The 144,179-nt window shown below is 40.6% G+C and overlaps 2 protein-coding genes across 2 annotated transcripts; one reads left to right on the forward strand and one right to left on the reverse strand.

Moving 5' to 3' along the window:
• Positions 1 to 4,254: 4,254 nt before the first annotated feature.
• Positions 4,255 to 89,013, forward strand: LOC148029729 (metaxin-like protein). The gene is made up of 6 exons (XM_087686046.1): positions 4,255 to 4,489; positions 33,559 to 33,899; positions 48,192 to 48,268; positions 48,402 to 48,462; positions 50,161 to 50,308; positions 88,323 to 89,013. The coding sequence occupies exons 1-6, from the start codon at positions 4,294 to 4,296 to the stop codon at positions 88,502 to 88,504; spliced, it is 1,005 nt and encodes a 334-aa protein (XP_087542172.1). The 5' UTR covers positions 4,255 to 4,293; the 3' UTR covers positions 88,505 to 89,013.
• Positions 89,014 to 99,299: 10,286 nt separating this feature from the next.
• Positions 99,300 to 102,765, reverse strand: LOC148029730 (costars family protein). Its single transcript, XM_087686047.1, has 2 exons — positions 102,401 to 102,765; positions 99,300 to 99,631 (listed from the first exon to the last, which is right to left on the reverse strand). The coding sequence occupies exons 1-2, from the start codon at positions 102,479 to 102,481 to the stop codon at positions 99,458 to 99,460; spliced, it is 255 nt and encodes an 84-aa protein (XP_087542173.1). The 5' UTR covers positions 102,482 to 102,765; the 3' UTR covers positions 99,300 to 99,457.
• Positions 102,766 to 144,179: the final 41,414 nt, after the last annotated feature.

Below are 144,179 nucleotides of genomic sequence, written 5' to 3' on the forward strand. Positions count from 1 at the left end.
ATCTCGGAGCATTGCCATATAACCTCAATAAAGGGGAGGAACTTACAACCACCACCACCTATTGAAATTGAAGGTCACCCAGAGTATAAAATCAATATTGTTGATTCCAAAATTTCTCACAAAAGACTTAAGTATCTTATTCATTGGAAGGGCTATGATGTGAGTGAGCAAACATGGGAACCAGTTTCCCATATTTGTTGAGCATCTACTAAAGTAAATGAGTTCCATCAATGACCAATTGAAGCCAAGAGCCTTACCAAGAAACCCCACTACTCCTCATGGATCTCATTGCTAAAGGAGGGATAATGTCATAAACACTAAGAAACCTAGCATCTTTTAGAAACTTCTAAAAGGTTTAAGAACTAAAAGATTCCAAGAAGGCTCTAGAGATTCTTTTGGAAAGTTCTGGAAAAACTTGCATTAACTTTCATCAACATTGACATAAGGCTCTAGAAATCATTCAGAAGGTTCTAGAAGAACATTGCATTAGTAGTTACAATAGCATTGTTTATGTCAACAATGTTTATATAATCAAAGATGTCATCATCTAGAAGCTTCTCCTTAACCTCCTCAACTCTAGTACAAATAAGGGACTTGGGCTACAAGCCTTTCGGTCTTGCGAATGCTAGTTATGAGGATCCTATGAGGTAAGTCCTCTTCAGCTTTAGCCCAAGCAATGTATCTCTAGTTCTTGTCTTGTCTTGTTTTATATATGACTTAGTATTGTATTAAGATATTGTCTTGTATTGAGGATCTAGCCTTTTTGTAAACACCAATGTATTGAGCTTGTATAAAGAAGTGTATTGTTGTAATTTCGTATCTTGTAACAAAGAATCAAGTTCTTCTTGTTCTTGTTCTTCAAGTTAATTTCTCGTAAGATATGAGGCGACAATCCTTGTCCTTGGCAAGTTCTTATCACCCTCATAACACTCTCTTTTCAAGAGGTTCAATGAAATGTTGGGGAGTAAGATATTTGGCTTCATGTTACTCTTTAGAAGGGGTCTTATCAGTTTAGCCTTTTTTGGATATTACTTCGTGAATAGGATATTTTGTGTTTGGCTCTTTTTCTTTTGGTTTTTTATCTTTAGGTGTTCTTTGTGGTCTTCACTTATCTTGGTTCTTCTCTCTTTACTAAGGGAACTTTCTTCTTGAGTTTATGGCTCTTGGGTACATGCAACCCTTTTTATAGATCTACAAATGATCAAGGTGAGACTTGCTTTGCACTTAATGATGGTTACCTTTTCTCTTAAGCGCTTGGGAATGTCATGGATTGCCTCGAGCCTATAGTTAGTTAGACATTGTGTGCAGAAGTTGTTGGTGAGGTCTTTTGAGAACTATTTTTAACACCATGACATGAAGGTGGTGAGCTTTAGTGAGAGGAGAGTACATTATATTATAGACCCAACTCACAAATATATTCAAACAAGACAATATATTGAGTTGTCAATCTTGGATACTTAGCTACAATTATTGGGCTTTTATTGTGCGCTTGGAAGGGCTCACTTTGGGTAAGTTGGTACGCCAACCCTTCCATGACTACAATTTTCAGAGGCACTTGGAATTGATTTTTCTTCTCAAGTGTTTTGACTATGTCTATTCTTGTCCTCTGGTGTGGTTGGTAGGTTTACACAAATTTGTTGCAAACCTTAAATCTCAATAGGTATAATGGGACATATCAATGCACTTCAATAAGTGGATCTTGCACAAGTGAGATCTCTAGTGGATGGGTTGGTGGTGAGTGTGCTTGATTAAGTGTCAAATCACTACTCTGTCCCTAATTTCTTTCCACATATTATTGAAAAGTTGAGTTGGCACTATTTAGTTTGCAAGAATGCATTTTTTTAGTTCCTTGATTGGTAATCTACCACCATCTAGTAATCAGTATGATTGTGATAATTAGCAGGTTTGATTAATCTATAAACGGAGAGGTTTTGATGAGATTTGATTAGCTTTAACCATGGTGATGATCATTATGATGTTGTAGTGTCATCCAAAACTTTAACGGTCAATATTTTTCAATATTGCCACATCACAAAATCAACCAAAGTGGACAATTAAGGTTTTTTCCTTGAGTTTTTAACAACTCCTCTCATTGAGGGCCCCTTTGGACATTTTCCCAGTGTTGGTTGTTGGATTAAAGCTCGATATATGGGGGATTGAGTGGAGATTGTGACTAGTTATGTCTACATGGGGGTTACTTTTGTTGGGCTATAGCCTCAAATAGGGTAAGAGGCCACCATTTCTTGATTAATTTGCAAGAGAAATAGCTTGGAGAAAATGTAATTTACATAAATCATTACATTGGAGTTCAGGAAGAGAATTTTGGTCATACCTAGAAAGTCAGGTCCAAAACCCAAGGCCTACATTACTTTAGTGATGAAGTTCTAATTGATATTGTTGTATGCCTTGTCAAAATCCATGTTTATAAGGACAAATTTTGATTGAAGATTGAATGATTGATCCTTAGATAGTATCAAACTAAGCATCGTGCCATGAAATTTCTTACCTTAGATGAATCCACAATACTGTATGTCAATTCTCCTTACAAATTGTGGCTCATCTTGGGAGAAGGCCTCTCTAGTAGGAGAGCCTTTTCCTTGGACATCACTAGCGCTTCTACTTCTAGGAAGCTCTATAGCTTGTTGTAGTTTAGTGGTAGTTTTGGGGGGAGTCAGCTTTGAAAAACGTGCTATTCCTTTCACTATGTAATTGCACTTAATTAGCCAACAATTGGATGAGCAAAAATAGAACAAGAAAGAAATAGAGATAAGAGTGCATGATAAGAGAATGGGCACAATCTCCTCCCATGCATGAGTGAGCACTTCCCTCATACATGTATTTATGGATTTGTATTTCTTAAAATTTGCACTCAAAACTCATAAAAAACATTCTTTTGGGCTTTTTACTTTCCTTACGTGAATAACATACTTTTGTTTAATACTTTTCTAGAACTTCTTTAATAAATCTAATTGTACAAAAACAATTGTCTTGCCCTTGGGCCATAATGCAAAGGTTACATTGATAATAAATAAATCCTCACATAAGTGCATAAATAAATTTGTACAATAGTAATGCCCACAATATTTACAATCCACACATTAAAATGTGATCCGTTGATAAATATAAAGATAATTGCATCAGCATAACTTCGTCCAATAATCTACTTACCAAAATCACAGAAAACATTGATTCCCTTCCATCTATCCACTAGGCACAATACAACCAATGTTACTTGCAACTCTATGTGTAACAAGTCACCAATGTATAGCAAATAAACAAATGAAAATCCACAAAATAAATATATGAACATGATTTTATATTCATATAACTAAAATAAATAAATTATCATGATATTGCCTAAGTTTAGAAAGCAACTCACCTAACTTGATGAAAAAACAGTAGCAAAAGTGACCAATCACATGCTAGCATTGTTATGAAAATAGGAAATTTCTTCTCACTTCATAAGCCCCGTACATTCCAAGTTTTCTTTCAATCATAGAAATAGTAATCTCCATCAAAGAAATATTCATCTACATCCAATACCATGAAGAAATTTCTCTCAACAAGTGGGAGATCTTATGTTTCCCTTTAATAGTGTTATTCGAATTGCCTCTTGCATGGGGAGCTTTGTTTTATTTGTTTGTTGCTATCCAGGTCTTTTGTTATGCCTTTGCATGTTGGGTTAGCACCTTCTCCTTCATTCTGCGTGTTGACATCAGGCTTCGGTCACCTTGTATCTTGTTGGCCCTTTTCTCTAGGTGTTGCGTGGGGTTGGGAGAACCTCTTTGCTCTCCTTCTTCCTATTTTGAGATGGTGGGCTGTTTTGGGTCACTGATAGTTGCCAACCTATTGCTTTGCTATTCTCTTGCTCCTTCCCTCCTCCTTGCATGCATGTAGAGGGATAGGGGGCCACATGGCGATGACTATTAACATGCCGTTAATGGCCTTAACTCTGAAGCTACCCACATCTCCAAACCTATGTCGCCATCTAATGTTTAAAACACTTAGGTTGAAACTCTATTGTTCCTCATTGTCTTTGTCATCTTCCTTGTTTTTTTAATTGTTGAAGATAATCGAAGCATATGTATCTTGAGGGCCATGACTACTTTTGGCAAGCCTTGGCAAATAAGTTGCCTTCTTCCTTCCAATTGTTGTTTTTCTTCGGGGTGTACTAGGCCTAATGGGTAGCCCAAGCGAATTTTACACGCATTAATTGAGAATTTAAAGCATGGGTTTAAGGGAGGTTTTAAAGGGCAAAAACTTAAATTGTAACATTGATGATGTCCGGCAGCCATGGCTGATCATGAACAGCAACATCAGCCTTCAGCCTCGGGCAGCCGCAGCGATGGCCCCGAGCTCGTGCTCGTCGCGCGGGGCGCCGCCTTCGGCCTTCCCACCGCCTGCCTCGACTGCCTGCCTGCTTACCTGTACCTGCGCATGGCCGGGGTCGACTTCTCTATCCATTACAACAATTACCTTCCTGACTCAGGTATGCAAACATATTTTCTCCGTTGTCTTGTTTCGCTCGTGACATTCAGCAAGAAAGCGTTTCCACATTTGGAGTAGACGGAAAATGATTTCTCATTCGATTTCCTTGAAAAGGATGAAGGCGTTTGTGTTTCTATGAACTGTATCAAATAGCAACGGGGTCACCTGCTTCGTCATGACAGCATTGCACTTTGTAGTTGAACTGAATGTTGGGAATGCTCAGATATGAGAGACAATCTAGAGAATTTTTTAAAATTGAGTCGTTGATGAACTAAGACAGCCAAATTTGGACAAAGAAGGATTGTTGAAGAGCAGTTGGATCTTTTTTCGCAGACAGAAATTGTCATTGGCTTGAGAATCAGGGAGGTGTGTTCATAGCTAGTGGTAGTTGTTCTTGAAAAGAAGCCTAGGGAGACTAGTGAGAAAAAGAGAGAAAACAACAGGCAAGTGCACTCACAGCCGGGAACATCTCGTGACTGATGGCACACACAAAGATATGCAACAAAACATGGTAAGATGTTGCCAAATGCATGGCCATGCCAAGTGCAGATATGCATTTGCACACCACTTGTGAAGATCAACATCCATGGCATGTTACCCAATAGTCATGTTTAAACATATGCTGCACGTTTTTTTCCTTAAGCCCCTCTTGCAGATGCAGAAATCACCTTTGTCCGATGAAGTATGCTCCATTCTTACATCTTGCTCAAGGTGCCTTGTGTCTTTCTAAATTGATCTTGTCTCAGCCTTAAACCTGAGGAACCGAAATGAACATTTAACAACTTCTTGCGTAAGCTGGCTCCTATGCCAGTTGTCCTTCAACTTATCTTGCATCTGATCAGCCTTTCTGTTTAATTTCTGTTGTTCTTTATGCTCATAGCAATAGTCCCTCATAAGAACATTGCACCCTCCCACAGCAACAAAACATGTCCTTAACTGTTTCCTCAAAGTTGACAAATCTTGTGCACCACTGAAAATCTTAAACTTCACTGCCTTGCCACCCTCATTAAAGTCCTTTGCCTTGCCCTTAGGTGCCACATTATCATATACTCATGGTTGCAAGAAAGGCACATTTTTTGTATTTGCATCATGATCAGCACCATTTGAAACACTTGGATGACAAACATTCATTTCATGAGCTGCAAACACACTAGGTTTAGCAAATGCATTACCAAACATGCCACATTGTGCCCCAAGTATCATGCCAACACTAGTATACATGGGATTTTACATTCCACTTGCCCTACCTAGATACATTGGGCCTTGCATTCTATGCATTGTTTGTTGCATACCAAAAGGATTTGTACTATACATCCCATAGGCGGTCCTTGATCAGCCATTGCATGGAAAATAGATCCAGTGCTAAAGTATCTCGGGTGTCCCACATTAGCATGCATGCCTTGTCCAAAACTCATTGGATTGGCACTACCAAGTTGGCCTTGCATTTGTGGTACTTGCCTCGCTAGCATCATTTGTTTTTGGTCATTACCAACATTGTTGCATCTTGTGGTTGAAGCGGCTTTTCATTTAGAAGGTCATGCTGTCCCAAAGCTTTAGAAGATGACTTATTGTTCTTGCCCTTGTTGCCCTTTGTAGGAGCATTCAAGAACTGCACAAATTGAGGGTTCTTTGCCAACTATGCAAAGTTGTCAATTGTTGTTCTCAATTGTGTCTTAAACTGATCACCATCTTCTTCTTCTTCTTGCTGGTCATCAACATTTTGAGGCCTTGAGGGTCCTACTTCATGGTCAAAATTCACATTCTTAGCATGCTGCCCATGCTACGTGCCCATTCCAAGATTAGGCATTACATCTTTCCTAATGCTTTGTGAACCTTAAAAGCGTGAAGTATTATCATGACTTAAACCCGTTTCACTAGAGTATGATGATATGCTTGTTGAAATGCACTATGTTGATCTCAAATTCAGTGATGTGTAATAACTCTAGCTCGTAAATAGGTGCCATGGGCCCACTTACCCAAGAGAGTCTTTGTGATCTTGGCAATGGAACCATGAAACTGTTAAGAGTGCGGTGAATGTGGAAGCATATGACTAGAATGAAGGAAAGAATTGAACATGGAGAGAGAGAGAGAGAGAGAGAGAGAGAGAGAGAGAGAGAGAGAGAGAGAGAGAGAGAGAGAGAGAGAAGGAGATAGTAAAATAGTGAAGACTGCAGAGTATGAATGTGTGAAGGTAGATATATACAACAGGCTGTTGGAGTATCACCAACTAGAGATTTCTCTCACCTACAAGAAATCTAAGTGATTGTGACCAATGGGCAGGCTTGCATAGTTTATAGGTAAATCAACTAATAGGATATGCTACTTATCTTGGTAATCTTGGAAGAACCACAATATCTTGAAGACAATTTGTAGCACTTGTTGGTAGTTATTAAATCAGAGTCCTTTGGGACTTTAAACATGCCTTCTTGGAGCTCTCCAAAAGTACGATCTTACTTAGCATAAAATGTAGCATGATCTTTGGGCCATCTTAATGCTTTCCCTAGCAATCGTCAACATCTCTTGCATATCATATAGAAAGTCAACTACAGACTGTATTTTCACACCCCTGAGTTGTGTGGCAATTTGTGGTTTTGGCTTATAACTTTACATAAGCATAGATGGGCTATAAGTAGTACCCGAATGCATAGCACTGTTATAGGCAAACTTAATCTGAGGAAGATAACACTCCCAATTAGATTGTCTAAGGGAGATATATGTATGGAACATATTTGATTTGTCTATTTGGTCCGTCCATCAATTTTAGGATGTTCCGAGGATGACATGAACAATCAAGTTTCCAGTCCTTGGAAAACTGTTTACCATAAATTGCCAGTGAACTTAGGATCCCGGTTTCACTGATTGTTTTATTGGACAAACCATATAGTCTATAAAAATGTTTGACAAAGAGACTAGCTAACTTGTGGCTTTTCACCACCTTTTTTATTGAAATAAATTGAGCCATTTTGGTCAATTGATCAACCACAACCCAGATTGCATCAGGACCTTGATTCGTACGGCTCTATCCTACTACAAAATCCATCGAAATTTTGCTCCAATTTCTATTGGGAATTTGTAAAGGATGCAGCATCCCCACCTGTTTACGTTGTTCAATGTGGATACTCACACACATAAGACTCAACCATAGTCTTGGTATGCGGCCAATAAAAGTAGCGAGTAACCAAGGCCAAAGTCCAGTGTATGCCAAGGTGTCTAGCGCATTGTGGCACTTAAATTTTTTTATTGCCAGATATCTTAATCATCAGGCACACAGACTTTGTCTAGTTTAAAAAGCAATCCATTACGAATGGAATACTTTTCTGCCATCTTTCTCTTAGTAGCCAGCTTTTAGGCTTTTAGAGGGACAAAGCTTCCCGAGCTACTAGATCCCTTTTGAACTTGTTGCCAGATCTTATCAAAGTGGAGATCATTTTGGCAATACTCTTTGAGAGAAAGATAGAAATTAGTTGAGATTTCGAAGAAGGATAAGGCGTTAACTTCAGGAATTTAACCAAGAGGATCGGCAACCATATTAGTTGTGCCCTTTCTATGTTGAATCTCGAAGTCAAACTCTTGTATAAGCTCTGTCTATCTCACTTTGTGGCCCCACAAAGATCAAACTAATCACAAAGGTACTTTAAGAAATGGTAGTCTATTCAAATAATAAACTTGGGTGCCATACAAATAATGATGCCATACTTTTAAGCACATGGATAACTACTAACAATTTCTTCTCTTGGGTGATGTAACTCATTTGGGCATTGGTGAGCTTTTGACTCTTAAATACGATAGGTTGGCCATTCTCAAAAAAGGACAGCACCTAAAGCATAATCACTCGCGTCCATATGAACCTCAATATCTCTATTTGAATCAATAATTTATAATATCGAAGCAATTGTAACTAGTTGTTTCAATGTTTGAAAACATTGATTAAGCTCACAAGTCCGAACAACCAGCGGACTAACATGCTTTTTCTTACTTTGTATGGGCACCCTTAAGCAAACGTGTCAAGGGTTCAACAATATAAGGATAGTGAACTTCTGAAAAAAATCTAATAAAACCCAAAAAAAGACTTTACTTGCCTTATGGTCCTCGAATAGGCCAATCAAGCACTACAACCATTTTGGGTTCAATCTAAATGCCATCAATCAACATGAATTGTTAGCAGATATGTTAGCTCATTTGTGAGTTTGTGCATGCCAGATTGGGGTGGCATGACTGATATTTTAGACATTTTATTGTGCATTATTTGTGGCATTTTTGGTAATCTATGCTAGTTGGCCAGCATTTAATGCTGGCTGACCAGTTGCTATTCATGGCATATTTATTGCCTATGTATTTTGTGCTCCTCCTCAAATCAATCTATTCATCACCTGGAGGTTCTAATTGGAGAGAGCAGCCAATGCCAGTGCTCGTGCAAGAAATGACTCACTGTTGTCCGTGATTGTCTCATGTCTTGATATATGGATTTCATTTCCCGAGTCTTCTTTTGAGTTCTCTTCTTTTGCAATGTTCTTCTTTTCTCTCGTCTTGTGTTCAATAGTCTATTTTAGCATATGTATGCGCTTCCATTGCTGCATCCACTGGTATCAGACTGTAGGATCTATGTTCTTGCTTATGTTTTTCTGCTAATTATAGGTGTGTTTTAGCCTTTTGACTTAGTGACCTGCTGCTTTTTGCTATCCAGCCTCTGTCTCTCATCTACTGCAGTGTGTGTTCTGTGAATAGGAATTTGCATTTTTGGCCTGTGTTAGCATTCTGCCTAGTTTTCGTTAGTTTGCTGCATTTATTGCTTAATTCAGCTTGCATTTTGGTTTTTTGACCTTGATAGTTGGCTGGGCAACTATGTGTATAGGTTTTTTTTGTTGTTTCTAGCATCTTTTGGCTGTATTTTTCATTTTTTGCAGTAGTCACCCTTGTCTCCTAATGAGATTTTGGTTTCAACTACATGTGAACTCTCATTTTATGTAGTCTTTGCTGTTGGTTTGGGTGTCTCTTCTCTCCTCCATCTTCTCTTTCTATTCTCTCTTGGTGGCTCTGTAAAGAAAAATACCCTAACACAGAAGCGTAAACAGAAAACGTACGACAAAGCACAGACTGATAAAAGAACACAGTTAGGGTTAGGGTTAGGGTAACTCAGAGACAATGAACACAGTAAATAAATGAAATGATATGACTACTAATAATACGATGCTCATGTAGCAAACACACTATGCAGTGAATGAATACTGTACTTCGAACTCCTGTATCTCAAGGATCAGGCCAGGGGTAATGAGCAGGAGAGTGTGTCGTACTCCGAACGGATCTCGAATCACAGCAAGGCAGCCTCCAAATGTTGAATACCAGCAAAGGCAGCAGTGAGAAGCTGGATCTGATGCAGACAGCAGTGAGGAGAGAGAAAGACTCAAAACGGAGCATGCAGGAGAGAGAGATTAAAAACGCAGGCAGGATAGCTTGTAGGAGAGAAAGACTGAAAACGCAAGCAGGACAGCTTGCAAGAGAGAGAAAGACTAAAAATGCAGGCAGGACAACCTGCAGGAGAGAGAAAGACTACAGCGACTGCAGACAGGAGAGAAAACTGTCAGGGCGGCAGTTGGAGCTTGCAAACGCAGCAGTTTGTTGGCATGGCAGGTTGTATGACAGCAGTTCAGAGCAATCAACGTGTGGAGGGCTGGAAACAAGCGCCAGACTGTAGGGAACAGTGATGGACAGCAAGGGCTGAGATGTTTTCCGTGACCGGGGTGTGGGCAGCAAGCTGGTAACACCTGAAACCTGCAAAAACGAGATTGTGAAAGAGTGGTGGGCTGGCTGCCAATTTATAGAAAATTAGGGTTCTAGATCCTTTCCCACTTAACTTTCTCGATCCGCTCCTCGTTTTAGGGTTTTGGCTAAAATAAGCCTAAAATAAGCAAGTTTTGGGGCTGTTTAAGTGGCTAAGTGCATTTCTTAGCACAACATGTCAGAGTGCAGCGGTGCGGAAGCGTAGGACTGAGAGAGAGAGAACGCAGAGAGAGAAGGGAGAGAAAGAGACAGTGTACACTGAAGATCTGCTGTATAAAGAATGCTGAATACAAAGATATACACGGGCGCAGTGCGCTGGACTGCGTGTCTCCACCTCGACGATGCGACCTGCTGTCCTCCTCGAAGTCTGCTGCAGTCTGCACTGTCTGCTGTCTGAAATCTGCGAACAGAGATAGAGATCTGCACGGCACCGGTCTGTAATCTGCGACAGAGAATGAATGCCAGACTGCTGAAAACGTCAGCAATAAATAGGCGAAAATCTGCCTAGAATGGGGCGCCAAAATAGGGCGCAGCCTGATAAAAATCAGCTGCAGGCAGTCGGATTGCCACGTGGCAGTCCGACTGCACAGTCCGACTGTGCAGCTGGACTGTGCAGCTGCTGCCTGCCTGAAACCAGGCTATGATCTCTGACACCCCCTCTCAGAGCCTGGACAGGGCAGAAGCCTGAGGGATCTGGAATGTTGCCGAAGTAGAGCCTGAGGAAGCGCCTTCGTAAACAAATCCGCAAGATTATCCTCCGTCTTGCAATACTCCACAGTGATGGTCTCATCCAAAAGCTTTTCTCGGATGAAGTGGTACTGGATCTCAATGTGCTTCGTCCGGGCATGAAAAACAGGATTTCTCGCCAAGGCAATGCAACTCTCATTGTCACATCGCAGCAATGTAGGACGAGTCTGGGAGCACCCAAGCTCCTCCAACAGTCTCCGAAGCCACACAACCTCGCATGTGGTGGAAGACGCGGCCCGATACTCTGCCTCAGTAGACGAAAGGGCTACCGTGGGCTGCTTCTTGCTACTCCAAGAAATAACACCTGCACCCAAAGTAAAGCAGTAACCTGTTGTAGACCGCCTGTGGTCCACGTCACCGGCCCAATCCGAGTCGCTCCAACCTGCAAGTACAAGATCTGACCCATCTGTCCCTGCGGGGTAATGAATCCCCAAATCAGACGTCCCCCTCAGATACCGAAGTATCCTCTGAGCAGCCTGCCAATGCACCGTCTTAGGTTCACTCATGAACCCTGCCAAGAGCCCAACAGCAAAACATAGATCAACCCTGGTGTTGAGAAGCCAAATCAAAGACCCTATCAACTGTCGATAGCGGGAAGCATCCGCCAAAGGAGAAGCTGAGTGGGAAGTGGCCTTCCAGTTCGGATCCATAGGAGTAGAGAGGGCCCGACAATCTTCCATCTCAAAAGACACCAAGAGCTCCTGTACATATCTCTGTTGGGAGAGAAAGATCCCCCTCTGAGACTGAAAAATCTCATGTCCTAAAAAGAAATGGAGTAGCCCCAAATCCGTCATCTCGAACGTCCGATGTAAAGCTGACTTTGTCTCCTGGACCTGCTGTGCATCATCACCTGTGACAATCAAATCATCAACATATAATACAAACAGCACACAACCTTCCCCGGAAGTGTGAACATACAGCTGCGGATCGGCCTTGGACCGCCGATATCCCAACTGAGTCTGGAGGAACGAATCAATCTTCTCGTTCCAAGCTCGCGGGGCCTGCTTGAGACCATACAGGGCCTTCTTCAACCTGTAGACTTTTCCATCGGAAGAACCAAAGCCAGGAGGCTGCTCAACGTAGATCTCCTCCTTCAAATCACCATTCAGAAAGGCCGACTTCACATCCAGCTGAAAAACAGGCCATCTCCTATGGCCAGCCAAAGCAAGAACAGCTCTAATGGTTGCCATACGAGCTGTAGGGGCAAAGGTGTCATGACAGTCAATCCCTGGGCGCTGGGCAAAACCCTTAGCAACAAGGCGATCCTTGTGCTTATCCAAAGTACCATCACTGAGATATTTGGTCTTGAAGACCCACTTGACTCCAATCACCTTCTTCTTCGGGGGGCGTGGCACAAGTGACCAAGTGCCATTCCTCGCAATAGCCTCCAACTCAGCTTCCATAGCTTTCTTCCATGGGGCGGACTGTAAAGCCTCCTTCACGGAGGTGGGCTCTCGATCCTGCATAACTCGGGACATCAAACAATAATTGGAGCACACAAGCTCCGAAGAATGCGCCTGGTGCCTCCGTGAACGCCGCGGACCATCCTGCGGTCCCCACTCCTCAGGAACCCCCTCGATCCCTGAATCAGGGAGTGTGTCACGGGCCCAGCGAGGAGGAGGCCGAACCTCCCCTCGTCGTTCTCCATCAGTAGAAGACTCTGGAATGTCCACCGGTGGTAACTCCTCAGAAGGATCCGGTGGAACAGTAGACTCTGTGTCAGAAACAGAATCATAATCAAACGGCACAGGCTCCAGTGGAACTGTAGAAGGAGGCAAACTCTCCCCTGGATCTCCAAGAACGGGATGCTCCTCACCCGTTGAAGAAGCCGGAACCTCCACAAACCGCATATCACGGCTAGTATATACATCCCGCTTGACGGGATCATACAGTCGGTAGCCTTGGGACTGGGAGCTGTAGCCAACAAATACCTGTTTGCGGGAAGCCGCTTCGAATTTGTCGCGGTGAGCTTTGGGAATGTGAACATAGGCATCACACCCAAAGACCCGAAAGTAAGAAACATCTGGCTTCGACCCAAAATACGCCTCAAATGGAGTCATCCCTTCCACGGCCGAAGTAGGAGATCGGTTAAGGATATGGACTGCAGTAGCCACAGCCTCAGCCCACAGAACCTGAGGGGTCTGTCGGTGCTCCATCATGGTGCGCGCCATCTCGATCACACTGCGGTTCTTCCGTTCGAGAATACCATTTTCTTGTGGAGTATTCGTATTGGCAAACTCCTGGTGAATTCCTCTATCTGCACAAAACCGAGCAAATTCATTAGACACAAATTCACCTCCCTTGTCGGATCGCAAGGTCTTCAACTTCCGGCCTGATCGGTTCTCCTCAAAGAGAAGCCAATCCTTGAAGTGCGAGAAAGCTTCTGATTTTAGTGCCAAAAAGTAGGCCCATGTCATCCTGCTATAGTCATCCACGATCAGCATGAAGTACGAGCTCCCACGCAGGGACTCATTCCTCATAGGGCCACATAGATCCGTAGATACTAACTCCATCGGTGAAGTAGACCGCCGCGAAGCGGTGTGGGGAATGGCATCCCTATGCTGCTTCCCCTTTATGCAGGAGACACATGGCTGCTGGCTCACCACTATATCCGGCAACCCTCGAACAAGCTGTCCCCGTGACGCCTTCCGAAGATAGTCATAGTTCAGGTGACCAAACCTAGCATGCCATAATTCAGACTGTGACTGTGAGGTAAGAAGAATAGTAGAGAGGGCAGTGGAAGACTTCAGTTTGTAAATGCCGTTCTCCTCATATCCAGATGATAGAACCTTCCTCGATTCACGATCAAGGACTCGCACTGTAGAACTGTCAAACTCCACCAGAAGACCAAGGGAGCAAATCTTATTGACTGAAAGGAGATGGTACCCCAATCCTGGTACATGCAAAACCTCTGAGGTATGGGTGCCACCTCGTCCATCCGGAATAAGCTGCATCTTACCCCGACCTGCAATAGAAACAGAAGAGCTGTCTCCAATGAGAACCTGCCCACGCGAAGGTCGCAGCTGGGCAACACCATCTGATGAAGGAGTCATGTGCCGTGAGGCACCACTATCAATAATCCACTCTCGAGATTGGGAAGCCGCCATCGCAGCATCAGAAGCATTCGGTGAAGCGTCGTCAATGACAACTAAGTGTAGAAATGCAGCGCTGATGAGGGTGCAGCCACAGCTCGAGAATCCTTGGTTTCCTTCTTCTTGGTGTCCTTCGAGTCTTTATCAGGGCAATCCTTCTTCCAATGGCCAGTCTTTCCACAAATATGGCATGTGGAGTCTTTGTCCTTGTCCTTCTCCTTGTCCTTCTTGGACTTGTTATCCCCCTTCTTCTTCTTTTGGTCCTTCCCCTTCTTCTGAGAGGCTTGACCTGTCAACGCCTCCGTCTTGGAAGCATTCTGTCCCTTTAACTGTTCCTCTTGGTCCAAGACCATAGGAACCAACTCCTCCCACCGAAGAGTAGACTCTCGCCCCGAAGCAATAAGGGCAGAGTAAAATGTACCGAATCGTGGCGGCAACTGGGACAAGAGTGTAATCGCCATGTCTTCGGAGGAGATCGGCTTCCCCACATTCTGAACCTGCATCTGTAGCTGCCTTAGCTTGTTAATGTGTTCCCTTAGCGAAGAAGACTTATTGACGGACAAAGTCCGCATCTGTACCTCCAAAGAAACCCTCTTCATCAGGGTCATCCGATTGTACATTTGATCAAGCTCCAGCCATATCTCACGAGCCACCGTCAAGTGCTCGATGTGAGCGATCACGGCTGTGGTGCATGATAGAAAGAGAAAGGATCGAATCCTGGCATTCAGTTTGTCCCAATGAGACTGGGCCCTGGCCAACTTCGCACGAGCATCGGAAGAGAGTTTGGACTCATCTCTTACCGAAGGCCGGTCAATATCTTCCTGTACCAACTCCGCCAAATCATAGGACTCCAGAATGGCCAACATCATAACGCGCCAAATGCGGTAGTTGTCGCCGTCGAGCTTCTGATCTGTAGGAAGAGCCGGTAGGACAGGCATCTTCCGGTCCATAATCGCCTGGAACTCCAGGTCCATCTCTGTAGACATCTTCACCTGCAATGCCTTCTCAAACGCAAAAGCAGCCCCCTCTGACTGAGTAGACTCAGCCTGCTAAGACTCTTCAGCGTCCCAAAGCTTCTTCACCCGCCGGAGGCGATGAAAAAGCAAAACCTGCACTTTTAGGTTGAAAACTCAAACTTTCTCCGCGTCAAACAGCAGTAAACAGCAGCAAATCCACCACCTGTACTCCTTTCCTGTGCGCCCACACTCGTTTCAGCCTTGTTCCAAGGCGCAGCCCTCCTGTCTACCCTTAAACGCAAAAAACGCAAATTTGTGTCGCGATGGAAACTCCACTTCAGGTTGATTCTGCGCTCAGTCAGCCCTCAAACACTGCTCTGATACCATGTCAGAGTGCAGCGGTGCGGAAGCGTAGGACTGAGAGAGAGAGAACGCAGAGAGAGAAGGGAGAGAAAGAGACAGTGTACACTGAAGATCTGCTGTATAAAGAATGCTGAATACAAAGATATACACGGGCGCAGTGCGCTGGACTGCGTGTCTCCACCTCGACGATGCGACCTGCTGTCCTCCTCGAAGTCTGCTGCAGTCTGCACTGTCTGCTGTCTGAAATCTGCGAACAGAGACAGAGATCTGCACGGCACCGGTCTGTAATCTGCGACAGAGAATGAATGCCAGACTGCTGAAAACGTCAGCAATAAATAGGCGAAAATCTGCCTAGAATGGGGCGCCAAAATAGGGCGCAGCCTGATAAAAATCAGCTGCAGGCAGTCGGACTGCCACGTGGCAATCCGACTGCACAGTCCGACTGTGCAGCTGGACTGTGCAGCTGCTGCCTGCCTGAAACCAGGCTATGATCTCTGACACAACACCCCCTCTCAGGCCCAAAATAGGGCGAGAAAAGTAGGCTAGCCTAAATTTTGAGTTATCCCAAGGCATCCCATCCCAAAGCAACTAGGGCATCGAACAAAAGGTGCATGTCGGCTGCCCAGTGACCTACCAAGACTACAGAGGCGATGGATATCTTACCAAGGGAGTCCAAGTGATCACCCCAGAGAGGTCAGGGCATCAGACTAAGGGTGCTCATCGGCTGCCTAAGGGCCTACCAAGGCCTACAAAGGTGGATGGAATCAACAATGGACTTGTTTGTTTGTTTGTTTTTTTTTTTGGAAAAGTGTTTTGAAAATACATAAGTAATATAGGGACAGCGGCCGATTAAGTAACAGATAGGAAAAGATAAAGAGAGTTTTAGACCCAAGTTATTCACAAAACTAGCAAGCCAATCCCTCGCACTGACGAGGATAAGTGCCTAAGGATGATAAAAGTGAGTGCATGTGCCAATCATGTGTTGAATATGTGAGAGGCAAAAAAAACGGTAGGCTTAGTAAGACAAGCAAAGCAAGCAAGCAAGCAAGGGTAGGGAAACTACCTTTAGGAGAACTACCATGTGTTATGCTACGAATATGGTGGATCCTAGAGTCGACCACTCCAAAAGACCGAAAAGGGATAAATGCGCACAGATGCATGTTGATATGAACAGAATGCCAATGCATAGGGTAATGCAAAGGGAGATGCAAGATGTCATGCTCATGCAATATGCTATGCAACGGTGCCACTGGGACAGTGCCCTCGCAGGGAAAGTGTTCACTTGTCCAAGTGCCCTTTTACAATCAGGTCATCCTGATAGTGCGGATGAAGTTACAAATGCCCATCAATCAATAAAAGAATAAGTGAATGTAATGTCTAAAAAACTGTAAGCATCATCACTGTCACGATCAAGAGTAGGAGCCGCCCCCTCTCAAACTGGAAGGGAAAGCAAGAGGGAAGTACCCTCTTCCCGTCAAGCTGAAGAAGTAGGGGAGGGTGTACCCAAGCCGATCCTGGGTAGCAGGTACTGAAGAACCGGCCGGTTGACCGCTTTGGTCAAGATATCTGCAAAATTATTTAATGAAGGCACAAACTCTAGGCGAATAGTGTCTAGCTCAACCTGCTCCGTGGAAAAGTGGAAGTGGACTCCCATATGCCGTGTCCGTGGTGTGATGATTAGATTGCCCGCAAGGGCAATGGCACTCTAGTTGTCGCAGTAGACAACTGTGGGAGAGTCACATGGAAAATGAAGCGCCGCCAGTAAACTCCTCAGATAGATGGCCTCGGTGGTGCCATCGAAGAGAGCCCGATACTCAGTCTCGGCCGTGGAAGCCACCACCATCTCTTGCTTACGGCTGGATCAAGAAATGGGAGCCATGCCCAAGGTAAAGAGGTAGCCGCCATGGGAACGTCAGGTGTGAGGATCTCCTGCCCAATCAGAGTCAGTGTACCCCTGCAAACATAAACCAGAACCATATGTCAAGCCATAAGAAAAAGTACACCGCAAATAACATAACACACGAAGACATGCAATCTAATGTGACATCCTAGGCGTTGTGAAATACTGGCTGAGTATGCTAACTGAGTAAGCTAAATCTGGCCTAGTGTGAATTAACCAAAGAAGTTTTCCTACAACAGAACGATAGGTGTGTGCATCGAAGGGCTGGCCTAGGGTATCCTTCGACAAGTTGACAGTAGGATCAAGAGGCGTGGCCACTGGCCGTGTCTAATCCGAAGTGGTAAGCTTACCTATCTTGTCATCAGGCATGTGTGTACGCATGACACCTGAAGACTCTGAAATGGGAAATAACAGGCTGAGAGCCAAAAAATGCCTCATACGGAGTCTTCTGAGGAAGAGCCGCAGTCGGGCACCGGTTGAGGATGAACACCGAAGTGTTAACAGCCTTGACCCAAAGGCGCTCAGGAAGCTCTATTGCGAAGAGCATAGAGCGTGCCATTTCCATGACTGTGCGGTTCCTATGCTCTACGACTCCATTCTGAGAGGGGGAGTTGGTAGAGGTGAGTTGGAGAGAAATGCCATGCTTTTGTAGAAACTTGGAAAACTCGTGGGAGATAAACTCACCACTGCTATCACTCCTCATGCACCCAACTCGACGACCAGTCTAGTTATGAACCATCAGCACCCGAGTAGAAAAATATGTGAAAGCATCTGACTTATGCTTGAGAAAGTACACCCACATGTATTGAGACTGATCATCCACTATCAAAAAGAAGTATAGCATGCCGTTCAAAGCAGCAGTGGATGTCGGCCCACAAAGATCAACGTGAATCAGTCTAAGAGGATCCTCAGCTCTATGTGTAGACTACTGAGGAAATGGGATACGGTGCTGCTTCCTGAGTTGACAGGCTTTACAGACATCTCGAGCTAGCTTCAGGTGTGGAAGGCCCTCAACCAGCTCACGGCGTGACAACTCATAAAGTGAGTCATAACCAAGATGCCCTAAGCGAAAATGCCAAAGACGCTCATTGTGCGTAGGCTCTCGAGATGTGGCTAAGACCTGGAAGCTATGGAACACGGAGCCTTCGGCAGTCGGCTCAGTCAGAAAGTGTCATGTGGTATAGGCCATTTGGCTGTGCCTTACCACAAGCAATCACTAAACTAGTCAGAGAGTCAAGGACCTCGACTGTGGTTGCTGTAAAGAAAACTGCTCGCTCCAACCAGCAAAGCTGCTGAATAGATAACAAGTTCACCCCAAGCTGAGGGACATGATATACATTGTCGAGCAAAGCCAGATCCGGACCCTTGTCAGTGGTAAAACTGATACAACCTTGAGCCTGAATCTTGACTGAGGAGTTGTTTCCTACATGGACCCGCCCGACCGCAGGGGGTCGGGTATGGAAAATGTCCTCTATAGGAGTCATGTGATGTGTAGCTCCACTGTCCACAATCCAAACTGGAGCTGAAGTGCTCGGCTGTGATATGTGGGCCTCTGCAGTAACCTCGTCGGGAGGCAACTCACAGATGTGGACGAGACTCGCATTTGATGTCTCTATGGAGACGATATGGGCCTTTGCAGACCAGTCAGACAAGCCCTTTGGAGTTGAGAATGTTGTCGATTGAGATGACTGTGCGGTGGTGGCAGTGTGAGTCTGACCTTTAAATTGCCCCTTGCCATCACCTTGCCTCCCCTGTTGGGGGTTGCCCGACTGAGGGCCGGGGGTCTGAGACATAGGTTTTGGTACTGTGCCTCGTGCCTTTGATTAACACTCGTCGTCAAAATGGCCAGCCTTTTGACAATGTTGACAATGATGCTAAGTCAAAATGTTGAAAGCTGAGAATGAAACTCTGGCAATAAGCCTTGCATTAGCTCGACAATAGCGGAGGCATTCCTAGCCTTCCATGAGCGGATGACCTCGTATGGAACAAATGCGGGATTGGGTTGGGGTTCCAACCCCTGCACTAGATCCCATAGGTTTTGTGAATGAAGGAAATGTCTCATCAAATTCGACCAAGTAGTAAAGTTTGACCTGTTAAAACGAGTCTTGTCATTGAATGCATTCTTGGCAAAAGATGAGCTAGAACCATGAGGTGTCGGGTGGATGGAGTAAGATGATGGTGGAAAAGATGGAGGTGAGAGTGTCTGATAAGAGTAAGGAGGGGGAAGAGGTGGGTAGGCAGAAGTAGGCTGTGAGTGTCCAATGAGTGCCGATTGATGCGGAGGCACTGGAACATGAATGCTTCCATAAGGTGCCGGTATAGGTGGAGGCACTGGGACACAGTAGCCTTGTCCAAAGTAAGGCTGGGACACAACATTATGACCAGAAGGTCCACTAGGCAATGCCATGGAGGCAACTAATCCACACTCGGGAAAGACTGAGTGGGATACCTAGGCTGCAAGGATCCTGAAAGTGTGTATGAGGTAGGTGGAACACCACGTGACCGAGGGAAGGATGAGATCCTAAAGGATGTGCATATGTTTCCATAACCCCCCGGTGTGATGTGCGCTGCGACATGAGGTGTCTGAAATGGAAATGTAAATGGTGTAAATGGAAGTGGTGAAGCAGCAGAAGAATGTAGTGGGATGGGTGGGTTTTGAAAGTGAGGTGTATGAGGTGCAGATTCTTTTTGTTCATTTTTATCATTTAAAGACTGAAAATGAAACTGTGAAGATGATGATACACCATGTAATGAAGTGAAAGGAACACCAAATTCATTTTGATTATGTGAAGTAAACGGAAAAGAAGGAAGGACAGAAGAAGAGTTACCTGGCTTTTTCTTATAATCCCCGTGATGTGTGTTAACATACAAGAATTGGTCCTCTAGAGGACCTTTTCCGTAGTCAACAGACTGGACTCTTTCTTTCACATGATCTCTACCAGTATATTGCAAAACAGACGAGGTAAAAGAAGAAGGTACAAAAGACGAATCAAAAGTGCATTGCATCGGAGAGGACGGAAGAGTCTGAAAAAATGAAACATACTCCGGATCTTACTCTCCAAGAGGGGGGCCCATCCTTGATGGAGATCTCGACGGCCTTGCAACATCATCAGACTTACGCACAACATCTGAAGAGTGAAATCCATGCATACCTTCATTTAGAAGCTTTTCTTGAAGGGTAATCCTTCGGTCGAGCTCCTCAATCTTTTTTTTCGATAGGCTATGATCAGTTTATATTCCTCAGAGGTCAACTTGCCTATCTTTTCTTCCATGTACTCAGATGTTTCTCCCACCATGTCGGAACTTTGTGGAGCAAGCTGATCGACCCACTCTTGCTCGGTTCTCGGCATACGCTGATTTGGAGACTGAATCGGTGTTGATGTGTTCGAAGTCATTTGAACCTACTGTTGTTCTTGCTTCTTGCGAAGAGCTTTCAGATCAAAGGCCTAGGTTTCTCAGAGGGTATCAGGCTCTGATACCATGTAAAGAAAAATACCCTAACACAAAAGCGTAAACAGAAACCGTACGACAAAGCACAGATTGATAAAAGAACACAGTTAGGGTTAGGGTTAGGGTAACTCAGAGACAATGAACACAGTAAATAAATGAAATGATATGACTGCTAATAATACAATGCTCATGTAGCAAACACACTATGCAGTGAATGAATACTGTACTTCGAACTCCTGTATCTCAAGGATCAGGGCAGGGATAATAAGCAGGAGAGTGTGTCGTACTCCGAACGGATCCCGAATTGCAGCAAGGCAGCCTCTAGATGTCGAACACCAGCAAAGGCAGCAGTGAGAAGCTGGATCTGATGCAGACAGCAGTGAGGAGAGAGAAAGATTAAAAACGGAGCCTGCAGGAGAGAGTAAAAATGCAGGCAGGACAGCTTACAGGAGAGAGAAAGACTAAAAACGGAGCCTGCAGGAGAGAGAAAGACTGCAGCGACTGCAGACAGGAGAGAGAAAACTGTCAGGGCGGTAGCTGGAGCTTGCAAATGCAGCAGTTTGCTGGCGTGGCAAGCTGTACGACAGCAGTGCATATGAACAGCAGTTAGTCGCCAGGCAGCAGAAATAGCAGCAATCAGCGTGTGGAGGGCTGGAAACAGGCGCCAGACTGTAGGGAATAGTGATGGACAGCAAGGGCTGAGATGTCCTCCGTGACTGGGGTGTGGGCAGCAAGCTGGTAACACCTGAAACCTGCAAAAACGAGATTGTGAAAGAGTGGAGGGCTGGCTGCCAATTTATAGAAAATTAGGGTTCTAGATCCTCTCCCACTTAACTTTCTCGATCCGCTCCTCGTTTTAGGGTTTTGGCTAAAATAAGCCTAAAATAAGCAAGTTTTGGGGTTGTTTAAGTAGCTAAGTGCATTTCTTAGCACAACAGGCTCCTCTGCGCACTTCTATTGATGATAAGTTACATGGCCTTGACTATCTAACTCGAAGTGCTGTTTTAAAACTTGTTTGTGCAGAAGTGGTTATGTCACATTGTTTGTGGAGCTATTCCATGTCCTCAATGTCCTTTTTCAATTCTAGAGATTTTGATGAGGACAATTGCGAGGAAGTTGTGCTTACATGGGATACGACTGATGCGCGTGCCTATTTTGCTCTTCTTTGATGTATTTCTAAAGAAGTTCTATTGGCAGTTACCTCCTACAAAACATCTCCAGAAGTATGGTTAAAGTTTTAGATGTTGTACGAGACACCTTTCACCATGCATGCAGTGATACTTTATGGACAATTCTAGCAGATGAAGTTCGAGTCTAAGGATACTATCTAGTCATTTTTACTCTGTGTTACACAGGTCTAGGACTAGCTTCGACACATGTAGTTTGCTCTTGCAGAGGCACACCTTGTAGGGATGGTACTCTACAAGCTCCCCCTAGAGTTTGATGAAGTGGCTAATGCTTTGAGGGTGTAGACATCTTCGGCACCTATGAGCTTTATCCATATGTTCTCCATGCTGCTTGAGCATGAGGCATCTTTGCGCCTTTAAGGCAAGCTTCTGTCTCATTATATAGGTTCTAGTGAGGCTCTTGCAGCTTTTGAGAAGGGTGATAGGAAGAAGGAAGTCAAAGGACTAGTGTTATCACTATGGTAAGAAGAGATACTTATGGAAGGATTGTAGAGAGTGAGTGGCTTCGAGGAGGAAGAAGAAGGAAAAGATGAAGAAGCAGGATTTGGACTTTTTTGCTAAGTCATCCTCTTCCTACTGCGGTTCAAATTCTCCGGCTCAGGAAGGCCAAGGTGCGGAAGGGATCCTCATCTTCAGATTGAGGGAAGGGCTTGGTTGCCCATTTCTCTACTACTTTCTAGTACAGATGATGCGGTCATCCCTCAAGACTCTTTGATGCCAAAGAGGGAGTGTGAGAAGGTGGTGAGATGGGTTAGGTACACCTCATCTATACAGGTATATTGGTGCACAAGTTCTAGAGAGGGAGACTTTGGAGGTTTGGCCAAATGCAAGAAATCCATGGTTACATATGTTCAGAGGCATTTTTGACAAGATGGTCTTGTATGCTACTGTGAGACATTGTTGACACCGTGAAGAAGTAAAATTATGAGTAGAGTCATTATCGAATAAAAATGTAACTTCTCAGCCATTTATATATCAATGACCTTTAAAAGATCATGTAGGCTAAACATAGTTTTATGAATGGAACAACCATTGTAACTACTCGCATTAACAAAATAGTCTTTTGATAAAAATTAAAAAGAAATATCTAGAACAATGTTTATTGAAGCCTTAGAAATAGACTTTGTCTTTTAATTCTAGGGGCACTCTTTATTGCCATGAAACTGTCCCGTCTAATGGTAGACAAAGCAATGTCTCTTTGAGTAATCTTTTCTAGGAGTGACCTTGTGCTTATTATCTTTCTTCCTACGCAACTTTGAAGACGGTTGATGAGGTATTGCTGGGATAGAAGATTTCTTTGACTTAAAGATAAAGTGTAACTTGATGGGAACCCCTTGCTACCAAAGTATTATCAAAATTATTTGCATATATGTAGATATCCTCTAGTGAGTGTAGTAGATTGTGGAGCATTTCATTTTGGTAGTTCAACTGAAATTCAAAAAGATATCACATGTAGAGTAGCGCTTGAGGATCGTCCAAGGCCTTTGTTTTATGCAACAAATCTTTAAACTCTTTGAGTACGCACGCAATCTTTTCTTCCCTATATCTAGCTCAAATAATTTTATAAAATTTTCAATCCGATTTATTGGTCATGAGACGTTTTCAAAAAATGGATGGAAAATCAGCCCATGTTTCTAGCTTGGGGTGTAGTCCCACCCATCAAACATATGCCTTTCTCTATAACATAATTTGTATCTGCCCTATATGTTGAGCGTTATCAAACTTATATAAATCAAAATACACCGTCCATTTGGCCAGCCATGAATCGATGTTCGTTTGATCACATTCCTTTTTATCCCCTTTAAAGGGATGAGGTTGGAATTGAAGAGGCAATGTCCTAATGGTTGCAGGCACAAACAAAAAATGGGAAGTGTGCACCTTGGCCAACTGTTGTTTCATGTCCTTGACTTGAGCTTGTAGAATTGTCACAAGTGATGAATCTCCATTAGATTTGAAGGAAGATGTTTGAGGATGTTGTGTGTGTGTGTTTGCTTGAGTTTGGGAGAAGCCGAAGAGCCATCTTGCATGTGTTAAGGTTTGGTTGGAACAGGTGCATCGGAAGGAGACACTACGAAAAGCCATGAGATGAGAGAGAGTGTATAACTTGAGAGAAAATATGAAGATTGAAAGGGTGCACGAGAATATGTGTTGATCAGAATTGAGAGAGAGAGAGACAATGTTTGTTCTTAAGGGACTTGTTTTCAACCTTTAATTTTCAGCTAATTGGTGTAATAGAGCCAATGGATGGTTATAGAGTAGAATAATAATTGGTAAGATTACATGCTTTTGACATGCATCCCCCCCAACTCAAATATTCTAGGATACATGGATTGCCATGTTCCATTTTGGAAAGATGAGAAAGAGTTATGACCAGCCACAATAGTTGCCATGAACTATACGTCTGGATCAATGGGTGATTGCCCCCTTCTCAATGGAACTGTCGAGCGATTGCCCTTCTCGGGCTCCTATCCTATCTGGCAGCCTCTCTGATACCGTCCGTTACCCTTGCCCCATGTGTCTGATGGCATCTTTCTCAGAGCCTTTCTATTTGTCTTTGCGCTTGTTTGTCTCTCTTTGTTTCCTGGACTATGCCAATATTGTGTTTACATTGCACCAGCTTTTCTCTCTCCATGATGATCTTCTCTCTTTCTTTCTCTTTATCTACAACTTCAGTCTTTCTCTCACCCTGACTGGTTTCTAGTGCTTTCTTCTCCATGATGCCTAACTTAATCTTGATAATAATGTTTGACTTAACATTAAACATATGTTAACATTATTGCAAACACTAAATGTTATGATTGCAATAACATTTAATGTTGCATTAGCATTAATGTCAATGATAACATTAACATTAAATATTAAATGGATAAAAATTAATGTCAATCAAAATTCTAATGCTTACCTGAGCTACAAGGTTTTAGCTTCCAATGATAGTTTGCCATAGCCCTAAGGGGTAGCTCTCCAAACTCCAATCATTAGAACCATTGAAAATCCTTGCACACAAGTATCACCCCAACACAAAACCCAAGTAGGAGTACTAGACAAGAAACATACCTTATCATTGTACCTACCACCGCAACATGTGTCCCTCGTGCATGCCCCTCCCATTAGCAGTGTCCCGTATCACCCTTAATGAGATAAATGTATGTCTATTAGGCATGAACCATCAAGATTCCGTGAGCAAAAGTGGTTTTGTGCATGTCATTGAATCTCGCATGATTGCAGGTTGACGCTTTGATACCAGTGAACCGTTTCCCAAGGATCCAACTTGCACACGAGGCACGGGGCAAGCCATATCCACAAATAGAAGGGATTGGACATCAGATTGACCTCCTAGCCATCAAGTCGAATGGGCTTAGCTTGACTATCCTGATGTATGGATGCGTCGACCAACGGGCCAAGAGTCCAAGAGTGGTGATGACACAATGATGTGAAAAAGAGAGCTTTGAGTCCCATAAGTAGGACTTGAGTGCCCTAACCCCGATGTGCCCTTAGTGCGTTTGCACTAAGGCACTTCATTACCATTGTAACCAATGCTACTAGCATCCATCCATACGTCCAAGGATGTAATTTGAGCTGCTTTGAATAAACCCTTTTTCTAACAACTCATTTACGTGGTTCATTATCTTCTCTTGCTAGGATGCACTTACCCTCTATGGCAGTTTATTCAGAGGGCTATTGTCAGGGATCAGATCTTTGACATGATCCTTAGGCCTCTTAGGCTGTAGTTGTTGCGGAATTGATTGAGAAAAGCAATCAACCTACATTTTCAGAAATGACATGTGATCTTTATCCAACTTAGTCTCACACTTTCTTCATCTATAGTGTCATCTTTATCGTTGACAAAAACCAAGCATGTGGAAGGATAATTTTTCATTACTTTTGAAACGACAGAAGCAGAGACAATTGGGTTCGATTCCCCTTTAAGCTTTATATCAAGGGTATGGGTCTTGCCCTTATGTTGTGAATGGTGATCACTTTGTCATTGGAGTCAATGGCCGCATGCACTCTATGATACCAAGGCATACCAAGCAATATATCACAATCCTCAAGTGGTGCAATAAAAAACTCTTTGTTATTTGCATAACGTTGAATGTGTGAACAAAGCTTCCCAATGAGTGATGTAACTAGCCTTCCTCCTCGGATAGGGTGGTAATTCCCTTACAACTTAATTACAGCAGCAAACAATTAATGCAAATCTGAAAATACAAATTTACCTACTGATCTTGAGCAATGCACATCCAATTGGCCCCAAAATTGGCTCCCCTTTCGGTATTTCTTTAGCTTTATTGAAGAAGAAGTTGATTTACAATGGGATTCTCCCGATACCCTTCGCAATCCAAACTCCCCTTGCTGTCCAAAGTGACCAGCAAGTCTTCAATCTATTTTGCCCCTTGATTCGAGCACTTAATTGGCCTTCACCCACTTCATGGACGATGAAAATGTCCCAAATTCAATGGTTGGCAAGTCCTCCACTTGAATTTAGCTGAAAAACACCTTTAGCCTTGAAAAATCCAAGTCTTGGAGCTTCCAATTTTTGGCACGCTTCCCGAGGCTGCTGCTAAACCCTAATTTTTGCTGTAAATTAGGGTTTGCAGCAAAGAAATTTGCAATTTCTCAGTCTCCAAGGGTCCAAATACTGAGATCTTTGGAGCAAGGCTATGAAATGACTGGGAGATGAGAGAGAGGTGTAGAGAGAGAAAATTAAGAGTTTTGTCACGAAGAAGACTGAAAATCAATCAAATGCAACTGTTGCCCTGCTACAATAGCTTGTAAATGCAAAGAATTGAAGAAAATTAGTCATTTATTGTTGCTGCTCCATCTCGACAGCTTGTAGATGCTGTCACCTGCTGTTGATTGGTCTTCTCTTGCCCTTGGCTGCCTTAGAAGATCCTCCAATGGCTAAAAATCAGACCAGCAGCCTCTCCTCCCTCTCTCTTGTAGATTGAATACACTAAAAATACCTCTCTCCACCCTCTAAAGACGTTTTTTAGTCTTGCATGGGTATTTTTGATAAGTGGCAGCCTTTCCAAATGGTATTTCTAGCATTATCCATAATTAAATATTAATTTTCAATCTTTAAATACTAAAAATCTAATAATTATTTCGGTGCCTTGAAAAATAATATAACAGGTCAATAATTAAATTGGCTAGGCATCTTTCACTTCTGAGTTTCTTTGTGCCATCTTTGGCCATCAGATTGGCGTTAGGTACCATTAAATGCTAGTGTCACCAACTGACACTTATGGCAATAATATAACAGGTCAATAATTAAATTGGCTAGGCATCTTTCACTTCTGAGTTTCTTTGTGCCATCTTTGACCATCAGATTGGCGTTAGGTACCATTAAATGCTAGTGTCACCAACTGACACTTATGGCCAAATGAATAACCTAGGTCAACAATTGGCACCAGATACCACCAAGTATCTATGCAGCATAACTTATAGCAACTTTTGCCTTTAACATCCCGTAATTACCTCCAATCCCGGGCTTATGAATTTACTCTAACCCCAATTACAGCTCGCATGTGCAACATTTACTTAACCATGTGATTAAAAATTAATCCACATGTTAAGTGAGGTTTCAAAAATATATGTCCTCATGACAAGTGGTGTGAAAGGCTTTGCATGGCCCTTGCTTACCAATTGCGATTTCTCCCATGGGTCCCATGTGTCCCATCTCATCCTTTGTGATGCCATATCAATGGAGATAAAATCGGATCTTGCTCCATTGTTAAAGAACATCAATGCATACTGGTCCCTAACTTTCACCCATACTGTATAAAGCTTAGTAGAATCATCATTGGGCTGATCATTGACTACATCAAGTACCAAAGCAACTGATGCTTTGGGCTTCTTTGTATATTCTTTATTTTGAGTCTTATCTAATTGTTGTTTACTAGGATAGCTTCTTGCCATGTGCCCTTCTTGCTCACAAATGAAATATTTATTGGTAGCCATTGATTCCCTATGTTGAGTAACACGTCTCCAAGTTCTTCCTTGCTTTTTCACTTCTTTTGGAACCTATTTGTGGATCCGTCCTTCTTTTCAGCTTTGAAAGTTGGCTTTGGTGACTTTTCCCCATCATCTTGGAAATTTTGTAGGCTTTCCGTGCACCAAAGCATTAGTCGTACATGCCGTCTCAATAAGTTGTGACATGCTAGTCATAGTAGTCTTAATGCAAAGTTCTTGAATTTGTTTAGGTAGACGACAACAATACTTTTCAATATGCTCAGAAGGGGGAGAACATGATAAGAGGTAATGGGTAGCAAGACCTCCCAAAACTTGTTACCTCAAAAGTGCTCATCAACCATGTAGAAGTAGATATTTTCTTAAGTTGAAGCCATGTTGATAGTGCTTTTCCTTACGTCAAAATTATGGACAATCATTGCAATGCATTCCCCTTAAGAAAAGTAGGTACATTTCGGTTTTTGAGGACTTAGTCAAGTTTCCCCTTGAATAGGCAATATCAAATTGTTGGCTGAAAGTCCACACTTTTACCCTATCTTGTGGCCTATTAAAGACTTCAAACTTTAGTTCTTTACCACTCTCCACCGTCATTGTAGTCCTTTGGTTCACCAAATGGTGCTAGATTATCATAGGCAGGTGGCTGCAAAAAGAGTGCATTTGTTGTTCCAACATTCCGATCTGCATTAAATGGTGCATTTACATAACCAGCCGCTGTCCCATGTGTCCCGTACATACTGAGCTATGTAGATGCTTTACCAAACATGCTACTTTGTGCCCCAAGTGTCATGCCAACATTACTATGCATGGGATTTTGCATTTTGCTTGCCATTCCTAGGCATATTTGGCCTTGCATGCCTTGCATTGGTGGTTGCGTCCCATGAACATTTGGTCCATGCATTCCCATGGCTTAAGGATTTCCAGCCATTGCTTAGAAAATTAAATTATATCCAAAGTATCCCGGATGGCCTACATTGGCATGCATATCTTGTTGCGAATATCCCATTGCATTGGCATTACCATGTTGGCCTTGTGTATGCATTGGCTGCCCCATCAGAACCAACTGCTTTCGCTCTTTAGCAACATTGGGAACATCATGAGATGGTCTTGGCATTTCCTTTGGTACATCTTGTTGTCTTGAAGCTCTAGAGGGTGACTTCCTCTGTTTGCCCTTGTTGTCCTTCTTTGATGAGTTCAAAAAATGGAGTAAATTAAGGATTCTTTGTCAAGTGAGCAAATATATCAGCTGCTGGCTTCATTTGATCTTTGAATTGACAATCAAATTCTTCACTCTCTTGTTGATCATCAACATCATTTAACATAGAAGGCTCTACATTTTGGTTGACACCAACATTTTCAGCTTGCTGTCATGTTGTGTGCCTTGTCCAAGTTCAAGCATTGCATTGCCCCCTCCACTTTATGAATTTCCAAGCTAAGAGGCATCATCACTACTTGATCCCATCTCACTAAACAAAGGCATTCTTGCTGTAATGCTCAGCTGAGAACAATTTCAGCACTAGAGCAAAGTTTTTGACTTCCAATTAGGTGGCATGGGGCCTAACAATTCAAAGGATTTGATGGTATCTTGGCTATGGAACTATGAAACCAGCCTTCCTTTTGAGAGAGGGTGGTAATGACTTGATTTAACACTAATTATAGGAAGTACTAAATTCACATAAAACTGAAATTAAAATGTTACTGATCAATTCTTGGACAGTTGGGCCCAAAATTGGTACCCCTTGCGGTATTTCTTTAAGTTGCATTGCAATTTGGAAGGAGTAGACCAAGATTTCTTTAATAGCTTTGCAATTCAAATGCCACTTGTTGTCATAAATGACCAACAAGTCTTCAATTCTATTTGCCCCTTGATCTAACAAGGGATTGGGCTTCACCTTGCTCCTTGCATGACAAATTTAGCCCCAAATTCAATATTAATTACCCCAAGGCTGGGATTGCTAAGGCTTTTTGAGGGAAGTTTAGAATTTGTTGAAGAATGAGAGAGAGCTGTAGAGAGAGAAAATTCAAAGATTTGTTGTGAGAAATTGGTGAAATTAAGCTGTTGTCTCCCTTTCACACCCAAATGGATTCATGAGGAGCAATTGGAGCATCGGAGGTTGTAATCTTTAGGAGAAAGTCCATAACAACAATTATAGCTTCCCAAGGTTAGGAATTTGCAGTCACCTTCACCAAAATGGTCTCTAATGGCTGGGACATAGTCTCAAGAGCAGGAGCAATTGTCCAACTCCTTGTCAAAAGTGTAGTAATGGAAGCATAGACAAGTGCTGAAATAAATTATTGAACGCAAGATAGAAGAGAAAGAAAACAGAATAACACTGCAAAAGAAGAGAACTTGTAGATGTGCTCGGGAAATGGAATCCATATGCCAAACATGAGAATGATGCATACAATAGTGAGTCACTAGTTGTGTGGGCAATGGCATTAGCTCCTCTCTCCAAAGACCACCTAAAGAATGATGATGACTGAATGGGGAGGAGGAGCCCTTGAATAAATAGGCCCAAAATATGCCAAATATGGCGGTTGTTTGACTAATATTTGATGCTGTCCGACTAGGATAAATGCCATACAAAAATCACTAAAATAGAGACTAAAATGCTCAGCCCATTTGGCATGCATAGACTCATATATGAGTTGACAATCTTGCTAACACCCTCTCTCAGATCATGGGTGATTTGATACAATATAATGATACAATGATAATGACCCATCACAATCCATACAACATAAAACCACTAGAGTAGAACCATGGATACCCAAGTAGTGGGTGATCAAGCCACCACCAAGGTGTCTCAGAGAGAACTTGATGTTGATGTCGATCGCACCAGCTATTGAAAATAGAGAAGAGTCATAATAGATCTTTGTGTTGGTCAACGATGTCTCGTAGTAGCATACAAGACTATCTAGTCAAAAATGCCTCTGAACAGATGTGACCATGGATTCCCCGCCTTTGGCCAAGACCGCCAAAGTGTCTCCTTATGTGAGCTTAGACTAGGAGCCAATCTTACTCTTTGTTAAATAACTAGCTCATCATGAACCTCGATGTCAATCCCAGCTCTAGGATTTGAACCTGCCAGGCTTTGGTCGATGCATCAGGAACATCCCTCTCTAAAACTTATGCATCTGTATACTTGTATAGATGTGGCTCGATTGTCCCATCTCACCGCCGTCATACTCCCTCTTTGGCACGGGAGAGTCGTGAGGGATGATTGTATCACCTGGACGAGAAAGTAGCAGAGGAAGGGGTAGTCAAGCCCTTCCCTCTGTCTGAAGAAGTGGATCTTGGCCAAACCTTGGACTTCCTCTTGGTCGGAGGATCAGAGTTGGAGTTTGAGGAAGAGGAGGACTCGTTGGAGGAGTTTGCATCCTGCTTCTTTTGCTTCTCCTTCTTCTTCCGTGAGGCTGCTAACTCACTTGTAGTTCTTCCACAAGTGTCCCTTCTTACCATAGCGATAACACTGGGCCTTTGACTTCTTTTTCTGGTCATCTCTCTCAAAGGCTGTAAAGGCCTCACTAGAACCTTCATAATGAGATGAAAGCCTCCCGTGTAAATGCAAAGATGCCTCATGCTCAAGTAGCATTAAGGACATATGTGTAAAGCTCACAGGTGTAGATGATGTCTGTGCCCTCAAAGCATTAGCCACTCCATCAAACTCTAGGGGGAGCTTGTAGAGTACCGTTCCCACTAGATGTGCCTCTGGAAGGGCAAACTGCATGTGTCGAAGTTGGTCTTATACCTATGTAATATGGAGCAAAAATGACTAAATGGTTTCCTTTGGCTCAAATTTCATCTGTTGAAGCTTTACATAAAGGGTCATAGCATGCACGGGGGAAGGTGCCTCATACAACATGTGAAGCTTCGACCGTAGTTCTAGGGATGTCGTGCAAGAGGTAACTGCCAATAGAACTTTTTTAGAAATACACCGCAGCAATGCAAAATATGCATGTGAATCATCTGAATCCCATGTGAGCACAGCTTCCTCATGGTTGTCCTCATCAAAATCATTGGAAAGAGGAAAAGTGCTGAAGTAAACTGCTGAACACAAGACAGAAGAGAAAGAAAATAGAAGAACATTGCAAAAGAAGAGAACTCAGAGATGTGCTCGGGAAATGGAATCCGTATACCAAACATGAGAATGATGCATACAATAGTGAGTCATTGACTGCATGGGCAATGGCATTGGCTCCTCTTTCCAATAGGAAGACCACCTGAAGAATGATGATGACTGAATGGAGAGGAGGAGGAGCCCCTAAATAAATAGGCCAAATATGGTAGTTGGTCCAAATGCCACACAAAAATCACTAAAATAATGCCTAAAATATGGACTAAAATGCCCAACTCATCTGGCATGCACAGACTCACATAGGAGCTGACAATCCTACTAACACTCTCCCCCAACAAGGCACGATTAAGAATTCAACTTCTTTCTCTGTCTTCCAGCTCCAAATTGTAAACAGCTTTATCATTTTTTGCATGGGAAGTTTTGCCAAGTGGCAGCCTTCCTTATCCATTTTCCAACAACTTTCAGCCCAATTAATTAATTTTCAGAATATTAATTCTGAAAATGAACTAATGTTTAAAATTTGTGCTCATAAAAAAAACCATCCTAGCCAATAATTAAATTGGCTAGGCCAATTTGTCACCCAAGCTGTCTTGAGCTTTTATTAGCTCTAAAACTGGTATTAATTAATCAATTAATGCCTAGTCCCTAATGTGACCGCCCACAAACATTAATGGCTAATAAATTGTCCTAGGCCAACAATCATCACCACAAGTACCACCTAGTACTTGATCATACAACTTATTACAACTTTTGACTTTGACACCCATTGACTTCTCCAGGTCCTTGGCCCGACATTAAGAATTAATTAACTTTCACATTGCATGTGCATCTCACATTTGCACATTTGATTAATAACTTAATCAAATGCTAAGCAAAACATCAAAATCTCACGTCCCTATGATAGCTCAATCATTTAGATTGCTTGATCTGGAGCTGGATACAAAATCTCATCATCTTGGAGGATTGCTTAGTGATAACTTGCCACATTATAGAGATCAAATGTCACACCTCACAAGACACATTTCATGACCTGAACAAATGATTGTGACTGTCGATAAATTTGCTGATTTCTTAGGGGCTTTGTCTCTCTCATATCTTTTCATTAACTATCTCACTTTTATCAGGTTAGACTACTTGACTCTGCCATTTTGGGCTGGTTATTTGCAACTGACCTTTTCTGGATTGTAACTATTGGATGATAGCTCAGTTTTCAGCTTGCTGGGACTGTATATCAGATGTCATTCAGGGAACTGGGATATTGAGATGTCCTTTTTTGTCGGGTTTTGTTGAGAAGTTTGATAGAGAATTTGCCAGAAATTGTAAGTGAGCCACTTGAGGGGGAGATCATGGCCTTTCTTGTAATGAGAGTGGGCCCTTCCCACCTTATTGGTAGTGTTCTTGTCTTAAATTGTTTGGACATTTTCCTGTATGTTTCTCCTTTCAGTTATTTATGTGCACACGTCAGTGTGATAAGCATGCCATCCAAAAAAAGTGTTTTGTGGGAGGGAGGGAGGAAGGATTGAGGGATTGATTCATATGCTTATTTTGCAGATGATCTTCCGAGTCTTGAGTATGGTGACCTTGTTAGCGTTGCAAGCAATGCAGGAGGCTTTATTGAGTTTTTAAAGAGGCAAAGTTTAGCTGATCTAGATGCAGGATTTTCCAGTCCTGAGGTAGCTGAGTTGCGGTCCCTTACTGCAATGGTTGATACGTATCTCAAAGCAGCCTTACTTTGTGAGCTTTGGGACAATGACAATGTCAAAGTGGCAAATCAAATCTATTTTTCAGCACTACCTGGGCCTATTAACAAGTTTTTATATTGGAAGCAACAATTAAAGGTTAATGAGATGTTATGTCTCAAGACAAAAAATAGAGAAGGCAAAGTTGCAGAGGTAAGATAATCAAGCAAAAATTATTCTTGAAGCTGTTTGCAAGGGTTCTTCTAGCATGTAATTTGCAGTTCTTGAACTGTTAAAAGGACAAAAAATATGTCAAGTTTTTCCATTTTCTAGTTTTGAAGCAGGCAGTTGAAATGGAACAAATGGATAGTCAATGTTTTAAACAGATTTTAGAATTAAAGCATCTAAGCGTACAGTAGACTTGCGATTCTTACCACAAGGACATACCTTGTGTGCAGTGTGCATTTTTCGGAGTTCATGTCCATTAGCGTAGTGTGTTAATGTGAGGTCTGCATCTTATTTTCAGATGTTGCAAACTCTCTTCAGACACTTGCTATGTTTGTAACTTCTCTGGATTTTGCAAATTGATTTCAAAGGTATACTTGATATGCAAAATTTCAGTTATGAAGTATCCTTCCTTCAGCTACATGCTTCTTTTGTAAGTAAGTTTATGAACGGTGCCTTCAGGCTCGTGATACCAATATTGCTTGTCAGTTCAGGTTCTGCCAGAAACCGCATGAGGAACTGAAATTCATAACTTTTGAGTTTAGCTTTAAATTTATGCAAGAGGCTGCCATCCACTGCTGGTTTTCCTGTGCTTCTCTAAAGGAAACAGATGCATCTCTTGCAAACGGTGTTAATAAGAGCATCCTACAAAATTGGAAGATGCGTCGAATGAATCAGCCCTTCTCCTTCTAAGACGAGTAATGTTAACTTTTTGTGCTTATAATGTGCCTTTGAAGGAGTATCCATCCTTTTTATGCCAGCTGATTCTAAATTGGAATTAGGACATCTGAAATGGGCACCCAGGCAAACTCAGCAAGCAAATTCTATATGTCTCGGAAATATTCTTTGGAGCAGGTTATTTGAAATCCCTCTGGCAAATCAGGGTAAGCTTGTAACATGGCCAAGAAAGGAACCAATTCTATGTAGGATGTGGTAAATGAGCAAGGCTATGTGCTCTCTTTTGTCAAAGCCTTGTGAAGATATGCTAGGGTTTGCATTGAGAAAACAAACAAAGTACTCCTACGAGTGAAAGACAAAGACTTAGACAATGACATGCAAAACTCAAACCCTAAATGCAAAACTCTAAACTCAAAACACAAAATGCAAAATGCAAAAACACAAACACAAAAGAAAGACAACTTTGAAGTGAATGAATCAATGTTGTAAATGAATGAGAATGTATAGAATGCTCAAGGGCAGAGTTGTCCAACAACCAATGGCTCTCGTGGGAGCGGACTGAGGGAGGTGTCAATGTGTATTGTCCATCAAAGACGGATCTAAGTGCAACAACCACTAGTAGAAGCAGAGACTGATGAAGAAAAGTGTTGAACACACAAAAATGACGTTATATAGATGATGGAATTTGATCATCAGCAGTAGTGGGAGGTTGGGTTATAGTTGTGGACCATGTAGCAACAATCGTTGGGGATGCGGAAGAGGGTTGATGGTTGAAACCTGCAAGACAAGGATGGAGCTGTTTGTAGACGTGGAAGGATCCTCCCAAATTAGGATTTGCACGTGGGACATAGAAACTCTCTAGAACCACTCCCTCCCCAATTAATGAAACTTTTGGTATGTAGGCCATAGAGGTATTGAGGCATGATATAGAACAGTTTGTCGGGACATGCATCGCATGTCAAAAGGTAAAGTAGCCCTTGCCTATTTCAAACAGACCTTGGCAGAGCATTGCAATGGACTTTATTTTTGAGCTTCGTAGGACACCTACAGGGAATGATCGAATATGGACTATCATTTGTAGGCTTAGTAAACAAGCCCATTTTATTCCAGTGAGGAAGAAAATAAAGGCTAATCATATGGCACAATTGTTTTTGTAGCATACCTTTAAGTATCATGTTATGCCAGAGTCGATTGTTAGTGATCGAGACTGTCCCTTCGAGGTGTTAGAGAAGATAAACAATGTGACATATCGGCTGAAATTACCTCCACATTGGCGGATACACAATGCCTTTCATATTAGCTTGTTAAGGCCTTTTCATGGTGATGTGCTTGAGGATATGTTTACTGAAATTCAGCTTGAGATTGAGGAGTTGGATGAGATTTTGGTACTCGAGCAAATTTTGGCACATAAGGAAAGAAAGATCAACGTTAGAGTTTCCAGGAGATGCTTGGTGAAGTTTCAAAATTATTTACCAATGGATGTCGAATGGATGGAAGAGAATGACTTGATAGACCATCTTTAGTTGTTGCAGCTTTACATAGATGCCTTTCAGTTAGAGCCGACTTTAGTTTGGGTTCAGTTAGGTTCAACAGAGTAGGGGGTTTGGAGTATTACCCGATGCTCAAGGAGGTAGCACTTCCACTCCGCCAATTGTGGATAGCTCTTATATGCAGTGGATCTTGGATGTATTTAGAATACATCCAAGGTACTGTGCTATAGTACGTTTGCCATGAGGTCACTACTTAGTGTACTAGTCACCGTGAGATGTATGCAAATGAGAATGAGTTTCACCCGGGCATTGGAACTATACTTTTGCATCAGCTTATGATCAGTCTGGTATGAATTTTGCCTCAATTTTGAGACAAAAAATTTGATAAGTTTCAACCAGTTTTTGATTAGTTTGAGAACCGTTTATGGTCACTTTTGGAATTAATTTTGCATCAGTTTTTGCATTGATTGCTGGTTAGATTTTGCAATGAGTTTGGGATCAATTTGGGGTCACATATGTAGTTGTTTGTGATCAGTTCTCAGATCAACAAGTGATCATTTTATGTTCACATTGTGCTCGGTTTTCAATGGTTTACAGCTGGTTCCTTGGACAGAAACATGTCAGTAAATGCCATTAATAGTTTCAGCCATACTTCATGCTGAATTAATGCTTTTCTATGGTTGAAAGTCAGAAGAGTTGAGAAACATGGGCTATTGAGGTATCCAATGGGTTTTTAGCTATAGTTCTAGATTGTTTATGCTAGCTGGATTCAGCAAGATTTGGGGCATATAGCATGGTTGAACAACAGTGCGCAATGTTATGACTGTGATGCCTTATGGAAATTCTAGAGTGATATGTTTTTTCTTTTTTACAATGCAATGCAATTGAGGACGATTGCAGGGATTTCAAGGGAGAGGTCTGTCATGGGGATGTGAAACTTTGAGATGCTTTAATCTTGCCAATAACATTTGATTAAGTTATTAATCAAATGTGCAAGGTTGTTTAGCACATGTGATATACATTGCAATTATTTCATGGTAACAGACCAAGGACTATGAGGATGCAATGGGTGTTAAAGGCAAAAGTTGTGATAAGTTATGGTAACTGGGCTTTCAGGGCCAATTGGTCTTGGTTTTGAACGTAGGATAGTTATTTGGCCAATAAGTGTCGGTAGTACCACTAGGGACCAACATTAATTAATAAATTAATGCAAGTCTAAGGGTCAACAAAGGTTGGGGACCACTCCAGGTTACAAATGGCTTGGCCAATTTAATCAGGATGAACATATTTAATTTTGGGTAGGGTCAGAAGGATTGAAATTAATTTTCAAGATTATTTAATTTTAAAAATTAATTAGATGGTTGGATAATGCAAAAAAATGGGTTTAGAAAGCTATCACTTGGCAAAAATGCCCATGCAAACTGAGAAAACGTTTTTTGGGGGTTGGGTCTCAACTATTCAATTAGTTTATAGCTTGAGAGAGAGAGAGAGAGAGAGAGAGAGAGAGAGAGAGAGAGAGAGAGAGCTGCTGGTGATTTCTTTGTATTAAAAGCTTGGTTGAATTTCATTAATTTCTTTGATGACTTGATGGTTTGATGTAAATATTTACTACTTAATTCAATTATCTTCACGAAAAAAAAGAGAGAGCTGTTTGTGTAATCAGAGAATAACAATTTGCTGCATAAGATAGCCATCTAGGGGCCTCAACAGGCAGGGAATAGTAGGAAGTCACCTTCAAGGGGCTGGCAACATCATTGTTGATCATGTGACAACATTTTGGAGGTGCCTAGCAGTAGGTGACTGCATTAAATGCAGGTTGGAGCAGGGAGCAGGCAGAATTTAAGGTTTTCTCATGAAGAAAATAAGATTTCTCTCTCATCTTGGCTTTCTTGCACCTTCTCTAACCCATTCTCAAGAGATCTCAATATTTCTCAGTCATTTTGAGCAGATCTCAGTCAAATTTTGTGGACATCAAAGAGATCTTTGCTGTAAACCCTAAATTTATGCATAAATTAGGGTTTGATAGCTACCTTGTGACCCGTGGCAATTGGTGAAGGCATCGTACATTGAATTCAGCACCTGAAATTTATGTGATTATTAGTGAATTCAGATGCTAGCCCATTTATTGTAATTTGGGGCGGCATTTGGCCAGTTGGTAGTTTCATTTGTGCAAGTCTTGGGTGAAAAATCAAGGGGTAGGGCTTGAATTGATTGCTGATTGTTACTCTAGCAAAAGGGTCTTTGGAACGGCAAAGGAGATTGTGAATGTTAGCTTGTACTCATTCCATTAGCAATCAAGTTAAAGAAATATTGAAAGGGGTGTCAGTTTTGGGACCAACAGGGTGTCCAATGTAAGGGCTTTGTAGCTATACCATGCCGTTGCTACCGATTGCACCTATATAGGGAGTAGTAGTGATTCAAAGCCCTGCCTTGTTTCCACTCTACGTGTGATTCCCTATACCCAGTGGTGAACCCTCTTATGTGCGGCGTCACGAGGGTGTAGTCCTGGGATGTGTCTATGTTGTCCCGCTTTTTAGATTGAATAATACAAGAGTATACCTTGAGCTCATATATCGTGTTACCTTTCTGTGCCGTGTTGAGTGCGTAACGAGTGCAGGTTTATCACACTTGGTATCAGAGCAACTCTTGCTCGGAGTGAAGGAGTGCTCACGGAAGCAGGAGGAAAGATCCAGTGCCCCGAAGAGATCGAAGTCGTAACGACCCACAGCGCGACGCCCCGCGTCGTGTCGCCCCACGTCGCGACGCCCCCCCGACGCGTCGCCCCGGTGTGACACCCCAACCTCGATATCCCACCGTCTGAAGACATGACGCGGCTTCCCCGCGGCACGACCCATACCACCACAGGCGAAACGCGGCTTCCCCGCGTTGACACCACCACCACCCACATGGAGGATGAAAGGGAGAACGTCACACACCCAACACTGGAGGAGAGGAAGAAGAGTAGGGGGCAAGAATGGAGAGTGGCCCAAGAGGAGAAGGTGGCCGGACTAGAAAGACAATTAGATGGTATGTCAGGCATGCTGGAGTCAATATGGAGGAACATGCAGATGAAGGAAGAGGAGGAAAAAAGGAGAAAGAAACTAGAAGTGGAGCAGGGCTATAGAGAATGGGTGATACAATAACAAGAAGAGGAGAAAAGACACAAAATGCAAGAGGAGATAGATAGAATGGATAGAGAAGAGACATCTAGGAGGGCGCAAGATACAAGGAAAGAGAAGGAGAAAGTAGTAGAGTTAGGCAGTAAAAAGAAAGACAAGAAGAAAGAGAAGAAGCACCACCGTAAAGAGGAGGAAGATAGTGATAGTTCAGAAGACGATTATGGGAAATTCAAGATGCCCCAACCAGCCAAATACAAGGGAGAGAGAGATGGGTTGGTTTTGAAGAAATGGATCGCAGAGGTAGACAGATACTTGAAGTATTCACGAATAACAGAAGATAGGAAGGCGGAGGTGGCAGCCATTTACTTGGAGGAGGACGCTGCCAGTTGGTACCTGCTGGAGCAAGAGCAGGGCCACACCATCTTTTCGTGGGAAGAGCTACAGGAAGAATTGAAGGACTACTTTATTCCAAAGGTGGAAAAGTTCAAAGTGAGAGATGAATGGAGGAACCTCAAGCAAACACAGGGAAAGATGAAAGAGTATGTCAGCAAGTATAGGCAAATCATGCTACAGCTACCAAACATGGATATAGATACTAAACTACATGGATTTTTGTTTGGGATGCAAGAATGGGCTAGAAGAGATGTGGAGAGACAAGAACCAACAAGCTTAGCAGAGGCCATGAGAATGGCCGAAAGACTGGTGGACCTGGAAGGCAGAAGAACAGCACAAGGGAATCAAAACAGGTTCAACAACAATTTTAGCAACACCTTCAACAACTCCTCCTCATGGAACCAGAGGCCCAATGCTCCTAGAGGGGCATTCACAGATACAAGGAGCCAAAACACCGCTACCACCACGGCCGTATCACAAACCGCATTAGTACCAAGAGGAGCAGCAGGAAGATGGGGAAACAATCACTACAAGCCAACCCCTAGTACATCGTGTGGGCCCGCAGGATCAAATACATCATGGTGGAGACCCCCAGGCTCTTCCACCGGCATCAGATGCTTCAAATGCGGGGATCCACACTACCAAAACAAATGGCCAATAGAAGATATAGCTTCATCAAGTGGATCAAGGGTAAATGCAACTTATGCATATGGAGGAGATGAACCACAACCACCGCGTATCCAGGAAATTCCAAACGGGAGTGAAGAAAGCATGGACCACCCAAGGGTAGGGTCAGTTAGTGCCCGACCCCAATGCATGGCAGCCAGAGTAGCGGCAGTCCACCATATATACATCAAAGGCCGAGTGGGCGAAGGAAACCAACCTATCATGGTGGACACAGGAGCAACACACAACTTCATGACACCAGGGTGTGCAGCAAAACATGGATTAAAACTATCAAAGGCCCCAGAAGGATTAACAGTAACATTCGCACAAGGAGAAGCCAAGGAAGTAAAACAAGTCTTTGCAGTCCAAGTGGAAGCCGATAAGTGGAAAGCGAAACTCAACTTCTTAGTAATCCCTATGGATGATTTTGAAGTGATATTGGGCTTAGAATTCTATGACAAGTATGTCTTTGCAATGTTTGGTAAAGGTGTGAATGAAATGATGCTAGATATGCAAGGAGAAGGCGTCAGAGTGCCATGTGAAAGAATGCAGCTACCTGGCAGGACCCCAATCAAGGTGCAAATGAAGGAGAATAAGCCAGGAGTATCATGCCAAACAATAAAACCAACTGCAAACCAACCAAAGGGCCAGACCCAAAAAGCACTGGTCCAAGGGACCGTATCAGGCCACGTATCATGACATGCAGTGCAAAGCAAGTCGAAAAATCAGTCAAGCAAGGAGATATGGTCTATTTGTGTATGATCCGACCAATTGGAGAAGAAGAAAATGGCAAGAAACCCAAACGACAGAATAGGAACACAGAGGTGGCAGAAATACTTGAAGAATTCAAAGATGTAATGCCAGCCGAGCTACCCAAGGGTCTACCACCCAGGCGAGATGTCGATCACAAAATTGAGCTGATTCCAGGGTCTGCCCCACCGGCCCGAGCTCCCTATCGCATGAACCACACTGAACTCATGGAATTGAAGAAGCAACTACATGAACTAGAAGAACAAGGATTCATCCGCCCTAGCAAATCCCCCTTTGGTGCCCCAGTGTTGTTTGTAAAGAAGGATGGGGGACTTAGACTCTGTGTAGATTATAGGGCTCTTAACAAAATCACCATAAAAAACAAATACCCTATGCCCCTAGTGGAAGACCTCTTAGATAGACTGCACGGGGCCAAGTACTTCAGTCGGATTGATCTTAGATGAGGATACCACCAAATCCGCATAGCCGAAGAAGATATCCCAAAAACAGCCTTCTGTACCCGATATGGTAGTTTCGAGTGGTTAGTCTTAGGGTTCGGCCTAAGCAATGGGCCAGGCACATTCTGTGGCCTCATGGGTGGAGTCTTTAGACCGGAGATAGATATCTTTGTCATTATCTACATAGATGACCTCCTAGTCTACAGCAAGACCTTAGAAGAGCACAAGCAGCACTTACGCTGAGTTTTTGAGAAACTGCGACAGCATCAATTATATGCCAAGCCGGAAAAATGTGAGTTCGCAGTGAAAGAGTTGGAGTTCTTAGGCTTTATTGTAGGAGCAGATGGAATCAAAGTGGACCCTAAGAAAGTGGAAGCTGTCCAAAAATGGCCTGTACTGAAAACTGTAAGAGAAGTGCGGGAGTTCCTCGACTTCACAGTATTTTGTCGGAGATTCATCAAAGATTACAGCCTCATCACTGCCCCCCTCTCCCACCTCACCAAAGAAGATTACTCTTTTACATGGGAGAACGCGCAACAGGAAGCCTTTGAGCAGATGAAGAAGTGCATGAGCCAAACTCCCGTCCTAAGGGTGCGGAATTTCACCAAACCCTTTGAAATATCTACAGATGCATCTGACTACGGCATAGGAGGTGTACTGGTCCAAGAGGGTCACCCCATTGCCTACGAGTCAAAGAAATTCACTGATGCTGAAACAAGGTGGAGCACACATGAGAAGGAAATGTTGGCAATCATCCACTGCCTTAGAAAATGGAAGCACTATGTCCAAGACAAGCATACAATAGTCTTCACCGACAATATCTCCCTCAAATACTTCCAATCTCAACCCAAGTTATCAGCAAAGCAAGCCCGTTGGCTAGACTTCCTAGCCGAATTCGACCTCGAGATTAAGCACAAGCCCGGCTCCACCAACAAGATAGCAGATGCCTTGAGCCGGAAAGCTTGTCAAAGACACCACATGGAATGTACACCTTAGAGGAGGGTATTCTATTTTTAGGCAAGAGATTGTATATCCCCAACAATGTGGAGTTGAAGAAACTCATCCTGCATGAAATACACGACGGCAAGATTGGAGGCCACAAAGGGCAAAGCAAGACCTTGGAGGCCCTTAGGAAGCAGTTCTTTTGGCCGAATATGAGGAATAAGTGATAGACTACATCAAAACTTGCCCTACTTGTCAAATGGTCAAAGCACCAAGATCAAGACCAGCAGGACTCCTACAACCATTACCGGTACCCAACCGCCCATGGGATGTCATCAGCATGGACTTCATTGTGGAGCTACCGAAGTCCCATGGGTACACCATCATCTTTGTAGTGGTGGACTACTTCTCCAAACAGGCCCACTTCATCCCGGCCAAACCACCACTGAATGCCAAGGAGGTAGCACGCCTCTTCTTTACACATGTATTCAAACTGCATGGCTTACCACTGGCCATTGTATCAGATAGAGATGGAAGATTCATGAGCGACGTGGAAGGAACTTTTCAAGACTCTGGAAACACAACTGAGATTCTCATCATCCTTCCACCCGGAGACAGATGGACGGACAGAACGAGTCAACCAAGGCATCGAAGATTATCTCCGCAGCTATGCCCGAGTGGACCAGAAAGATTGGGCCTTGTACCTTGATGTCTTGGAATTTCACTATAATAGCTCCATCCACTCAACAACGGGGTACACCCCCTTCAAGTTAGCCACTGGAAAAGAAGTCATTACCCCACTGGCCCTAGCATCCGGAGCTGCCAAAGCAGAAGATTAAGATGCAGAAGAATTCTTGAAGAAATGGAGAGATCGCAACACAGCAGCCAAGCAAAGCCTCGAGCAGAGCAAGATAACCATGACAGAGCAAGCAAACAAGAAGAGAAAGGCTGTACTATTCGCCAAAGGAGATATGGTCCTAGTGAGCTCTAAGAATATGTCACTTCCCAAAAACATGACCCCCAAGTTCAATCACGGCTACTATGGACCCTACCGAATCACTCAAGTGTTGAACGAAGTCACCTACAAGCTGGACCTGCCAGACAGTGTTTGTGTTCATAATGCATTTCATGCTCGTCTTCTATACAGGTTCTATCCCGACAACCAATGGGGACGGCGCGTACCACTGCTCCATCCCAACGGTCCCTTCGAAGTAGAAGCATTTCTCCAACGCTGGGAACAAAGAGGCTTCTCCGAATACCTCACCAAGTGGCGCGGGCGTCCACTCAAGGAGGCCACTTGGATCTCAGAAGCGGAGGCCCGTGAACGCAGAAAGGATGCCTTCGCCCTTTGGCTCGAGGAGAACCCTCCTACTCCTTCTACAGACCCTTGAGCCGCCCCAAGCACTTCAACAAATAATGCGGTTCTCCATCATAGACCCCAAATGTGCCTCCACTCCTCAAATGTAATCGAGTCGAGGGTGGACTCGCATGGTAGCAATCATCAAAATAACTCCATCAACAGAAAACGTCTAGTGCGGCAGACACTGGCCAGTCTGATAGTATAGACTGTGTTAAGACCCCACGGTCCCCTTAGACCGGCAGACATTGACCAGCTTGATAGGAAAAGCTGCGTTAAGACCCCGGATGAGTCAAATAACAAACGCCACCCTTAGATTGCTGAGGTCAGCAATCCAGTAAGCGGGGGTTAGTGTAAGGGCTTTGTAGCTATACCATGCCGTTGCTACCGATTGCATCTATATAGGGAGCAGTAGTGACTCAAAGCCCTACCCTGTTTCCACTCTACGTGTGATTCCCTATACCCAGTGGTGAACCCTCTTATGTGCGGCGTCACGAGGGTGTAGTCCTGGGATGTGTCTATGTTGTCTCGCTTTTTGGATTGAATAATACAAGAGTATACCTTGAGCTCATATATCGTGTTACCTTTCTGTGCCGTGTTGAGTGCGTAACGAGTGCAGGTTTATCACATCCAATGTCCCAGGTTATTAAAGTAAATTGTGCATTTTAATTTATGTTTATTGCTAATTATTGTGATCAAGTGCTTAATCAAGGAATTACCATCCTCTCCAAGAAGGAAGCCTGGTTTTATTATTTACTACCCTATCCGAGGAGGAAGACTGGTTTGCAAGGTTTCATTGTTGGGATACTATCAATTCCCTTGACTTGGTGGGCTTGAGGCACCTGATTGAAGGTCAGAAGCTTTGCTCTAGTGCTGAAATTGTATTCAACTGAGCATTACATCAAGAATTTCTTCAGATAGTGAGGTGGGATTAAGCAGGGATGATGCCTATCGATCTGAAAATTCACAAAGTGTTGGAGAAAATGCAATGCTTGATCTTGGACAAGGCTTAAACCATGGACAACAAGTTGAAAATGTTGTTGCTGGGCAAGATATAGAGCTTTCAAAGCATAATGACAATGATGATCAACAAAGCGAAGAGGAAATTTGATGACCAATTGAAGAATGGGACGAGGAACAACAACAAATTTCTTTGTTGAATTGACAAAGGGTCCCAAAGCAAGGTGCACCGAAGGTAATGCCAAAGCCTTCACTTGAAGCTCCTAAAGATGGTAATGAAGCAAAACAATTGGTACCTACAAGGCAAGGAATGCAAATGCAAGGCCATCATGGAAGTACCAATCCAATATATTTTGGATAGTCGGCGGGCATGCATACTAGGATGGAGCAGCTAGGATACTTTGGTAGTAGCACAATTTTTCATGCTATGGTTGGATAGGGATTGCATACAAAAATGTATGGCACAAATCCCCATGGTATGCAACAACCAATGCATGGTGTGCAAGGCCCAATGTATTTGGGTATGGCTGGAAATGGGCAAAACCCTATGTATGGCAGCATTGGCTTGATGCCTGGGGCACAAAGTAGCATGTTTGGTAACGCATCTGCACCCCTGAGTGCTCATGGGGCTCATGGTGATAATACTGGTCATGCAAATGCTTTGTATAGTGTTGGTCATGAGGAAAAATGTAACTAGTCTCCCTCCTCGGATAGGGTGGTAAATAACTTGATTAAGCACTATTTACAGCAATTAACAAATTCAAAAAACTGAAAAGTACACTTTACCATATAATCTTGGACATTGGACACCCTGTTGACCCCCAAAATTGGTGCCCCTTTCGGTATTTATTTAACTTAATTGAAGAAGAAGTTGATGTACAATGGAATTCTTCCAATCCCTTTCGGTATTCCAACTCCGCTTGCTATTCAAAATGACCAGTAAGTCTTTAATCTGTTTTTCCCCTTAATTCGGGCAATCAATTGGCCTTCACCTGCTTTGATGGAGATGGAAAAATGCCCCAAATTCAATTATTTGCTGGTCCCTCCACTTGAATAGGCTAAAAACAGCTTCAGCCCTGTTGAATCCAAGTCTTGGAGCTTCCAATTTTTGGCAGGCTTCCTGAGGTTGTTGCTAAACCCTAATTTCTATTGCAGATTAGGGTTTAAGCAGAGAAATCTGAAATTTTTCAGCCTTTGGTGATCTCAATGTTGCAATCTTTGAATCAAGGCTGTAGAAAGGTTGGGAGATGAGAGAGAATGATGAGAAGAGAGAAAATTCAGACTTTCTTCACGAAGAACTGAAGAAAATCAGTCATTTACTGCTGTTGCCTTGTCTCAACAGCTTGTAGATGCTGTCACCTGCTGTTGATTGGTCTTCTCTTGCCCCTGGTTGCCTTAGAAGATCCTTCAATGGCTGCAAATCGGACCAACAACATCTCCCCCGTCTCTCTTGCAAGCGGAATACACTAAAAATGCCCCTCTCTAGTCTCTAAAGACGTTTTTCAGTCTTGCATGGGCATTTTTGACAAGTGGCAGCCTTCCCAAATGGTTGTTCCAGCATTATCCATAATTAAATATTAATATTCAATCTTTAAATACTAAAAATTAGTCTAATAATTATTTCGGTGCCTTGAAAAATGATATGATTGGCCAATAATTAAATTGGCTAGGCAACTTTTATTTGCAAGTGTCTCTGCGCCATCTTTGACCATGAGATTGGCTTAAGGTACCATTAAACGCCACTTCTCTAGTGTCACCGACTGAAACTTATGGCCAAATGAATGACCTAGGCTAACAATTGGCACCAGATACCACTAAGTACTTGTGCGGCATAACTTATAGCAACTTTTCCCTTTGATATCTCGTGATTTTCTCGGGTCCCGAGCTCGTAAATTTACTCTAATCCCAGTTACACCTTATATGTGCAACATTTACTTAACCATGTGATTAAAAATTAATCCACATATTAAGTGAGGTTTCAAAAATACATGTCCTCATGACAAAAAATGCAGCTAGTAATGCATGCAATGTATGGGAGAATGCAAATTCCATGCACAGTCACATTGTAATGGTCCAAAGTATGCAAACAAGAATGTTTCCTTATGCATCTGGTGCTCCTACTATATGCAATGTTATATATTAGTTAAGTTGAAATCGCAACAATGTATCTTGGTATGGCTGGTAGAATGCAAATTCCATGCACAGTCACATTGTAATGGTCCAAAGTATGCAAACAAGAATGTTTCCTTATGCATCTGGTGCTCCTACTATATGCAATGTTATATATTAGTTAAGTTGAAATCGCAACAATGTGAAAGTATAAAGCATCGTAATGCTTAAGAGTCACTTTCCTGCCCTATCCAGGACAGACTCATGATCAGTCTTGAGAATCCTTGAACAGCCATGAATATCATGGGATGATGTTGATGCTCTTCTCTCCTCCACAAGCTGTCGCATTAGTTCCACTGCTTTGCCATCCCAGCAGATGTATCAGGTCCCTTGTTTTCATTTCTTCGATCTATTTGCTGTTTCCTGGCAAGATGCTAATTCACACAATCACATGGTCTGCTGTTGGTAACCATAATCTCCGATCATATGTTCACCCACCTTCACACAATCTCACGATGTTGACATTGATCGTGATGGTGTCGACTGCTAGCAATTTGACATTAGTAGGTATGTGAGATGTGAGATACATCAGTCTGACCTGCACACGAGATGACAAGCATGAAAGGACATGGGGGAGAAAGCTGCAAGCAGAGAAATAGCTGGACAACATGTAAAAAAGGAAACACACAGTCATCATGGTTGGCAAAAATGGGGCTAGAGTGGGACTGAAATGAGTGGCTGAGATGGAAGTTCTGCTCTGCTGAAGGCGGGAAACAAGGTTGCACGCTGCTGGTTGCTTGCAGAAGGTTAGAGAAATTGTGCACAAAACACTGAAAATGGCCTATAAGCAGTCATCAATGGGTCAAAAAGGGCCAAAACTAGGTAAAATAGGCCAAACAGGGGAAAGCAGGAAACATGTATCCCATTGCACTGTCTTCTACCAGGCTTTGTGAGCATTGACACATTTTGAGGCCCTGTTCAGGCCATCCCCTGCTATGAATGCTTGGGTGTGAACCAGCACCCACATCAGATAAGACTAGTGCTTGGCTAGACTGTACATTCTAGGACAACCGGTGTTTGTCTTAGGATCGAGTGTCTAGGAAGCATGTTAAATAGGATAAGCCATGCAAGCAAGGCTATGCTTTTGTATTTAACTAAAATGTGATTTCTTTGAGCCTATCAATAATGAGTCACCTTCAAGACACAGTTGAACTCTCTGAAGCCTCTGACTCTTGATAAGGTTAAGTAGTTCTAGGCCCTGGTGTTGTATTGGTGGCATTGTTGTGAATGTTTGTTTAAGTTTCCTGCAATGATGGTGCGTAACTAATGCTTTATGGCTTGGGTCATATATGTTGTAGCTGTATAGGAAAGCAGCCGAAGCATATGAATCTTTATCTGTCCGGCTTGGTGATGAGACATTCTTTATGAAAAAGAGGTGCTTTTAGCTCACTCTTACTTTTTGTTACAGCGTTCGTCATTTAAAAAACAAAAAAATGATTTCATGGTTTTCAAATGCTGCTACTTATAGGTTGCTTAAAGTGTGCTGTTGTTTGTTCATGGACTTACAGGCCATCTAGTCTGGATGCTTTCTTTCTAAGTCATGCTCTCTTTGTTCTGCATTTGCCCTTGGTAAGTGATGGATGATATCATCATGCTGTATATCAGATGCTAAAATTGTCTTTCAATTCTGATTGTTGGTTATTACTGGAAACTACCACTCGTTTCATATTTACAAAAAACTGCCTGATAATTTAGCAAATTAGACTATTGTGCATTTGTAAGCTTCCTCTTTGCTTTCTAATTTGAGTGCGTGGTGCTTGACCATTTCTTCTTCACATCCTCCAGATGATAAGAATGCATTCAATGAAATGAAAAAGTATAAATAAAACCATGCATTGCATGACTCATGAGAAACTGTCATACAGACATTTGTGAGCACTGATGTCTTGAGGTAAAAGTGATTTTTGAGGATGCAAATAACAAATTTTTGATGGAAAGAATTGCGAATTGGAATTCTAGAAGGAAAACATAATCACAGTCATTATTTTGAACATGTAGGTTTATGCAGTCTTTAAGAGAAACATGAAGATGCTGCTCTCTTTAACAAAAGCACAATTAGGATGAAGGGTTTATTTTAGAACCATTCTTGGACTTATATTGGAGATTCCATGCAAGTGGTGTTAGTGTTAAGTAAAAGGGCAAGTATATTCTGAAGGGTCAATGGTTGAGTACTCAAAGTCATGACATAGTACTAGTGTGTGGGCACAAGGTGACATATAATGACACCAGTTCAAGCCAGGGTGATAGGCAGCACATGGGTGTAGAAGGCTGATGGCGTGGGATCATGGTGGATATTAGGGTTGCGGTTATGGGGGTTATTCAAGAAGGTCAAGTGAAGGTTTTTCTACATGTGAAAGGGGACTAATAGTTTGAAGAGGTTTCTCACAAGTGGACAAGGGCAAGAATTCCATACTCTTTCATGGATATATAGCCCTTTATTGAGGAGGGAATTGCAATACAGCCTCAGTTTCAGGAGGTGAATGAAGGATGCCACTTCTCTACTAGTGGAGGCAGAGTGCACATCTACCTCCCACAAGTTGATGTAATGGTTTGCATGTAAAGCATGTCAGTACAGATAGTGGTTTGGTTGTCAATGTCATTAGAGAAAATAGGACCTTTGGGGCTTAATCTAGCCTTAGCTTGGGGATGTCTAAAAGACTTTTGTATAGCCAAAATGTGTTACTTCTTTTCCAATTTTCTACAACAGTCAAAATGCTATAGCATTAACAAGGAATGCTGCAGTTCCCAAAGGAGAAAATTCAAAGGAAGTTTCCAGATTCCCAACCACGTAAGCTATATGAATGCCTATCTTTTGAAATGCACATGGAGGAAGCCTTGTAGAATGTAAACTAATTTAAAATCGTGAATAATTCTTGATACAATTCATGATTATAATGGCCAACATCAATGACTCAATGATAATTTGATTCATAAATATAATTAACTGCGTCGGTCTGTTAGTTGATGCCAGGATGTAAATATAGAGATCGTGTATTGTGCTGTATTGAGAACTGCACGTGTACTTTCTGGAAATACAATTGATGTATTACAATATACTACAAATATACATTGAACACGATGACATACAACAAAACCCCATACAGTGCTGTAACAAGCAACTTTTTAGATATCTTTATGAATGTTATATCTGTATGGTGAAATGGGAGTTCCACATCGATTGTATATGGTTTGACAGTATTAAGCACAGTGTCTTTGTTAGGTTTGTGAATGTTCATTTACATTTCAAAATGGCTTGATGTATGGCAGGAAAGTTCAAAGTTGAAAGAAGAATTTTCGAAGCATGTAAACCTTGTCAATTACACAGAAAAATTGCAAAAAGAGTTTCTTCAGGATCGTGGCTTACCACCAATTGCTCAACCTGTGTTTTCAGCTTCAAGGACTGGCCGTTCATCGTGTAAGTAAACTGACTATTCTCCGGAATGACATATTTCTGGTCTCTGTAGCCTGGGGTGCTACACTGCATGCATACAGGCTGGTGAAGCCTAGGGCAGCCATGCAAAGAGCAGACAGTGAAGTGGGTGCATTATGCATGCATGGGTGCCGTTGCTTGTGTCAGCAGTAAGCATTGCACTTCTGTTGGGCTAGAGTTTGCTTTTGATTGGGCCTTGGGCTACTCTCTTGAGTGTACTGCTTGATCCAAATGAATAAGAACATCTTTTATCTAGGGCTAGGCTTATGGTTGTTGAAGGCTCTGGCTACTTTCAGTGAGCACCTGACTCCAAGTGAATTGGTGTAACTTTTAGTCTAGCAAATATTTTGCATGGATCTCACGAGGACATTTTGATTTTGAAATGTCATATTTTAGCATGAAATGTTTCAACAGGACATGAAGCACCAAACCAAAACATATTTTTAAAGAAAATTATGAGATTTAAGGACAAATATTGATCACTTGCCCGCTTGTGAAATGCATAGAATTGTGAAACTTCAAGGCTCCTGGAGCAAGTTTTTGCTGGCAGTCACTTCCTGGATGGGCAGAATAGGCCAGACAGGCAGGTATGACAGCACAGGAAGTTCCATGAAGTGTGGGCAGTGCAGGGTGGTGGTCAGGTGGGTGGGGCAGTGGGCAGCACCTGGGTAGTCAGCGGGTCAGCGGACTGCCACATGGCAGTCTGGCAGACCTTTCCCAGTTGGCCAGTACGTAGGCTGCCACATGGCAGTCTAGCAGACCTTCCCCAATCGCCCAGTCTGCAAGCTGACCTGCATTCTTTTCCTATTACGAGGACATGAAATTTTATTGTTTCTCTTAGCATTTGATTAAAATTTTATCAAATGTGATAATGTGACTTGCACATGTGAGGTGCAAGTCAATTATTCCATAGTGTGGAATCTAGGACCCCAAGATATCAGTTGATGCCAAAGGCAAAAGTTGTAATAAATTATGCTTGATAGGTACTAGGTGGTACTTGTCAGATTTGGGCCTCGACCAATTTATTGGCCACTAATGTCAATGGTGACATTAGAGACTAGGATCGATAACTGCTCAAGGATACTTGGAAACAAATTAGCCCATCCAATTTAATTATTGGCTAGTGGAATCATTTTTTTCAGCACTAGAATAATTATTAAATTAGTTTTTAGAATTAATATTCTGAAAATTAAATTAATAAGTTGGATAACGTTGGAAAATTGGATTAGAAGGCCAACTTGCCCATGCAAGTGGGAAAAACGTTTTTAGGGGCTAGTGGAAGTCTATTCGAGCCATTATGAGAGATAAGGAGTCTGTTAGAGAGCAGGGAGAGGCTGCTGATGTGATTTGCAGCTAGCAGGGATTAGTTCTACAACATACATGTGATAGTAGTTTGGAGCCCTCTTGGAGCATGTGACATCATCCCACAAGTTGGACAGCAAGAGGCACTTGGATTAGGAGAGGAGGTCAGAGGATCTCAATTGTTCTCTTTCCATTTGCAATATAAGATAGAAGAAACATTGCAAGGGGTGCCAGTTTTGGGGCCAATAGTGTGTCCAATGTTCAAGATTGTATGGTAAAATGTGCAATTCAGTTTTGTGAATTTGTTAATTGCTCTAATTAAGTGCTTAATTAGGTTATTTACTACCCTATATGAGGAGAAAGGTTGGCTTCATTTTCTCCTCCTTTTCAATCTTTTCATTAGGCCGCTCAATAATGTGTGGTCAGTATGGTTCAATCAGTGACTTGTGTACTAGAGTGCTTCTAGCTGAGTGGATACTCGCGCAGCCCCTTGTACTTTTTTGCCCCGAGTTTTGTTCAACATTCATTTTCACAGTGTTTTTTTTTTCGTGAAGATAATTGAATTAAGAAGTAAATATTTACATCAGACCATTAGGTGAGCAAAGAAAAAACAGAAGTCTACGAAGACTCAAACATAGAAATATCACACAGAAAGGACAGTTGGTGTGGAGCGAACAACATCAACCTGGGGAGCAACAATGTCAGGAAGAACCAAATCAGCTGACACCATAGAGGAGATTTGCCATAACACTAAACCACGAACACGGGCGACATGACCATGGATGCCCGATACTGAATAAAAAATAAAGGCATTCTGAGTACGCCAAATATGCCATAGGGCTCTTTTTCTAAGGAAATGAAAGAGGTAGGAATAATCTGAATACAAGGTAGACATAGAGGTCATCTTCCCATAATCCACGAATGACCTGATTTCTGGTGCTAAGTCATTGAGGACTACACACGGGAAACAAAACTCCAAATCTGTTGAGCAACAAGGCAAGAGACAAAGAGATGGAGCAATGTCTCATCACATGTAGTGCAAAATATACAACGACCAGCAGAGATCTTGCGAGCACGCAACACATCCTCAGTTGGAAGACCCCCAATAAGCCACCTTCACATGAACACTTTACCTTGATAAGAGACCTTAGACATCCAGAGTTGGATGAATCTTTCCTGCCACTTCTTTTCGCTACATGAATTTGCCATATTTTTATTAGCCTTTCTAGTGACGCATCTCGTGGCCTCCACCATCTAATGATATATCTGAGTAGCTGAGCTTTTCTTGAAGTCATCAGATTTTCCCAGTGTTCTCTCTCTCTCTCTCTCTTCCTTGCACCCCCCTTTCATGTTCAGTTCTTACGATCAGTGCATGCATCTACTTCCGCAATGTTGCACTCTAACATGGTAGTAGAGCTGTCAAGGGGCTGATTAGAAGACGATAGATTGGAGGAGGAGTATTCGGTGTGGCACAAAGGCTGCATTTTCTATGTATGAGTGTGGGAAGGAGGGCCATCCATTGACATATAACTAGACCCAGCAGAAATGTGTGTGCACACAGATTGGCTTGTGTTTTTGTGTGTAGGAACAAATGTCAAAGTGTGGAAAAGATTGTGTTTTGATCCTTTTAGAGCATGATTGAGTTTTTATTGCCTCCAATGGGAAAGTTTTCTCCTTGTATGTGCGAAGAAAGTCCTAGCTAGTTGTGTTTTCAGAGTTAGAGAGGGACTACCTAACATGTGTAGAGTCTATTCAAGGTGAGAACTACAACATTTGGAAATCGATGATGGAGGCCATTTTGAAGTCCTATGATTTGGTAGAGCTCATGTCCGAAGCCATTGACTCTCTAAAGGTCAAACATTCTTCCACCCATTTGCAATTCGAGAAATTGGAGTTGGAGAAGGTCCAAGCACATTGAGACAAGTTGAATGCTTGCATTCACTTATTCATCTTTATCTCTTGTATGTTGGTAGTTATTGCTCTTATCAACCATTGGATGAGTGTTTAGCAAATCTAGCTACACTTGGGGCAGCTATATAACATGATGGCCCATGTGAAGAGGGTTTCTTTGGAGGTGTAGATGCAAATCTTGGATTTGAACAAGTTGATGTCTATGAAGGATCATATCAACAAACTCTAGTAATTGTAGATGGAGATTCTCAATCTTGGAAAGACGATCTCTTCACAGGACATGGCCATGACTCTTTTGTTATGTCTTCCCTATTCAGGGCATTGGTGAGATTTAGATCACCCTCATAGTAGAGGCGGAGCATTTACGTTAGAGGTCTTGTGTGTTCCAGATCTTCATTAACATATGCTTTTGGTACGTAAGATATGTGAACTAGGCCTCATTGTGGAGTTCAATGTTGAGTCCCTTTGGAGTCTAGATGGCTAGACATTGGAGGTGGTGTGTCATGGGAGGGAAGAACATGGTGTCTACAAGTTTTGAGACACATTGGCTTTTACCTCTCTATCTGCTTACTTCTTAATCTCAGACCGAGCTATGGTGTGATTGGTTTGGTTACTTCAACCATGAGCACCTTCAAAAGGCCACTCTATTGGATGTTGGGGTGAGCCATACCCTTTGTGTGGGTCCCGCATGAAAGGCAACAACATTGTGATGTGATTCTGAATATGGCTTCTATTAAATAAACCTTGTATTTTCCTTCGAAACGTTTTGGTGTGAGCACACCCAATCCATGGGCACTTCTTACTCTCTTACATGGGAGGGGTTTTCTCCTTCTGTGAACACACTAAAGTGTGTAGGTCTATATAAACTTAGGGTTGTACCTTGTAAGTTGTATTTTCATTCTTGTGATTCATTTTAGTGAAGGTACTCTTGCACGCTTCCTTGTGTGTCTACTCTTACTCTCACTCTCTACTCCACTTCTTGTCTATTGAGTTGTCCATTTGATCTGACAGTGGTATCAGAGCCATTGTGACGCTGGCCTTGCTGCCATTGCTGCATCGGTTACATTGCCAGCTCCAACTCGTGGAGCCCCTCATAGCATTGCTGCCAGCAGCCGCTGTCACCTCAACTGTGACATTTTCTGTTGCATTCTCTCTATGCAGCCTGCACGCTGTTTTGCACACAGCACCTGCACATGAACTCTCTCAGCCTTGTCCACCATTTTCTGCAGATCAGGGGAAAAAAAAACTCAGAGGCCCTAATTATTGAATTTGGGGATTTTCTGAAATTTCTGCAAATTGTGGTTGGTCTTGCCCGGCTTTGCCTGTCTCTGCCATTCTCTGCTGCACAGAAAAGATCAGAAACCCTAATTTTTGAATTTGGGGGTGTTAAGAAATCTTTGCAATTTCCAATTCGTCTTGCCCATGTCATCCTCAGTTTCCAAGAAATTTTCAGTTTCACGCGCTTGGCACTTGAAAATTTTGGGGTTTTTTATTGACCTGCCCAATTTCTGCAATTTTCTGAAATTTCCACCTTAAAATTTGGGCCTTTTGCTGGTTTCACCTTCCATCACGTGGATCTTCATCGAATTTGTGCAAATTCAGCAATTTCTCTAACATTTGCACACAAAATTTGGGGATTTTGAAACATTTTAGCTTGCTTCCCCAAATATTTCTGTGTGCAAATGCTTGAATAGCATATACATCAACCTTTGCATTGGTTGTAAGCTCTTTCCCATCTCATTCTACTTTTTAGCCATTTTTTTCACTCATAGATGTTGGGACAGCAACTCCCTTCTCCATTTTCGGACAACTTTGAGCAGCTGCCTCAGCTGCATTTGTATACTCAGCATGTGCTAAGATGGCATATAATAAGAATGAGCTGTTTGGGATGCTTTTTGTTGATAACAAGTTTGATGGTAGCAACTATTCCACTTGGTCATACATGATGAAACATGTATTGGTTGTGAAAGGCTTTTGGGGAATTTTCATGGATTTAGAGGTATGACCATTAAGCCCTAATGCACCTATAGGTGCTAGTGCTTCTACTACAAGGTCGGGTTTGCGTGGAGAAAAATAGTGTGTGTATGGCAAACACTAAGAGAAGAGAAATTCAAATGAACAAGATGATGAACTAAAATAAGAAGTGAATTTGATATAAGGGTGCTGTAGCGTGAAAGATGCCCTGGAGTAGGGAGACTATCGAAGAAGCCTCTAAGTTTGCAAATGCATAGATGATGAGGTGTTGCTTAGAGCAAGGAGATTGCCGAAGAAGAGAACCCTCTGAATCTGCAAGGGAGGGATAAAAACTGGTGCATGGAGTAGGAAGACAATCGAAGAAGCCTTCGGGTTTGCAAACGCAGGCATGATGAGCTAGTGCTTACACGTGTCAACAGCCTTTGATGTTGACGCTTGGTGGAGGAGACAGTCGCTAGCTGAAGTGGAGATCCCAGAAGCGGCAAATGCGAATGGGTAGAGCCGCTTGACTGCCAAACACAAGGTATAGAGGGTACAAATCTGACGCCAAGATGAAGAGGATGCTAGTTGATGAAGGTACTTTTGGGCAGCCAAACACAGGTGGAAGAGTGACGCTTGAAGGATGGAAGATGATATTGGGCAAGTGAAAGATGATGCCAGAAGGGTGTGGACTCCAAATGCAAGGTGTAGGAGCACATAGGAGTTGTCGCCAATGATGGAAGAGAAGTGCGAGCTAAGGAGGAGGGAGGCTACCACCAAAACGCAGCTCAGGTGATGGTGGAGGCTGGCGCCTAGCATCAGATGACGATGGTGGAAGGAGAGAAGAGAGAGAGAGAGATGATGGGAGAGAGTGTTTGATGTGACTGATGGAGTGTGGGAGAGACCCACCCAAGATTGAGGTGGGTGGCCTACAAATAGGCAAAAGGCTGTCTAAAGGGGTGCTAGCATGAGGGTGGTGCTAGACTGTGGGCACCCAACCCCTTTTGGGGTTGTCCAATGAGTGAAACCCTTAAACGCTGGGACAAAAATGAATAGTGGGGAAGGGTTTCTCAACACCCCCTCTCAGGCCCAAAAAGGAGTGTAGAAAGAGGAGTGAGATGAAGAGAAGAAGATCCACAATGTAACCTGAGAATACCACCTGAAAGGAGACTTATGAAAATAGTAAGGAGATCAGATGAGCAATAGAACTTGAAACACAACCTCAGGTGAGAAGCCACTAGCTTTGTTACACCATGCTGGAAGGAATACGAAGGCCTAGTCATAAAGTCGTCGTTGAAATCCAAGGGCCGTGACCGAAGATAGATCCTTAAGATGTCGGGTTTTAATGGAGATAAAATTGCTCCAAAGAGAGTCAAACCTCTGAAGTGAAAGATAGCAGAGGAAGAACTTCGAGAATAGTTAGGTCCCGCTCTTGAAACTAAAGGAGTAGGAGCCCCCTTTGAAGTTGAAGAAAAAGGAGATGCCCACTCGGAAGGCAAAGAAAAAGGATCCCCCTCTTTATCCCCCTCTGAGAGAGAGAGGGATTCCAACTCATGGATCACGGACCCCCAGGTGTGATGATGGAGGAAATGTTGCAGGTGGTGCCAAAGAAGTGTTAGAGATCAGATCAGATCAGGGCAGCAGGCCAGGTCTGGTGCAGTCGGACTGCACAGTCGGACTGCCACGTGGCAGTCCGACCTGCAGCAGGCAGTCAGCTGCATTTAATGCAGCCGCCTGGCCATTTCTGGCGCCCTATTTCCCCCGGTTTTTCAGCTATTTATACCTGGCACTTTCAGCAGTCTGGTACACTTCTCTGCTCGCAGATTACAGACCGGTGACACGCGCAGATTTCGTCTCTGTTTGCAGATTTCAGACAGCAGACAGTGCAGACTGCAGCGGACTTCGAAGTGAACAGCAGGTTGCATCGTCGAGGTGGAGACACGCAGTCCAGCACACTGCGCCCGTGTATATATCTGCATATCTTTGTATTCAGCATTCTTTATACAGCAGATCTTCATCGTCCACTGTCTCTTTCTCTCTCTTCTCTCTCTGCGTTCTCTCTCTCTCAGTCCTACGCTTCCGCACCACTGCACTCTGACATGGTATCAGGGCAGTGTTTGAGGGCTGACTGAGCGCAGAATCAACCTGAAGAGGAGTTTCCATTGCGACACAAATTTGCGTTTTTTGCGTTTAAGGGCAGACAGGAGGGCTGCGCCTTGGAACAAGGCTGAAACGAGTGTGGGCGCACAGGAAAGGAGTACAGGTGGTGGATTTGCTGCTGTTTACTGCTGTTTGACGCAGAGGAAGTTTGAGTTTTCAGCCTACAAGTGCAGGTTTTGCTTTTTCATCGCCTCCGGCGGGTGAAGAAGGTTCAGGACGCGGAAGAGCCTTAGCAAGCTGAGTTTTCCCAGTCAGAGGGGGCTGCTTTTGTGTTTGTGAAGGCATTGCAGGTGAAGATGTCTATAGAGATTGACTTGGAGTTCCAGGCGATTATGGACCGGAAGGTGCCTGTCTTACCGGCTCTTCTTGCTGATTAGAAGCTCGACGGCGACAACTACCGCATTTGGCGCGTCATGATGTTGGCCATCCTTGAGTCCTATGATTTGGCGGAGCTGGTACAGGAGGAGATTGACCGGCCCTCGGTAAGAGATGAGTCCAAACTCTCTTCCGATGCTCGTGCGGAGTTGGCCAAGGCCCAGTCTCATTGGGACAAACTGAATGCCAGGATTCGATCCTTTCTCTTTCTATCATGCACTATAGCCGTGATCGCTCACATCGAGCACTTGACGGTGGCTCGGGAGATATGGCTGGAGCTTGATCAGATGTACAATCGGATGACCCTAATGAAGCGGGTTTCTTTGGAGGTACAGATGCGGACCTTGTCCGTAAATAAGTCTTCTTCGCTACGGGAGCACATTAACAAGCTAAGCCAGCTTCAGATGCAGGTTCAGAATGCGGGGAAGCCGATTTCCTCCGAAGACATGGCGATCACACTATTGTCCCAGTTGCCGCCACGATTCGGTACATTTTACTCTGCCCTTATTGCTTCGGGGCGAGAGTCTACTCTTCGGTGGGAAGAGTTGGTTCCTATGGTCTTGGACCAAGAGGAACAGTTAAAGGGACAGAATGCTTCCAAGTCGGAGGCGCTGACAGGTCAAGCCTCTTAGAAGAAGGGGAAGGACCAAAATAAGAAGAAGGGGGACAACAAGTCTAAGAAGGACAAGGACAAAGACTCCACATGCCATATTTGAGGAAAGACTGGCCATTGGAAGAAGGATTGCCCTGACAAAGACACGAAGGACACCAAGAAGAAGGACACCAAGGATTCTGGAGCGGTGGCTGCACCCTCATCAGCTGCATTTCTTCATCTAGCTGTCATTGAGAACGCTTCACTGAATGCTTTTGATGCTGCGATGACGGCTCCCCAGGCTCGAGAGTGGATCGTTGATAGTGATGCCTTACGGCACATGACTCCTTCCTCAGATGGTGTTGCCCAGCTGCGACCCTCGCGTGGGCATATTCTCATTGGAGACAGCTCTTCAGTATCTATTGCAGGTCGGGGTAAGATGCAGCTTATTCCGGATGGACGAGGTGGTACCCATACCTCAGAGGTTTTGCATGTACCAGGATTAGGGTACCATCTCCTTTCAGTTCATAAGATTTGCTCCCTTGGTCTTCTGGTGGAGTTTGACAGTACTACGGTGCGAGTCCTTGATCGTGCATCGAGGAAGGTTCTCTCATCCGGATATGAGGAGAACGGCATTTACAAACTGAAGTCTTCCACCGCCCTCTCTACTCTTCTTCTTACCTCTCAGTCACAGTCAGAGTTATGGCATGCTCGGTTTGGTCACCTGAACTATGACTATCTTCGGAGGGCGTCACGTGGACAGCTTGTTCGAGGGTTGCCGGATATAGTGGTGAGCCAGCAGCCATGTGTCTCTTGCATTCGGGGGAAGCAGCATAGAGATGCCATTCCCCACACAGCTTCGCGGCGGTCTACTTCACCGATGGAGCTAGTATCTACGGATCTATGTGGCCCTATGAGGAATGAGTCCTTGCGTGGGAGCTCATACTTCATGCTGATCGTGGATGACAACAGCAGGATGACATGGGCCTATTTTTTGGCATTAAAGTCAGAAGCTTTCTCGCACTTGAAGGATTGGCTTCTCTTTGAGGAGAACCGATCAGGCCGGAAGTTGAAGACCTTGCGATCCGACAAGGGAGGTGAATTTGTTTCTAATGAGTTTGCTCGGTTTTGTGCAGATAGAGGAATTCACCAGGAGTTTGCCAATATCAACACTCCTCAAGAAAATGGTATTCTTGAACGGAAGAACCGCAGTGTGATCGAGATGGCGCGCACCATGATGGAGCACCGACAGACCCCTCAGGTTCTGTGGGCCGAGGCTGTGGCTACTACAGTCCACATCCTTAATCGATCCCCTACTTCGGCCGTGGAAAGGATGACCCCATTTGAGGCTTATTTTGGGACGAAGCCAGATGTTTCTTACTTTCGGGTCTTTGGGTGTGATGCCTATGTTCACATTCCCAAGGCTCACCGTGATAAATTTGAACAACTTCCCGAAAACAGGTATTTGTTGGCTACAGCTCCCAGTCCCAAGGCTACCGACTGTATGATCCCGTTAAGCAGGATGTGTATACTAGCCGTGATGTTCGGTTTGTGGAGGTTCCAGCTATTTCAACGGGTGAGGAGCATCCCGTTCTTGGAGATCCAAGGGAGAGTTGGGCTCCTTCTACAGTTCCACTGGAGCCTGTGCCTTTTGATTATGATTCTGTTTCTGACACAGAGTCTACTGTTCCACCGGACACCTCAGCGGAGTTACCACCGGTGGATATTCCAGAGTCTTCTGCTGATGGAGAAAGACGAGGGGAGGTTCGGCCTCCTCCTCGCTGGGCCCGTGACACACTCCGTGATTCAGGGATCGAGGGGGTTCCTGAGGAGTGGGGACCGCAGGATGGTCCGCGGCGGTCACGGAGGCACCAGGCACATTCTACGGAGCTTGTTTGCTCCAACTATTGTTTGATGACCCGTGTTATGCAGGATCGAGAGCCCACCTCCGTGAAGGAGGCTTTACAGTCCGCCCCATGGAAGAAAGCTATGGAAGCCGAGTTGGAGGCTATTGAGAGGAATGGCACTTGGTCACTCGTGCCTCGCCCCCCGAATAAGAAGGTGATTGGAGTCAAGTGGGTCTTCAAGACCAAATACCTTAGCGATGGTTCTTTGGATAAGCACAAGGCTCGCCTTGTTGCTAAAGGTTTTGCACAGTGCCCAGGGATTGACTGTCATGACACTTTTGCCCCCACAGCTCGTATGGCGACCATTAGAGCTGTTCTTGCTTTGGTTGGCCATAGGAGATGGCCTGTTTATCAGTTGGATGTGAAGTCGGCCTTCCTCAATGGTGATTTGAAGGAAGAGATCTATGTTGAGCAGCCTCCTGGCTTTGGATCTTCAGATGGGAAAGTCTACAGGTTGAAGAAGGCCTTGTATGGCCTCAAGCAGGCTCCGCGTGCGTGGAACGAGAAGATTGATTCGTTCCTCCAATCTCAGTTGGGATATCGGCGGTCCAAGGCCGATCCGCAGCTGTATGTTCACACTTCCGAGGATGGTTGTGTGCTGTTTGTCTTATATGTTGATGATTTGATTGTCACAGGTGATGATGCACAGCAGGTCCAGGAGACGAAGTCAGCTTTACATCGGACGTTCGAGATGACGGACTTGGGTCTACTCCATTTCTTTTTGGGCCATGAGATTTTTCAGTCTCAGAGGGGGATCTTCATCTCTCAACAGAGATATGTACAGGAGCTCTTGGTGTCTTTTGAGATGGAGGATTGTCGGGCTCTATCTACTCCTATGGATCTGAACTGGAAGGCCACTTTCCATTCAGCTTCTCCTTTGGCGGATGCGTCCCGCTATCGACAGTTGATTGGGTCTTTGATTTGGCTTCTCAATACCAGGGTTGATCTATGTTTTGCTGTTGGGCTCTTGGCAGGGTTCATGAGTGAACCTAAGACGGTGCATTGGCAGGCTGCTCAGAGGATACTTCGGTATTTGAGGGGGACGTCTGATTTAGGGATTCATTACCCCGCAGGGACAGATGGGTCAGATCTTGTACTTGCAGGTTGGAGCGACTCGGATTGGGCCGGTGATGTGGACCACAGGCGGTCTATTACAGGTTACTGTTTTACCTTGGGTGCAGGTGTTATTTCATGGAGTAGCAAGAAGCAGCCCACGGTAGCCCTTTCGTCTACTGAGGTAGAGTATCGGGCCGCGTCTTCCACCACATGCAAGGCTGTGTGGCTTCGGAGATTATTGGAGGAGCTTGGGTGCCCCCAGACTCGTCCTACATTGCTGCGATGTGACAATGAGAGTTACATTGCCTTGGCAAGGAACCCTGTTTTTCATGCCCGGACGAAGCACATAGAGATCCAGTACCATTTCATCCGAGAAAAGCTTCTGGATGAGACCATCACTGTGGAGTACTGCAAGACGGAGGACAATCTTGTGGATTTGTTTACGAAGGCACTTCCCCAGGCTCTACTTCGGAGACATTCCAAATCCCTCAGGCTTCTGCCTTGCCCAGGCTCTAAGAGGGGGTGTTAGAGATCAGATCAGATCAGGGCAGCAGGCCAGGTCTGGTGCAGTCGGACTGCACAGTCGGACTGTCACGTGGCAGTCCGACCTGCAGCAGGCAGTCGGCTGCAGCCGCCTGGCCATTTCTGGCGCCCTATTTCCCCCGGTTTTTCAGCTATTTATACCTGGCACTTTCAGCAGTCTGGTACACTTCTCTGCTCGCAGATTACAGACCGGTGACACGCGCAGATTCCGTCTCTGTTCGCAGATTTCAGACAGCAGACAGTGCAGACTGCAGCGGACTTCGAGGTGAACAACAGGTTGCATCGTCGAGGTGGAGACACGCAGTCCAGCGCACTGCGCCCGTGTATATATCTGCATATCTTTGTATTCAGCATTCTTTATACAGCAGATCTTCATCGTCCACTGTCTCTTTCTCTCTCTTCTCTCTCTGCGTTCTCTCTCTCTCAGTCCTACGCTTCCGCACCGCTGCACTCTGACAAGAAGGTATCTAGGGGTCGAAAGGAGTAGAGGCCAAAAAGCACCTAGATTTATCTTCTCGAACTTGAGTAGAAGAGGGTGGGATAGAAGGCTCAGGGTGAGCCAAGGGTGGGGAGTAGTCGCATGCTCTCAAGGGAGTGGATTGTGGAGGAGATGTGGGCCGTGGTAACCATTGGAATCCGAAAATGGGTGGGGGAAACCTGTGCGCAGTGTGGTGTGCTCTAGGAGAATTGATTGCCTTGTGAGGTCTTAGAGCCTCCTCGTGCTCATTCCTAAGGACTCAGTGTGCGTCGGATGTGTCTTATTGCCTTGAGCATAGTAAGCTGAGAGCCGATGTAGAACAATCTCTGTGGCTCAAAAAGGAGAGGTAGCACAAGGAGTGCATGATGGAAGATGTATATACTCCAGTGGAGTAGGGAGCAACAATTTGCGAGGGTGGGACCGTCCTTGCCGCAATAGAAGCAACCAATAGACAAGCCATTTGTCAGTGAAGATGCCATGGTTCCGAAGTGGCAACTTGTAAAAGGGAGGGTGGTAGGGAGAAAAATGATATCTCCTAGTGATGTAGCGGAAGTAGAGTAATTATTAGATGTTGATACTGAACTTGCGACTTGTCTTTGCCTTCTTTGATACGGAGGATCTTCACGGCTCACTGAGTGCCTTTGGCTTTGATACCATGTCAAGAAATAACCGAGCTACTAGAGAGACAGTAGGGTTTGCGGGGAGAAACATAGCGAGTGTAAGCCAAACATTGAGAAGAGAAGAGACATTCAAATCAACAAGATGATGGAGGACTGAAATAAAGTGAATTTGATACAAGGGTGCCATAGCACGAAAGATGCCATGGAGCAGGGAGATTGCCAAAGAAGCCTCTAAGTTTGCAAACACAAGGATGATGAGATGTCGCATGGAGCAGGGAGACTTAAAAAAAAAAGAGCCTTTGAATCTTGCAACTTAGGGATGAAGATTGGTGCTTAGAGTAGGGAGACAGCCGAAGAAGCCTGGGAGTTTGCAAATGCAAGCTTGATGAGTTGACGCCAGCAACTAGATGTGGTAAGGATGAGCGAGAAGCTGAAAACGCAAGTGTCAACAATCTTTGATGCTGATGCTTGGTGGAGAAGGTCGCCAGCTGAAGTGGAGATCCCAAAAGTAGCAAACACAAATGGGTGGATCCTCGTGATTGGCAAATGTAGCGTATAAAGGTTGCAAATTTGATACCAAGATGAAGAGGATGATGCCAATTGATGAGGATACTTCTAGGCAGCCAAATGTAGGTGGAAGAGTGACACCCGAAGGATGGAAGATGATGCTAGGCAGGTGGAAGTTGGCGCTAGAAGGGTGTGGACTCCAAACACAAGGTGTAGGAGCACACGAGTTGTCGGCCATGATGGAAGAGAAGCACCAGGTAAGGAGGAGGGAGGTTGCCACCAAAATGCTACCCAGATGATGGTGGAGGTTGGTGCATGGCAGAGCAGGAGATGGCGATGGTGAAAGGAGATGAGAGAGAGAGATGATGGGAGAGAGAGAGTGTTTGATGACTAATGGAGTGTGGGAGAGACCTACTAAGGACTGAGTTAGGTGGCCTATAAATAGGCAAAAGCTTGTCTAGAGGGGCACTAGTATGAGGGTACTAGCGATCTAGGGTGGCACCAGATTGTTGGCGCCCAACCCGGGTTGTCCTCTAAGTGAAACCCTAAAAAAGTAGGGACAAAAATGAATTTTGGGGAAGGGTTCTCAACAATATTCTATCTCAAAAGAGACACAACTTGTAGGACAAAGCGATTAAATGCATTTTTTTGGGGTACGATATTGAGAGCAACGGCTATCGGTTGTATCAATTGGTTACAGGCAAAGTGTTTGTCAGCATAGATGTTGTCTTTGCTGAAAATTCAGAAATGCCTTCGTGTGATTGCAAAAATCAGCCAATTGTTGGCCCCAAAGATGTGTTTTATTCGCTTATGTCATTATTCACATCATTGCTAGAGATTGTTGAGCATGCACTTGCTCAATCTCCTGCACCATCACAGCAAATTCAGCAACCTCCCCATACTGATTTTCAACCAGATTTTTCCTCCATTGAGGCAACAGGTCATGATGATGCAATGACCGCAAAGAGGGCTGCTATTTGGGAAGCAAAGACAATGCCTAAATGGCTGTTGGATATCTCATGGGACAACAAACATGCTGCCCAAAGAAAGAGCTTGAGACATTGAAAATGGATGAGGGTGATTCTATTCAAGATCACTTGAATAAAATTCAAGACTTGCATGAGCAACTTATGAATGTTGATGAGTACTATTTAAATGCATAGGTGATATCCACTACATTGAACTCATTACCTCTTTCATACTTGGCTTTTAATACGGCCTTAAACCTCACCATGAGGATTGCCACACAGCCAATCACTTTTCTTCAGCTAGTCAGTTTGCTTCTAGAAGAGGAGTAAACAAGAAGAAATAGTGGTGTGGATACCATAGCCTCTGAGCAGGCTTTTATGGCTAGACAGAAGGGCAAAGGCAGCCAAGTAAAGAATACTCTGTAGAGCTCTGGGACTTCCAGCACCTCACAGGGAAGTAAAAAACAAGGGGACACGCAAGCCAAAAATGGCAAATGCCATTATTGCAAGAAGTCAGGCCACTACATCACTGAGTGCAGAAAGCGCATTGCCAAGGAGAAGGAGTCATGAATGTGTGTTTCTGATGCTCCTTCCATTGCTACTGAGTCCACGCCCTTTGTTGCAGACAGGGACTATTGCTTTTACACATGTAATTATGACATTTCTTGGGCTGATCGAGCATTTAGCTCTATTGAGGATGTAGGCACTTGGTTTTTTGATAGTGGTGCTTCTAGGCTTATTACATCTCGCATAGATTTATTTGCTTTTGTTGGCGCAGCTCCAGTTGGCAAGTCTGTACAATGTGCCAACAATGCATCATACCGTGTTAGAGGTATTGGGGAGATTGTACTCACAGCCATTGATGGCTCTATTCTCCGTCTACAGGATGCTTTGTTTGTGCCAGGCATAAAGAAGAATCTACTCTCTATTCCTTCTTTGGCACGTTGTGGATTGCAGGTCACATTTGATAATGATAGATGCATGGTAAGAAACAAAGAACACATGACTTTGGTCTTGATGGGCACTTTATGTCATGGGTTATATGAGTTGGATGCTCTTTCAGTTGATCAGTCAGTGTACACGGCATCTACTCGCTATGATATAGGTAAAGTTATCGCATGCTCGGATGGGGCATGTGAACTTTGGTAGCTTGATGCTCTTACAACGTACACAGATGCTAGATGGATTGCCTCTTTTGGAGAGACCATTATGGATGGACTGTGCATCGGTTGGATATTAAAACTGCATTTTTACATGGGGAACTTCATGAGGAAGTATATGTACAGTAGCCCATTGGTTTTGCAGTTGAGGGATCGGAACACTTGGTTTGCAAGCTAAAAAAAGCTTTATATGGTTTGAAACAAGCTCCTAGAGCTTGGTATGCAAAGATAGATGCTTTCTTGCTTAGCCAAGGGTTCATAAACAGCTCATCTGAGTCTTCCCTTTACGTATGTAAAGAGGGGGGATCCATGCTGATCATTTGTCTATATGTTGATGATCTCTTGCTTACAGGGATACATGCTGATCAGATTCAGCATTCAAACAAAATTTGCAGCAAGCTTTTGACTTGTCAGACTTAGGGTCTTTGCATAATTACTTGGGCATTCAGTTCATACATGATGCTAGAGGTATCGGTTTATCACAGTCAAGATACATTGGTAAACTTCTTGAGAAGTTTGGCTTACAAGATTGCAAGCCAGTCTGTACACCAATGGAACTTAGACTAAAGCTATCATTACATGATGACTGATTTTTTTAATATACACACATATGCTCCAGCAATTGGATATCTTATTTACCTATGCAACATTAGGCCGGACATACAGTTTGCAGTTTCAGCCCTAAGCAGATATATGCATCAGCCACGCATGTCACATTGGCAAGCTGTTAAGCGTGTCTTCTGTTACTTGCAGGGTACTAGATCTCTTGGATTGCTTTATGCCAAGGGGGGACCACTGCAGTTACATGCTTACAGTGATTCTGATTGGGTTGGTGATTATGATTCATGCCACTCCACTAGTGGCAATCGTTTTTTTCTTGGCTCATCTTGCATATCTTGGCTTAGCAAGAAACAATCCATTGTTGCCACATTGTCATGTGAAGCTGAATACAAGGCACCTTTCGCTACCATAGTTGAATGTGTATGGATTAGACGCTTGCTAGCTGATCTGGATGTATCTGTTACAGAGTCTACTCCTTTGTTCATGACAGTCAGAGTGCCATTGCAGTGGCACGGAGCCTAGTGTTTCATGCATGCACGAAAGACATTGAGATACATTATCACTTTGTTAGAGAGAGGCTACATGCAGATGATATCAGCCTTGTCTATTGTCCTACCACAAGTAATGTGGCAGACAACTTCACCAAAGCTCTTCCTTGTGACAAAATTGAAGCATTTCGCAATGCTTTAAATTTGATCTCCTTTGGTGGCGGATGATTCTTGTATTCTTGATCACTCTTCACTCCAGGGGGGTTTGTTGGGTATTTCACTTACGCCTCACTTACGCTAGGTGCTCACGTAGGAGTGTCGGTGATCAATAGGACGCTGGGACACTTTTTACTCTTGGTAGAAGAGGTTTCCCCCCCAAACTTATGGTCTTATTTTGTATGTGCTTATGTTACACACTTACGGGCACTTATCGTGTTCGAGTGTGAACACCCCCTACAACACTAAGGTTTAAGGGTTGTACCTTGTACTTTCAGTTTATACTCTTTCAATCTATTGCATTGGGTGTCGTGCTTCACTCTCACACTGTCTATTGCATTCTGTGCTGAGCTTCAATCCTGTCTTAATCTCACAAGCATCCCATTGGCACTAAGTGCGTCTTTTAAGCTTAAACATCATGTAGATGGTAGCATTCAAAAGGGTTATACTCAAAGATAGAGCATTGATTACAAAGAGACCTTTGTATCCATGTCATGTATGACGACCATCCGCACAATCATTGCTTTGGCTGCACATCATGGTTGGAATGTACATTAGCTTGACAGTAAGATTACTTTCTAGCATGGTGACTTGAATGAGGAAGTTTATTTTAGCTAGCTAGGGTTTGTAACGGAGGGTATGGAAAAGAAAGTTTGCCATTTGCGGAAAGCCTTGTATGGGCTGAAGTAGGCACAACGGGCATGGTACGAAAAGTTTTGTTCTCTTACTCAATTGGCCTAGGCTTTCAAGCTATCATATTCTTAGCACGTGGCTGATCTAGAGACTTTGTAAGAGATTGAGAAATGGGGGGATTCAGTCTCCTCCTTGATGGGCTTGCCAGATCCTTTGTGATACAGGCATTGAAGGTATTCTTGAGGAGTAGAACTGTAGGATGGACTACAACATTCTTGTCGTAATAAGTGACATATATGAAAGTTTCTACACATTTGTTACGGGTTGATGACTTGTGCCATCCCCACATCAGCTGGAGAGACATTGAAGTATGAACATAGGTGAAAGGCCATGAAACAAGGTTTGGAGCCTATAGAGCTGAATAGCCCAAGAATAGCCTCGAATCTACCAAGAGAGGAGGCCTCATGATGATATCTACAATACCCATGCACAAAAAAATATGCAAGAAACACCCTTTTTCTCACCAAGAAGCCATGCTAACACACACAAGAATCATGCAAATAGGAGATCTATCATTATTACCATCCTCGCTCTCTTCCTCTTCCTTACTCTCCATTAGATCTTGCAATAGGACACGAGGGAAAGAAACAAGAACAAGTAGCAAGAGTTATGCCAAAGTGGAAGAGAGGGAAATGATCCAGGAGAGGAGAAGATAAAGGAAGAGAGAGCCTGTAACCAACTCAACAACCCATCTCCTCAAATCCCATGACACAAACTTCCTCCTTTTCCTTTCTTGAATTATGAAAATCAAATTGCGTACATGGACTAAGATCTAAAGACCTCTCAATTTATAGAATGGGACAAAGGGTGTTGATCTTTTCTCTTTCCTTCAACATTTTTGAAGGTGAACCTGTGGACCCACAATTATACATTGCTTAATATGTGATTTCCAACAAAGGATACAAAAGTAAAATGTTATTTTACATGAGATGTTTCCATGGTGAGCACATTTTTGTACCTATTTTTGCACACATTTTTGGGTCATCATTCCTTGCGAACCGACTTGAAGAGGAACCACGATAAGCTCATGAAAAGGCTTGATCTTCATCTTTCTTCTTTGGTCTCCTGAATTCCTATTGGAAGGGAAAAAGCGAACACACACAAAAGAGAAATTCACAGCTGCCTTGGTTATGAGCACACCACCCAAAAATGACTCATGACACACAAAAGAGAGGGCTTTTAATCATCTTGAACAAAAAGACATCACCCTCAACATAGGAAAGAAATGGTGTTGAGGATAAGATAGATAGAGTGGTAAAGAGAGGATAAGATAGATGGAATTCTACTTGCAAGCCATGTGGATGAAGGGTTAAGGAGATGAATGGAATTCTATGATGCTTGGGAAAATGGTGTTGGAGGTGAAGGCAAATATGCTAGGTATAAAGGGAGAAGTAGACAACTAGTGAGGTGCTATTGGTGAGCCAATACAACCCTAGTCAAGATGAGGGGTATTACTCAATTGATTTGATTTGATTGTTGACAACCCTATTCCAGCACTGATATTGGCGAGGATTGTTGGTGCCATGTTGCTCCTCTAGGTTAGTAAGTAGATATGATCGATTGCTTTCGAAGATTAGAAAGCTCCCTCTTTCATCATTTCTTTCACTCATACCATCAAGCGGCATAAATGCAATGGCTTGAAACAATGTTGACTATTGAGGATAGTGCTCTTGTTAAGCTTTTTATGATCATTATCTTCCTTCTCCAAACATTAATGTGTCTCTTGATACCTCTCCTTGTCAAGATTGTGGGAGAGAAGGAAGGAGTCTCACTTGTAGCTTTCTCACTTACACAATGGGAGAATACACACAAAGGTGGAGGCTGAAAATAGTTTTCCTCTTCTTAGTTGTAAAAGCCAAAAGAACTATAGTACAGAGAAATAGAAAAACCCTATATATGGGTCTCAAACCAAACTCAACTAACTAAGGTTGCATACTAACTGAGCCACGAACTAGAGTAGATAAGGATAGCTGTCATCTAGCTATTATTCATGGGCCGGTGTACCAACCGCATCTGCAGCTAATAAGTCGGTGACATAAATGCACAACGGTCACCCTGGCATATCACGAGTGGAGCTCGATATCTCAACACTCCCCCTCGAGCTCAATCCCAATTCCTGCACACTAAGCAGGTCTCTGAACTTGCGCAGCTTCTTTGCGCCCAATGCCTTCGTGAATATGTTAGCTACCTGATCCTCTGTGCTGACATAAACTAGATCAATAAGACCTAATAGAACCCTCTTCTGCACATAGTGATAATGCACCTCAATGTGCTTTGTTCTAGGATGATAGACTGGGTTATTTGCCAAGTGTATACTGCTCATGTTGTCACAATAAATGACAACTGGCCCATCTGTAGGCTGATGCATATCATAAAGTAGCTTATGCAACCAAGCTACCTCACATGCAGCCATTGTTGCACCCCTGTACTCAACCTCTGCTCGAGAAGGCAACTGTAGGCTGTTTCTTGCTGCTCCAAGTGACTGCAACACTCCCAAAAGAGAACACATATCCACTGGTAGATCATCTATCAGAAATACTACTAGCCCAATCAGCATCAGTGTATCCATGCAACTGTATCTGAATCCCAGCCTCATACAATAGTCCATACTGCAATATGGACTTCACATACTTGAGTATGCGTCTAGCCGCATCCAAATGCGGTTTCCTTGGATCCTGTATAAACTGACTTACCAATCCAACAACATAGCTCAAATCTGGCCTGGTAATAGTCATATAAATCAAACTTTCTACTATGCGTCTGTACATAGTAGGGTCTTCGAGAAGCTCACCTGCATTTGCGCTCAGCTTCACATTCTGCTCCAAAGGAACTGAAATAGGCTTACAGCCTGTCATCCCATATTTGGACAGCATGTTCAATCCATACTGCCTTTGCAAGAGCCGTATCCCACTTGGTGATCTAATCACCTTAATGTCCAAGAAATAACGCAGCTCTCCCAAATCCTTCATCTTAAACTTCTGCTTCAATAGCATTTTCACATGAAGGATATCTTCATCACTATTACCTGTTATAATCAAATCATCAACATAAATGACAAGTAGCATAATACATTTCTTTGTTTTTCTCACATAAAGTGAGAAATCTGCCTTGGAAATCTGAAAGCCAATAGTGACAAGATACTGTCCTATCTTGTCAGACCATGCTTTAGGTGCTTGCTTCAAGCCATACAAGGCTTTCTTCAACCTGCAAACAAACTCAGGATGAACAATATGCACATAACCTGGTGGCTGCTCCATATAGACCTCTTCTTGCAAATCACCATGCAAGAATGCATTCTTTACATCCATCTGATGTAAAGACCATTCCTTTGATGCAACCATAGCAACGACTGCTCTTACGGTTGCCATCCTTGCAACCGGACTGAATGTTTTTTCATAATCAATGCCATATGTTTGTGCATACCCCTTGACTACTAATCTTGCCTTGTATCTATCACAGAACCATCTGCATTGTGCTTCACCTTATAAATCCACTTACAACCAATTGCATTCTTATCTTTAGGCAATGGTACCAATTCCCATGTAGCATTTGCTTTCAAGGCATCCATTTCTTTATCCATGGCTTTCTCCCATTTTTCTTTTCCCATGGCTTGCTCAAAAGAAGTGGGTTCTGGTTCTTGTATCACTTTGACCATATAGGCATAGTGAATGGTTGTAAATCCATCATGTTTTAGCCTATCCACAGGATACCTAGCTCTGGTAGACCTGCGCAAAGTAGGTTCACTCCCAGGTGCTCTCAAAACATCCCTGGTCTTCCTTACTCCAGGTGTAACAATAGAAGGAATACCCAACTCATAATCAATGCTCTGTCTAAGCCACTGGATTCACCATCCACATAACAGTGACCTGCATTCACATCAAACATGGGCTGATCTACCTTCTCTTTTCCTTTTCGTGAAACCTGCATACCACTATCTGTATTGTTTTGAGAAGATTCTCCTTATCTCAATCTGCCTTTCCATGGCGAAGAATGTGAACCACTACTAGAGGACACTCCAGGTCCAATAATATTTTGTGACTGCTTCTGTGAATTTTGTGCAGCATTACCATTTTGTGCATCTACATCATCAATCACATTTACTGGTTTATACCAGCTACTCATCTCATCAAAACCAACATCTTTGCTCACTGTAAACTTACGAGTAGAAGGGTTATAGCATCTATACCTTTTCTGCTGCAGAGAGTAACCAATAAAGATGCACTTCTCAGCTTTTGGATCCAACTTGGATCTCAACTCATCTGGCACATGAACATAGGCAATGCAACAAAAAATCTTCAAATGAGAAATATCTGGTTTCCTACTAGTATATCTCTTCTCTGGAGTCATCCCATGTATTGCTGCAGTGGGAGTCCTGTTCATTATATAGATTGTTGTAGCAACTGCTTCAGCCCAGTAAAAATCTGGCAAGTTTTTTTCGTTGAGCATGGTACGAGATACCTCTCCAATATGCCTGTTTTTCCTTTCTGCAATTTCATTTTGTTGTGGAGTATGATTGCATGAATATTGCTGCTTTATGCCATGCTCCTGCACGAACCTTGCAAACTCATTTGAGAGGTACTCTCCCCCTCCATTTGACCTTAGGCATTTTGTTTGCAGGCCTGTTTCTTTTTCAACCATAGCTTTAAGAGTTTTGAAATGCCCAAACACTTCACTTTTCTTTTTTATAAAATACATCCAAACTTTTTTGTTATAGTCATCAATAAAAGTGACAAAATAATGACAGCCTCCAATAGATGCAGCTTTAGTAGTCCACACATCAGAGTGGATTAATTCCAATGGCTTTTTACTCTCTTGAACATGTCTAGGAAATGGTTTTCTTGCTTGTTTTCCAAATTGACAGGCTTCACATACCTTATGCATTTCTGCAACCTTGAATTTAGGCAATCCTGCGACGATATTTTGGGCTTGCATTGATTTAAGTCGTTGTACATTAATATGACCAATGCATTTATGCCAGATATCAATATCTGCAACTACACCGGTCCCATGTGTAAACATTGCTGCACTCAATTTAGGCACGTTTGCATCCAACGTAAATATTCTGCCCTTCTTATTTTCTTTTACTATCAAGCGACCTTTATTTTTCATATCCTCAACAAAGCATCCATAAGAATTAAATCTGACCTGCAAGCCCTGCTCAACCATTTGACCAATAGAAACCAGGTTCTTGGTGATATTCGGGACATGAAATACATCCGACAGGTATTTCTTTTTCCTATCCTGCATAGACAAAGGAAATTTTCCAATCTGCACAATAGGATGTGCAGTATCATCACCAGTCTCCACAAATCCTGGTTTTTCCATTTTCCTTGCATCCTGCATCCATTCTGCATGACCTGTTATGTGGTTTGATGCACCTGAGTCAACATACCATACATCGTTGCTTTCTTCTGCACTTGTCACAGAATTGGTCATGTGCTGCACTATAAACAAATGCTTATTTCTGTCATCACCCTATCTACTAAAAGATGCATAATTCCCTTGTTGCAAATTTCCATTCATAATGTCATTCTGCTTTTTATAGCAGTCTTTAGCCATATGACCCATTTTACCACAGTAGTAGCATTCAACATTGCTGTTTCCATTTTGGCCTCTTTGCCATCTACCACAACCTCTTTGGCTTCCCCTGCCTCTAGAGTTACCACGTCCTCCTCCATAGGACTGGTTTTCTTGAATTTGCTGCATATTCTGATTTCTACCACGGCCTCCAGATCGGCCTTCTCTATCTCTACCTCTACCTCTTCCAGCATTTGAGTAGAAGACAGCTTCTTTTGAAGTTCCTCCTGAAGAAGATGCACCACCATTTCTCTGCTCCTCAGAAATTAAAAGAGCAATCAACTCCTCAAAATCAAGAAATCTTTCACGGACGGAAATTGATGTTCAGAACTGTGCATAATCCTTTCCTAGACCATTCAAGGTTACAGAAACTAAATCATCATCTTCCACTGGCGACCCAATGGAAGTAAGTGCATCTGCAATCTTCTTCACCTTTATGTGGTAGTCATTGATGCTCATACTTTCTCTTTGCACATTGTGCAACTCTTGCTTGAGCTGCATTTTCTTGGCTTGCGTATTTGTGCTATACACTTTTGACAAAGTATCCCATGCCTTCTTTGGCGTACTTGCATCCTGAATATGCACAATCATAGAGTCTGAAATATTGATAGAGAGCCAGTATATAACTTTTCTGGCTCTCTCATGCCATCCTTTAAATGCCTGCATTTGTTGTTGATTGGGAACATCAGGAAGAACTGGTTCTTCTTCGTTTCCTGCAACGAATTCCCAATATCCTTTTCCCATAAGGAAATTCGTCATTTTAAACTTCCATGCTTGAAAGTTGTTCTTATCAAGCTTTTCAGTGACAATCTGTGAAAGAGAATCAGATGCCATTACAGAACACTGCAAAAAATTCTGTCACTGCAAAAAACACAGCTTCAGCCTCACAAGGGCAAATCTGCAAGACTGACGAAAGTGATATTTGACCACACAGTCACTTTCTAGTGACGATTTTGCATCAACAGGCAACAAGGATGATTCTGTAACTCCCAATGTCTCTGCACACAGGCATACGATGCAATTTCTATGGTAACTTTTCACCGACCTGTAGAACAGTGGTCGCACAGTAAAAAACAGGGCCTTTTCTTGAGTGCGTGCGGAAAGCTTCCGCCTCCAAAACAGGCCCCGAAATGGCCTCGAATCAAAAAAATAGGGTAACCAAGGGCTAAAGCCCTTTTCCCACAGTATATACTGCCCTCTTGCTACACTGCGAAGGGCGTCTCAATCTGAGACAATGCACTCTTGCACTTTCCGGCTGTGCTACCTGCAGAGACTTGCTCCCAAACTCGAAAAATAAAAGCAACACTGATGCTCTTACCAGAACGCCGCGAACTTGGTTTGCTTTCTTGAGCTCCTTACCATGAACCAAGCTCTGATACCATGTCAAGATTGTGGGAGAGAAGGAAGGAGTCTCACTTGTAGCTTTCTCACTTACACAATGGGGGAATACACACAAAGGTGGAGGCTGAAAACGGTTTTCCTCTTCTTAGTTGTGTAAACCAAAAGAACTCTAGTATAGAGAAATAGAAGAACCCTATATATGGGTCTCAAACCAAACTCAACTAACTAAGGTTGCATACTAACTGAGCCACGAACTAGAGTAGATATGGATAGCTGTCATCTAGCTATTATTCATGGGTGGTGTACCAACCGCATCTGCAGCTAATAAGTCGGTAATATAAATACACAACGGTCACCCTGGCATATCACGAGTGGAGCTCGATATCTCAACACTCCTTAGATCTTTTCTTTCAAACCAACCTTCAATCTTAAGTTTCTGTGTTGTTGCTCTTCAAATAACCAAAAAATCTTTGAAGTTCTGCAATATCTAGCCTTTCATAGCTCAAAATGATTAATTTTTTCTTGACCATGGTTTCTTGCAATCTTTAAGAGCATCCATGAGTTGACCCCCATGGCAAGATTGCCGAAAATAAAGAGCCTAAGAACAACATCAAATCTACTAAGAGAGCAGGCCTCATGGTGGCATCTACGATGTCCGTGCACTCTAAAACCTGCAAGAAACACCCGTCCTCTCACCAAAAAGCCATGCTCACACACACAAGAATCAGGCATACGGGAGATCTATCATTATCACCATCTTTACTCTCTTCCTGTTCCTCACTTTCCATTAGATCTTGCAATGGGACATACGAGAGAAAGAAACAAGAACAAGAAGCAAGAGTTTTGCCAAAGTGACATAAAGGGAAATGAGTTGTGAGAGGAGAAGACCAAGGAAGAAAGAGGTTGTAACCAACTCAACAACCCCCCTCTCAAATCCCATGACACAAACTTCCTCCTTTTCATTTCTTGAATTATAAAAATTGAATGGCATACATGGACTTAAGTCTAAAGACCTCTCAATTTATAGAATGGGATAAAAGGTGTTGGCCTTTTTTTTTAAATTCAACATTTTTTAATGTGAACCTTTGGACCCAGAATTATACATTGCTTAATATGTGATTTTCAACAAAAAATACAAAAATGAAATGCCATTTTACAAAAAATGTTTTCATGACGAGCACATTTGTTTCTATTTTTGCACACATTTCCAAGTCATCAAGAGCAGAATTGGGTGTTAGCGCTTAGGTCTTTCATTACAAGGTGATAGGAGTGCTGTGAGTCTTCAAGACCGAATATCTTACTGATGGCATGTTGGACAAGGAGTAGGCCCTCTTCATGGCAAATGATTCACACAAAAGCAAAGTGTTGACTTTGATGATATGTTTGCTCCTACCATGCAGATGGCCACTATTCGTATTGTACTTGCCATAGTTAGCTATAGGAGATGGCTAGTTTTCCAACTGGATGTGAAGTCGGCATTCTTGCATAGGGGCTTAAAGAAGGATATCTATGTGGAGCAGCCACTTGGGTTGTCTACTTTAAATGGTAAGGTGTATAGATTGAAGAACGTCCTCTATGGCCTTAAATAGGCTCTTTCGCCTGGAATGATAAGATATATGCCTTTCCTTGGGAGGGATTGGGGTATCAGAGGTCTAACTTTGATCCAAATTTGCATGTCCACACCTAAGCCGGTATGGTCAGAGTGTTTATGCTATTTGTGGACGACCTCATACTTATAGGTGACTATACAGAGATGGTTAAGCAAACAAAGCATGCCTTAAAGGAGAAGTTTGAGATACCGACATTGGCCTTTTGCATTTCTTGTTAGGTCATGAGATATAGTAGATTGAGAGGGGGATTTTTCTCCCCCAACATCAGTATGTGTAGAAGCTCTCTACCACCTTTCAGATGACCACATGTCATCCCATCTCTACTCCTATGCAAACTAATTGGAAGACTTCAGCCAAATTCACAGATTGTTGGTGCTCCCAACTACTGGTGGCTGATTGGATCCTTGATTTGGCTATTCAACACTTGGATCGACCTTTGTTTTCCAGATGCTTTGGTTGTAGGGTTTATGAGTGAGCCCAAGAAAACTTATTGGTAGGCTGCTTTGAGGATTCTTTGATTCCTCAAGGGAACTTCGAATCTTGGCATTTTCTATCCAATAGGTAAAAGGGACACTATATTGGTATTACGTGGATGGACAAACTCGATTGGACTAGTGATGTTCATTTGTGGAGATCGACAACTAGCTTTTACTTTTTTTTTTTTTTTGGATGCAAGTGCTATATCTTGGAATAGCAAGAAGCAACTAATGATAGCCTTATCTTCTATGGAGGCCAAGTATCGAGTGGCATCATCTACCACATGTGAGATTGTGTGGCATTGAAGATTGTTGGAAGAGCTTAATTGTACTTAGAGCCATGCTACCTCTCTTTTGTGTTGACAATGAGAGTTGTATAGCTATTGCCCGAAACTTGGTATTCCATGCATGGACAAAGCACCCAGGGATTTAGTACCATATCATCTATGAGAAGATCTTGGATGCTAGGATCACCATGAAGTATTGTAAGAAGAAAGACCACTTCATAGATCTCCTCGCTAAAGCTCTTCTCATGGTTGTCATGTCTAATGGCATCCAATTTGTACCTTCCAATACTAGTACGTACTGATTGGATTGATAAATCTTGGACAAATATCCGATGATGCTATTAGCGCCCATCTGAATATCTAGGGGCATAACACTTCCCTCCTTATGAATGATTGTTGTCCTTAGCAATATCCTCAGTGTTATGTCCTTGGACATTTGGATGGGTGCTAGTAACACTAGTCATAGTGGTCATGAGGTGACTTAGTGCAAAGGTACTAAGGGCACCTTGGGGGTAGGGCAGCCGAGCCATATAAATAGGACTCAAGGTCGTATTGTATACATTCACTATGTGATCACCACTCTTGGACTTTTGGCCTATTGGCTAGTGCATCCGTACACTAGGATGGTGTGGGTTGGTGGTATGGGACACCAACCTTGGAATGTGGTCATGGCCCGGAGTGTTGCTAGCTTCCAGGCTTAAGGGTGAGCCCATTCAACTCTATGATTGGGAGGTGAGTCTGATGTCTAGTCCCTTTTATGTTGAGTTTTATTGCGTCTCGTGTGTAGGTTGGATCCAAGGGGGGGTCTCCTCGGTATTAGAGCTTCAACTTGCAATTGGGCACGAGATCCGATGACATGCATAAAACCACTTTTGCTCACGATACCGTGATGATTCATGCTTGACATGTACACCTTTATCTCGTTAAGGGTAGTATGGGACAATATTGGTGGGAGAGGCGTGTACGAGGGCTCTCGTATGCTTGCGGGTGGTGGATACAAGAGCAATGTATGTTTCGTACCCATACTCGGGTTTTGTGTTGGGATGATGCTAGTGCATATTAGTTTTTTCGATTGTTCCAACGGTTGGAGTCCAAGGAGTTGCCACTCCTAGGCTATGGTAGATTATCATTGGAGGAAACCTTGTAGCCCAAATCAAGAACATAAAATTTTCATTGATAGTAAATTAAAATTCAACATTAATGCTACCTTTGATTTAATGCTAGTGTAATATTAAATGTTAGTGTTGTTTGTACATTTATTGTTTATGTTAATACTACCATTAATTTTAATGTTAACGTATTCATCAATGTGAATGTTAGCTTTACTTTTCATCAATGCTAATGTTAGTATTATCGTCAATCTGGGCTTTGGGTGTTGGAGAGAGAGAAAGACTCATTGAAACTTGTGGATAGAGAAGGACAATGTTTGTGAAGAGACAATGGACTACTGTGGTGACGAACAATAGTGAGGAAGAGAGAGAGAGGCAATTGAAAGAAGTCAGACGATGTTTGTTAAGAGACAGAGTGTTGTCGTGATAAACAATAGTGAGAAAGAGAGAGATAGGCAGTCGTGTGTGTTGTTGGGGAACCATAGAAAAAGGGAACAGCCATTCCGGTCCATAGGAATGGCCTAACATGTTCCAAACCCGTAGAGGAGATGAAATGGCTAGGGAACATTCCTTGCCGTTCCCTGGCCCGTTTCTTACCATTCCTTGCCATGCCTTGGTGTTCCCCTTGCTATTCCCTATTTGGAACGGCCATTCCAATCCCGTTGACAAAAAATGCTGTTTTTCCTATTTTTTCTTCTTGCTTGTATCACACTCTTGCCACTTGGTCATCCATCTTCATTGCCTAATATGCACCTAATCACTCACTCACTCTCTCTCTCTCTCTCTCTCTCTCTCTCTCTCATCTCTGGGCTAAAGATTCAAAGTATCAAAACAAGCCACAAGTCAATCATGAGTCCATGCAGAGTTCGCATTTGATACATTATCAATCTTGCAAATCACAATCAAATTTCAGCCTTCTCTATTTTCAATTCCAAGGTAATCACCCATTTGTGTTGTCTTGTTTCAAGGGAAATTGGGGTATTTGGGGAAATTTAGGGAAGTTTGGAGTTATGGGGGTAATCGAGTCAATTTTGGGGCCTTTGGATCAATTTGGAGTATTGAGGGGTATTGGGGCAATTTTGGGACATTTAAGGCAATTTGGGCAATTTGTAGCATTAAGGGCCAACTGGGGCAATTTGTGGCAATTTGGGTCATGCAAGGCATAATTGGGATACTTAATACATGTGTTGTTTTCCTTGTCCCCGTTCTGTGACCTTAGGTGTTCCCCCCATTCCAAGGGGTCCTGTTTTTGTTTCCGTTCCCCGTTCCAGATAATTATGTGGGAACAATCGTAGAAGGGGTGCTGTGGGTCAATTGTAGCAGAGATGGACGGCAGTTCGTATGTTTGTGCCATGACGAGTGTCAGCAGGTAAGTGGATGACCATTTTCGGCCCTTCAAAAGGGGGAGGTGGAATATGCCATGTGTGAGAAGGAAGTCAACATGTGCTGAGGGGTCGACACCCCCCTAGAGATAGTTGTAGATGCTAGTCGGTTTTGTTGACCTGCATGGTCAAACTCCCACTAGCCCACGTTTTTTTTTCTTCTTTTGAAAAGAACGAAGAAAGAAACAGAGTTTGAACATTATCAAGCTTTATTATGTTGGGCTTTTGTACTAATTTTACTACTTGACTGAAGCGACCAAAGCTACCCCCTTTCCTTAACCCACCGACCCAACCCCTCCAAAAAAGGACTCTAGTTTTGCATTAAATGTAGAATGTTTTTGCTTCTTCTGCTATTATCTCTCACACTCCTTGAACTCTAAATTAACTCTTCTCTCAATCTCTCTCAAAACCTCTCCCTTTGGTAATACCATGCCTTCTCTTGGTGTATCTCCCTTTGATGCACCCATTTCTACTGAATCTCAACACATGGAGGATACCCGTATGTGAACTTGAACACACGCATGGGCAGCATCCTAAAGATTCTTATTCTTTCAAGTTTGAAGGACATTCGTCCATTGTGGCAATTCTCTAAGCTTAAGTGAAGGAGATGTAGCGCCAATCAGTCGAGCTTTGCACTCCCGATTTTCCATTTATGTCTGCAGCCTTGAGGACCTTGTCTCTTCAATTCCAACTTGATCCCTTTAAAGGGAGAAGAAGAATGTGACGAGATGAACATTGACTCATGGTTGGCCAAATGGATGGCGTATTTTGACTTGTATCAGTTCGATGATGTTGAGCACATTGAGTAAAGACAAATCATCTTATAGGGAAAGGCATATGCTCGGCGGGTGGATTTATGCCCTAAGTCAACAACTTGGGCTTATTCTCTCCACTTTTCGGAAATCTTTCGTGACTGACAATCAGATTGAAAATTATTTGAGCTTAATATGGGGAAGAAAAGCTTGGATGCATATTCTTAAGAATTTAAAGATTTATTGCATAAGATGAAGGCCGTGGATGATCCTCAAGTGCTGTACGATACATTTTTGGATTGCCACCAGACTACTAGAATAAGGTACTAGATAGTCCGCTTCACTTGCTTGGGGATGTCTACAGGCATGCAAAGAATTTTGATAATATTTTGGCTGCAAGTAGGGGAAGCCAATTGACTGGGGGTTCCCATCAAGGTGCCTCAACCTTTAAGTTGAAGAAGTCATCTACCCTTGCAACAACTCCTTAGTCAACTTTAAAGTTGCACAAGAGAAAATATGGCAAGCGTAAGGTCACTCGCAGTGAGGATCGCTTGAAGGGCCAAGTTTCGTCTGCTATCAAATATGTCATTTTTACGGTGATCACGAATGTCCCTAGAACAAAAAGGCAAAGTCTACTTCCAAGAATTCGATAAATACTCTTAAGGCTTCATGTGTCTTTTCTAAAATTTTATTTGAAGAATGCTTTGTTATGTCCTTGTTGTCCTTGGAACATCCAAAAATCGATTGGCAGACCGAACGAATGAATCAAGCTATGGAGAATATGCATTGTGCATAAGTCTCCTGTAGACAATTTGACAGGGAGTGTTTATCTTTCTTAGATTAAGTTTGCTTATAATAGTGCTAAGAATTCAGCTAGTGGTTATAGCCGATTTATGCTTATGTATGGTTATGAGCCGAAACCACCTATTGCCACATAGCTGATGGGGATGAATATACAGTTTGAGGTGACTATTTGCACAATATGCAAGAAATGTTGACAATTGCGAGGAAAAGGATTCAAACAGCCCAGGATCGTGCTATGTTTTATGCTAACCAACATTGTACTCGTAGAGAGCTCCAAACAGACATGTGGGTTTACCTTAAAGTCCCAAAAGACTCTAATTCAATGAGTATCGGCAAAGTGCTATAAATTATCTTTAAGATATTACGGTCCTTTCCAAATTACCAAGAAGATTTGTGTGAACCTCGAAAGGCTTTTTCAAATCAATAATTTGCAACATTAGTGCAGTAGTAATGAGCTATTTCAATGTTTGAAAATATTGATCGAGTTCACTAGTCTAAACAACTAGCGAACTAATGTGCTTTTTCTTGTTTTGGACACCCTTAAGCAAATGTGTCAAGGATTCAGCAATATGAGTATAGTTCTTAATTTAATTTTGAAAAGATCTAGTAAAATCTATTAAAAAAAAAAACTTGCATTATGTTTTTTGGAATAGACCAATCGAGTACTACTTGTACCTTTTTAGGTAAGATGAATGCTATCAATTGAGATGACATGACAAGGTATAATAGCTTTGTGTGAAAAGATTTGCACATAAATAGTTTGGCAAACAATTGCTCTCAAGATAGATGAAATGATATGCAAGTATTCGACATGTTTCTCCAACGACTTACTATAACTACTTTCTACTTTCTAAGATTTGGACGAAATAAATTATTTATCATCAATTTGAAAGTTGCCGGAGCATTGGTCAATCCAACAGGTAGGACTAAAAATTGATCATGTCATTATTGCATTAGAAACACAATTTTGGCATGTTTCGAAGCTATCCATTATCTAAATAGTATGTAGACCTTAGATGAATTTTGGTGAAATACTGTGTACCACAAAGTTGATTTGTAAGGTCATTCATTCTGGGCAGCAGATATTTGTTCTTGATGGTCACCTTATTGAGACCTTTATAATTGACATAGAAGCACATCTTACCATCTTTCTTTTTAGTGAGAAGGATAGATCCACCCCATGGGGATTTACTTGGCTCAATAAATCCCTTAGCTAAATAATCTTGAATTTGCCTAGCTATCTTATCATTCTCTTTCACGGTAAATCTATAAAGTTTCTGAGAGATGGAATGGCTATCGGGCAACGTTTTAATCCTATGATCTAAGTTTTTACGAGATGGCAGAATTTTGTTAGATAGCTTGGACGGAAAGATGTTACTATACTCATGCAATATTGAATCCAAATACTCCATTACATTTGAATTAATATTAAGATTATTGTTAAAAGTAATGGAATTACATCAAGAATCTATAATTGAACTTTTTCAATAAAACAAACATAAGTTGAAACATTTGAATTGGAAAAACATTGAGTAAGCTCCATTGTTGAAATCTTATGTACATTATTTTTTGTGATCTCAAAGGGTAAACAATCCTCGATTACATAGAAATGACTATTAAGCTTAAAAGAAATTACATGATTTTTTAAATCAATATACAAGTTTTCAAAGAACTATGGCATGCCAAGAATGACATCGATATAGTCAAGGCTAATAAGTTGGAAATCCATGATTTAATTATACTATTGGATTGAGAGACCCAAGTTCAGTACCATGTAATCTTGACAATCTACTGTAAGGCCGTTCGCGTATCGGACATGATACATTCGGTTAGCGGATACCGTATGGAGCCATAACCTTTGTATCAAATGAGAGAAATAAAATTATGAGTAGAACTAGGATCAAATAAAATTATAATTTCTTGGCCATTTGTACCCCTAGTGACCTTTAAAAGGTCACGTGAACAAAAAATAGTTTTATTAATGAGACTACTGTTGCTATTGCTAGTATTAACAAAATCGTCTTCAAATAAACATTCAAAAGATGTACTTGGAGTCCCAAGCGTATTTATGGAAGTCAAAGAAATTGACTTCACCTTTTTGTTCTGCGGGCACTAGCGATCACCATGAAGGTGGTCCATTGATGGTAGACGAAACAACGGCCCTTCAAGCGATTCTCAAAGCGAGTAACCTTGTGCTTACCGTCCTTTTTCCTATGCAACTCTGAAGACGGGTGATGAGTTACTGCTGGGGTAGTTGATTTCTTTGACTTAAAAACTGAGGTAGCTCGATTTGAACCCCCGGTCGACTAGTTGGCCTTGCTTGCAGTCAAAGTGTTATAATTTTTTTTTGCATACCTGTAGACGTCCTCAATCAAATGAAGAGGATTGAGAAGCACCTCATTCTAGTAATTTGACGGCAATCCAAAAAGGTATCTCACGTAGAGCAGTGCTTGAGGATCATTCAAGGCCTTCATTTTATGCAATAGATCTTTAAATTTTTGAGACTACACATCCAAACTTTTCTTCCCATATCAAGCTCAAATAATTTTCGGAAATTTTCAATCTGTCCCGAAATGTCTTCAAAAAATGGATTAAAAATCAGCCCAAGTTATCAGCTTAGGGTGTAGACTTGCTCACCAAGTGCATGGTTTTCTCCATATCATGATTTGTATCTGCTTGATGTGTTGGGTATCATCAAACTGATACAAATCAAAATATGCCGTCCACTTGGCGAGCTATGAATTGATATTCGTCTCTTCACATTCCTTCTTCTTCCCTTAAAATGGATTGGGTTGGAATTGAAGAGGTAACGTCCTCATGGCTGCGGGTACAAATGCAAAATGGGGAGTATACAGCTCGGCTAATTATTGTTGCATTTCTTTTACTTGAGCTTGGAGAGTCACCACGAGAGATGAAACTCCGTTCGATTTGAAAGAAGAAGAAACTTTGGGATGTTGCATGTGCATGTGTTCAGGTTCGAGAGAAGCCAAATAGGTATCCTCCATGTGTTGATGTTCATTGGGAATGGGTGCATCAAAAGGAGATACCCCATGAGAAGCCATGATATTGATGAGAGAAAAAAGTGTAGAAAAGAAGTGAAACTTTTGGAGAGAGAGTAAGATAATTCGAAGATGAAGGAGCGCGAGAGGAGAGTAGATGATAGGAAAGGCAGCTTGCAATACTAAAAAGCAGTCTTTTTTTTTGTGGGTGGGTGTAGTCAAGGAAGGGGGTAGCTTCATGTGGATAATGATGTCTTGGTAAACCCTTCCAAAGAGAAGACCATATTCCTTTTTCAAAAGAGATGATTCATAATTCTATTTCATTTTCTTTTAGGAACGTGCTGTCCATGAGGTTTGATTGCCCCTCATCTACCATTCCTTCGAATTGCTTTGCCATTCCTAACCATCTCCATATCTCTCGTCTCATCTACCATGTTGAGCTTTAAGATGGCCTATCGGAAACAACTATGTTTTCTTCTCAGATTCTCTCTCTAATCAATACTTTTCTTTTTTCACAATTCGATTGTTTCTCTCTATGACATGACTGTTTCTCTCTTCACAATATGATTTTTTTTTTGTCTCCACAATATCCATCATTTGATAGGAATGTTTAAGTAATATTTAAGGCTAATATTAAGAGAAATGCTAGCATTAAATGTTAAAGTAATGATGGCGTTTAATATTTCATCAATATTAAAATTAATAATAACATTAAATGTTACATTGACAAAAATTATGGTCAGTCAAAACTTTGATGCTTATTTGGGCTACAAGACTTCAGCCTTTGACAATGGTCTACCATAGCCTTAGAGTGGCAACTTCCTCAACTTTTGTCATTATCATCGCCAAAAATTATTGCACACAAGCATCGCCTCAACACAAAGCCCGAGCACGGATGCAAAACAAAAAACATACCTTGCTTTCATACCCACCACTTGCATGTACCCCTTGTGCACGTCCCCTCAGCCAGCAGTGTCCCATACCACCTTTAACGAGATGAAGGCGTACCTATCAAGTGTGAACCATCATGGTTCCATGAGCAAAAGTGGTTTTGTGCGCATCATTAAATCTTGTGTCCAAACTCCAATTGCAAGTTGACGCTCTGATACCAATATAATATCCCCCTAGGATCCAACTTGCATACGAGACACGACGTAAGCCAAAGTCACCACAAAAGGGATTGGACATCAAACTCACCTCCCACTCTTGAGCTAAACAAGCTCACCCTTGAGCTTGGGAGCTAGCAATACTCAGGGTAACGACTGCATCCTAAGGGTTGGCGTCCCATACCACTAGCTTGTCAAAAGACGACGTACCAATGAGATAGTAGGGCTTGCAGGGAGGAACATGGAGTGAACTCAACAAACATTGAGAAGAGAAGAGAAGAGAGAAGAAACTCTTATGAATGGAATGATGAAGATTTGAATCATGGAGTGAATGTGATACAAGGGAACAAGGGTGCTCTAGCACAAGGAAGATGATGAAGACAGCCACGAACCACGAACCGCAATGTCCTTTTGAAGGGATGTGAGAGTAGTGGAGAGACTGGAGAGAAGAAGTGACGGATTGAATGAATCAGCCGTGAAGAATGAGTGATAGAGGCAGCCTATAAACAGGCAAGAGACTGTCTAAGATGGCGCTCGGAGGGAGGACACTGGCTGTCTAGGGTGGTGCCCCATTGTGGGCGCCCAACCCCTTTTTTGGGGCTGTCCACTGTGAAACACATAACGCAAAACACAGAACGCAAAACTGCAGGTGAAGGGTTTCTCAACATAGCCCACGCCATCCTAGTGTACAAATATGTCGGCCAACGAGCCAAGAGTCCAAGAGTGGTGATTACACAATGAATGTATGCAATAGGGGCTTGAGTCTTATTTATAGGACTCTAATCCTAAAGTGTCCTTAGTGCATTCGTACCAAGTCACTTTGTAACCACTGTGACCAATGCTACTAGCGCCCATCTAGATGTCCAAGGGCATAACAATTGTGATGTCCAAGGGCATAACCTTGCCTTTCCAGTTGGGGGTTGCTTGATGGAAGAGCAAGGACCTAAGTCTTTCATTGGTTGCATGCCTCTTGCCTTTGATCGATACTCTTCGTTCAAATGGCCAGCCTTCTAACAATGTCGGCAATACTATTTTTTCTCAAGTATATTTTGTTACCTGAGTTTTAAGGATGCCTAGGAGTTTTCTTGTATCTCGCTTAGCTTTGGTTTTGGTTTTGAGTTGGGTTTTGTGTTGGATTTTGAGTTTTGTTGCCTTGTTCTTATTTCCCCTTTTGAGAAGAGACAACAAGTCCTCCCTTTCTAGAGGAAGCACTATGAAACTAATTGAACAACTGAGCGTAAGGCAGTAGTTGACATTGAAATTCATAAAATGTAGGCATGGTGGGTTGTGAGATCACCTACTACACAAAGTGGAAATACTTTCTAGGTGGCTAGAAACAATGTGATTTGGTCATGAGGGGACTTAGGAGCCCTTGCAGTGGAGAATTCATCCTTGTTAGTGATTTTAAAATTTTGAAGCTCATGGTCAAGATTTATACGACAAGTCCTATCTTGAGCCGCATAGGGGTCAGTCGAGAGAGTTCCCACTGCTCCGATGCTCCGATGCTAGGTCAAAATGTTGTAGCTATGAATGGAATTGTGGCAAGAGACCTTGCATCAGCTCGACGGTAGGAAAGGCATTTTTGGCCTTGCATGAGTGGACCACCTCTGGTGGAACAAGGTGTGGGTTTGGTTGGGGTTCGAGCCCTTGGACAAGTTCCCACAAGTTTTGTATGTCGAGAGACATGTCTCATCAGATTTGACCTAGTCTTGTTAGTGAATGCATGCTTGGCTGATGAGGACGAAGTACTGTGAGGTGTCCTAGTGTATGGAGGATAGTAAGGTCAAGGAGGGGGAGAGGGTGGGAGGCAGAAAAAATCAAAGAGGGACCCACAAGTACTTGTGAACAGGAAAGAATTGGTCAAGGGGAAAGTAGCATTGAAGGATTGGCCTTTCTTATAAGAGCTAAAGTGGGCTTATTACAAAGTGACACTAAAAAGAAAAAAGGGAAGTGTTTTTATTGCCACAATCCTAGGCACTTATTTGAGGAGTGGCAAAAAACCTTGCCAAATTGAAGATTAAGGAACGGTCAATGAAGAAGAGGCCAAAATAGCTACTACCAATTTACTCCAAAGAACCAAGAGGAGCAACAACAAATTTAGGCTATGATGATTAGGTGTTCTAAAAGTTTCACAACCACCACCAAAAGGGGACTAATAATTAAGTGGTTGCAAGCGAAAACGCTACAAAAGAAAATGTGATAGGTGGTGGTGCAAACTAACGCCCTACTTTGTTTTTAGAATAAACCAGTTCAGGTGTGTGAACAACCACTATTTTGAACGGGTCCTTTTGTTCTGAACTTTCTTTTCAAGGACTGTGTTAGCAAATATGACAGCTATGAGTACACTTGTCATTGGTGATTGTGACTGACACAGATAGTAGGTGCAGTGGCAACAGATTTCTCATTCACCAGTAAGGTGTGGCAGTCATGTACTCAAAGGTGCGTCTTTTAAGCACCTAAATTTGAGTACACTATGAAGCATACCGTGCCTCAGCCTGGAAGGCATGACCAGACAATCACAGTGACAGTGATGTGTACAAAGCCTTGGGGAACATCTTGTGAAATATGCCTTTAAAGAATCTCTTAGATCATGGGGCTCAGGTTATGTTTCTCAACCAGAAGCTTGTTCAGCCTCTTTTTGAAATTGATCTTTGAGAAAGTGCAAACTCCTCCAGTTACTCCTTTTAAAAAGCCTTATTTGAAGGATCTTGCAATTCTGCATATGCTTGAGGTTAAGAGTGTTTGGTCAGTTATGGTTTGCGAATACTTTTTTATCTCTGTTTTCTTCTTGGAAGAGGGCTAACAGTAGTGGGTCTTCCTAGAGTTAATGTATATATACGAGATAAGGTTTGTGAATATTTTTTACTTCTGTTTTCTTCTTGGGAAGAGAGGAGGGATTTTTTATGTACCATGCAAGAGCTAACACTAGTGGCTCTTCGTAGAGTTACATGTACATATACAAGAAAATGTAGGCAGCATCACTATGTGCACCAAGTCTGCTATAATATTTTGACAGCTAATTACAATGTGATTGCTTTATAATTGAGTTCTCTGTTTCCTTTACAGCTTCACGTAAACCTCCCAAAGACAAGGTCAGATCTGAGAAAGAAAAAAGGTTGAAGCGACGCGCCAAATATTTTCTTGCGGCTCAGTTTGCTGCCATCGTTGGATTTGTGCTTATTTGGGGTTTTGTGGTAGATGAGAGCTTGGTGGAATATGAAGGTGATCCTCAAAGCCAAGAGGCTTGATTTCATGGTTGGTTTGTATGGTGTAGTCTACTACAAATCCATATTTTTCAAGGTCCGGGTAATCAGCTTCATGTTGCAAGCCAATAAAAGATTTTCTGCTATCCTTGCACCATAATGCTGCATACAAGCTGGAGTTGTGGACCTTGGTACACAGGAGCAGAGCAGTTTTGGCATGCTGTGGGGTCAGATCACTAGTCAAGGACTGCTATGTTGTTTTCTTACAAAGCAGGATCTTGCAGGTCTTACTTACCCTTGGACTAGATTTTTTTCCCAGTTGATATGGGATGATGGTACAGCTTGTCATGTTGCCATTGATTTTTTTCGCAATTGCTTTTGGGGCTTTTGCTGGCTTTTCTCTTTGGTTTTCAAACATTTGTGCGTGATACATCACCTGCAAGGACAAACCGAGAGGAGAGAAAAAAATGGCAAGACTGTTTCCAACAATCTTGGTAAACCTGGAGTTGCTGGAAATTGCTTTACCTGAAATGCAAAAGGTATTTTAACGTGCTGCAGAAGTGTGAAGATTTTGCTAACCTTTCACATGAGTACATGGGTTTATGTAAGATTTGGTGCTGGCGGAGCATGACATTGTCAAGTCCTAATGTTGTTACACTTGAATGCTAAAAGCACTCTTGCTTCATGAATTTAAAGATAGCCACGTATGTGGGTTTTCCGTTAATTAATTTTAGCTCGTCATTTTTATATGTTTGCCATTTACTGATTTTTGGATGAAGTGACCATATTTTATACACACGGAATTGTAAGATCAAGTAAGAAAAAGCCTAATTATTCTTAAAAAGGGCAAATTCAAGCTTTCATGTCAGTGCAAGCTCATTGAAATGAAGAGAACATATCTTTCTTATCTGTTGTGTAAAATACATTGCATTGAGACTTGATCCAAGCGCTTGTTATCAAGCACTTGCCAAATGAATCACAGGTGAATTAAACTTGTGAATTATTAAGCTAGATTCAGAATGTATATGGGATTTAAAGACAGACTTGTGTGACTGCTATCTTGGTGCTGATTGTTTTAAGTTTGAACAAGAGTGACATGCATTACAATAGGGATATACATGAAATGTGAAGTGGTTGGCATACTTGCTCAGACGAATGTGTCCATGCCTTCAAATTTTGTATGCTTTTTGAATTTCATTTCACGGTTTTGATCTCAGTAATCTCTTATGGGCTTCCATCATCACAGTGGATCCTTGTGGGATTCCATAAACCTCCTTGGGGGGTGTCTTGCCTAAACTTGGCTAGTATTTTGAGAACCACAAGAGAAGCAAATAAGATCAAGGAATGGCCAAAACTCTGCTCTAGAATCTCTTTCCAACCAAAGCTTTTGTCCACCCCAATTCAGATAGAAGATTGATGGATGTCTAGCTATAACCAATGTTATCCCAATAAAAGGGCACAAGTTTGTAACCTTGAAAGGAACAAGTACTTAATCATACTTTTACGGCAATTATATATAGTTACAGGTGCAAATCCAATCTCAAATGTAGCCTCATGTTCAAGAAGACACGTACACCTAACATGACACCTCATGAAAAGAGGATGAGAACTAGGAAGAGGGGGGAGAACTCCTAATTCACATCAACATGATTTTACTATAGGAAGAATAGGTAGATAGCTTGCCTTTTCAAAAATTGGAGCTAGCCATAGTATTTTGTTCAAAGAGGTACTCAATTTTTGCATCAAATAGATCAAAGGTTCAAAGGTGGAAGTTCTCAAATAAAAATTAGGCTTATGTATTCTAGTTTTTAAATTTGAAGGCACAACTTCTATCTTGGTTACAAGAGTTAATGCTACTATTTCTCAAGGTTGACTTGTGACATGGATCTGTCATTTACCTGGCAGAATGGAATGTGCGAAGCAAATCTATTTGGAATATCTACTCCTTTGGAGTGAAGAAAGGAGTAATTTAGATAAACATTTGGAAAGGATACAAATTGGAGCCCAAAGTGGGCATCATATATGTTGTGGCTTTGTTTCAAATTTACATGATTTGCCAAAATTGAAATGCTTGAAAGCTAATTGTGGACTTGGGGATAATGATGCAAGTATGGCAATGAAGTTGACCATTCCAAAGTTTAAGGGCAAGGCAGATGGGAAGCTTGTCTATCCTTAGGTGGAGATGAAGAATGCCCTTGCTTTTACGTGGGAAACATATGGATTTGAGATTCTTTATGTTTAGGAGATTCTTAAATAGTATGCAGCTCTCTAGTGGAAGTTGTACCTCAAGGCAATGAGCATTTGGATTGAGATGAGTTCAATCATTCTTCACCAATTTACTCACATGGACTGTGAGGTGTAGCAAAGGAAAAAGTGGGGATATTTTCCACAAGCAAGACATGTATGAACATTTGAACCAAAATGATAGAAGAGATTAGCAAAAGAAAAATGGAATCCATCTACTTATGAGGATTTTTTGAACTAAAGCGTGGCAAATAGATGGATTTCTGATTCTTTATGTTTAGAAGACCCATAAATGGTGTGTAGCTCTCTAGTGGAAGTTGTACCTCAAGACAATGAGCATTTATTTGGTTTGAGATGAGCTCAACCATTCTTAACCATTTTATTTCGATGGACTACCAGGTGCAATAAAGGAAAAAGTGGGGACCTTTTCCACACAAGCAAAAGGTGTATGAACTTTCGAACCAAAATGATAGAAGATATTAGCGAAAGTAAAATGCAATACATCTACTTATTAGATTTATTTGAACCAAAATCACAAGAGAAGTCATATTAGGCACTAAAATCAATGGCTAAATGAGCTTCGACAAGGTGTCAACATGGGTAGGTTCCTAGGTTCATAAATACACACTTAAGAGTAGGTCCCTAAGTAGATACTTGAGAAATACTTGGTAGCTTTTGAAGTCGATTTGAGAAATGTAGGCTTGATAGGTTCTCAAAGAGACTTTTGAGAGCTATGACAAGCCTACATAGGTCTTGTTAGCAAGAACTCATTTTCTCTCATCCCTTCAAACAAGAAAGTGGAGATCACACCAACCACACAATATAATGAACAAATCCAAACAAATGAAAGTAGTCAAAACCCCAAGCATACAATTTGAGAAATGTAGGCTTGATAAGTTCTTAAGGAGACTTTTGAGAGCTATGACAAGTCTACATACGTCTTGTTAGCAAGAACTCATTTTCTCTCATCCCTTCAAACAAGAAAGTGGAGAGCACACCAACCACAGAAGATAAGCAACAAATCCAAACAAATGAAAGTAGTCAAAGCTCCAAGCATATCCTTTTAATTAATACACTAGAGTTGTTAAGGCCCATATGAATTTTGATGTTGGAAAGTTTGTTATGTAGGGCTATCCAAGGCAAAATTGCAACTAGAGTCTCAAATTGTTAGCCTTACAAGAGAAGGTGTAATACCTATGTAGAGGTTTGATATTAGGCACTATAATCAATGGCTAAATGAGCTTTGAGAAGAAGGTGTCAAGATGGGTAGGTTCTTAGGATCATAAACACACAATTAAGAGTAGGTCCCTAAGTAGATACTTGAGAAGTACTTGGTAGCTTTTGAAGTTGAATTGAGAAATGTAGGCTTGATAGGTTCTTAAGGAAACTTTTGAGAGCTATGACAAGCCTACATAGATCTTGTTAGCAAGAACTCATTTTCTCTCATCACAAGAAAGTGGAGATCACACCAACCACACAAGATAATGAACAAATCCAAACAAATGAAAGTAGTCAAAACCCCAAGCATACAATTTGAGAAATGTAGGCTTGATAAGTTCTTAAGGAGACTTTTGAGAGCTATGACAAGTCTACATTCATCTTGTTAGCAAGAACTCATTTTTTCTCATCCCTTCAAACAAGAAAGTGGAGAGCACACCAACCAAAGAAGATAAGCAACAAACCCAAACAAATGAAAGTGTCGAAACCCCAAGCATATCCTTGTAATTAATACACTAGAGTTGTTAAGGAATATGAATTTTGATGTCAGAAAGTTTGTTATGTAGGGCTATCCAAGGCAAAATTGCAACTAGAGTCTCAAATTGTTAGCCTTACAAGAGAAGGTGTAATACCTATGTAGAGGTTTGATATTAGGCACTATAATCAATGGCTAAATGAGCTTTGAGAAGGTGTCAAGATGGGTAGGTTCTTAGGCTCATAAACAAACAATTAAGAGCAAGCTGCTAAGTAGATACTTGAGAAGTACTTGGTAGCTTTTGAAGTCGATTTGAGAAATGTAGGCTTGATAGGTTCTTAAGGATACTTTTGAGAGCTATGACAATCCTACATAGATCTTGTTAGCAAGAACTCATTTTCTCTCATCCCTTCAAACAAGAAAGTGGAGAGCACACCAACCACACAAGATAATGAACAAATCCAAACAAATGAAAGTAGCTAAAACCCAAAGCATATCCTCGTAACTAATACATAGAGTTCTCAAGGAATTGACTTTTGATGTCAAAAAGTTTATTATGTAGGGCTATCTAAGGAAAAATTGCAACTAAAGCCTCAAATTGTTTGCCTTACAAGAGGTGTAATACCTATGTAGAGGTTTAAAAGTTGTGCAACAACTACCAACCTAGTAAGACTACAAGTCATCTCAATTGTTGGAGGCTCAACAATGCTCCATGAAAACTCTTTCAAACTATATGTCTTCTTGTTAATCACTTGCAAGAATAAGGACCTCAAGGACCCCATGTGCATTGTAGTGGTGCAACCCCAATGAGTTGACTACGCATATACTTCTAGTAATGCTTCAACAATTCCACTTGACAAGGAACAAAATGGCTGTACGCTTCTGAATGGTCTTGTTATGTGCTCAATCATATCATTCTTGGGTGGGGTATACAGGACATGTAGCTGACATTTAATATCCCTCTCCTTACAAAATTGCTCAGGCTTTAGAGACATGCTCACTCCCATTATTTGGCTGTAGATATTTCAATCTATATGTAGATTGGTTCTCAACCAAAGCAAGCCGACATTGAAATGTAGCCAAGACCGTTGATTTCTGTTTAATAAGATACGTTTAGATCTTATGTGTATAGTTATTAATGAAAGCAACAAAATACTTCCTACCACCTAACAACTTGTAAGGCATGGGATCACATATTCGAATGAACAAGAGCCAATGCATATTCAAATGAACAAGAGCCAATGGCTCATTCTTTTGTATCATATTGGACTTTTTATATATATTAGTGTTTGCTTGTCATATAAACAATGATCACAAGACTCAAAGCACTTATATTCAAAAGGGATGAAAGATATTGTAAATGAGTACATTTTTATTTCGTTCAAGGATAAATAATGAGAAAGTTTACAAACTAGGATCTCCACAATAACTATTTAAGATGGCATTTTGGTTTTGAGACAAAATCTCTAATGAGAGCAACATGTAGTTTTAGTTTCAAACATTGCTCGAATCTATTATTGCTATAGAACAAATCTAAGGAAATAATAACATGTTTCTTATAAACTTTTGGTTATACGAGGTATTATTATACATTTCAATTGGGATTCGACAAGGTTTGATATTAGGCACTAAAATCAATGGCTAAACGAGCTTCGACAAGGTGTCAACATGGGTAGGTTCTTAGGTTCATAAATACACACTTAAGAGTAGGTCCCTAAGTAGATACTTGAGAAATACTTGGTAGCTTTTGAAGTCAATTTGAGAAATGTAGGCTTGATAGGTTCTTAAGGAGACTTTTGTGAGCTATGACAATCCTACATAGATCTTGTTAGCAAGAACTCATTTTCTCTCATCCCTTCAAACAAGAAAGTGGAGAGCACACCAACCACACAAGATAATGAACAAATCCAAACAAATGAAAGTAGCTAAAACCCAAAGCATATCCTCGTAACTAATACACTAGAGTTCTCAAGGAATTGACTTTTGATGTTAAAAAGTTTGTTATGTAGGGCTATTTAAGGAAAAATTGCAACTAAAGCCTCAAATTGTTTGCCTTACAAGAGGTGTAATACCTATGTAGAGGTTTAAAAGTTGTGCAACAACTGCCAACCTAGTAAGACTACAAGTCATCTCAATTGTTGGAGGCTCAAGAATGCTCCATAAAAACTCTTTCAAACTATATGTCTTCTTGTTAATCACTTGCAAGAATAAGGACCTCAAGGACCCCATGTGCATTGTAGTGGTGCAACCCCAATGAGTTGACTACGCATATACTTCTAGTAATGCTTCAACAATTCCACTTGACAAGGAACAAAATGGATAAATAATGAGAACGTTTACAAACTAGGATCTCCACAATAACTATTTAAGATGGCATTTTGGTTTTGAGACAAAATCTCTAATGAGAGCAACATGTAGTTTTAGTTTCAAACATTGCTCGAATCTATTATTGCTATAGAACAAATCTAAGGAAATAATAACATGTTTCTTATAAACTTTTGGTTATACGAGGTATTATTATACATTTCAATTGGGATTCGACAAGGTTTGATATTAGGCACTAAAATCAATGGCTAAATGAGCTTCGACAAGGTGTCAACATGGGTAGGTTCTTAGGTTCATAAATACACACTTAAGAGTAGGTCCCTAAGTAGATACTTGAGAAATACTTGGTAGCTTTTGAAGTCAATTTGAGAAATGTAGGCTTGATAGGTTCTTAAGGAGACTTTTGTGAGCTATGACAATCCTACATAGATCTTGTTAGCAAGAACTCATTTTCTCTCATCCCTTCAAACAAGAAAGTGGAGAGCACACCAACCACACAAGATAATGAACAAATCCAAACAAATGAAAGTAGCTAAAACCCAAAGCATATCCTCGTAACTAATACACTAGAGTTCTCAAGGAATTGACTTTTGATGTTAAAAAGTTTGTTATGTAGGGCTATTTAAGGAAAAATTGCAACTAAAGCCTCAAATTGTTTGCCTTACAAGAGGTGTAATACCTATGTAGAGGTTTAAAAGTTGTGCAACAACTGCCAACCTAGTAAGACTACAAGTCATCTCAATTGTTGGAGGCTCAAGAATGCTCCATAAAAACTCTTTCAAACTATATGTCTTCTTGTTAATCACTTGCAAGAATAAGGACCTCAAGGACCCCATGTGCATTGTAGTGGTGCAACCCCAATGAGTTGACTACGCATATACTTCTAGTAATGCTTCAACAATTCCACTTGACAAGGAACAAAATGGATAAATAATGAGAACGTTTACAAACTAGGATCTCCACAATAACTATTTAAGATGGCATTTTGGTTTTGAGACAAAATCTCTAATGAGAGCAACATGTAGTTTTAGTTTCAAACATTGCTCGAATCTATTATTGCTATAGAACAAATCTAAGGAAATAATAACATGTTTCTTATAAACTTTTGGTTATACGAGGTATTATTATACATTTCAATTGGGATTCGACAAGGTTTGATATTAGGCACTAAAATCAATGGCTAAATGAGCTTCGACAAGGTGTCAACATGGGTAGGTTCTTAGGTTCATAAATACACACTTAAGAGTAGGTCCCTAAGTAGATACTTGAGAAATACTTGGTAGCTTTTGAAGTCAATTTGAGAAATGTAGGCTTGATAGGTTCTTAAGGAGACTTTTGTGAGCTATGACAATCCTACATAGATCTTGTTAGCAAGAACTCATTTTCTCTCATCCCTTCAAACAAGAAAGTGGAGAGCACACCAACCACACAAGATAATGAACAAATCCAAACAAATGAAAGTAGCTAAAACCCAAAGCATATCCTCATAACTAATACACTAGAGTTCTCAAGGAATTGACTTTTGATGTTAAAAAGTTTGTTATGTAGGGCTATGTAAGGAAAAATTGCAACTAAAGCCTCAAATTGTTTGCCTTACAAGAGGTGTAATACCTATGTAGAGGTTTAAAAGTTGTGCAACAACTGCCAACCTAGTACGACTACAAGTCATCTCAATTGTTGGAGGCTCAACAATGCTCCATAAAAACTCTTTCAAACTATATGCCTTCTTGTTAATCACTCGCAAGAATAAGGACCTCAAGGACCCCATGTGCATTGTAGTGGTGCAACCCCAATGAGTTGACTACGCATATACTTCTAGTAATGCTTCAACAATTCCACTTGACAAGGAACAAAATGGATAAATAATGAGAACGTTTACAAACTAGGATCTCCACAATAACTATTTAAGATGGCATTTTGGTTTTGAGACAAAATCTCTAATGAGAGCAACATGTAGTTTTAGTTTCAAACATTGCTCGAATCTATTATTGCTATAGAACAAATCTAAGGAAATAATAACATGTTTCTTATAAACTTTTGGTTATACGAGGTATTATTATACATTTCAATTGGGATTCGACAAGGTTTGATATTAGGCACTAAAATCAATGGCTAAATGAGCTTCGATAAGGTGTCAACATGGGTAGGTTCTTAGGTTCATAAATACACACTTAAGAGTAGGTCCCTAAGTAGATACTTGAGAAATACTTAGTAGCTTTTGAAGTCAATTTGAGAAATGTTGGCTTGATAGGTTCTTAAGGAGACTTTTGTGAGCTATGACAATCCTACATAGATCTTGTTAGCAAGAACTCATTTTCTCTCATCCCTTCAAACAAGAAAGTGGAGAGCACACCAACCACACAAGATAATGAACAAATCCAAACAAATGAAAGTAGCCAAAACCCAAAGCATATCCTCGTAACTAATACACTAGAGTTCTCAAGGAATTGACTTTTGATGTTAAAAAGTTTGTTATGTAGGGCTATGTAAGGAAAAATTGCAACTAAAGCCTCAAATTGTTTGCCTTATAAGAGGTATAATACCTATGTAGAGGTTTAAAAGTTGTGCAACAACTACCAACCTAGTAAGACTACAAGTCATCTCAATTGTTGGAGGCTCAAGAATGCTCCATAAAAACTCTTTCAAACTATATGTCTTCTTGTTAATCACTTGCAAGAATAAGGACCTCAGGGACCCCATGTGCATTGTAGTGGTGCAACCCCAATGAGTTGACTACGCATATACTTCTAGTAATGCTTCAACAATTCCACTTGACAAGGAACAAAATGGCTAAATAATGAGAACGTTTACAAACTAGGATCTCCACAATAACTATTTAAGATGGCATTTTGGTTTTGAGACAAAATCTCTAATGAGAGCAACATGTAGTTTTAGTTTCAAACATTGCTCGAATCTATTATTGCTATAGAACAAATCTAAGGAAATAATAACATATTTCTTATAAACTTTTGGTTATATGAGGTATTATTATACATTTCAATTGGGATTCTTGATTATTTTCCACACGAGGACCTTAATGCAATGTTCAAAGTAGGTTCTTTGAACCATTATGACTTTCTAGTGCATTCACATTTTCAAGCTTCTGAGTCTTCAATGCATGAGATACAACTTTCAATCTTCAAAGTATTTTTTGGATGGTTACATATGTGAGGGTTAAGATGCTTTAAGGGCATATCTAACCTTTGCAATCTTGCTTGCTTATGCAAATGATACAACAATAATGCAATGTGAAATGCATCCCAACTATTTGATTGGCTATTAATGATAAGAATTTTGCTTTGACATCTAGGTTTCCAAAATGTTTGCCATGCTAGGTGTATAAACAATAATGAGCTAGTGAACTCAGGTATAAATGAGGATATATGTTACACTTGAAAAGGTGCACAAAAGGAAAGATTCCGTGATATAACCTTAAGGACACATTACATCACTATACCATACTAGAAGAGCATAGGGATAGTGTTGGGAAAAAATTTGCAAACACGTGTGTTTTTTGAGGACTCTTGAATAAAATTAAGGGAATGCAGTGTATGCAATATGAGAAGTCTTTGCAATAGTTCCTCTCAATCTTATAATAGGAGGAATGAATAGTGTAATATGACCTCTTTCAACAATTCTTTGAGATATTTAGAACTGCACTCTTTTTGAGATATTTTAAAAAACCAAAACACAATTGCTACATTGCAACTAAGAGGCATTTATCATTATAAACCCAAGGAGTTTCACCCACCCAATGACCCATCTACAAGGGTGATATTCACCAAACATGATGATTGGCATCCTTCAAGATCTGTGAGGAGAGAATAAGGAAATGTACGCATTTTGAGCTTGAATTAGGGTTTAAGAGAGTCTGGTCTCCACCCACACATAATAAAGTCACTGTTCACAATGACCATTTTTGATAGCAAATACAAAAACCTTGCACTCAAAATTTTGAAGAGATTTTTAAGTCAACTTATGCATATTTTCCAATTTTATAACTACAAATTTTGTAAAGCTCCAAGGTTTTACACCTTCCAAATTTGAAGGTCTTTCTGAAATTTTACAATCCATTTTACAGTAAACCTTAGTATTTAGTGAGCACAAAAAGTAAAGCTTTGGTAAAAATGTGGGGAAGATCCAAATGTGCCCAAAAGGTATAATTTTCAAAAGGTTATTAACTAAACGCTTGATGAACCCTCTATTGGAAGACTGTCGGCCATAGTGAACATGGAAGAAACATGTCTAAATGTACACAAGAAATAAATGCATGCAAAAGGTGTAACATAATGTGAGGATGTTGATCCAGGTGTAGAGACTGAACCTTACTTTTGAGGAACATGTGATGGTAATATCACATTGCAGGAGAAGCCTGATTCTACAAGTGCAGAGGCAAGGGCATTGACTGCCCAAGCTTGAGGCAGCACAACCAGATAAAACTTCTACACAAAATGGCATTCCACTCACTGCACAATGCCTCTTCTACTAGTGGCTCTCTACCACAAAAGGCTGTTTGCATACATTGTACCTTCAGTCCAAGGTCTGTAAACATACCTTCTATCCAACACAATAACAGACTTGTAAAAATCTGCACTTTCATTCAAGGTAAAGAAGAGTTCATTGTAGCAAATACCAATAATCATGAAATAAATTACATTATGGAGTTGGATTTCTCAAAAATGATGTATACAACTTCTGAAAACTATAAGTTTGGCTCCATGAGTGCAAAACTCCTTTTATGAGCTTTCAGTGTTTAAAAGAATAACATCCACATTGTCATGGACCCCTTGTAAAAGTAACTCGCCGTCAAACTTCACAACCTTCCTCTTTTTGGCTGCCCTCAAAGTACCCACAAGAGCTTCAAACAAATTTGCACACTTCTCATCATTGAAAAGAACTCCAAACTTTACCTGCATAAATATATGTAAGTATATTGCAAGATCTCTCTTTCTGTGTGTGTGTGTGTGTTGGGGGGGGGGGGGGGGTCGGGGTTGTGTGCGGTGGTGTCAAGACCCAACAATTAGAACTACATGATAAGTTATAGATAACATTTGGAACACAGTAAAGTTAAAAATCTTCATACAGATATTCAGATATTTAAACAGAAATCTTGAACTGACTCATATTTGACATGCTCAATTGAGATGGTCATGATCAGCAAAGAAAGCGGAAGCCCCTTTTGCCACTTGTTCAATCCATTTCAAATTATTGTGTTTTGTCTGCCACAGATCAACCTTGGCACAATGTGTGTTTAAAAAGGCATTATTGACTTCGATGATGCAGATGCCAGCTTTGGTTTTGGACCAAAGCCAAGATACTGAAGTCAATCCAAGACTGGATGGCAGAAGGCTCATGAGTCTTACAAAAGTTAAGGCCAACAATAATAGGAAATGTGTCATCTGAAATGGGATTGGGAATTCCTAAAAATCATGGAGCACAGGTCAAAGGAGGTGGGATGGAGATATTCCAAGTTATCCTTCCACAACTTCAGATCCTTAACCATAGTTGAGAAGATCAATGATGGCACAAAGCTTCGACTTCCACCCACTTGTACAATGCATGCTGTATTCCAGGTTGAGTGGTTGAAACTGTATATTAGACAACCACTTGAAAACATATCAGATGAGCCTCAAAAGAGAGAGAGTTGGTGAGATAGAAGCAGTGGTTCCGAAGCACATCCTTCACCAGCATGGAGGCATGGTTTAGCCAGAAAAAAGAGAGGTCCTCACTAAGTTCCAAGATTGGGGATTCATGAAGTAATTTGGCTGGACACATTCGTATTCCCAATGTTGTTAGTAAATTATATGGACACCACGCAAACTACCACCAACAAATGAACCGGGACAAAATTTCATGTGTCCCACTGGTATTTTGGCCATGCAGAAATGTTTGGACTGGTAAGGAGTGCAAAAAAGGTCTCAGATGCCCAGGTAGATGGTCATAACTGCTAGTCTAGGCTAGACTAGACTAGATGTTGCTTTGAGGTATTGTAAGAGATATCAGGAAGTTATGGATTTTCCCCATCATTGGAAAGGGGAGTGAAAACAATTATTATAAGCTTATAGTTTAGACAGGAGAGCCAAACCATGGTTATCATAAACAACTTGTGTTGAGGTGAAGCACACTGGCCAATTCTGCAATTGCCGAGCCTTACAGATTGTGATGGGCATTATTGGCAAAGTCTATGACAGTTTTAATAAGATCATGGGGTACATTGGTGTTGATATCATTGCACCTTGTGATCTCTTAGTTAAGACCGACGGGACAGTTACCACTCACTTTTGAATGCAACAACATCTATCCTTGATCCTAAATTTCAGGGTCATGAAGAGGAGACACATAATGATGTGGTAGATGGATGGGAGGTGTTGGGAATACTCGTTCCAGATTTTCTTGTCGAAGAAGTATTTAAGAATCAGTTATCATTTTATAGGAGTACTTAAGGAAAGTTTGGAATAGATGGACAATTAATGACACTCTGCGATGGGAGGATTATGATGGTAGCTACTCCAAAGCTTTAATGCTTGCCTATTGGCATTGTAAATCGATGATGTTCTGTCTTTTCTCCCGAGCAGTTGTGGAGTACAGCTTGGCAACATTGCATCAGAAAAGAGGAACTGAATTATATTCCAAAGAGCTAACAATCCTGAATTTGTGAGTGCCAATTTGTGCCTTCTTGGAACAAACGACATCTCCCATTGCAAAGGTTTTGTTGAGCTGCCCTCCTCTCCCCCAATGCTTGACGGTGATATGCCATTGTTTAGGTAGCCTACTTCCTTTTGGCACCACTATAGCAGCAAGGAGTATAGTCCTTGCCCACATTGTTCGAATGCATGCCAGTGAATCAATAAAACAGATTAACAAGTGATTGACGATAAACACATGCTATCTTGAGCCTTTCTGCCCAGTGGTTCCTCCATAAGTCGAAGGCACAATTTGTCTGGGAAATTACTTTGGCTACTTGGCTGCTGTTCTGTACAGCTTGCTGCTTATAAACAATCAGTCATTTGCATAGACGACACTCTAGGATCTGTGGTCCATATGGAAACCTCAAAATCGCGCATCCCTTGGAGATGCATCTTCCAATCTTTACACCTTCCCTGCAGCAGTCATTATTTGACTGCTTTTGCTTGAAACATGTAGACTACGGTAGTACATTATATTTCTCTCGTGTGTCCATAGAAAAGGTGAGCAGGTAGGCATAGATCATCGTTATATATGTGTGCATGTGCACATGGCACATATCTTTGTGTTCGCTGATGCCTGTGTCCCATTCATGCCCACAATACGCTGTATAGAGGCATCACGCAAACACAAGCAAGCTAACCGAAAGATCTGAATGCATAAGACAACACACTTTGGCGCATGCAATCGTCAAATTGTGGCACCATTATTGCAAGCACAGGCAAACGAAGCTAGAGATCTCAAGGTATAAAAGCCAAACACAAGCTCAGTGAGATGGTGACTCGGATGAACAGATGCAGGTCGAAAAAACAAGTTGCCCCCCATGCAATAGAGCGGCAATCGTTGCAAAGAGGGCCTCAAGTGGTGGGATCAACTGAAGTGTGTGATCTGTGCATTGATGCAAAAATGAAGACAAGTGGGATAGTTACAGACAGCATTTCGGTTTGTTTCTCTGTCTGTTAAAGATGAATGGATGGAAGGGGTGTAGGACTCACAGAGTAGGTTCCATCAGGTTGGGGGCTGCCCAGACGCTTGATCTCTTCCTTGAGACGCCCGATCTCCTCCTCCACATTCATCTCTTTCTTCTTTCTTCTTCTTCTTTCACAGGTAGCAGCAATTGTCGCAAGCTTGCATACTCTGCTCACGCTGAAGCTTTTCGATCTATGGCAAGATCGGAATTTCTCGCTTTCCCAAATTCAAAGCATGTATGTGTGTATGTATGTATGTATGTATGGATAATGGTGGTGTTAGCTGTCCATGGACACATCTCTCTCTCTCCCTCTCTCTCTCTCTCTCTCTCAAGGTGAGCACGTGTGTGCCATCAGGTAGGGCGGCGACAGAGAGAATGTGTGCGCTAACAGGTGCTGTTCGGCACTACTTTTTACTGCTGCAGCAAGTAACAAAGCTACACGTATACTTGAATGCTAAGGATATTATTATAAAATGAAAGTCAGCTCTACCTTTCACGAAAAATCAAGGTTTAATGTAAAGTGAATTGCCAACATTTTCAAAAAAAAATTTAAAATCTCGAAATTTTAATTATAAAAATTGTAAATATATGTAATTTATTTCAAAAATCTCTATAAAAATTTGCATTAGAGGTTTTTGTATTTGCTACCAAAAATGTTTTTTGTGAACACTAGTTGACTCTGTTTATGCTAGAGCTATGTGCTCATAGCAAATCACCGAGTACATGTCAATTATGCATTTATCCTCACTTTTGGCAAAGCACCAATGGCCCTCATGTGCTAGGGCTGTGTGTGTGTGTGTGTGTGCACATCACCTTTGAGCACGACCCCATAGGCTTTTAACTCCTTTCTACCAAGGACGTAGCACACCGAATATGAGAATGATTTGGTTGAGGAATAGGGAGGATGGCTGAGAGGATTAGAGCCAACGATCCAACATGCAAGGGTGGATTCTAACCACTTTGACAAATTTTTATGGACTGATGTGCCAAATTTAAAGCATCTACCACATGTGCAATTGTTAATGCATGCAGTCAAGGTTAGGTAAATACTAGAAAATGGAAGTAAGTAGAGTAGTTGATTTCACAAAATGCATAGCTAGATTTCAAGAAGGCACTATGCAACCATGAAATCAATATGGTTGAAGTAGACAAAGCTCTCAAGTTTGATTAGGCTAAGCACAATGAGATCTACAAAGCAAAGGTGCATGAAGGGGCACGGTGCATAAAGCCTTAGTTGCCTTATCTCTCGGTCACATTTGGCATCGATATGTTGTACTCCTAGCGACTAGCATTGTGGGAGCTTTCGCTTAACCGCCAAGACCCACAGATCGCTTATTGCTTCAAGCGTTTCAAGCGAGCTCTAATGGCTATCTCCCACCTAGCCGACGCGCCATCGATCCTACGAGTGTAGTGAGTTAACCTTGATGTCAATGTGAGTAGCCTCCTCTCTTGCACACCTCGGTAGCTCCATGATTCTCGATGCTAGCTCAAGCATCCTCAAGCCTCCTCCATCTCTAAGCTCCATCCTCCATAGCCGTGCATGCAAGAGAAGAGAAGAGAAGAAGAGAAGAGGAGATGGTGAAGAGCTTCACCCTCTTGATCCCTCACTCCCACACACTCACTCCCTCACACTCTCACACTCCCTCTCTCAAGAGCACACATAAGCAAGAAGGAGAGAAGAAGAGAAGAAGATGAAGACTCCTTTTGCCACACACCAAAAGAATGAGCTTCTCATTCACTTTTTAACTTTATATACAAAACCCTAAATCCCTTTTGGGCGGTCATCCCCTTTTTCCCTTTTTTACATGGCCGACCGTACCCTAGGCCCTTTTTCCCATTGTCCTTCTATCTTCCTAGCTTCCTTTCCACCGCCCATCTACATTTACAAATTGCACGGGTGAGAGCCCGGCGTTCCTTGAATTAAACCATGATGCGCTTGTGCTCTTTTACAATAGTTTGACTTGCGCTTTTCCTTGTGCGCCTTTGTCTTCCGTTTCTCTTTGCCTTGGCTTTTGTCTTTGTCTTCTGTTTTAGCTTTCCGAATTTTCCACCACCTAGCACTCTGACGCGCCGTCGATCCTACGAGTGTAGTGAGCTTACCTTGATGCCAATGTGAGTAGCCTCCTCTCTTGCACACCTCGGTAGCTCCACGATTCTCGATGCTAGCTCAAGCATCCTCAATCCTCCTCCATCTCCAAGCTCCATCCTACATAGCCGTGCGCGCAAGAGAAGAGAAGAGAAGAGAAGAGAAGAAGAGAAGAGGAGATGGTGAAGAGCTTCACCCTCTTGATCCCTCACTCCCACACACTCACTCCCTCACACTCTCACACTCCCTCTCTCAAGAGCACACACAAGCAAGAAGGAGAGAAGAAGAGAAGAAGATGAAGACTCCTTTTGCCACACACCAAAAGAATGAGCTTCTCATTCACTTTTCAACTTTATATACAAAACCCTAAATCCCTTTTGGGCGGTCATCCCCTTTTCCCCTTTTTTACATGGTCGGCTATAGCTTAGGCCCTTTTTCCCATTGTCCTTCTATCTTCCTAGCTTCCTTTTCACCACCCGTCTACATTTACAAATTGCACGGCCCGGCGCTCCTTGAATTAAACCATGATGCGCTTGCGCTCTTTTACAATGGTTTGACTTGCGCTTTTCCTTGTGCGCCTTTGTCTTCCGTTTCTCTTTGCATTGGCCTTTTTCTTTGTCTTTTGTTTTAGCTTTTCGGATTTTCCACCGCCTGGCACTCTTTTACAAGATTTCAGGGTGTGCCTTTGTATTTTAAAATGCACCTTTCCCCTTTTGCATTTGCCTTGGACTTTTAAGATTGCCCTTGTGCTTTTGGCCTTTCCTCGTCTTCTTTCTTTAGTCGAGCTACCTTTTTTCCGCCTTTTCCCTGCGTCTTTTTTGTTTCCTTTTGCTTTCTTCGTGTTGGGGTTAACAAGCATTTACATGTATTTTCTCGATCGTCCTCCAGTGGTGGAGGAGGAGTTCTCTCCATGGTTCAATAGCACCTACTAAGGGAAGCTAATATGAGCACTTGATCTTCTCGCATGTGATGCCTTAAGAAAAGCCTAAAGTAAAAATATAAATTATAGTAATATTATTAAATTTCCCAGTGATTAGTTTGTTTAGTTAGTGGATAGGTTAGTTAGTAATGCATTACATTTATTATGTTCATAAAGCCAATCACCAAGGAAAGTATTCTCTTGGACTTGTATGTACTGCTCATCATCCTTGGGTTGACTAACAAAGTTTCTTAAAGGCAAGTACTTGGATTACTTTTGGAATTAGCCACATCCAACCAATGTTAAATATTTGAGTCATTCCAACGACAAAATAAGTACTAGAGGCCCTCATAACTATACACAAAAAATCCTAAACAACAAAATGATACCAAGATGTGAAAGTTAATAGGCACACTCTTTAATGTAGCCTCTATCTATATTGGGAGAGCTCCATCAAATTTCTAGAAGTATTTTGCCGCATATGTCACACCTAGAAATCTTTCATTCTCCACCCTTACCACTTGAACCATACTCAATATACCATCATTAAGTGGAGAATGATAAGTGCAACTAATTCAATATACAGATACAATTTTGATGGTTAAGGTGGACTTAGTTTCTTATGTGATCAAATGTATTTGACTCTTGTTGCTTGCTATGAGACATAGTCAATTCTTTGCTCTCCATACCAACACTTGGTTTGGTATAGCATGAAGCACTTATAATGTGGATATTCTTCATGAAGGAGGCAATATGGTAGGACTTCTTTGATTTATAGGATCTCAAAATTATTATATGGCTAGAGAGACCTAGATAGAGCCTCTCTCCTAATATTGTTTTCACAAGTCTACAACGGCTGCAGTTTTTTCTTTATAGTTGGAATATCTTTTTGTGTTTTTTCTCTTTTACCAAATCCTAACATTTGTGAACATCAAATATAAACATCTAAAAGGTCAAATCACGAGTCATTCCAACACCCAATCTAATTGTACATCTCTTGGTACCCTTGAATAGCTAACCCTTTGAAGTTTATAATATAGTAACTCTAAGGTATCCAGATTTCCTACCATGCTTAGTGCCAAAGTTCTATGCTCTTGTAAGTCCACACGGTATTGCTTATCACCTTGTGAAGTGGCAATGACTTCTTCTATAGATTTCACCTTCTCCAAACTTGTTATTTAGTTTGTAAGCTTTGTATCTACGCCATTAGCTACTAGAGAATTTCTAGATCAAGGTTTTGTAAGCTCTCAATAACTTTTTCTTTATCCTTACTTGAGCCACCTTTCACTTCATGACTTCTTGAATTTGCTAAACAAGTGTGTATATCATTTCTTGTCTTCATTTTGAAATTGACTGTAAGAGGGTCCTTTGGATGTTCTCAATGTGTTTTTTCATCTTGGCTTCCTTCTTACTCCATTTAGCAATATAGGCTATTGCTCATTCTTTGAGGATGTCTCCTTTATCAAAGTTCAAGGTAGATGAACTCTCCTTACTCTCTTCTCTACTCTTCTTCCCCTTTTGGCTACTTTGTTCTCTACTAGATGTTTGACTTCTTCTGTCTTGTTTCCCTTGCTCCATGTGCATTATTCTAGCTCCTTTTCTTTCTCTTTCTCTTGTTTCCTAGATCGTCTTGGGTGGTGTAGTTGCTTTTTTGTCATGATGACCCTTGACAATATTGTAATAATTCCTAATACAAGTGATGCATCAATGGAGAGTGTAATTCCTAGATTAAATACACTAGTGTGTGCACTTGCAAAGCTAATGATAATGATTCCTTTGACTCAAAGAAGCTCACATCCACAAGCTTGCACAACTACTTTCTTTACCTTGACAATGGTTTGGTGAACTCCTTCTATCCAAAGGTCATTCTAATCCCTAGTTACGATCTCTTCAACAACTATATCTTCCATGAGGTGTTTAGTAACCCTCATTTTGGAAGAGTTAGGTTTGTTGTAATTGAAAATGTGATCAAAGATTTGGGCTATTGTGCACAACTCTTCCTCCACAATGGCGCTAAAGAGGAGATTGTGTTACATGAGATCATGTTTTTTTTCCATTTTATAGAATTGTAGGAGTTATCATGGGTCCTTTTTACTTCCCTTGTTTATTTTATATTTAGGAGGCAAGTTCTATGAGCTATGGTGTGAGTGTGACTTTATTGACTATTTGCTTTCCCCTTGCCTAGAAGGCCAACATACTCATTCTAGAACTAGGTTCATAGTTACGAATGAAGCTCAAGCATGTGACTAAGTGAGTTGGTTCACTGCACACTTTGGCATAATGTTGCAACACATGTTGTTCAGTCAAGTTCTTAGCCATGCTAGTGTAATTGATTAGCACCTCAAAGTTTTTGATTTGAGAGAATTTAAGATCATTTAGGCCCTACGTGGTGGGTTATAAGTCATACTTTTTGCATTGGTCTATCACGAAGACAATTTTTTCTTTCTTTTTAGAGTCATTAATTTTATTGTACAGAATTCAGGATCAAATATTCTTACGGATGGAGCTATTTGCATTTTCAACAACAAAAAGTTGTGAGAATTATGAGAACAAAACAATGCACTTAAAATTTTTTTTGACATTACAGACAGAAATCCATTTTTGCATGAATGAGTACTATTCAAATTTTGTATTTTCTTCATGAATTAGTATAATTCAATTTATGTATATGGTTCCTTTAATTCCCCCCTTTTAAATGACAAGACAAATTCCTAACTATAAGGTTAACTTTCATGTTTGTCAATTCCCTTTTTCTTAAATAATTACATTTTATTTGAAAGTACAAAGGGTTTAGGTTATTAAAAAGTGGTTATTGGCATGGTGTTTTGAAGTAGCCACCACTTGAAAATTTTGGGATTAAACTGGAGCTCGGCAAGTGCATCCAAATCAAATGGTCAATATAGAAGTTTGCAAAGATAGGTTACTATGTCTATTAACAAATTTGGGCCATGAAGTCAACTTGCCACATGAAGTTCTTCTTCTAAAAGGTTTTATTTCAATAAGGATATTGCTCAAGCTCAAAAGGATATGGTAGGTTACAAGCAATAAGAATTGTGCAATGTGAAATCCACTATAGTATATTGGGTCATAGTACATAGTCTTTACAATTCGTTGTTGTTCCACGTTGGTCATTAATTGATTTGTCATTATAGGTAGTGTTAAGTCAATGATTGTACCAAACCTTAAGCAAAGGATGCTTGGATTCACATTTTTATCAAATCTTAGCCACTTTAGCAAGTTCATTGGGTTTTGTGATTGGTGCCCAATTTGGGACAAGACATAGCTTAGTGCTCATTTCTAGAAGCTTTGTGAGTTTATCATTTTGAACTAGCTCACTTTTGCAAAATATGTATTCACTATTTTTCCAAGTAGTGTTCCAATCAGAGCCAAGCTCTGTCATTTGTTGGTGGGCAATTCCCAAATGTATCATCTCATATGCTTGAATGAGTGTTTCTAATGTGTTGTAGAGTTGGGTGAAATAATGTGCAATTAGAAGATCAATCTTCTCAACTAGTTTTGTGGCTTGATAGATTAACCCATCAACAAGTGGAAGAGGACTTTAGTCCAACTTGTGATTTTGGGTTCATGACACCCATCAAAGATGTTATAGCAATTATAGGTTAGTTGTTGATTATATCATTCTTATCATGTTGTCAAGCTATGTATTATGAGCTATGCTAATCTGTTTTACTCCCTCTTATGTAGGTTTTGAAGTTGATATTTCTTTAGTTGTTTATGCTCAAGGCACAACCCTTTTGGGTGTAGGAGAGGTTGATGCACATGTGGTCACATCTTGAGTGACTTTGGATATGTATACCCAAATAGCTTACAAAGGCATAGTTTTGCTGACATGGGTTCTAGGATGTTGGCATGAATGGCTATGTTTAGGTTGAAATATGAGGCTACCCTCATAGTATCCTTGTTCAATCAATAGAGCCTTGAAGACCAATGTGAGACTAATGTAAGGTTATCTACAATTCTTTTGTGACTTGCGACAAGCTCACACAAGCATTTTGTGTAGGTTGTTATGCTAGTAGGGTCTCATTTAAATGAGTAGACATGAAAATTGAGATTTTTCTATTGGACACTTAGATAATTTTTTTGTCAATATATTTAGGATGTCATCATCCCAATGGGATCCCAATAGGGTATTACGCGAATTTAAAACAAATGAGCCACCTCTTGTAGAAGCAATTGAGAATTTTAGAAGTTATTTTTGATTCCAGTTGCTTTTCCTCACTTGTCACTCTTCACATGTGGTTTGTCATATAATATTTCTTGTCTTTTCTCAAGATAATGTTACACTAAAATTCTAGTAATAGTAGCAACCATCTTGCAATGTGTCCTATGGTGCATAGATTGTTTATAAAATATAGCAAGGCTTGATGGTCTACAAGAAGGTGAAAGGAGTGGCAAGAAGGTACTACTAAAATTTCTTAATTGTATACATGATGCCAAGTCCTTCACATTCCATAGTTGAGTAAGCTCACAAGAAAATCCATGTTGTGATCTCCAAGCTATTAAAGCATTGTTCTAATGGAAATTTTGGATACATCAATGTGCACATGAAACATCAACTTCCAATTAAGGACTTGTAAAAATAGACATTGATTAGATTCTTTTTCAAAGTCTCATATGCTTAATGGCATTTTTTGGTCCAACACCAAGAGCTTGTGTAAGGGTCTTGAAATGGATGTGTAGTTAAGCACTAAGTGTTGATGGTAATTGGTGTGGCCAAGGAAGCATCAAACCTCCCTTTTCATTTTTTGGTGGTGGTAGCTCCAAGATAATATGAATTTTTAACGAGTCATTTACAATCCCATTCTTAGGCATGGCCTATCCTAAAATGATTTCATATTTGATCCAAAGTTGATATTTTAGTGGATTTAAATATAGCTAATATTTCCTACATAATTAGAAGTTTTCTTGAAGTTCCTCCAAGTGTTCACCTTATGAGGAATTGATGAAAAGATCATCAATGAACAAAATTCAAGCTATTTACAAAGCATGTCCTTAAAGATTGCACACATTAGGCCTTGAAAGATTGTGTGCACGTCCTTTAATCCAAAGGGCATGATGATGTATACAAATATCTCCCCATTCAATGGCAAAGGCTATTTTGTACAACTCATTGGGGTGAATCTACATGTCATTATACCTTGAGAAGCCATTGAGAAAGCTATAAGCCTCCTTTTCAACCACACGCTCTGATGTAAGGCAACGACTAGTGATTTGTCTTAGTAGCTACATTTACTTTCTTATAGTTTATGCACACTTGAATCTTTCCATTTCCCTTAAGTACAACCATGATTGTTGATACACTTGATCTTGTAAATAAGCTTGCTTTGAGAAGCTTGCTCAATTCTTATCGTGAAGATATGTGTGTCTTAGGTTCATTGGATAGGGTATGTTTCATGGGTTTGACATATGGATATATCACGATAGTATGGGTCATATGCGGTGGTACTCCCTTAAGGTCAATATAATTCCATGTGAATATATCTCAGAATTTAGTAAGTAGTGAGATGAGTTTTTGTTCATCTTCACCCAAAAGGTATCTCACAATATATTTAAGTTTAGGAGGCTTTTCTTCCCTGACGAGATTTAGTTCCTTTACCTTTGTGGATCCCTTGATTGGTTTGTTGGATTCTCTTTCTTGTTTCACTTCCAATAGAATAACTACCTAGCCTTCCTTCTTTAATTGAGTAACTCTCTTTGGGAGTTTTGATTATGTCTTTTTAATTATTAACATTAGCATCTCTACTCTTTTGAGTTTTCTTCAGTTTTCTCTACCTTAAATGCATTGTAAATTTTATGCCCTAGGGGGGATGTTTTTAGGATGGGGGAGGAGGAAGGAAGTTCAATATACTCCATAGCCACATACATTCCACAATACTAGTTTTTTTATTACATCCCCCTAGCCACATATATTCCATTATACTAGCAAGGTTGATTCTAAGTGAAGTGACTAAGGTACTTTAGTCTAGCATACACTTTGAAGTAGACCTTGAAATGTATGAGAGCATAATCCAAAATATCAATATAATCAACATGATAGTTTGTATCTCATGACCAACCTTTGATGAATATGAAAATTTTGTATTTTGAGACTAATTATGAAATGCACACAATGCCTTTAGCAAATCTAATTGATCAAAGGCAAGACTCATACCATGTGAAATCTTGGCCTAAAGTAAGAGAATATGGCTGATCAAGACATACTATGAACAAGATTACCTTTGAAGCTTCTATAATAGAATAAAAGCTAATTTCTTTCATCTTGTGATTCAACAAATACTTCATCTATGGTAAGAGTAAGAAGGGGATTATCACTTATGCTAAAGAGCAATAGGCTTTGAAGGATGAGTTTTTGTAAAGTGCAGTGACTTTGCTAGCTTGAGCTTGGAAGCAAAGGATGGCAAATAAGTGATGGTTTATTGAAGCTAACTTAGGGATTTTCCAACTAGAGACAACAATAGTCTTTATCTTGCCTAAGATGCTTTTTTTAATATAGCAAGTTGATGCCTCCAAAGTAGTATACCTTTTTATGGTTTATACATATGGTACTTTGAACTCGTGAGAAACAATTACATAACAAGTTAATGCTCTACTTATAGGTGCCATGTCAACAAGGTGGGCTAATTTTGGCCCCAAAATTTGGCTTTTCCCCCCCTCCCAAAAAGTAGTGTTTTATCTTCTTCTGCAATTTCCATCTAGTTGTATCCCGTAAAGTAATCCATAAACAAAAATATTTTCCTACCCTCTAACCAGTCCAAAATCTGGTCAATAAATGGGCAACGGGTAGTAGTCCTTAACTATTTGCTCTTTCAACTCTCTAAAGTCTACGCAAAGCCGGATTTGATTAATTTTCTTCTTCTTAATAATGATAGGTGAACATCATTCAGTGTGTTGAATATAGGGAAGATGAAACTAGCTTGTTGCAATTTCTGCAACTCCTCGAACAACCCATCCCACACTTCAAAAGACATACACCTTACTTTCTGATGCACACGATGACTACCTTCCTTTAGAGGAATGGTATGAGCAGGTTGGGAGGAATACCTCTCAGCTCATCATAACTCCAAGCAAAAATGTTGCAGAACTCTTGGATAAGGGACACATAGTCCTCCCTTTCTTTCACACTGAGCATGGACCCTAATTTAATTGGCCGTAGATCATTTGGTGTACCAAGATCCAACTCAATCACCTCCGCGTCTCTTATTCAATCTTGAGCTTCTATTGGCTCATTCAAAGTTATTTGATAGATGTCCTCTATAGTAGTGGACCCTTCTTTTGATTCATCACTTGATGGCATCTCACTAGCAAATACATCTTCTAATGTCTCTAATTCCGTAGAGGATAGAGGAGCTCTCTTTCTTTGAGGAGACTCAAGGTAAGCATCTACTACCACACGATTGGCACCTCTAGCAAATATCAAATGACTAGTAAGTATATCAACTTGATAGTTGAATCGCAAGATCCATGGCCTTCCTAACAATACTTGATAGCTTGGTTGTCATGCGAACCTAATAATCCTAAAGTCCACAATGTATTCCACACTCGCAATGGTCACAAGGACTTTGGTAATACAACCTTTAGGTTGTCTTAAATTGTCATCATTCATTCATAGAATAGTGGAGGCCTCTTTTTGGATTGCTAGACCCATTCTTTCCATCAATTCTGAACTCATGATGTTAACAAATGATCATGTATCTATGATAGCATGATCCACTAGTATTCCATCACCGTAGGCTGTAACCCTTGGGCAATGTTTTTCAGCATGTTCCCACCAATCATCTCCTACTCATGCTATGCCCAAAGGTTCTATGATATATACCCAGTGTGCACAATCTTTTTAAATTCCTTATGCACTCACACTCTTGGAGATAGCTTAATGAGCTGCAAGATATTCACGTCTGGTTTAACTTCACAAAGAGAGCTTGCCAAATTGAATTCATGATAATTTGCTAGAGCTCTCTTCTCTCGCCAAACCATTCTCTCTTTAGATCATTGAATTGGCTTTGGTGCTTCCTTCTTATAGCTCTTGCCTTTCTCCTTTGGTTAATCTTTTTCCTTCTTGGCGTCATCTTTACTCTCTACAGGTTGTAAAGGTCCCCCTTCCATGTCAAGGTTAAGGACGAGAGAGAGAGAGAGAGAGAGAGAGAGAGAGAGAGAGAGAGAGAGAGAGAGAGAGAGAGAGAGAGAGAGAGAGAGAGAGAGAGGATAAAGAAATACTAAAATCAGAACCTTCTGTTCATTGCATTGTTTTTTGCGAGACTTTAGGTGATAGAAAGCATTGCCTCTGCTCCTCTCCAAAACAGATGCAAATTCAATAAATTGATGATTTGAGGGGGTGCAAAAGTTTTCTTGCATCCCCCCCTCTCCCCCCGATCATGAGAATTTTGATTTACTTAAGCTTCAAAGCTTAATTACTAAGTTATCTGATTTATATTCTATGTGTTCGCACCTAGAGGTAAGTGGTGTTGGCTCCGTTGAGGGGGAAAACAGCCTCAGAATTGCAATCCAACTATACAGATGGCTTTGTGGCGTTGAAATCTACCAATTGGCCTCCGGCATGCTCTTTTTGGCTTTTGGATCCAATAGCCACTTTATAACATGAAACGTTGTAGGGATTAAATGGGGGGGGTCAAACTGACTCTGATCGATGAATGGACAATTGCGTTGGATTCCTGACATCAAAATCCACCTAGGAAAACTCCAACTCATCGATCCACACTCGAATCATTTTCCATGAAAAATTGCTATTTTACACTTTATCGAGCCACTTTTGTGCTAAAAAAATGGGCCTCAAAATCCAACTCTCATTGGCAACCATAAGATAGGGTGACTCAACCTGTCAAATCCACGAAGTGGCCTCCACAAACAACAACAAAAAAAACCATCAAGCTACTACGAAAAAAAAAAACTCGACAAAGCATAAGAACAGTTCTCACCCTACCCCTTGACAAAATCAAGGGATGAAACCCACGAGGGATAGCCCAACATGATCTAACAGAAATCCAAAGTGAGTTGCTACACCAAGGATATTTAATGACCACCCTAGCACTCGCATGCTTAGTGGGCCCTTGAGAAGCTCCATCAAAATACAAAGTATAGACCCATTCTTCATTTATAGGCCATGCCATATCGATCAGCCTACTCATACTTATGATAGTCAAAGTTGAGTCTAGAGAGAGGATATATGACAGGTACAATCCCACCTTCCTCACTGAAGTTGATAGGGATGCTAGTAAGAACCCTATGATAGTGGTGATAGTAGACCTTAATATCCCGCGTAAAAGATCAATCTTGTCACTCAGTAATATGATAGCCTTTACCCCACCAGATCACTCTTGGTGGTAACATGACTCTAAATAGGGATGTTCAAGATAAGGAATGATTCTGCCCATTCGATTATCTTGGTACCCATTACAGGTTTAAGCTAGATCCTGAACTATTTGCAAAGGCACCAAGTATGACGTCGGCCCTTAGACATAGTAAGGCTTCAACTTATTAAAGTTCACTTTAGTTTTAAACTCTACCCCTTGCAAATCTACCTAAAGGATTGTAGATCCATTCTTTCCTATACGACCGATTTTATATGGGCCATCCCATTTGAGTTCTAGCTTGCTACAACATAACTCACTACGAGCATCATAATATAGCACCAAATGACCCTTCACAAATTTATATCTTTTAGCTCAAAGATCATGGAGTACTTTCATCCTCTTCTTCCCTACATTTTGATGTAATAGATCATGCAATCATATTTTATTAAGTTATGCAAGGGAAGTGAACCTTTCTTGTAATGCTTTTGTCTCACCTAATGAATGATTTAGAGCAAACGTCACAGTGGGTAACTTGATTTCCAAGGGTAAGACATACTCCTCCCCATATACCAACTTGAATGGGGTGTGGCGTATTGCTCTCTTGGATCTTGTGTTATAAGCCCTGACAGCCACATGAAGTTTCTTATCCCAATCGTGCTTACCCTCGGATACTGTCTTGGATAAAATCCCCACAAGCTGTTTGTTGGTACTCTCTACTTGTCCATTCACTTCTGGATTATATGGGATAGTTTTATTATGTTTAATTTTAGAGCTTCCATCAAAGGCTTCTATGACATTGTTCAAAAAGTGTATCCCACGATCACATACTAACTCTTTCGATGGACTAAAATGGCAGACAATTTGTTCCATGATAAAACTAACTATTTTCTTAGCATTGTCCTTCATTGTAGCTTGAGCTTCAAACCACTTTGTAAGGTATTCTGTCACTATAATGATATAATGCTTTCGTGTAGTTGTCAAAGGATATATAGGTCCAACAAAATTGATGCCCCACTTCTCAAATAGTACTATAGCCATGATATAAGTTAGTGGGTGCTTCCTGTTCTCCCTACTGCCACATCTCTTGACATACAGAAAAGCATCCTAGAAAATGGATGGCCATCAATATCCAGCTCTCAAAGCTTTCTGTGTAGTCAACCGTCCAGCAAAGTGCCCTTCATAAGTAGAGTCATGGCACTCCTCTAAGTTAAATGGAACCTAATCAGGCATGACACATTGGCAATAAACATAATTGACTCTTGTTCATATAGTGTTCATGCAATCATGGCTTGTTGCCTAATTTTTCTCTTTTCATGCTTTGATAAAGTTGATCTAGCCTCTCCTGTAGATAGATAGTGTATTATGGTAGCACACCAGGATGGGATGGAGGCTGTATCAATTTTAAATAGACCCTTGAGGTCACTACCTTCAGCCAAGACTTCCTTTGGATCCCCGAAATCCACAAGACACTCCCTAAAATCTACACAAATCCGGATTTGGTTTTTTTTCCTGAAAACTACGGACAAACACCACTTCGTGTGTTGTACAAAAAATATCAGGCTTGCCTTATGCAATTTTTGCAGCTCCTCAAATAGTCAGTCCCTTAGCTCAAAAGGCATACACCTCACATTTTGTCACACATGGTAGCTACCTTCCTTCAAGGGAATGGTATACACAACCAAACTAGGAGGAATACCCCTCAGCTCATAATAGCTCCATGAAAAAATGTCACATAATTCTTGGATTAAGGACACATAGCCCTTCCTTTCTTCTAGACTAAGCATAGATCCTAATTTAATTGTCGTGGATTGTTCAACATACCAAGGTCCAGCTCAATCATATCCATGTCTCTTATTCTATCTTGAGTTTCTATCGGCTCATTTAGAGTCACCTACTAGACATCCTCTGTAGTGGACCCCTCTTTAGATTCGTCACTTGACAAAGTCTCATTGCCAGATGGATTCTCTAATGCATCTACTTCTAACGAAGATAAAGGTACTCTCTCACTTTGAGGAGATTCAAGATATGCATCCATTATCACACATCTGCCAAAAATCGGACGACCAACGGTGGGTATATTAGCTTGACAATTGGATTGCAAGATCCATGGCCTTCCTAACTGTACTTGATAGCTTGGCCACCCTGCAAACCTGATAACCCTAAAGTCCAGAATGAATTCCACATTAGCAACAGTCATGTGGACTTTGGTAATGCCACCTCAGATTTCCTTAAACTATCATCAGCAATTCAAATAATTGTGGAGGCATCCTTTTGGATTTCCAGTCCCAATCTTTCCATCAATTCTAAACTCATAATGTTGATGGAGGATTGCGTGTCTACAATAGCATGATCCACTAATATGTTATCAATGTATGCTGCTACCCTTGGAAAATGCTTTTAAACATTTTCCAATGTATGTTGCTACCCTTGGAAAATGCTTTTAAACATGTTCAAACCAATAATCTCCCACCCAAGCTACCCAAGGGCTCAACATAGACCTAGTGTGAAGAATCTTCTTAAACACTTTACGCATTCTTGGAGATAACTTGATCAACTACAAGAGATTCACATTAGGATTTACCTCACAAAGAGAAGTTGCTAAATCAAAATCATGATAATTGGCAATGGTTCTCTTTCCCCACTAGACCATTCTTTCTCTTGGTCTCATTGAACAGGCTTTGGTTCCTCTTTCTTATATTTTACCTTCTTCTTTGGCAGCTCCTTGTTGGGGTCAATGTTTCCATCAGCCCAATAGCTTTTAGAGAACCAGCTTCCACATCAAGGTTGAGGACTTGTATCCCCTTATCATCATGTTTAGGGTTTATCTCAATAGGTTCTACATTATCCCTATTACGTTCTTTAACCTTTTTTCCTCTTGTAATGGCTTGCAAATTGGAAGCCTCAGTGGCGTTAACATGCACAACTTCAATAAGGTTGACACCACTACCATTGGGCAGCTCCTCTGTGGTAGCTTTTCCTCTTTGAAGTATTTGTTTTTGTCCCTCACCCTGCTGAAGGTTATTCCCTTTTTCTCAATGATTTATTGGACATGGCTGCTTACTCCCTTGTTGAAGAGAGCTGATCTTACTCCAATAAGTACTAGCTAGATGGCTAGACTTCCCACATATGTTGCGTTTGATATTAGGACAATTTCTCAAAAAGTGCTAACCGCTACACCACTTACAACTAAACCTTGATGGACCACTCTCTTCAGGGTGTCCACTTCCCATCAAGTTTTGTTGCTTCTTTAGAAGATTAACATCTATTGCTATTTTTCTATACTGTTATGCTATCATATTAGTATAATACTTCATCATGTCCTTGACTTTGCCAATAACATTTGATGCACTGGACTCATAGCCATGATTATCTACTTGTTTTTTAGTTGTTCTAACCACCTAATTAGGGATTGATTGTTGTTGATTAATTAGGACAACATTAGGGTTTTTCATTTGGCTTCCATTACTTAGTGGAGCCATCTGGTGAGCCATCAGCATGGTCACATTAGGAGGAGCTGGCAGCATGGGCACACTCTGCATTATGCTTCCTCTCCCATTTGAATTGGTCATGGGTGCCCCTTGACTTCCACTAGTCAATGACAAATTATTTCCAAGCCCTATACTCGAATTCAAAATTGCCCTAGATGTGCAGGCCACATGTAATTGACTCTACCTTCTTTGCTCGTGTAATAATAGTATCAATGTCAACAAGAGTAACACTACTCAACTGCACTTGGATATTAAAGTCCAACCCATGTAAAAAGTATTGCAATGGAGGAAATCTCGAATGGGAAGATAGGTTTGCAATTTACGAAACACTTCTTTCAGTTTCTTGGCTACACTCAAACATTCTCATGAGGTTCTTGACGTGTTACATTGAGAACACATAGCCAATACTAACCACCTCTCTCAAGGGAAAACTCTCTTTAGAAGGCCATGAAAAATAGATCAATTGTAGTTATGGTTCCAGGTTCTAAGCTGCAATATCATATTGTAGCTCTTCCTTTCACAGTCATATTAAAGAATATCATTAGATGTTCCTCATCTTGAATTTGACAGTTGAACATTAACTTTTGGAACTCACTAATGTGGAGCTCTGCATCTTCCTCTGTTAACTCATTAAAAATGAGAAGAGGGAATCCTAAGGTTGACAGATCCAATGTCTCGATAGGAATTGTAATAGGTTGCACCATGACGACAATCTGATTTGCTAAGGTGATCTAAACTAGTGGAGCTACTACCCCACTCAAAGTGGGTTGATTTACTAAGAGAGGGGAAGCACTAGAGCTTCCTCCTCCTTCTAAAGAACTGCTTGTAGCACTAGGGTTACTAAGACCTCTCTCTCGTAGGGATATCAAGCTACTCCATTGAGCGGAATATCACCTAAGGGTTTTATCTTGCCATCTAGCCCTTTCGGCCCTTTTTTGCTTTTGGATCTTGGCTTGACAGTGTAAGGGAATAAGGTAAAGTTATTATCTTTGTGTAGAAGATCTTGAACAGTTAAGTGTTGTGAAACAACATAGAAGATTGATTGGCTGAACATTACAATTGTCTCATATTCCAATTCTACATATCTTGAATTTTGTGAGAATGATAATGAGTTGGTTACCACCCATGCTCTAGATATTAAAACTTATGTTTTTTTGTACTTATCGACTAGTGTTATTGTTACCATATAAGAGAGTTCTTTGTAGTCATCTTCTTTTTTATTTCTCACGGATTGAGAAAATTCAGTTTGGAGGTCTTAAGTTTTACTTTTTCCTCAATGCCTTATTCTTATGCTAAAGATTCAAGTTCTTGAAGGGAGGCTAGGTGGTGGTACTAGAATAGTGCAAGTCTGTGATGTTTTGATTTTCCTAACTTTCCATATATTAAATATGAAAATCTTAGACTATCAAAAGTAGTACCTCAAATAAAATAATCCATATCCCATACCTCGACACCTTTTGAGATTGATATGGTTGCAAATACCTCTACACGAAAAATGCTATGCATACGGCTACTATGGCTAGTTAAGTCTAGATTAGACTAGATGTGTTTAAAGACTTAGGCAAGTCAAGAAGGTTAAAACTTGATTTAAAGAAGATTAAGGCAAAGAAGATGTGTTTAAAGACTTAGGCAAGTCAAGCAAGTCAAAACTTGACTTAAAGAAGATTAAGGCAAAGGAAAACAAATCTTTAAGCTTTTTAAAAGCTTAATGAAGAGAAGAATATGACGAACAAAATGCACTGCCCCCTCCTTTTTGGAAATTCCTTGCTATCTTCCTCCCCTCTCCAAAATTGGGAATTGGAAAGACAAAAAGAAAGCATAAAATCTTTCCTCCTATCTCAACAAAAGACTCAAGCTATCTCCCCCTTTTCTCAATTCGACAAGAGGCCTAGATTGAATGAAGTTCACCTAAAGTGAAGCAAATAATTCATGGCATCTCTACAACCACTTTGGACCTCAAAGGACTAATCACTAGCATCATATTGCATCTTGAAAGCTCCCAAATAGTTGGAGTGGCAAGATACACTCCATAAAGAAATCCTCTTCTTGGTCATGACTCATGAGACCCCCCTCCCCCCCCCCCCCCTTCAATTAAATTATAAATATGAGGCATGACAAGCCATAGAGGACATTAGCTTGAATCAAGAGAGGAGACTCTACTCGAATCAAGAGAGAAGAGCAAGAGAGAGAAGGCAAAAAAGGAGAGAGAGAGAGAGAGAGAGAGAGAGAGAGAGAGAGAGAGAGAGAGAGAGAGAGAGAGAGAGAGAGAGAGAGAGAGAGAGAGAGAGAGAGAGAGAGAGATAGAAATTTTATTGTAAAGACAAGGGGGATACTTTGTCTCCTTTTTAAGTCAAATCCCATCTCTTCTACCTTCATTCCCTTGTAAGATCGAGACTCTACTTGATTTCTTCTCAAGTTCCTATTGCCGTATTCTCTATCAATTAAATCATGATGGACCCATAGCTCTATTATCAAAGTCTCCTCTACACTTCCTTGATTGAAGACTAAGGCCCCAAAGAGAAAAATTGCAAAGGTCGTGGAAGCGAGAGCGACTAATAATGCTACGGGTAAAACCACTACAAATGGAATGGCAAGTACCAACACTACAAACAAAACTACGAATACCAATAACAACCAAGCGATCGTTGTAAATCCCTGGGTGCCATATTTGACTAGCATTTTAAATATTAAATACGATGAATAGATCATCATCTCGTGAATTGGCAAATGAAAAACTACATTAATATCATGCATAGAAAAATTACTAAAGAGAATGTTTTAATATTCATAATTACAAATTCAAAAGCATTAATTTGGATTACATGAGATTTATTAGGAATAGGTCACATGGAAAATACTACACTATTTGAAAGAATTTATGATTTTATTGTATCAAGTAGGAATTACCAAGAACTAGATTCAGGGACTATGTTTTTTGCAATAAGAAATATTTAAGTAGTTAAAATTTTGAATCCAATATAAATAAAATTGATGGAACCTCCAATTGATAAATACAAACACTAATTATTAGAAAAGTCTTGAGGTAGAGTTATTAGAATACTTTTTGTAATAAAATATTGAAGGGTTGTGGACCTAGTGAGTTATCACTAGGCAAGGACCAATGTAATCCCGTTAAAAAAGAAAAAAGAAAAAGTTCATCACAAATTTTTTTGCTTATAGGAGTCCTTTAGTAACCTTGGAAGGATTGATGGTGGGTTGTTCGAACCATAGAAGAGGGAAGTTTAGAAAAATAAACTCCTTGTTAAAATTTATCTTGGGCTAGATCCCAAGGGAAAGAGTAATCCAAGAGGATTATTGGAAGATATTGCCAATTACACTAATTTTAGCCCTGATATTGCTGTCCTAGGAAAGTGGTTTGTCTTGGAAGAAAATTCATTAAGACTGTTGTGTGCAAAACATTTGAAGTAAGCTGTTTGTGGTTGTAAATTGGATTCTGATCTTTCTTAAATTATCAGGATAAAAGATGGATAAATGGGCACAGACTACCGACTGAGGCAGTGTTCCCTGATAATGATAGACCTCCCTAAGGTCAATGTGAATAAAATCTACTCCAATGGGGTTTTTTTTTCCATGTCGATGAGTATGGACCAACCACAACCCAAAAGGTCCCATTGTAGAGAATTCTAGTTAGCAAGAGGAGATGAGGATAGTAGGGGGCCTTTGATCACAAATTTCTTAGACTCTTACCATGGTCAATTATCCTTCGAGCCCATATAGTATTCTGGAAGTCCTGATACTATTCTAGGGGCTAAACTTAGTGAGAATAATACCTTCGAGTTAATATTATGTCGAGTCAAGACAGGAAGCATTGTAAAAATATATTTTCTTAAAGGAACCATTTGAGAAAGAATTGCTTTACAGTGTTTTTTTGTTGTGGAATAAAGATGTGTAATGAACCTATGCCACAAACAATTTGTTTTTATATGTCAAACCTAAAGTGGTAGGTAATTAGGTAATTAAAAATACTCTGTTGATGAGGAAAGCGGGTGGATGGGTCCCCATCCATAGCTATGGCTAGGTGGTCTCAGTTAGCTAAGAGCTTTTCTCTATCAAAAAATAATGGATCTATTTCGATGCCCTTTGGTATATCGTAAACAACTAGTCCCTAAACCAAGATTTGGAAATTGCCACTTATTAGTGGCTCCCGACAAATGCACCACCTGTTGTTGGGACCAAAAAATGGGCTTGACACTAGCTGGGCCTCTATGCTCAACCAAAACACCCCACGGCCTTATCGCAGGAGGCTACACACACTGATCTAACTTAGAAATGCATTTTTACTATTCATAGTCCAACAAATCCCTTCCCAACTCCACACAGGGAGTACCCCAACATATGATGACTAGCACCTCATAGCACAAACATAGGGAGCACCCCCAACTTAGCATTGCGACTCCATTATGGCTCTCCTACACCTTGAGGAATTGCCCCAAGATGCATCGTCCAAACATATAGCACGTATCTAACATAGTCGTCTTGTTTTTCATAGAGTGTTCCAGGAGATATTATAATCCTTACCATATCAGTCCCCAAAGGAAATGAACATACTATCCTACAACATGGGACTCCTTACGCTCTCAACACGAGTCAATGATTGTAGCAATCAAGTGCGATGCATCCAAGATTTGTTTTTATGATACCATGTATATGTAATGCAATGCGAAGGTGAATGCCGTTAAGTGTACAAATATTCTACTTAATCAAATCAACATCATGGATGTGCACAACCAATTCTTTTCATGATTTTTTGTTACTAGCATATTTGCGATGATACTAAGGTAGTGTTGGACTATTCTGTGCCACTGTACCAATGCTTAAAATAATTAAATCCCATCTGCAAAGTGTAGTAAATAAATCAAATTTAAGACCATAATTAGCACTCACAAACCCCCCTCTCTCCCTGCCATTTAATGTTTTACTTGCGGTGGTAGGTATAGAGAATGTTTCATGTCATTTTTTAATAGAAAGCAATAAATGTGCACTTTAATATAAAAATGGGGATAGGTTGAGCTAAACCTCATGCCCTAGCCTCATCATACACTCACGAACACATTCATAATTCTTTGTAAATTTTTGGCAAATAAAATATATTTTTTCCTATATAAAACCCAAATTTCTTAGCTTTTCTTGATTTATTTTATATATATTTCCATTTTTTTGTTTTTTTCTGATGTAGAATGATTAAGAATACTAAGGTTTGTCATTATTCACCATTTCATGCTATAGGAATATGATATGACACAACAAAACTAGTAAAACTCATGATTTATCATAAAATCGTATTTTGCGGGTTTTATGTGTTTAGCACAAAATTATTAAACAATTAATACTTGCTAGGTTTCTGATATTTCTGATAGAACAAATAATTTGCAAGAAGTAGCAACCATTTTCAACCATATGAAACCAAAATGCATGATAAAACTACAAAAAATCCCACTTATGCATAAAACTGCATGAAAATCAATATGTATCCCATACTCGGAAGCCATTGATGCTCATCAGTGGCCACTGATGCCTCTTCAACCATCAATCTATGTTTCATAATTCTTCAACATCATCCCATGTCCAAAATCTTTCATCTCAACCCACCCCTCTCTCACATAGAATCATCCATGGAAACAAGCACTGAGAGGAGAGAGAAAGAGAGGAGAGAAAAAAACTAAAATCAAAACTTTTGTTCATTTGATCATTTTTTTCAAGACTTCAAGTGATAGAAAGTAAAGAAATTGTGGATCTCATGCCTATGATGCCTCTCCTCCGCTGCAACAGGTGCAAATTCAGCAATTCGATTATTTGAGGAAGCACAAAAAAAAAACACCCCCTCCCCAAATCATGAGACTTTGGTTTATTTAAGCTTCAAAGCCTAATTACTAAGCTATCCAATTTATATTCTATGTGATCACACTTGGATGAAAGTGGTTTCAGCTCTGTTGAGGAGGCAAATGGCCTCAAAATCACGATCCGACTGGACGACTGGTTTCGTGGCGTCAAAATCTATCAACCTGGCCTTCGTCGCACTCTTTCTAGCTCTGAGATCTAGTAGATGCTTTATAATGTGAAATCTTGTAGGGATTAAATGGGGGTCAAATGGACTCTGATCGATGAATAGACACTTGCGTTAGATTCTTGACATCGAAATCCATCTAGGAAAACTCCAAATCATCGATCCACGCTTGACTCATTTTCCATAAAAAATTACTATTTTATGCCTCCTCTCGGGCCACTTTTGCACTCAAAAAATGGGTCTCAAAATCTATCTTTCATGATGTCAACATCAACTATGGTTTTTTAATTCTTGTTTAAGCACGACCTATTGGGCAGTGCTTTTTTGTTGTATGCTATTGCTCCATTATTCCACATGATATGTTCCAAGGACTAAGAATAATTATTTGTTTTCATGCATTATGGTCACAGTAATGATGCCATTTCCTTAGTGTCACAATTCAACATACACTTGAGTGTTTTAATATCACCACCCAATCACCAATTGATATTAATTTCTCTGATGCCTTCCACATAAAGCTTCTCACCATTTGTTTTTCTAACAATCATGTTGAGATAAGGGGTCCACTAAAAAATCCATGATAGCATATTGTGCTTCTTAGGCACCTTACTTTTTACTACTAGTCACCAAATTTCATTTTTCGACTACACACTAAATGAAGGAACAAGTTTTTCATCTTTAGAGTAGGCCATTGCATAATTCATAAGTGTAAGGTCTACTCTTTCCAACTTGCATCCCTTTATAATTTGGCATATGTCTAACTTCACAAAAGAACTCCAAAGTTAAACCATTGCCTATTATAAACATATTTAATCATAAGCATAATACATAAAAGTGCATTGGATAGTGTTATTAATCTTATATCACAAGTCAATACCTTCTATGCATTACACCTTGCAAAAACAAGCCATTGTGCATTGCAACTTAATTAGGTTAACAAAAATTTTGTTGAACTCATTATACTTAAAGGAAATAAAATTTTTAGGTTACTACCTTCTACTTCCAACCACTCCATGATAAAAAAGTATTGTTCCATTGACTCTTGAATTGATGCATTTTGTGTTCGTTGGTGCATAAATCAAATTCAAAATGGATGAGGCAAGACCATATTGTTTTATCTTGTTGCGAGCTAGTGCATTTGTTATCATGTTGTATATGGTCTCGTAACATTGTTAGATAACCCTGGCTGTATGACATGCAATTTGAACTTTTTCCATCAATAAGCTATTCATAACATCCTTAACAAAATCTCATTCAAAGAAACAAGGAAGAGGGCTCGATGTTGAGGATCTCTCAAAATTGCAATCAGATGCCTAAAGTTTAAGAATGCCTTTAGAAGCTTCAACTACTAGCTCTCTCACCTTTGGCCTTTAGCATCATCAAAAAAGTTTCTTTAAAAAGGCACACACTATTAAGGAATGAAGTTATTTCTAAATTGAATTAAGTTAGCAGGAAATCATAGACCTTATGCTTGTGCACATCTTTTTCACGCTCCATTGCTAATGGATAGTGACAACATTGGTAGTAGTTGATGTTTTCTTTCTTTGTAACCCATGGGAGTTTGCTAGTTGCAAGTTTGCTTTTGCAATGTTCTTATCCTTCACCATTTGCTCCAAACATGATTTCAATGAAGCATTCTTCTCTTCTAAGGTCAACATTTGTTGTGTGTTCTTTGCTATCTCTTATTCCTTGTCTTTGCATTGCTTCAATTCTCCTCAAGTTTTTGCACTTTGTTTTCTTGATCTTGAAGGGTTTTTTGCAATACATTTAGAGAACCCTAGGATTGTAGCAAAGATTGGTGAGTGTTCTATAACATTGATTGATAATATTGATACAATTGAAGTTTGCCACCCAAGCATTTGCAATAACCTAGTAGACCTTGTTCACCATCCCCAAAAAAAGTGAGAAGCTAAGAAGTGAAATTAAAAGATGGATTTAGCCTAGTGATAGGGTCAGTAGGATACAAGGAACCATCTATCCAAAGATTGATATTCCTCTGAAAAATATTGGAAAGTGGTTATTACATATAGGGCGTCATGCTTGTTATAAGGGGTCTTTGTAAGAGAATATTCTTCATCCATTTGAATATGCAAATCCACTTTTCTCTTATGATTACTTATGTCATTACACAATTCCATTAGGAAATGCAAGGTAGGTGAGAGAATGGAGTAGACTAAGTTTGTCACAATAATAATGATTTATAATAAGTAGAGGATTAAAAAATGCATGAAAAATTCTTAGACATGTATATTATATGGTCAGGCACAATTAGAGATGGAAAATACTAGTTTTTGAGAGAGGAGATAAAAATCTGCTTTTTGGGGTCATCATGAATCTTGCCTGCTAATGTAGCACTTAGAAGGAGTAGTGGGGCATAAAGAGGGTATGTAACTACCTTTGTAAGTCCCAAGAACCACTTATAAGGATATAAAAAAGTATAAACTAATTTGTAAATATATTAAAAATGAGTATTTCAACTTGCAATATGATTGAGCACATTTTGAGGGGAAAAATTCTATTGTTTGTGAGACATTCAAAAAAGTAAAATTTAGGGCTGAAAATAAATCCAAGTTGCTGATGTGGCACTTTTGAAAGAGTGGTTGGATGATGAAAAGGGTTAGTTACTTGGGTGAAAAGAAAAGGAGACCCCCTCCTTTCTAGATGGGGCTTACAACAAAAAGTAGGGTGGAGCTTAGGAATATTGGGGGGACTAGGGGACAAAAACACATACAATGATGACCATGGAAGAGAGACTAATCCAAGATTTAAAATTCCTAATCATTTTCTTACAATGCCCTTTTTGAGTCCATATTTCACCTAATGCATAGTTACAATTAAGAACCATAATACTAGCAACCCCATACCATTGCCACAACTCATAGAAAGTAATAGGTTGCACCTAACAAACCCATTTCATCATCCAAACAAGTAGAGTCCATCACATCAAACACTGCATAGACTATCCACCACCATGATGTAATAAAGGACACTAGGCCTATCATGGTTTATTGACCTATAAACCCTTCAGATACCCTCACTCCCTTATGAGACATCCATGGCATTAGAAACCATGAGCCTACTCAATCATTGAACATCTCACAAAGAAACTCTAACTAATTTTCCTCCAACTAATCTACCCATCATGCACAAACTCAACACATCTCCCTTTGGAGTTAGCAATCACAAGCCATTTTCCCAAGGTCATTTAAAGGAGAGTCGATGCTATTGCTCCATCTATGAAATGGTAGAAGAATTGGCCTAGCAAACCTAGTGTCCCCCCTACCAAATGCTTTATAGCTAATCTTTATATTTGGCACCTTTGCAAAGCTTTTCACTATGACGGTGGATCTTGATCTAGCCAATCCTAATATGACCACACTCGTAACCCAATGACATGCCACACAGGAAGAGGACAAACATTAATATTGTAAGAGCATTCCTATCTAAGAGCAAGTTTCTTGTGAATTACCCAAACACTAAGTACAAAAATGCCACATTTTTTCCATCCATTACAAGGTATCAAGACCCCCCCCAACATAGTAGTACTAGACAACATACCTCCTCGAGTCACTTCACACAAAATGGTACCAATAGCACCTCCAAAATGGCCGCTAAACGTGTATTTTCACCTTAGCTAAGTAGCATCATGTAATCAATTTGTTGAAAATTGATCCATTTCACCAAATGGCTGCTTAAGATAGTCACCTTTTCACCTTGGTTGAGCAGCATCGTGTAGTTGAAATGTACCCGATCCTAATTTTATCTAGGCTAACTTTAAGTGAGCAAACTTAGGTGACTAGGTATTCCCTAGGTCTACCTTGCATGCAAAGCATCCATTCTTATCCCATGAGGGTTGATCTAAGTTTCCCAAAGACACAATTATGGTCTCTAGTAATGATCTAACATTGAGCTTAAAACAAATGCCTTTCATGGATCATCCAAGGTCGAGATAGGCAAATTCCGCACTTGGTTCAATAAGAGTGAAAACCAAGGGGAAGTAGAGCATCAACCCCTTTGTCCATAAGGCATATTCTCACATTGGTCCCCTAAAATGGTGCTTAATAAACTCCTAAGAAGGTTATGCTTGTTAAATTTTTCTAAACTTTTGGAGAAAACCACATGGCTAACCAGGTCCACTTGATCGTTAGATGATTTAGTCAAGAAACCATCCACTTTCTTTCCATGGTGTCAAGGCATATTTTAGTATTTTAAGTAGGCATACTACCATGTTGTGATGATATATACAAACAACATTGTTGAATCTTTATTTTTATTCTCATATATGCAGTTGCTTCAAAAGTGAAACATTCCAAAATCGGGATACCATCCTTGCTCTGTTCATCATGGGTTGGCCTTCCAACACTCAACCACATTGGGTTTATATAGGTTTCCTACCCTATTTCTAGTTTAGGATCGAGATTACAACTCAAATTAGAGCCCCACTCATTCTCATCTACCATAAGGGTGAAACCTTCCTATATGGAAGACCAACATGCCTTAGCAATGGTTGACTATCTTAGGTAATGTATATGTACTCCATGTGAAGAGTAACTGAGGTGGCCTTGGGGATGGCATTAAGCCTCATTCATGTCCATTTACTAGAGCCATGGATGTAATTAGTATAATTATTGACATACGTAAAAGCAACCACAATTAATTTCTAATTTTCTATAAATCATTCCTTCCAAGATAGATTTCTAGTAAATCAAAATAACAAATAGAAAATTTCATCTATTCTTAATCAACAAAGTTCATTTCATGTCTTTGAATGTACTTTATATATGTGTGTGTGAATGCACTCTAATTTTTATTTTTTCATTTATGAAAACATGCCTAAGTATTTTTATATGTGTGAATGCACTCTCACTAAATAATGAGAACTAAATTAATTTATTACAAAAATAATATTAAATTATAACCATTTGGGCATTTTATCCTAATTTTTACAATGTAATTAAATAATATTTTAAAATTACATTATCTAAGAAAATACACTTTTTTGTAGAGTTTAATTTTAATTAGGGGAAATGGTATTAAATTTACAATTTAATGATTCGATAAATCAACTATCTTAGATGCTAAATAAGTTTTTTAAAACAAATTTACATTAATTTTAAGTAATGATAATAAATTTTAACTAGTTCTTTGATTGATAATTTTTATAACTAATAATTTTAATTATATTGAATTAATATTATTTTTAATACAATTTATTGATTTTATTTTTTAACTTCAACATATTTTTCTAAAAATTTTGATATTAAGTTGACTATATTTTTAATTTTTAAATATATGGATGCTAAAGAAAATAAGATAATAATCATTTTATAATTTAAAAAGAGCTTTTAGGATAAAAATTAATAATAACCTAAATTAAAAATAAAAAAGAAAAAATCTTTTAACTCTTCATGAATTTCTACAAATTTGGGCATTATTTTGACTATATTTTTGACAACCTTATTTAAAAATAAAATACTACATCTTAATGGTATTATAAAGCCATATTTTCGGCATGGTTGTTGAAGGATTTTACTGTGTCGATACACTAATAAAGGGCTATTGTGGATGGGAAGGGTGAGAAAGAAAATGATTTTTGGGTAGGGGGATGACACATAAATTGCCTCTAACTCCTTGCAAAATTTCCTCACCTCTAACTTGTTAATTTTTACTTCCTTTCTTACTCTCAAGAGTAGATTCATCATCATTATATGTTGAAAATGAAAAGAGGGCCAATTATTTAAATATCTTTTAAGAGGGGGAGGGTTTGAATTTAAGTGAGGGCTTAGTAATGGGAATCTATTTTTATTTTATTACCTAAGGGATTTTTTTAATAATAGAAAAAAATTTAATATAGTACAAAATTTTTAACTTGGGTTTTCATTTTATATGAAACTGGGGGGAGGGGGGATAGGGGGACAAAATGGTAGTCCCCATGCCTATTAAGGCCTCCTTCCTAATGCTTTGACCTTATAATCCTTTTTTTTTCTATCCTTTTCTCTTTACACACACACACACACACAGACACACACACACACACATACACACACACAATTTAATTGGGACATAAAAGCATTTGAAAAAATTTAAAATTTATTAAAATTTAAGATAGGGTCTAAATTATTTTAAGAATATTATGATTAAGAAAAAATATAAAATTATTTAAAAATAAAATTAATTTCCAATAATTTTTATATAAGATAGTGTGATATTATTTCTCTTCTATAATATCATGAAAAGATTTGGAAGCCCTAGTGAGTGATAGAGGTAAGCATTTTCTTACTGATGTTTTACAAAAGCTTACAACAAAAGGCCTAATATTGCATAAGAATCCACTCCCTATCATCCATAATTCAATGGCTAAGCCAAAAGCTCAAATAAAACCTTGTTGCATATTTTGAAGAAGATTGTGATTGACAATCGTAAGGACTGGGATACAAAGCTAGATCTAGCTTTATGGTCCTTTAGAACAGCTTATAAGGTCACAACGGGTTTAACTCTATTTAAGTTGGTGTATGGAATGGAAGTGGGGTACCTATGGAACATATAGTACCTAGCTTGGGAGTTGCGATTACCTGCAAATTATCTCCTAAAGAGTTGATGTATAACAAGTTACATCAACAACTGATGTAATTGGAAGATGATAGAATGATTGCTCATTATCTACCTATAGTAGTGTATTCAAGAAGGCAAGCATGGGTCAATTGACACGTCATATAAAAGATTTTGAAAGAGGGGGATTTGTAATGCTTTATAATTCAAAGCTTATTGAAATGAACTTAGCCTAGAAGACTGAATTAAAATAATGAGAAATTCAAGAAACAATAATTGAATTAACAAGCCATAGCCATGCTATAGGTGAAAATGTATTAAATCTACAGCACAATAAAGCCATAGCTAGATGATATCAAAGGTACAATGAGAATCATGGATGAGAGGCTATGCAAGAAATCCACCTTTTGCTATGGTGGGAATTGAGTATTCACCCTCAATGTTGGTGGGAAAGGCAAGAACCCTCAAACTCCAAGAAATAGAGAAGTTGACAAATGTGCTAAAAATATCTTTACAATGGCACACTCTTTCCTTTTATACTCTAGCCTCAATTCAGGCTGATTTTCCCTAAGCTAAATGCTCAGGGGGTCCACCTATAAGAAATCATCTATATAACGTGAATTCAAAGGATATTAAGAAATACCCTTTCTTTACATGCTATAAGGATTTAAAATGACCCCTTTTACTATATTAAACTTATATTTTTTAAAATTTTATAATTAAAAAATCTATTTTATAAATGTATTCTTGTAAACTTTACAAAATATAATAACCTTTCTTTTGAACTCACATGGTTTCTTACATGTTCTATTAGGTAGACCCCTCACAAGGCTAAATGATACAAAAATCATTTTATGACAATCCATCCCTACCCAAAAGTTTCATCCTCAAAACTTGAAGATGGAGAAGGTAAATGAATGGTAGAAATGAATAGAGAAGACTCAATGTTGTAGTAGCCTTGTGGAAGTCTCATAAAGATCAAATAGTGAATTTTTGAAATTCTATCATGAACAAGGTAGCTATAAAAAATGGCATGTAGCTTTGGATAGACATGTCAAATTGGGACATATGAGGTACATAAATGAAGTATAATTCCAAATATCCATCTATGCCTTCAAAATATAATTTTGAAAATAGTAGGCTAATTATTTTAAATGCAAAAATTTCATACAATAAGTTGTCCATTATTCAGTGAGCTAAGTATCTTCTTAGAGAAGCCATGGAAATTGTTCTAACTATGAAGCATGCTACCAAAAAGATTCTTCCATAGGCAATCCCTTCCATTTAATAAGCTATTCCATGATAATACGGTTCCTTAGAACCTTCTTTCACTTCCCAACAATCCTCTTGGGTTCACACATGATTAACCCATCCTCATCAAGGGGAGGTAGTTCTTCAAGAACTTGAATATCATGGCCAATATACTTTTTGAGTTGGAAAACATGGAAAACATTATGAATATAGGTGATTGAAGGCAAATCAAGTTGGTAGGCAAGATCTCCAACTTTTCTTGAAATTTGATGTGGACCATTATAGTGATGAGCAAGCTTATTATGTCCACTTTTAAGGGAAGCATAACGAGACTTAGGTACTTTCAAGAAGACCCATTCTCCCTCTTCAAAGTCCACATGCTTCCCTTATCATCAGCATAAGATTTCAATCTCTTGTGCTTTTCAAATATTTTCCTTATATTGCTTTATTAGGGCCTCCATCTTTCTAGCTCTACCATACCAAGAGGAGTCACTTCATAAGAAACAATATTGAAGGTACTTGAATCTTAAAGCTATATAAAGCCTAAAATAATGGCGTGCCTATACTCATGTGGTATGTGGACTTTCAACCACTTGTTGACTCTTTCAGTTTGTCCATCCGTTTGTGGTGGTAAGTTGTACCTTGGAGTTCCAACCACCTGTTTCTTTATTATGTTGGCATAGTAAACACCACATCACATATTCTTTGATGTCTTTCTAAAGTCCTTTTCAATAAAAGCATTTACAGATTTTATCAAAGGTTCTAATAAACCAATATGCCTTGCCAAAGGAGAAGAATGCATCTCCTATAAGATCCTTTGCTTAAAAGATGTATAAGGAGTCAGATATACTCTACCTTTGAAACAAAGAAGTCCATTTTTCCACTTGCAATTGGGAAATTTAGATTCATTGCCTTGCTATAATTTCTTCATGATGTTGGTTGTTTGCTTATCTAACAAATATTCTCATATATGTCTTGGATCCAATCTTTGTAGAGAGTAGAAATAGTAGAAATGGAACATGCCCATATAATATATAATGCATCTGCCACTATATTATCCTTGTATACCGTATAAGAGATCTCAAAATCATATCCCTGTAATACAGCTAACCACATTCTTTGCTTAGGAGATAGGTTAGGCTATGAAAGGAAATACTTCAGCACTCGATGATCACTTTTGACTTTGAAATAGTTGCCATAAATGTAGTGATGCCACTTCTTGATGGCATGAAGCATAGCCAACATTTCTTACTCATAGACGCAGAGTTCCCTTTCTTTGTCATCCAAATTTCTATTTCCATAGGCAATAACAATATGTCCTTGGCATAGAATAGCCCCAATACCATTACCACTAACATCAACATAGATGGTGAATTCTTTAGAAAACTTTGGACATACTAAAATAGGTGCTAAAATAAGGATACTTTTTAGCTTATCAAAGCTCTTCGTGGCTGTAGCATCCCTAAAGAATGCATCTTTCTTCAATCTATCAACTGTGAGAGGAGCTACTATATGGGCATAATTCTTGATGAATCTCTAATAGAAGAAGGATAGTCCTAGAAATCCTCTCAATGAAGTAGAATTTTGTGGTATGGGCCCATATTTAATGCATTGTACCTTCTTTGGATCTACCTTGATCCCTTTCTCACCCACAATAAGACCCAAATCTTCTACCTCCCGTGCCATAAAAGTACACTTGCTTTCAAAAAGCAACCCTCCCATGAATAGAAACAACCATAAAATCGAGAACAAAGCACACACAATCTATGTCTATGGCTTTGCCATTAATCTCAAAGCTGAAAAGAAACCATAAATCTCTCTCTTAATAATAAACAAATTTGTCATCTTCATCCATAGCTTCAACCATTATGCACAAAAGAAAGAGAAAAAGGAAAAATAGGAATTTTTGCACAAAAGATAGAGGAGAGAGGAGAGAGAAAGATTAGCACCATACATAAGGAGAATGTGTGTATCTTGGAAGAAAGGAGAGAAAGAGACACCTAATCGACCGTGCAGTCCACCTCACCTTTTTTCCAAAAGGCACACATCCCTTCATATTTTTTATTATTTATTTGAATTTTGATACATTTACATTTGTAAGGCCTTAGCCTTTACATTTCAATTCTTTCAACTTTTTACAAATGCATGTATGTACACTTTTGTGCATATCATTTATTAATGATAGATGTGGATGTGGCCCCCTCATGTAAGGTGTATTTTAGTGCTTTTGCAACAAAATGAATATTATTCCATTTACAAAAGATGAAATGACGATATATGCATGGACATTTTTGTGCACTATTTTTGTGCTTATTTTGGTGACATCATATTCCTCTCACACTTAAATGTGAAGTGTCCTCGCAAACCTTGTTGAAGAAGAACCACTGTCTAACACAAAACAAGTCTTCCAAATTTGTTAGTAAAACTACTTTGATTACAAGGCCTAGCCATGGTAGGGTATAGGGACTCCAAATCTAGGACCACTAGAGTAAGGGAACTCCTGCCTCCATCACACTCCCACACTGAAATGTTTGAGTACTCCTCTAAGGATAGGGTTCGATCTTCCACAAGGAATCACAAGGACAACTTCTCTATCCCACAATGAAGGAAAAGGAATGATTCCATCCATCATGTAGCTCCAAAGGCACTTGGAAGAATAGGATCAGGTTGTAGATATAACTTTACATATTTCTCCTTATATGGAGTGGGGTTTGTTAGTGTTATGAGATATAAGGATGAACATTTTTAGATTAATATAATTAGGGTTTCCCTTTTAAATCTTAATTATAAGTTTTAAGAGTCACGAAGTTTTAACTTGTCTCATTAGGTCATTGCACAGATTGCATAGGAAAGGACAAAGGAAAGGGAGGAATTGAGGAAAAAGAGGAGGTGGACTAGGAATACCAAGCTTAAAGGAATAAAGGGAATTTTGAAAGGGGACTCCTTTGACCACACAATGAAAAATTTCTTATCTCTCCTCCTTTTCTTTCATGGGTGTCTTTGGTTGCCCATGATTAGGGATAGACTTCTTCTTCTTTGTCCTTCTCTCCTTATATTGTTGTCTCTTCTCATGGGGTATATAGGGAATGTCAAATGGTCAAAGGTCACATAGTATTGTTGTAAGTATATGTATGTTTCTAGTAGAGATAAGGTCATTATTTGAGAGTGAGTTACTATTGAAGGAACCACCATGACCTAGGAGCCATGATGGAGGAGTAATTTCCTATCTACCCATCCACATCTAGACATTTGAGAAGCATGAAAAATCTATTTATAATAGTGGCCATAGAAACAATGCTTTAAACACATTTGAAACACCTTGATTATTTTTCTAATCTTTTAAATAGGCGCAAACATTTTATTGTGGATGCCTATTGTGCATAAAAATTTTATTCTAAAACAAATCGGCAAAATCATGCTACTAGCCTCTTTAGACTTAAATTATTATCGTCCTATATGACATGCACAACCAAAAAATCAGAATTTACTTCATTTTTCGCACTTAAACACTTCCACAACCATTTTTTCCCCCCTTACCGTTTATGTGTTGCATCGTTGCACAGGTGTAGGGTTTTGTTTTTTGTCATTTTCAATGTATAAAGCAATAAAAACACACTAAAACACAAAAAAAAAGGGTGAGCTAAGGCTATACCTCATACCTCAACCTTGCCAAACATGCACACACATTATCCATATTTTTTTCTTAATTTTTAAAGCATATTTTTTCTTAATTTTTAAAGCACAAAAACATAATTCTCTCCATTTTTTGGTATTTTTCACTATTTGTTTGCTAAAAAAAGTTGCCCTTGTCTTCACATTGTCATTTGGAATTGATGTCCCATTATCATTGAAAGGTGAAGTGCTTTGCCATTTATTACCCAAGTTGCTGAGAATGGAGATCAACTAATCAAACTTAGTGACCAACAATTGATTATACTACCCAAACTTCTCAAAGTGATTGTCTAAACTTATTATCAATTGTTTAGTTTAATTGAGTGATACCCTCACTCATGCATTCAATCCTATGAGAAAGCTTTTGGAATTCATTTGAATCATGTGATCCATTCACTTCAAACATGTGTACCACATCAATAGGGTCTCTTGGCCATTGTGACTCTTCATGTATGTTACCATCATTTCCATCCTTTTATCCATGATTTGTGGCTCTAATAGACGAGTTTATCTTTGCTTGATACTCAGCTAAGTCTTCATTTATGCTCTCCAACATTTGCTCTTTCTTCTTATTCCTAGCCATTGGAATAGTTGCAGTAAAGGAGGATTGTTTGTCAACAATGTGCTATAACAAGAGTTACTCCCCTTCAATCCTTGCGTTTATGGGCTCAAAATTAATCTTACTATTAGGTATGATAGATTTGCTAAATTTTCAAGTTGCAATTGGATAAGAGGTAGTCCCAAACCAATATAGTGTACCCTGTCCAGCTATCGAGGAGCTACTTTTAGTGACCACCTCTATCAAAGAAATGGGTATAACTTTTGCTCTGCAACTTTGATTTCCAAACTTCTTTATTAGAAGTAAATCTTGATTCATTGCCTATATGTAGAGTATAAAAGTTCTATGCTAGAATTAAAATATCTAATTCTAAATTTTACTTTTTTGTGCTTGTCGAGACTATGATAGCAACCTATTTGACTTTGTAATTGCCCTATTTAGTCATATTCAACCATGGATATATATATCAAATCCTATGCCCCTTGAAGTACAACATATGTACCCCTCAAATACCATATAACCACCTATAAAAGGTTAGTAAACTTATAATGACCTACAATTCCTCTATGTTCACTGCTCTATTTCACCTTGTTTTAGTGCCCTATTTTCTAATCTTCTTCCATTCTATCCTGAGTGGTCTTCTATAGTCCCCCACCTATGGTGAGGGATAGAAGAATAGATAGGGCACCTAAATGGACTTTGAAACTCTGCAAGGTATGTAAACTTCCTTTTGGGCGAGGTTGTGCACCCCTACAAAGTCCTAAATAGCAAGGGAGGGTCACCTCTCTTTTGTCTTGCTATTTGGCTTGTTGGCTTCTACCTTTTTCCTTGGTCGGTATATACGCATAGCAGAGCTAGTGCTCTTGAAAACAAGGATACTTTGCATGGATGAAATAAGGCTTTGGACATTCAATGAGATATAGGAATTTGAAAGTTGAATAAAATGAAGAGGCCGAGAAAGGTTTATCTTTACTAATTAGTGACTCACTAATCTACTAAAATCACCTTTTACAATTTTATTGGCTACAATGTGTAGGATCACAAAAAATCAAAATTCAAAGATTAAGGCAATCATGTGAGCAAGAATTCACTAGAATTTTCAAATTGGAATGTAACATCATGCATGTTTCAATCATGAAAGATATCAATGACGAAAATCAAGCTAAGGGTTGAATTATCTATCATTTAATTATAAAAACTCAATCAACAATGAATATATTCAATATTCAACATAAGTGGATTAAATTTAGCAATCAAATAAAGAGGACACACCTAATTCAACCCCTCCTTGAGCTATTGGGTAAACCTCAACAAATGAAAATTGGAGGGATTCAAAATGAGTAGATGATACCTTATTTGATGCTTGAGGTTGATGTAGCTTTTTGAAATAGATCAAATGCCTTCAAAATAGTTGACGGGAGCTCTATATAAGCCTTTCATTGATTAAGAGTCCACTTGAAGTCTTCAAAGAGTTTCAAGAATGAAGAACTTGAACCATCGTTGCTTGTATGTGATTGAAGAATGATCAAATGCCCATAAATCTGAACTAATATCTTCAAGTAAAGCTAAAGCTCAATCCAAAGCTTCAAGAAATGATTCAATTCTTGATTAGAAACAAGAATCCAAGTGATTTTAGTAATCTATCACTACCCAAGCATTCAAGAAGAAGGAAATGCACTAAGGTCTATTGCTCTAATGTTGGATCAATCTTGATGGAATGACCTTGCACTTGATGCTAAAAAATAAAACACCTCATAATCCCCATGCATTAAATCACAAATTGATCAAATTTTTAAAGATTTTTGTGGCTACCCTACTTTCCCCTAAATTAGAGATTAAGAATCCTCTAAATCTTGTCCACATGCTTCTTGTATATAAAAGCGTGCCTTCACCTTTCTAAGACCGAGGAGCACAAAAGCCCTCTCAAATCTTTAAGAAATTGTCAAAATTTCCTTACTATCCTGAAACTGCTATGGTTGAATATCTAAGGATGAAATCATGACTAATGCTTCAAAGAAGAGTGTAAAGAGTTGGAATAGAGACTTATTCAAGCTTGTTGCAAGATTTTATGGATAAATGGCTTGTTGTCCAACCATATTTAGCTTGAATACTAAGAATCAAACTTTTTTCATAGCATGTGCTCTCTCTTGTTTACAATAGAAGTCACAAAGCTTCATCAAGAGGAGATTAAGAAGAGCATTTTTTGGGACCAAAAATGGGCCTAAGACTAGCTCTAGGACATTAGCGGCATCGAAACTCTTATACTCACCTAGACAACCCCATGATGTATAGATACTATGAACTGATCTATCAAAAAAAGCGCATTTGTAAATACAATCTCTAGATCATAGTCCAATGTGATGCCCTTCTTGACTCCAAGAAGGAGGGGTGCCCAAACATATAAGTGGCTAGCATCTCATAATACAAATAAAGGGAGCACCCCCAAACTTATCATTGTGGCCCCACTGGTGACTTGTTTAATAGGCCATCTTTCCAAAGTGACACAGTGGAGGTTGTCATCTATGTATGTTCCTATGGTTTGATCAAGGGATTTATCTACCACCACACCAACATCCTCTTCGCCTAGCAATTCAAAGTTTATCACATCATATGGAAAAGCCAATATTATAACCCCTGTCCCAACACACACAGTGTTGCCTTCTGTCCATAGCATCACTCTACGTTCTCTCCAACTTTCACGAATGCTAAGTACGTCAATATCCTCAGAAGGTAGGACATGGTCTGATTCGTAATCATCTCCTCTGTCATGAATTGTTACTATTTTAGATTCAAGACATCAATTCACACTTTAATTCATCATCACATTTAATTTCATCCCATATGAACATGATTTGATCGCTCGAAACCAAGAAAAATATCACTTTTTCACTTAAAACACGTATTTCGAGATTTCAAAAAGTAATAACTTGCACACACAAACATGGTTTTTGCATTTTATACTTCACAATCCTCAAACATATCACAAAAAAGCTTCAAATAAATGTACATCATATATGAACAAGATTTGCACCATAAAATATAAAAAGAATCCAAATATCTATTAAAAAGGAGGCTTATCACCATTTTTCATGTTTCGGGTCTCAAGAATTGATTTTATGAATAGCAATAAAACCCATCATTGGTCTCCAAATAGTGTTGATCATCACTCCTTAGCATCAGCATGGTCCCACATCAATTTGGTTTAAGTCGGACAACTAATCTCCATCCGGATCTTCTCTAAATAATTCCCAGATGAACTGCCCATTAGAGGAGAGAGAAATACTAAAATTTTATCTCTCTAATTAGGCCATCATTTTTGGAGCCAAGACTAGTGATACAAAGTAAAAAAAAGTCAAGGAAGGGATTGGTGCAACCTGTTGATATGCTTATTCTCTCTCTCTCTCTCTCTCTCTCTCTCAATTTCTCATTGTTGCCTAGAGGAAACCTTCATTTTTTCCATTGCAAAAAAAAAGTCCCTCCTCCCCTCCCCCCCCATCGCGTGAATTTTTGGGGGGCCTTGGGTCCCAAGGGTCACAACTCTTCCCCATAAAGTCACTTTTACATTGCATTTTTGACTCCTTTTACCTAGACTTTAGTAACTCTAACTTCCAACATCCAAATCGCGATCCTAAAACTTTCATATGTCCATCTCGGAGTCTCCACTACTTGGAGTGAAAGGTGAGAAGGATCGAAGCTTGCTTGGAAGTGAGCTGTGGCGGAGAGTAAGAGCAAGAAGAGAGAGATACACAAATGGGAATTTCAACAACCACAATGTGTGGCCGGGCCTTCCTTTATTCAAACTATCACTAAAAGAATAAAGAATAAGTGACTATGATGGGCGCCCGCCACACCTGCAGTGTGCAGTGGTAGGTACTGTTAGTGTAGTAATACAGGGGCGGCTAGGCGGAGACTGCTTTACCCCCAACAACCTCCCAAAGTAAAGGCGAATCTGCCCCAGTGAGAGAGAGAAAAAAGAAATGACAATACAACATGTACACATGTACAACAGGATGAGGAAGGCAAAGCACTCAGTAGTTAGGCTCTTCGTGAGCAAGTTTGTAGGATTCTGTTCAGTCAGAATCTTGACAAGGTCAACAGATCTCTTCTCAACAACCTCGGGAATGAAGTGATACTCACCTCAATATGTTTCGTCTTTGCATGGAAGATCGGATTCTTGGCCAACTGAATGGCACTCATAGAATCCAAATGCAGTGTAGGCATAGCATCTGGCATACCAAGGTCTGCAATCAAACGGCCTAACTAGATAGCCTTCTTGCAAGCCTCTATGGCTGCAATATACTCGGCCTTTGTAGTAGAAGGGCCGTACACTTCTGCGCCCTGGACATCCAAGAGATAGACCCTCCAGCATAAGTGAACACATAGCTAGAAGTGGACTTCCTACTATCTGCATGTCCTGCATAATCAGAGTCAGTGTACCCCATGACTCCTGTATCCTGGCTGCCATAACAAAGACACATATTTGATGTGCCCTTTAGGTACCTCATGATACCCTTCACGGTATCCCAATGTTTCTTGCCAGGTGTAGCCATATAACGTGCCACAACCCCAACTGCAAAAGTAATATCTGTACGGGTGGCTATCATGGCATACATAAGACTGCCCATAGCTAATGCATAGGGAATCTTGGCCATCTTGGCCCTCTGCTCATCTGTGTGCGGACAATCGGCCTGTGAAACCTTCACATGAGAAGGTAATGGACAACCAATAAGCTTAACATCCTGCATGCGGAAGCACTCAAGTACTCCCTTTGTGATAGATAGAGTAGTCCTTGAGATCGATCACGCGTACTGCGCATACCAAGTATATGAGAGGTTTGTCCCAGATCTTTCATCTCAAAGCTCTTTTTGAGCTGCGCCTTAAGAGCATCTAGCTCCTCATGAGTTGTCCTGGCTAAAAGCATATCATCCACATAGAGTACCAAAATCAGTAAAGAACTGTAACGGGCTTTCTTCGTGTACAAGCATGGATCCATAGCACTGCAGCTGTAGCCCTGTGATTGCATTAATGCATTAAACTTATGGTACCATTCCCTAGGTTCTTGCTTCAAGCCATATAGACTCTTTTTAAGCTTGCACACGAGGTGTTCCATGCCGGGGTCTGCAAAGCCCTTAGGCTGCTCCATGTAAATCTCATCATGCAAGTGCCCATGCAAAAAAGCCATCTTGACATCCATCTGGTACAAGTCTAGGTCAAGCTGTGTAACCAAGACCAAGACTAAGCGTAAGGTGGTCATCTTGACCACAAGAGAAAAGACTTCATCAAAGTCAACACCATGCTCATGCTTAAAACCCTTAGTAACCAATCGAGCCTTGTATGCCGGCTCGGGGTGTCCAGGGGTACTTTTCAGCTTGTACAACCACTTGCATGGCAAAGCCTTCTTACCCAGAGGCAAGGAAACCAAATCCCAAGTCTTATTCTTATGCAATGTGTCAAGCTCATATTGCGCATAGCCCTCTCCTGAGAGTGACAATTACCCGTGCACATAACCTCATCATAAGTAAGAGGCTCTCCTGCATCTGTAACCAGTACATAATCCATAGAGGATGCAAAGCGGTCAGGAGGTCGTCTATCTCTAGTAAAATGTCTCAACCCAGGCTCTGTTGCCTGACCGACATCCTGTCTAACATCAGTATGTCTAGCATCTGGGTTATGAGCATTAGGTGATGCTGCGCTGTCTAACTGGCCATGGAGTGGGCTAAACGGGAGTAGGTGGCTCCTCCTGAAAGATAAATCTGCGTACCTCAACCACTTTCTCAGGCTGCATATGCATTTTGTCCTTGTGAAAGATGACATCATGGCTACGGATCACTTTTCGCACTTCCGGATCCCAGAGACGGTAACCCATCTCTCCTGCATCTCCATAGCCAATGAAAATGCATTTGACACTTTTAGGATCTAGCTTATTGTGTTTGTCCTTGGGCACATGGCAAAATGCCTCACATCCAAAGATACGCAAATGATCATAAGAGGGGGGCTTGCCTGCCCATACCTCCTCTGCAACCTGAAAGCCAATGCCATTGCTAGGCGACTTGTTAATGAGATGCATTGAAGTAGTAACTGCCTTAACCCAAAAGTACTGTGGTAAGCTAGCTTGGCTAAGCGTGCTACAAACCCTTTTCTGAATGGTCCTATTCATGCGTTCAGCCATACCATTCTAGGGAGGGGTGTAAGGGGCGGTCAACTGATGCGTTAGACCCTGCTCATCACAAAACTTCTCAAAAGCATGTGATACATACCCACCCCCATTATCTGACCTTAGGCATTTGAGTCTTTTTCCAGACTGGTTCTCTGCCAATGCAAGCTAACACTGAAATGTGTTTAAGACATTGGATTTTCTCTTTATGGGATAAGCCCAAACCTTACATGAGTAATCATCTATGAAAGTAACAAAGTACTTTGCCCCACCAAGTGACTGACAGGGCATGGACCTACATACATCTCAGTGTACAAGAGCCAAGGGCTCACCCATGCATTTCTTACTAGACTTTTTATGCGTATTTCTAGTCTGCCTGCCATACAAACAATGATCACAAGAATCAAAATGAGAAGAGTCAAAAGGTGGAAGATACTGCAAAGCACAGAGCATTTTCATTCCTTTAAGAGACATATGCCCCAAACAAGCATGGCAAAGGGATACATGGGGAATAGAACCCACAAACAAAACATGATCCAATGTAGCTCCTGATACAAGTAAGGGATAGAGGCTACCAGACTTGGCACCTCTTGCAAGTACAAGCCTACCACGAGTAATCTTCCATGCAGAGTCTCCAAAAGACACAAAATACCTTGCATCATCAAGCTGTCCAGTTGACATAAGGCTACGAGTCAACGCAGGTACATGGGGTACATCATGCAAAATAAAAGAACTGCCAGAAGGAAACTACAGCCTAACATCTCCAATGCCCACAATGTCAAGAGACCTGTAATCACCAAGACGCATCACCAGGATGCATAGAACCAGACACAGTAGAATAGGTATGAAACCAATCTCGACAGGGTGTCACATGAAAGGACGCACCTGAATCCAAGAGTCAGCACTGGGCATACATAGAATGTATCTCAGAAGCTTGTAAGGCATCTCATGAAGAAGCTGCAAGTATATAATCATCATCTGAATCAGTGGCCTGCATGACATTAACCTCTTCTATCTTCACACTGGACTTTGCAGGTACAATACTGCGCTCAGAAGACTTTTCCTGCACTTTTTCTTTTTCCTTTTTCTTGCACTTATCATTGTACATTTTATGGCACTGTGGCCTAATATGTCTTGCTTTCCCACAATAATGATAGGTAAGATTAGACTTCCATCCACGAGACTTACTGTGACCACATGACTTGGACTTGGACTTCTGAGAGTCCCTGCCCATATGATCATTATCATGCCTGCCATTTCTACCACCTCTAACAGTCAATGCATGTGAAGAGTGGGAAGCATAATTGTTTCTCCTATTGATTTCCTAAGTCAATAAAGCACTCTCAACATCTTTGATTTTTAGCCCATCAAGCTTATTCATGCATATGGTAGTATGGAAGACGTCCTATGATTCAGACAAGGTGCCAAGCAGAAACAACAGGTGCAAGTTGTCTTTGAACTCAATACCTTGTGACAACAAACTCTTCATGATAGCATGAAACTAATTGAAATGAGATGAAAGGGAGGTCCCCTCCTTCATACTACGAAGGTTAATTAACTGCTTCAGCCAATACATCTGTGATGCAGGACTCTGTTGCGCATAAAGCTCCTGAATCTTCTTCCATAAATCCCATGCACTCTGATTCTCATCTTCAACAACATTATGATGGACCTCTTCTGAGAGTGACAAAATAATGGTAGACTTGCATAGCTCATCAACTTCCATCCAAACATCATCATCCATATCCTTAGGTTTGACACCCTTGAAATGC

Source organism: Lygodium microphyllum, chromosome 10 (genome assembly GCF_053477565.2).
Source record: "Lygodium microphyllum isolate KBCC chromosome 10, Lygodium_microphyllum_v1.1.10, whole genome shotgun sequence".
Taxonomy (NCBI): Eukaryota; Viridiplantae; Streptophyta; class Polypodiopsida; order Schizaeales; family Lygodiaceae; genus Lygodium; species Lygodium microphyllum.

Coding starts and splice junctions, on each gene's coding strand:
- LOC148029729 (XM_087686046.1), top strand. CDS start 4,294: ATGGCTGATCATGAACAGCAACATCAGCCTTCAGCCTCGGGCAGCCGC. Junction 33,900..48,191: donor GAGAAGGCAAAGTTGCAGAG/GTAAGATAATCA, acceptor TATATGTTGTAG/CTGTATAGGAAAGCAGCCGA. Junction 48,463..50,160: donor TTGTTCTGCATTTGCCCTTG/GTAAGTGATGGA, acceptor GATGTATGGCAG/GAAAGTTCAAAGTTGAAAGA.
- LOC148029730 (XM_087686047.1), bottom strand. CDS start 102,481: ATGAATGTGGAGGAGGAGATCGGGCGTCTCAAGGAAGAGATCAAGCGT. Junction 99,632..102,400: donor AACCTGATGGAACCTACTCT/GTGAGTCCTACA, acceptor ATATTTATGCAG/GTAAAGTTTGGAGTTCTTTT.